We start from the raw sequence: 144,179 nt of genomic DNA, 5'->3' as shown, positions 1-144,179 counted from the left end.
ATAAAAGTGTCCAGCGCAGGGGAGGGCTCAATGAATGTTAATTTCCTTCTATTAAGACGAAATGATGAAAGGACAAGGGGCTCCTCCAGCGTCTCATTTGCATCTCAAAGAGAACACAGCAAAGCATGATGTCAGCAACGCAGTTCCTTCCAAAGGGCCCTGCATCACCAGTGTGTGCCAGACCTGTGCCAGGGCCTGCTGTTGGCATGCTCAAGTGCAAATTAGGCAACCGCCTGCCCACACAAAAATGCTGCACAGCTAATGCTAGGCTTGTAGATACCATCACAGAGATCAGGCCAAAGTTACCTCATTTATAGATGTTTGGCTATTTCACAGGCCCTTTTCACGTTTCCCTTATTGTTTTGTAGCCTGACAATGGCTAGGAGAAACAGCATTTAGAACCACAGTAAATAATAATACTTCACACTTAAATAACATTTGCCATCTTCAAAGCCCTTTGCAAACACACATAAATTAAGATGTACCCAGCCCCAGCCTTGGGAAAGTGTTATTATCTTTGTTTCTTCAAGACAGCAAAGAGGATGAGGTAATGCATTTGTCCAAAGCCCATGGCCAGTTGGCATCAAAGTGGGCTGCTTTCATCCAGTCCAGGCATCCCAGGTAGGTCCACTTCAGAGGGAATGTGGACGTGGACACTTCCCCCGGGGGCCACAGGGGAGATGTATTGAGTTTTACGGGAGGAGGTTGGTCCTCTTTTCCAGTTACACTCATCAGTCCCACTGCGCACAAATGTCCCCAGCATCAGCCAGATCAGCCTTCAGGGGATGGCCCTGCTTTGGGCCATTACTGACTCTTTAACGCTCATATTCTGCAACCTCCCAGAAAACTGCATTAACGTCATGATCTTTTCTGTGTGTTCCATAATTATGTAATTTAAGGGTGATAATATCTCTCAAAGTGTCCTCATCTGTAAACTGGGAAGATAATGACCCCCAGGGTAGCCGCGAGGACAATATACAGAAAGTGCCAGGTGGGTAGGCAACCCATGTAAGCCAAGAGTCCTTTATTGTGGTAGGACTGACGTCACTACCATTGTATTTATTTCATTATTTATGGTAAGTGTGCTCTGTCTTAGGGTGTTTTTAACAGCCCTCCTGTGAAGACCAGGAAGTAAAGCCATCCCCCGTGGAAGCCTAGGATGGACAAGGGAAAGAAGCTAGGTTAAAACCCACAGCTAACTGCTATAACAGAGCCAGTGGGATTTTGTATTCTTCCCTCCTCCACACTCCCCTTAAACAACTGTATTTCTGCTTTCCCCACCCAATATCCCTTCACCAATCCAAAAGACCGATTCTATTTATTAAGCTTCTATTGTATGCCACACATATACTTAGGGGCTTCAGGATTTACAGAATATCTTCAAGGCATTTGTTTTCCAGAAGATTCTGGTCGTGTGGGAAAGATAAACAATTTACAGCTGCTTCTGGAAATCCAACCAGTGAAGGGCACATCTAGAATGGCTACTCCCAAGACTGGGGAGACAGCTCAGTGGGTAGTGTACCTGGTGTGCGCATGTGAGGGGCATGTGTGTTTCAATCCCTAGAACCAATGGAAAGTTGGATTAGGCAGTACACGCCTGCAGTCCCAGCGCTCCGACTGCAAAATCAGCGGTGAAGAAGGGGTCGCTGGAAGCTAGCCGATGCAAGCAGCAGCAACATCAAAAGACCTTGTTGTAAGCAAGAAGGGAGAAAGGACTGATGCCTTAGGCTCCCCTCTGACCTCCATATATGTTCCGCGATGTACACACACTCACGAGAATGACCACAACCGAAATGTGGTATGCGGAAAGTACCATCTAGCCATCCCCACCCTCCTCTCTATTTCTACACCTGTGTCACAGAAAGAGTGACCTTCGAGAAACTTTGCAAGGGTATTGGATGAGATCCCCACTTGCCCCAGGACAGAAGTATTTCTTGTTTAGATGGCTGGAAACCCTTCGTGCTGATTCAAATCGGGGGCTGTTTTCTTGTGTATTGTTCTAATTAAGTGTGAAGGCGGGGGGGGGGGGGGTCAGAGGTACCCAGACCCAAGCCCAATATTAGCATTCTTCTATACGTCTAACCTGATTTCACAGGCACTGAGCTTCCTCTCAAATAGACGTAACAGGATGCTGATAGGGAAGCTATAAAAACCAAACATACAGTACTCAACACTTCAGAATAGCAGCTATTGTTATCATTGCGATAGTATTATAATAATTTCTCATTTATATTTTTTTAACAAATACAGAGATAAATCTCAGTGCAAAAAAAAATGGCAATGATCCTGCTATATCTCTCCTGTACATCATCTTATTGTGGACTAATTATCTGGTATGATAGAGATGGGCCTCTCGAAAATATTATAGCTATTCATGGTATAACAACATAGGCTAATGACTTTCGTTGAAAATAGTGCTTGTTCTACTGATATCAAGAGCTGGGTTTAGGAACATTGGTCATGTCAAAAGTAAAAATTAAGCCCGAATAGATAACTCATACCTCAAGTTCCAGAATCTGGGAGGCTGAGCCAGGAAGATTGCCTTAATCCTTGACTGTACTACATATTCAGTTTCTGAGAAGCCTGACACCCTATCTCAAAACACTAAAAGAAGATAAAATAAGAAGGAAAGGAAAAAAAAACTAAATAAGAAAGAGTGATGGATCTAGGAAAAAAAAACAGCTTACTGGAAACAGAGAACAAGTTGAGACCAACAACAGATCAGGGGGAGTCAGCCCTGCTGTGACTCTTCTTTCATTTACACTACAGAAATTGTAAAGAGCACCCTTCACAGGTTGCTGAGGATCCAGTGAAATAAAACATATATAAACAAGGCACATCGCAAAATTAAAAAAAAAAAAAATTCTAGCTGCGGTACTGATTCTCTGGGTAGATTTACTCCATAGAAGTAAGAAGTCCAGGATGAGGAAGTGATGGGAGGGGCACTTGGGATAGGGAAGAATTGAAAGGTACTGAGTTTAATCCTTAAACACCCACTGTGAGCCACATAGCAACAACAGGTAGCACTTGGTATAGAAACATCTGAGCTAAAATCCTAGTTCTAGCTCCTGGACTGTGAGACTGTGAGATTAACTGATCTGCCTCTCCGGGTCTGTGCTTCCTGATGTGGTAAGAAGTACCATCTACATGGCTGACTCCGGGTGAAGCTCCTACACTTGATCCCTTGGAGGTGCCTGAAGAGTAAAGGGCACCTTGTGAATGCTCGATTTTCCTCTGACCAACTTAGAGAGGAAAGGCACCTTGGGAGGCATTCTTTTCTCAGTGCTTTGGGGACCAGAATCAATTGCCTCCTGCAGAAAGTGCTTAAAGCGGTATTACAGGATGGCACAGTGCTTATCTGGAGGAATGGCATTGGAAGCCCAAGGGCCTTTTGACCAGATAACTGTGGCACAGAGAAGGGGACAAAGGTGGGGAGCAGTTGTGTGAGGTATTTACTGCTTCAAAGTTCATGGGACACAGTTCAATCATTTAGCCCAGATATTACAATTATCAATACTTAACAAGTCACCTCAAACTTAGAGCCTTAAAGTGGCCTCTGGCTTTAAAGTGAGAAGTGGGGGAAAGGAGAGGGAAGAAGAAAGGAGACAGGCAGGCAGGAAGGGAGAGAAAATTGAAAATTACAGAAAAGTGGAATTTACTTGAATTGAAAAGCTAAGCTGTAAGAAATCCTTTACCCTCTTCAAGGAGTCCCTGAAGTTTGCTTTGGTGAACTCTGACATCCCTCCCAGCTCTCGGAATCTGTAGCCTTCCCCACGGACCCTGCATGGTGGTGATTAACATTCCCTTTTCCCAAGATGCGTGGCGCGAGCTTTCATCTTACAGTGTTTATAAATGCCTTTGAAAGTGGAATGTGCCCTGTACATATGCAGAGCTATCATTAATACGATGTCCAAACACCTCTCCCCACATGATAGCCAAGGAACAAAGCATCAAGGCTGTGAACGGGAGAGACATTTCACAGGAAGCATGTGTGTGCACACACCCCAATTAAGGAAGGCTCTTTATTCTCACCCCTCCTTGAGAGAAACACCAGAACACCTTACAGCAGCCAGAGGGAACAGAATCTGGGCCATTCACAGGCTCAGATCGACAACTGGGGAACAAAATTAGAGGATAATTGGCTCTTTCTGAGCAAGGAAGGCACTAAGGGAAACTTAACAGGGACCTATGCTGACACTTCAGAAGTGACAGGGACATTGTTGACCTCATGCCTAGGTTTATTCTCAGGAGACAGATTTCCAGGCAAGTCAATGAGCTTCAAATGCAGCATCCTCAACAGGGTGGAGGAAGTTCCTGCTTATGGGCGCTCAAAGGCACAATGTGGTCCAGATATGTCTCTGTGATGGCAGTGTTCATTGCTCTAAAACATTTTTTTTCATTAAAACTTTTAAGGACCTATGAGGGTCATGACCCCTGTTTGTGATAGCTCATGCAAATAAAATTTTGCATCATGTCTCACACAGATCATACATTTCCTGAAGTTCTGCAGAACTCCCTACAGAACTCTCTGGGTTCTTTCTTGCCACCCTTCATAAATGTGATGCTGAAAAGTCAGAAGAGGTTCAAAGCAAGGAGTAGATATTCTCCAACCCTTAGCCCAAGGCATCTGGTCCACTGCAGGGTATCAGATGCCTGAAACAAATACTTGTTGGACAGAGGGATAAATCTGAGACTGAAGAGGTGAAATAGATAACTCCCTTGCCTTTCAAGGCATGAGGACAAGACTTCTGACCCCCAGGACCCATGTAAATGCCTCGTAGGAAAAGCAGCCTATTAATAATTCCAGTGCTAAGAAGGCAGAGACAGAGGACCTAGGTGCAAGACAGTCTGCTTCCATAAATAAGGTGGAGAGGGACATCAAACTTGAGTGCACATGGCTGGACACATATGCATGCACACACATAAATGCTCCACCACATACAATAGAACATGCATACATATACAAACCACACATATTTTTTTTTTAAAAAAAAAAAGCAAAGCCAATAAGTAAAATAATTGCAGAATTAAGGTATTTTTGAGGCATTGATCTTTTAGTTGTAGGTCTGAAGTATTTGATGCTTTGGTTGCTTAATAAATGTACGGCCATGTATGTAAGTGACTGAATCATGGGAGTCATGTCAAGGACATGTGCAAGATGAAATATTTGCTTTCTTCATCCCAAGGTAGCAGAGGATTAAAACACAAATCAGTCGGGCTGTATTTAGTCTTAACACTCAGGATACTGAGCCAGGTGATTCTCTTTGAGTTCAAGGCCAGTTTTGTCTACATAACAAGATCCAAGCTACCTGTCTTAATACAAAACAAAAAAAGTAAAGCCATCTTCTCTTTTCTGTTCTATTGGTTATATTTCCAGGTTTTTGTAGTGTGAAGCGGCGGGGCTGCGTCCCGCCACCCGCCGCCGGCTAGCTTTACCCAAAATAATTACACGGAAACTGTATTCATTTAAAACACTGCCTGGCCCATAGTTTTAGCCTCTTATTGGCTAATTTTCACATCTTCCTTTAACCCATATTTAGTAATCTGTGTAGCACCACGAGGTGTGGCTTACCAGGAGAGATCTTAACCTGCGTCCATCTCGGAGAGGAGCAGCATGGAGACTCACCACGCGACTGCCTCAAGCGTCTCCCCCACTCTACTTCCTTGTTCCCACAATTCTGTTCTGTCTACTCCACCTACCTAATTTTCTGTTCTTAAAGGGCCAAGGCAGTTTTCTTTATTAATTAACCAATGAAAGAAACATAGACAGATAACTCTCCTCCATCAGGTTTTTAGTGGTCAGTAGCCAGATGATAATTTTATATGATAATGGGTTTCATTATGTAATTTCCATATATGCATATCATATACCTCGAATATATTCAGGTTCCATTGCCCTTTCTGGTCCCCACTTTGCACTCTTGCTGGCTCCCTTCATTTTCCTCAATAGTCCTACTGCCGGGTCTGATTTTCTTATCAAGATTCTACAAACAATAAAACATACACTTGAGTTTCTGAGACTGACTTTTTTCATTTAACGTCATTATCTCCAGCTCCGTCTACTTTCCTGCAAGCAACACCATTATTTTCTCTTTTACATCTAATCGTGTGTGTGTGTGTGTGTGTGTGTGTGTGTGTGTGTGTGTGGTGTGTGTGTGTGTTGGTGTTTGAGGACACAGGCTGATTCCACAACTTAGCAACTCTTCAAAATAATCCCTGTCTTGAATATTCAGCATCTCCACAGCAAATGCAAAAGTCAAAACCTGGGGAGGTTTGCTTTAAGAAAATCCTAGGTGAATCCCAAAGCTGGCAGACCCGAGCCATTGCAGTTCCTTTTCACCCCCAGCTTCAGTATGCTCCCTAAGCCTTCCACATCCCTCCATCGGAAAAAAGAACATCAGCAGGTGACACATGTAAACACTCACAAGCGAGCATTTACTGCTCACTAGGGTTGAGCGCCAACCCTCCATCAAGTTCCTTATTTATAAAAAGACAAGAGGAAGGAGAACCTGCAGAGAGACAGAGGGTGGAGAGAAGGGGAAGGAGGGATGGAGGAAGGGAGGGAGAGAGAGAGAGAAGGGGGGGAGGGAGTTAGAGAGCAAGAGAGCTTCTGAAAGTTAAACCTTCTTGTTTCTTTGTTAAAGTAGTCATTTTCCCTGAATTAATACACCACCACCATATGGGTATGCAAACAAGGAGCCGGAAGGAACTCTAAGGACTCCTGAAAGGCGGAGGCCCAGGTGGAAGGCCACATGCGGTCTCCCCTCCCGGCTCTCTCGCTGGGCCTTTGTATATTACCTCCCACTCCAGCACTTCTCCCCATCGAGGGCTTCCAGCTTCCGGCCACCTTGAGGGGCTTTTTGGTAAAGTGCCACAAGAAGATAAAATTAGAAAGCAGGTTTTCTTTCTGTCCCTCACTCAGTTAGTCATACACACCCCAGAAATACCCTGCTACCCCTGGAATCTGAGCCAGCTTCTAGCTGCCAATCTTCTCCTTAGACTCTTCTCTTTGCTTGCCTGCCCCTTGAACATGAACCCCACAGCTTCTCCATTTTCACTTTTCCCCTCTGCCTGCCAAGTCTGCAGTCCTCACCTAGGATGTGCGTGGTAGCATGTGCATGTGGTGGCTTATGCTCACAGTCTCGGCACTCAGCAGGCCGAGGCTGCGAGTTCAAGCACAGCCAGGCCTGGAGCATGACATTCTGTCCCAAACACCAAAGCCACCCAGCCAGCAAAAGCACAAATAAATTAAAACCAACACACTTTAAAAAGTTAAAGTATGTGAGGAAAGCCAGAACTTCGTAGGGAAACAAACTTGTCTAACAAGGAAGGGTTCTGATGGTGGCTGGTGGCAAGCAGATCACTCATTGCCGAGCGGACATGGTTACAGGGAAGCTACCATGAGCCCACTGCTTCAGGCATGTAACTCCCAGCTCAGCCTCAAATGTAGGCACTAAATACAAAAATCTGCTGAATAATCACTCACTGTGATCTTCTGAGCAGCTTTGAAAGAATGTGTTCTCTCTTCTCACCAATAGCCCTTCTTAGTCACTCATGTTAATCAAAAGGGGAAAACAGAGAAAAGCTGTGTGTCAAATGCTCCTTGGGATTAAGACAGTTCGTTTGTATTGAGTTTGCATTCAGAGATGGTTGCATTAAGTCCTCCTGGATTAAGTATGGTGAACCAAGCACCCTGCCTAGCTCTTCAAAGCCTCCAGGAGGCAGGGGAATCAGGAGGAAACTCCGAGCAGCTTCTGCATGAGTGATTCCGTACCTGAGAGATGTTTCAGGGTGGTACGTTAATAAGCGTCATCTTTCTGAAGTAAAGCTTAGAATTACATCTTAAATAATTGTCATAACTGATACAGCTAAGAACACTCTTCCCAGAGGACTCAAGATCCATTCCCAGCATCCATATGTTGGCTTATAACCATTTGTAACTCCACTAGAAGAGCATCTAAAGCCCCCTTCTGGCCTCTGTGGACACTGCATGCATGTAGCAACAGCTCTTCCCCTCTCCCATCACAAGGTTCTTAGCTAAATAACAATTCCTTTGTCCCCATTGTTTCAACAGTCTGATAGCCAAAGGGAGGAACACAGGCATCTCTTTAGAATGCCTTCATTCATGCCAAGGTGTTAGGGTTCCAGGTTATGGTCAGTCATCTGTTTAAATGAAAAGGAAAACTTACTCAACCCAGGGTGGAACTTTTTGTTCTTGATCTTGCCTGATTACCTAATTCTGCCCTGTGCTGGTAATTGGGCTGCCTTATCAAAATGCATTAAAGAAAATATGTATTTTAATTTTACAGTTTAACATATATTTTGAGATGTATTGACTTACTCTAGCCAGAGGATGATACATATTGACTTACTGGAGCCAGAGGACTTGGTTGCCTTAAAAACCAGCTATCTTGGCATCTTGGCACCTCTTGCCTATCCTCTCTCCATCTCTGCTTCCAATAACACAAGTAGAAAGGGAAATACACCTTTTCATGCCTATTGGCATGTGCCTTTTCTCCTCAGAGTCCCCAAGACACTGACATGGAATCAATTTTCCTTGGAAAGTTTGCAATGCAGAATCACACCATTTTGGAGTAGAAATAAACACAGCCTGGTGGCACATGCCTGTAAACCCAGCACTCATGAGGATGATAGAGGAGCATTCAAAGTACAAGGCCACCCTGAGCTGCTAGCTGGAGTCCACCTCAATATTAAAAAGAAATACAAAAAAGTTAAATTGATCTGGTAGAAAAACCAGTCTTGTGCTTTATTGGAGCCCTGAGATTAAATCAGATGCACTTAATATTACAATCTCCCAACCTTTGAGACAGTGCTTAGAGAAGATGAGGGTGGGGACAGCACATACAACAGCCAACTGAACTTATTCGGAATAGAATTTTGCTGAAAGCTACTTAGAATTACTTTTTCTCCTCAAGTGAGGATCTCCGTGCTACTTGTGGAGAACATACCTCCACACTTTCCCTAGTCAACATTGACTGGATTTAGATCCACCAAGGAGACACACATCTGTATATTTCTTTAAGGGCCTTTCCAGAGTAGTTTAACTGAAGGAGGAAGTCTTCCTCTGAATGAGGATGGCACCATTCTATGAACTTGATCCAAAAAAAATGGAGTAGCATTCGTTCATCTCTCCCTGCTTCCTGACCGCAGATACAATGTGGCCTGCTGCCTCACGCTCCGCTGCTTACCTTCTCTACCACTCGCAGCCCACAAGGCAATGAAACTCTAACATCTTTAAGTGACCTGGTCAGGTAGTCTATCACAGCAACGAGATAAGTAGCTAACATATTGTTAAATATCAAAGACAAATAAGATTTGTCCATGGGTGAATCTGAGTGGGTAGAAATTTTTGGCTCAACGTTACCCAATGCCATATGGATGTCTACTTTGGAGCTGGCGTATTGCTTCTTCACTTTCTCAAGGTTTGTAAAATTATCAGTCCATGTATTTAGAAGTGGCAGAAGATCTGTTTTAAAGTCCCTATGATTATAATTTCTCTCTTTCCCCTTTCATTCATAAATAAACATCCAAAGGATTATTGCTTTTCCCACCCTGGACCCAAGAACAATAGACGGGGGTAAACATGAACCTCAAATACAAACCCAGTCAACAGACCAAACCCAGCCAGTGACTCCCTAAGCTTTCCTTGAGGAACAGGAAAGCACACTCATCAAGTTGCTAGCACAGGGGTGATACGCTCCACTAAATGTGACTGATACAATGTTTTCTTTTATTTGCCAATGAAGCTGAAGAGAGAGGATTATTTTCATATTTGCAAATTAATTGAGGATTAAACCATAATTGAATGTCTTTTATTTTAATTCACACATCAGAAGACTGAGATCCAGAGTGAGTTGCCCAAAGTGCCTGACTGGTCGGGGACAGAGAAAGTCCACAAGAATTTTATGACCTGTAATTCCTAGCCTGACTACTAGTCTGCTGTAGTATCAATATCATCAGGTATTTCAATCACTTATATTATAATCTGAGAAATCCCTGGGGCTATGAAATTCCCGGAAGCCATTCTCAGAAGACAGCAACTGACATGGCTACTATTGCATTTAACCTCAAGCTGGGTCTTACAAGCCCTCTGTGATAGGTGCTAACAGGAAATCAACCACATTCCATTTTGCTGCCTGGGAATTGACATCCACATGCCCAGAAAATTTTTTGGTTGATCTTCCCAGGATCAGGATCGTCATTTTGACTGGTCATTCATAGTGCTGCCCTCCAAATGTCTCAGAAATGTGTTCAAACTAGGCAGTGGGCTCACGTTTATCTGATGGTTCAAGACCAGTACCAGCCAACTGATATCTTTACATAGTCCTAGACACTTAAAGTAGAGGGACATTTGAGGTTATATGGTACAACTTTCTAATTAATAAGTGTATACTCTGAGGTTCTTAAAGATTTGTTTTAAAACCTCTCCAAACAACTAGTGCAGGGCCTTTTAAACATTATAAGCATTTCCCAAGACTTGGGTTCCCAACAGTAATGTGGACACAGACCACTGCTACTTCAAAAGATAGCTGCAGAATGAACCAAGTTCAGGACCAATGTAAGTACAAAGAAAGAATAGGTATTAATATACCCAGAGGGTAGCCATTTGGCTTCATTTGTGTTCAGGGGTGCATGTATGTGCAGGTAGGTATACATGCAGGTATACTGACCTAGAGCTTATCAGGTATGCAAAGCTGTCTGGTTAGTGATCTCCAGGTAGCCCTCCACCCCCACAGAGCTGAGATTGCACAGCTTCATTTGAACTTAGGTCTTGGAGATCAGACTTGGTTCCTCATACTTGCAGGACAAGCACTTTATTGATCAACCCATCTCCCCAGATGCTGGCTTTCTAAAACCAATTCTATCACATCAAAATCTGCATGCAAAAAAAATGTCTATATGAAGTATCTGGCACACTTTGCAAATGCATAGTCTTCTAGCCACTCCCAAAGATATAGTCTCAAACTTGTCCTTCCAATTTGTAAGTTTCTTTGCAGCCCTTTACAATAAGTCCATTCTAACTCCACTCCTACAGAACTACTAATCTGCTTTGTTACCCATCTGGTCTGTTGGTGTAGACAGGTTCGTCTGCTTTAGAGTTTCATGTATATGAAACATTACACAGTTTGTGTCTGATATATTTTCTCAATATATTATAAGCTGCCTTGTTGTAGTATTAACAGCTTGCCTTTCCTTTCTACATAATATTCCACTTAATGTACATGTTTATATATGTGTGTATCAGAAATATATGATACAAACACATCACAGTGTATTTATCTATTCATATGTCTACAGTTCATTGGGTAATCCACAAGTAAGATTGCTATGAATATTTGATACAAGTTTTTGGATGAACCTATATTCTCTTGACTAAACACTTGGGAGAAGAATGGTAAGGTAATGGTAAGAAGCAAATGTTGAACCCTGCACAAAGCTGCCACAGAGACCCTCTCAAGGATTTGGCATTTTAGACTCTCACCAGCAATTCAGAGATTCAATTGCTTACATTTAATATGGATGCTTGGCATCATCTTTCCCATTTTAGTCATGTTCATGGGTATATTGACAGCCCACTGATGTTACAATTTGCATTTCCCTCATGAAAATCATATAGTATATCTATAATAATCATATAGTACATCTGGATATTTATTTTCCCTTGCTATTTTTTCCTTCATGAAGGGTTTCTTGGTTACTTCTACACATCGGCAAGGATGTGTTGTTGTTATTGAGGTGTAAGTGTTCTTCATATGTTTCTAAGATAGGTACTTACCTTAGTACTTATTGAGTACTATAGTGGTATTATTTTTATCCTGTTCTGATTCATCCAGGCTATTTTAATAGGCTAGGTATATTAGAGTTTCTTCCTAGACAATTCTGAATAGCTTCCTTTATTAGGAAGCGAGAGGTTTTATAGAAGAAAAGACTTTATACAGGGACTGGGGGATGGCTATTATCTTTTGGCAAATGTGGCCTAGAGCCAGTTTTTATGAACAAAGTTTTATTAGGACAGAGTAATATTACTTCATTGACATGTTGATCACAGTTGAGTTTTGTGCTACAAAAGCAAAGTTAAGTAACTATAAGAGAGACTGTGTGGCTTCCCAAGTCTAAGCTGCCTATCATCTGTCCCTTTATAGGAAAAGTTTGCCAACTGCCAATTTATAACATTGGCTTTTGTGTTTCTAGCCAACTTTTAGACAAGAGAAAAGAAGCCTGTTATTTCCTTCAAGTAGCCGAAAACTTCTTTGACTCCCTTCTGTTCCGTAGGCTGAAGAACAAATATCCCTCAGCATTCCCTGGAATTGACTTGCCCGGTTCTGGGCCACCCTGGGCCTCCTTCAGTGGTTACTTCTTTTTATACTTCCATGCCCAAAGTTATCTTAAGAATTCTTGGCACTCACATAGTCACACCAAGAAAGAAAGCCATTCATTCATTCCTTTAACTTGGGCACTTCTGCTTTTGAACATCAGGGCAGAGTTGGTTCCAATTAGGGATATGGTCAGTTACAGATCCCATGTGCGTTCTCTCCTGGGCATCTTCTCAAGGGCGCTTACTCATCTCTTCATCACGTTATTTAACAACATAGATGTCATGGCTTCTGTGTTCTGTGCAATGTATTTGTAGTTATTGGAATCTAAATATAAGACACAGCATTTATCCCTATTGAATACTACCGACTGTGGTTCACATTCCAACTGTCATAAAGAACCAGGCTGGTGTTATGGCAAATTTTGCCACAATCCATTCAATACAACACATAAATACATGGTCATCATCTCCTTATTTGCAGCTGCAAGTTGACTTACCCTCAGCAGAGAAGGCTCATCTTTCCTTTAAAGTAATGCCAGATGAAGTCCTCAGACATCCTCCCGGTCAATGCCAATGCCCTCTCTTGTCTCTTCAATGGAGCAGTCAAGGAGCTGCCATCCAAAAATGCAGTTTTCAGAAAGAGCCAGACAGAAGCTACGTGGCCATTTTAGCCTAAGTCTTAGGAAGAAATTAAGCTCTTTTGTTAGTTCAGGCTTTCTACTAGCTTGTTTGTTTGGTTAGTTTGGTCGGTCAGCTGGTTCATTGTGTTGTTTGTTTCTTTGTCAATGCTTTCTCAAATTATTTCTCCATTTCAGAAGGACAGGATAAAATGACCCTCATTTTGATGTTTTAAACTTGTCACACCTCTTGTTGCTTTGACTGCAATAATGATGTCAAGGTACAGACATGAAAGGTTTGATCATCCTGGAACTCAGCTAAATCTTTCATTCCATGAGAAACAAAACCAAAGTATGCATTCTCTTAAGTCTTTTCTCCTCAGAAATAACTATGTTTCTGGATTCCTCCTCTCTGGTGACAGTCACCTTTTGTGTCCACTCACCTCTGCCCTTAAGCTCTGAAGCAGCACTCTTCGGTCCAGTGGTAAGGACACAATGTCTTCTACAAACTGAGCAAAAGCAGGATGCTCCAAGATACCTGAATCCAAGTTGGAGGCTGTGTTGTAGAGGATAGCCTCAGGCCTTCTTTACCATTTAATTAAATTCAAGGGTACTAAAAATACTCCTGCCCTTCCTTAGGCCTCTGAAAGATGCTATGAAGTTTGGCTAGTATTGTTGGATTTTCAAAATCACTCTGAAATAAATAACTTTTGCCAGACCAACATTTTGGGCAATACAACCCAAACATGTATAAAGTAATCTAGACTTTGCATTTTTAATTATTTAGCGTTTTTCAATTTTAAGGTGAACACTATTCTCTTGTTCAAGCAAGGGTGGACAAGTCTTGCGTATTTAGGGTGCTGAAGAGCACATAAATCTGTAACCTTGTTTCCCAACTTTAGTGATAGTCTCGCTTCATTAGCACTACTATATGACAGGGTTAATCTTGTAACCTCTTAGTATCCCAGAACTCTTATTTGTCAAATAGAGAAAAGCAAATGAGAAATATCCACTGAAACTACAAAGAACTGACCCTAAGTCTACAAAGCAGAAATGTTTTAAGCCCCATCCACCCTGCAACAAGGTGGGGAAAAAGAACAAAACAGCTAGCAGACGGTAGAATTAAAGACGCTGCCTCCTAGTTACCTCACATACCCTTTTGCAGGCTTCGTTTTCCCACATTCGCACTGCCATATGTTCAGAAAGGGTGGGCTGATTAAATGAGGTCATGCTTATGCGATAGGAACATCTGAGTAGATCAATGGATGACAGTACGACAGGTCACATGACCCAGTCGAGTTTTAGGGTGCTAGTACTGAAAAAACCGGTAGGGAGAGTATGGACTCCCCTGAGCTTTAGTCTGTTGAGCTGACCCTGTGACATGATAAAGATCTGAACAGGCAGCAGGGACACCCAGCTGTGCAGTGACCATGTAAGCTGTAGATGGGCTGGAGGAAGCAAGAAGAGAGGAAAGAAGTAACTGTGCTGAGTGAGGACCCAATGAGAGATGGGAGTGAATTTGGAGTTAGAATCCAGCTGTCTCGTTCTGTTCCTGAATTCCTTGCTCTTGGGAAGATAATTACATTTTTCTCTCCCTCAGTTTGATCACTTGTAAAAATAGGAATAGTATTAGAATCTCTTGATAGCTGTAAAGATTTAACTTACTCGGATGCCTAGAACTTTCACGTTTCCCACCTAAATTATATTTTGCCCGGCTCTAGAAATGGGCAAACAATCACGAGCAAAACAAACCCCTGCTCGTTTTGGTTGGCATTCTAGAGCAGTCAAAGAGGAGAAACTGCAGTCACTCTTAGTAAGTACCATGGTGAGAAATAAGATAGATAGAAATTGACATGAGATGAAGAGATTTTTCTTTACATGGAGAGACAAGACAATATATCTGCTCTACTGGTTCACAAAGCATGTAGAAGAAGATATCATATGTTGTTATGTGCCCCTGAGATGGAGGTACCCTTTCTACCTTCAACTAGGAGCTCTGTCCAACAAAGCAATCCTCATGAAAATTTTTATGGATAGTTTCTCTCCAAAGATCCACTTGGATAGAGAGAGTAAAAAAGGTCTCCAGCTGGGACAGTTCTTAAGGGTCTTCCTAGGGCTCTCTCGGTTTTTTAGGATCACAATTAAATTTTACAAAGGACAAATTTCTATCCTATCCTGATTCCAATCTCCATGTAGGTATTGTTTTGTACTTGGAACTTAGTTGACATCTACCAAACAAGTATATGACCTCAGACTCATACACTCTTTTCGTATCTACACTGTAATTGAAGCTACATAAATGATCCAACATCTTTGAGCAGAAAGTTTCCTATATAGTTGTCTGATGTAGAACCTCATTCAGCCAATGGCCTTTGATAGGCTGGACCAGGTTGAAGCGTGGCTTTGGGTACCAAAAAGCCATGGTCTTACCCACTGGCCACTCCACACCTGGATCCCCATTCTTGTTCTGTGAGTTTTCCCTTTCCATACAGAGAAACCTTAGTATACCCTATTTGGAGTTAGTGTGGGGTCATTTAATTCACATTCTCCCCACCTGATGCATTCCACAGTTTCCCCATGGGGCTGCCTGCCTTGGTAGCCTTTTCCTTTTGCTTCTCTCTCTCTGTGTGTGTGTGTGTGTGTGTGTGTGTGTGTGTGTGTGTTTACCACTATTTCAGTCTGCTTCAGCCAATGTGGAAGTAGGAAAGCTCTGGGATTTTGGAGTAACCCAAAACAAATCCATGAAATCAAAAATGGAGATGTCAATTTCAGTAGCAGAAGATTGGCCCTATAAACACTCAACTGTGATGCAATGCACCTTAAATTGGAAACGACACTAGATCGCTATATTTATTGTTTTCTTCATACAAAACCTCTGTGTCTTTGCAGTACGTTGGTGATAGCTTGTTCTATATAAATGTAAAATTTTCTTCCAAAATAAAATTGAGAGAGTGGGGTGGTATTCATCTTGCAACATAAATTAATGTTTTAAGTGCTCAAAGAGTGTTTTTTTTTCCCTAACCTCACTTCTCTTCTGGATGTTGATAATATCTGGCTTTGGCTTCAGGCAATACCTCTGGATGCAGATGTTTGAGAAGTTGGCACCACAATAAGAAACCACCCAGATGAGAAGAAGGAAGATAGGAACTCTGCACAGGTTAATAAGGTATTTCCACGTTGCTGATAGGAGAGAGGAATGCAGGAACTAAAAGAGAGTCTGTGTCTCCTCTGTATGATCTTAGCAAAAGCACACTTCCATGTTGCATGTCCAAGACTCAAAGGAAATAACAACTGAGTCCAGTACCAAGTAAGTTTTATTAAGCACCAGCTATGCATGGCAGCCTAATCTAGTCGTTATGGTAACTGCATTTATGTACATTTACATGGAAGATGGTATTAGATGCACTTTGAAGATCTGAAAACTGAAGTTCTAAACATGAGCCCTTCCAAAAATTTCCCAAATGAGCACTTCAAATTAGATAGGCTGACTTCCAGTGTTGAACTAAAAGGCAACAATTCATTTTAGTAATCACTGAAAATATATCTCAGAAGATAGAGCCCCCAGTTTATACTGCATACAGCATTACTTTTGCCTCTGTGGAGATGCAACATTAAAGCTCTCTGAAATCAGAGAATCAGATCTCTGTATCAGAGAATGAAGTTCTCCAGGCTCACACACAAGTCTGAATAAAAGCATCACACCTATTCTGATAATGTTTATAAGAACTAGTGCTTCTTCTTTTCATCTTCTTCCTTTTATCCTCCTCCTCTTCTTCTTCTTGTTCATTTTTCCCCTCCCTCCTAACCTCCCTCATCACTTCCATGCCTACTGTTGTCTCTCTTAAATTCCAATGACTGAATTTTACTAAGTCAATGATGGCCTCCATTCATTTCAGAGTCTTGAAAGAATTCCCAAACCAGAGATGGGAATCCCTTTTGAGTCATTAAAACAGAGGTTTCTTAGCTATCCAATGAAGTCCATTAGATTTTAGAGGGTCCAAAGGACACTATCCAGCAGAACTAGAAGATATAGCATTAAAATATAAGTTGAGACTTCCATTGTTTGAGCAATATATCCTTTAGCACTGTCCCTCTATATGACTTATTTTTTTTTCACCTGCCAAGTAAGAAAGTATATGGCTCCATGTAGCAATAATATAAACAAGTGTACATCTTTTGGCCTGCTCCTAAAGTCCCTGCTAACCTGCCTTGAAAACCTAATATTAGATATTGGCTGTTTAAATAAAGGGCCTAATTGCCCCTCTTCAGCTGTTAGCAGCCTTTAAGAACTGCCTATTGCCTGGTGCATGCACTTGAATTTGGCCTAATATCTTTTGTGACCTAATCACAGTCTCCCAGCATATCTCTTTCCCATGAGAGGTGACCCAAGAGGTACCTTTCCTTAGACAAACTGCTAACTTTCATTCTACCCTGCATGATGGGTCCACCTTGGCAATGAAAAGGGTCCTTTGTCTTGCTTCTATCTGTCTGTGAAATCAAGGGAACAGTTGAAAGCCCACTAAGAGGGTGCCTTAAGAGGCTTCCCATGCCTCTGCTCCTCTAGCTCTGCCCTGAGCTCCATGCTGTATGTTCTTATTGCTAACCAAAACAAAAAGAATCTATGTCCATTGTACCCTCCAGTACTGATAGAATCAGATCCAGGCAATTCAGGTCCCCTGTCTCCTCATTTTCCTCTTTGTGCAGATGATTTTGTTAAAAAGAAAAACTAGGAACTCTGGAAGACGGATGAATCCTCAAGGGTGTCAACCATGTCTACTAAAGTTAATTTATCTAGTCATCTAATAAAATTGTAGAAATTCAATTGACTAGACCACATGGCTCACTTGTGGCTAGCTGTGTCTCCTTAAATAAGCTAAGGAGAGTTGAGTAGAGAGGCTCTTCAGATAATAAACAAGAGCAAAAGTGAAATACAAGGCTGTAATTCCATCAAAGATCTCTGATGGTGACAGAAACTGCTAAAGCCAGCGTCTGAGGACAGCAGCAATGATGGTCCCTGTGAACCCATTCGTCTCTGCAATGTTGATGGAAGCCACTTGTTCATTTCCGACTTTCCAGACACGAAATAATCACTCAGAAAGTGTACTGATTAAATCACTGCCTATTAGATTATGCATATTTCTAGATAATTCTTACATCTTGAACTAACCCATTTCTACTATTTTATACTTTACCACGAGGCTCATGGCCTACCATCAAGGTCATCTGGATGACAGCTCACATCTTTCTCTTCTGGCAGCTCCATGGCATCTCTCTGACCTGCCTACTCTCTCTATATGTATTTCTTCTAGCATGGCTATATTCTGTTAAGCCATTGGCCAAAAGCAACTTCTTTATTAACCAATAAAAGCAACACATATACAGAAGGACTTCTCACACCATTTTCCATTTTCTGTTTAAATAGAAAGGAAGGTTTTAACTTTAACAGTAAAAGCACATATAACAAAATACTTATCAAGCAATAATTACAAGTATAATATTTATATTTACTTTATCTTTTATCATAACTAAGGAAAACTATATCTATTCTTCTACTCCACCAAAGACTCAGGAAGGATATAATATTACCTAAGTAAACAGAAAGTACATTGTGAGCAACTTACAAAACTCTAGAATTGACACAGACAGCTTGCTGCCTGGACAGTCACCCAAAGTTCTTCTGTAACATGGGGGGCATCCATCTTCAGCCTACTGGCCCATAGTATCTGGCAGACTTTTCATGAAGCAGGAAATTTAAAGATCTGTTCTGCCTTGTAACAACAATTTGTCAGTCACCTTTTCTGTGTCCTGAAGAATGTCTAGCAGGACATTCTTTCATGTTCTTTCATGAAGGAGGAACCCTGAAGGACTGTATCACCTTCTTTAGGCAACTTCAGCAGTCCTTTTTTTCTGTGAGTCCTGCATGTCCAGTTCATACAGCATAACATCAAGCAGTCCAGGAAAGAGCAGTTTCTTGCCCAAATGACTAGCAAACTCCATAAGAAGTCTCTTCAATGTCCATCTTCCTCTTGAAGTAATTGGTGCTGCCAGGAGTAGATATGTCTCATTGACATGAAAAGTCCTAAGTTCTTAAACATCTTCAGTGTCATATTCTGAAGGTCTCTGAAAGATTTGAGGAATCCCTATCTATCTGAAATATATCTCCATACATCTAGAAAATCTAAACTAACATGACTACAAGATTGACGATTATAGATGACTATTAACTGTATTTCTTAAACACGCATTACATTTTTAAGTGAGCTATACAAACACAATACCTTAATTAAGAGCAAAAATATACATATAACAAAGTTGACCTTAAGTTTATATCAATAAACCAAGATCCATATCAATGCAAATCTCTATATTTATCCCCCTTATAAATGTAAAGAAACATTTATAACCAATATTTGGGAATATGGGTGTAGTTCTTTCCAAACTGCTTCCTGCTTTTTGTTGGGTGAAGTATTTTTGGTGGTGTTTATAGTGACCTTTCAGGGGATCTTGGTCCATCAAACAACATTAGCCTGAAATGAATCCACAGGATCTCATTCTCTGGGGAAACAAAAGCAAAACCTCTTTACTTAAGCAACAAATTCTTAGACTCAAATTTTGAAGACAAGATACCTTTATGTTGTTTTATTTTAGCAGCCCATACAATGAAATGTCTCTCTGTACTTAGCTCCTTCACAGTTAAAAAATTCAAAGAAAACACAATAATATATGTAATTCAGGCTCTCTGTATATTTTCCATCTTAACATGGCTTATATTTCTGTACTCCTTTTATCTATGACTATCTATACTTTGTCTCTTTAAAGACTTTGTTTTATTTTTTAAAACCATTTATTTCTTTTTAAAACTGTCTATATTCTTTTTCTTCTCTCTCCCAAGCCTATGTACATTTATCCAACACTGTGACCAATTTAGAGTTCTTTTCCATCTGAATTTGTCTTTATTGTGTATCTGTAATCCTTTCTGATCAGGACTGCTTCTTAAAATGCTAAATACTTCTTAAAAACCTAAGCTGTACCATTGCTAGGTCAAATATGGCACTGCCTGCTTGCTCTGCCCAGTCTGACGTGGCAGAAGTCCATTCACTGCCTTTGAGACTGCTGGGTAGGTGCCATCCTCACCACTTCAACTCTGATAACCAGTTGGCCCATGCTGCCACCAAGTAACTTGCAGCACACTGCCCACAAACCCCATTTAAATGCTTGGCCTTCTGATAGAGCCAGAGTTCACACTGGCAGCACAGCCCAGAGCACGGCTGCTTCAAAACCACGTGGATTTTTTTCTGCTACCACTGAGTCAGGAAAACCTCTCTTAAGGGAGCTGCTGCACACCACCTGCTGAAAAAAAAAAACTGTGCTAGACTTTGTTTTTTATGTCTAGAATTTCATTCCAAGCTTTCTCAGGTTTTACATGGAAGTAGTTAGCCCCACATTCGTGTGCCAATTTGTTGTAATGGAGGTTTCTGTCCCTTCCAGTCCCAAAATAATCACTCAGAAACTGTATTAATTAAATCACTGTTTGGCCTATTTGATTATGCATATTTCTGGTTAACTCTTATATCCTAAACTAACCCATCTCCATTAATCTGTATATTGTCACATGGCTGTGGCTTACCAGGTAAAGCTCTGGCATCCATCTCCAGTGGGGCTACCTGGCTTCTCTTTGACTCTGCCTTCTCTCTCTCTCTCTCTCTCTCTCTCTCTCTCTCTCTTTCTCCATATATATGTATATATATACATAATATATATTATGTATATGTATATGTGTATGTATATGTATATCTTCCAGCCAGGCTATGTTCTGTTAAGCCATTAACAGAGAATAGCTTCTTTATTCACTAACCAATAAAAACAACACGTATACAGAAGGACTTTCCACACCACTGCAATAGTTGGCTTTGATTTTGACAATGACAAAACTCACCAGATAGGCTGAGTTTGTGTAACAAAGCTGCATGCAAATGAAGAATTCACAGTGTGTCAATGAAGCAAATACATCTCATTCAAGTGGTACCTCAAGTTCACAGCATCAAAATGCAGCTCTCCAGTAAAAAACATTTCTATATGCAAGTAATTGACACTTTGGGGTACATAAAATCCACAGGCAGGAAGGTTTCATATTAGGAACTGATCAGTCCTAAGTTCTCACCAGAAATTGGAGGTAGAGATGATTGATGCACTGAGAGTGGAAGCAAAGTGTTAATTCAGCCTAGACATCAGATATCTCTTCCCTCCATTGTGAAACAGCCATCTCAATGGGGCTTCTTGAAATCCAGAACTGCAGGCAGATAAGCTCCTCTTACTACACTATGGCCTTGCAAGAATTTCTCAAAGTCAGGCCTAGTACAAAATGAGTGCTAGAAATAGTCCTCAGGCCAATGCTCTTTCCACTCCACTGAACATCCTGTCTGCCCAGGAGGCTTCAGGAACCATCAAAAAGAGAAAGAGCAAATTAGAAGCTGAGCTTCTATAAGAAAGGAAATTGAAAGTTCTGCATCCCAGGGGGAAACATCCCAGAAGCTGTTACGCAGCTACAACACTAACTTCCATATTGCCATTGTTATTATTAATGTTGGGCTCACTTTTTCTACCTATGCTCTTTATTCACTGTGCATGAAATGTGTTTTACTGATGACTGAACAGAATGTGTTGAGCAGAAGTGTGCAAAATTTGGTTTGAGACAGACATGGATCCAAATATCAGCTCTACTTCTTACAAGCAGCCTGAACAAGGATAAATTGACTAGTCCCTTTGTCCTGTGGTTTTGGTATTTGGTTTCAGTTTCAGTTTTTAGTTCTTATCTTTAATAGAGAACTCACACTAGATCTTTCACTTAATAAGGTACAAAGCAGCAAATGGAGTATGTTTAACAGAGTTCACCTCATACACGGTAGGTACTCAGCACAAGTGAGCATATAAAGGATCCCTTAACAAATGTGTAGTTTGCTAATGGTCATGGCATCACCCAGGCCATTGGGTCTGTGGCTGCCCTGGAGGCCTTTCTTTAGTCAATATTTGTGATTTGTGAAGAAGGGACAGGCTCAGCATTAGAGATCTCATCATCCTCTTCTGGTCTGTGTCTTTGAAAGTAAATCAGTATCTTCATTTACTAACAAAGCTGTGCCTTGTTGACAGCTGCTGACTGGTTGGTTCAAGTGAGAAATTAAGGAAGCACCTGAAATAGCCTGTAAATGGAGATGGCTGTCCTGACACAAATAATCACACAGAAACTATATTAACTATAGCACTGTTTGGCCAGTGGTTCAGCTATATTTCTAGGTAGCTCTTACATCTTAAATTAACTAATTCCTATTAATCTATATATTACCACAAGGCTGTGGCTTACTGGTGAGGTTCCGGCATCTTTCTCCTTTGGCAACTACATGCCATCGGCCTGACTCTGCCTTCTTTTCTACTCTGTCACTACTTGGATTTCCCCCTTGCTATATTCTGCCCTGCCAAAGGAAAAAGCAACTTCTTTATAAACCAATGGTAATAAAACATATTACAAACCTAATCCTTAGGTTTGTTCTTCAGTATCTCCTTATCAGAAATGTGCTCCTTGACCCCAAGAGCCTGAGCTATGCCCTATAGAACCACATTCTGGACTTCTATTTGTGGGAGTTACCTGATTTCTGATTGTGTAATCCTTTGATAGTTCAATGTGTGCTTGTTCTACCTAATAGAGTGTAAGCTTTTCAAGGGCAGGGGTGATGCTCTAGTGCTCTGTCTGTCATGAGACCTGAACCCAGTACCCCAAGTAAAGGGTGAACAAGGCAGGGCAGAATATAGCAAGGGGGGAAATCCAAGTAGAGACAGAGTAGATTACAGCATACAGAGAGGAATCCCACATCAACGGCCCTCATACCTGACAGTCTATTAAAAATTTCTGGAGCCCCCGCTGAATACCAATCTCTTTATAAGACATACACATCCATATTTTCCCACATGAGTCTTGTAAACAACCTATGAGTATAAAACTCTCCATATTTAAGGGAAGAAACTGTGGTTTGATATTACCCAAGTCTTTTACTGCCCCACCAAGTCACCATAATGGCAGGATCCAAGAGAAAGTGCCCAGCAATGCACAAGGACTGTTAGCATCCTCAGTACTGACTCAACAGCAAGGAGAAGCTATATCCTTTTCACACTCTGGTTTAGATTTAAGTAAGTTTCTAGCTACTAAGTGGATGATTCATTTCAGAATTTCACATTGTCTAGTGTGCTTTTCCAGAAAGCTGTTTGGAAAATGTCTTTCTTTATAGCTGATTTTTAAAAGTTATTTTGCAAAGAGAAAAAACCTTTGCTTCTGGTTCACCCTTTACTTGGGGTACTGGGTTCAGGTCTCATGACAGACAGAGCACTAGAGTATCACCCCTGCCCTTGAAAAGCTTACACTCTATTAGATAGAACAAGCACACATTGAACTATCAAAGGATTACACAATCAGAAGTCAGGTAACTCCCACAAATAGAAGTCCAGAATGTGGTTCTATAGGGCATAGCTCAGGCTCTTGGGGTCAAGGAGCACATTTCTGATAAGGAGATACTGAAGAACAAACCTAAGGATTAGTAAAAAGGAATCATGAAGATTAGCAACTGAATGGATGAGTAATGACTCCCAAGACACAAAACAACACTTGTGAAGTTCCAGGGATTAGAAAGGAGACTTTTCAGGGAACGGAAAGAAAGTCAATATGGCTGAAGCATAGTAACCAAACATAAAAAGAAAACAAATACCAGGGCAATGGAAGGATAGCACAGTTTTAGAAAAAAGGAGCCTATATTAACACAACACTCCAGCCCAAAGCTCATTTCATCATCTGATACTTACCAAAGCTAACCTTGAACCAATGAAAGTTCAGTTAGTTGGTTTCTTTCTCTCAATCATCTTCTGATATCTTCTTTCTCTTCTCTATAATCATCTCATTTTCTAAGGAGGGAAGAAATGGAGAGGAGGAGTCTCCTACAAAACTGTGTGTATTGCTCAGCTGTATGTACTGGTGTCTAGAGGAAAACAGAATGACCAGAGCCAACCAGCTAACTTCAGGATCAACTCTCCTTTTTCTTCCTTTTACAGAACACAAGTTGAAAAGTTTCTGTACATCTTTGGAAGTAAGTGAGGTAATGGGTCTGGATCTAACATCTATCAGTTAAGTTCCTCCCTCTTTTCTCTCTGGGTAGGACAGGAAACAAGAAATGTGTATCATTCAGACAGAGGTGGCTATTGTAACAACCAAGTCTGATTTGGAATGGCTCAAACATAATAGAAGCATAGTGCTTGCTGCCATGATGTCAGAAGTAACTATTCCTAATTGGTACTTATCTCTCATCCACACAGTGAACAGGGGTTTCCTTTCCTCTCCAGTCTGTGCTCATCAGGCTGGCAGAACAAACAAAACAAAACAGGAGTGTTTATAAACTCGGTTTGAAAGTGGAAATCTCGTTCCCCTTAGATTTGATCCTGTGATCACACCTAAGCATAGAGAAGTGTGCAGAGCACCTAAGAAGAAGGAGAAACTGTAGCATGAATAATAACAGCCCAGAGACAGATATTGGGGTTCAACCTAAAGATTAGAAAAGCAAAGCAGCCAAGCCAAGAGAGCTATTACCTCTAAGAAATCCTCAGACTGAAAGTGAACAAATTGCTGTCTCATCCCACCTATTTTCCTCTCTAGTGAAGGGGTTAAAAGTATGTGACTCTCTAGTACTGGGATTAAAGCTGTGAGCTACCACCAACCACCTGGATCTGTTTCTGCATTTATCTTGTGCATCCCAGAGTGGCCTTGAACTCACAGAGATCCATCCATTTGCCTCTTTCTCCCAGATTTTGGAAGAAGGTGTGAGACACCACTGACTGGCCTCTAGTAGCTTAGTTTTACCTTCTGGTCTTCAGGCAAGTTTTATTTATAAAACATAAATAAAATATCATCAAAAGAAACCATTTAAGTAACTAACCAATCATCTTGCCTATAACACACACAAAATTAAATAGTAGAAAGGCAAATTCCATAAATCACATGCTTTCTCACTACAATACCTCATCCTAAGAACAGGTCAACAAGGGCAATGAATAAGACAGCACTTCCAGCCAAACTAGAAATTCCTATGAATATTACAGAAGCCTTGCTCCTCTATTTATAATCACCCAGTCATAGGGTCTATTTGGCTTCCTCCCTAAAGAAATGCAGTTTTCTAAATCATTCCAATATTATGATTATTGTCATTGTCCTTTGTTCTGAGTCACTATTATTGTTTTTTGTTTTTTTCTGAATCATATGATTGTCTTTACATTGTCTGCCACCATGCTGGCTCCATCCATCTTCACCTCCTTCCTCACCTCCACCTCCCTAGAGTTCCTACTGGCTGGCTCTTCCAACTTGGCCCATTACAGCCTTCAAGATAAAGTACAAAATCTTTCATGTGACACATTCCAGAACCTGACCCTCCTCCCACATACCCTTCCCTAAACCTCTTTCTAAATCTCATGCTGCCAAAACACAAAATTCCTTCCAGTTTCCTATACTTATGGGCATAGTGAAGTTTTTCTCATGCAATGTCATGACTCCTCTTGGGACTCTACGGGCGTGTGTGCTGTTAAATTGTGTCTCAGGCATCTCCAGATCATAGAAGCTGCACCCCATCCTCATCCTGTTCTGTTGTCCTCCAAAATTTCCCTGAATATAAACCTTCCAACAAATTGTTAATACAGCATGGCCTTGTGCTTCACCAATCCACCTCAAGCTCCCTGAAGACCACAGAAAGCAGATAATGTTGAAGGCATTCAGAGACATTTTAGAAGCTTGAAGATTGATCTTTTGATTTAGGACTTGGGGTAGAGGGAGTTACCTAATATAACCAACATTCCACAAGATGTATTTTCAGGGAAGACTAATAAGCAAATTTTGGGAGACCTGGTAGATGGATGGAAGACAAGTTGTTGAGGGAAGAATTACTTGTTCATCCCAGCAGCCCAGCCACAAAATAACCACTCAGAAAAACATATTATTTGCAATACTGTTTGGCCAATAGTTTAAGCTTATTTCTGGCTAAACTCATATCCTAAACTAACCCATCTCTATTATTCTGCATATCACCACATGTCTCCATGGTGTCTCTCTAACTCTACCTTCCTCTTCCCATGCTATAGGCCAATCCACTTCTTTATTCATTAACCAATAAAAGCAACACATAGACAGATGGACCTCCCACACCAAAAAGTGACGTAGCAAAGACAGACCACAGGTAGGTTTGTTTCAGCATTTGGAGGGTTCTAACTCTATGAGAGGCTAGCTGAGTAGCACAGGCGCAGCAGACTCTAAGCCTCACTGTGTTTATGAGCAAAACAGAAGTAATAAGTTGGTCTAGCCACTTAGCTAGCCTAAGGACATTACACAATAATGAATGCTAACGTGCTTTATAAATTCCAATGGTGTTAGCACAGCTAGTATTTAAAATGCAAATCCATCTGTAACAAGAGAGGCTCAACAGTCTCCCTAGTGTCAAGTCATGTCCCTCCTGAAGTCAGGATGAGTCCTAGAAGCCCTCAGCATTGCTGAGCACTATTTGAGCATAAGAATATCCCAGATCCCCTGCCACCTGGAAACTAGTTGTTGTATTGAAAGGGTTGTCAAGTAGAAGAAAGCTGTGATTAACTCTACTGGGCTGTGTGACAGTTACCCAGGGACAAATGGTGGCTTGATATAGGGGAAACTTTTCAAGCTGCCAGCAGTAGCCAAAGACTGCCCAAGGGTGAGAGTTGAGGTATGTTGTTAACTCTACAAAGTTGGAGACCAGGAGATCAAAGTTGGAAGGTCACCACTGTAGACTCTATGAATGAGAATAAGTTGTGCTGTTTGGTTTCTGAGCAAGCTTCCAGTTCTAATATTAAATTATCTATCCATACCACTGGCACATACTTTTCTCAACATATGTATTTCTCGGATTATAATGATCAGTTATGACACAAACTAGTGGGTCAAGGGCTGTCTTAGTGGATTTAGCCTTGCTATAATAGAATACTTGATCCTGCAAATTTTATCAAATAAAGAGGCTTTTATACTGCTCATGGTTCTGACAGCTGGAAAGTCCAAATAGCTTGGTATTATAATTTTAATGTTGGCATCTATTCACTTAGCTGTGAGAAAAGGAACTAAGTGGGGTCACTATTTCATGCAGGCAATTATAATCATAGAGACTGCATCGGCCGTCTCATTTCGTCTTTACATAAACCCCACCATCCTTAGTCATTATATGTGTGGTTTTTACAGACAAGGGGATGAGGGCCACCAAGAGGCTTCATGACCTTCCACAGTTGGGAGGTCTGTGCTGTGGGTATGGTTCCATGGCAGAGCTCTACCTGCTAGCTCCCTCTCATGAAGCATTTCACGTTTCAACACAGAAAGCAAGTTTCCTATCACAGAGATGGGGACCTGTACTGACGCTTGGTGTTTGCGCCTTTGATGGACCAGTCAGTCAAAAGCAAGTGGCAAAGACAGCAATGATCAGAGAGCCTTCTGCTCCCCTCCAAAGCCCCCCATTCATTGCAAAGATGGATGTACCACAGCTGAAGTATACCTGAAGTCACAAACTTACGAACCTCCCAGATTCCCAGGTACCACTCTCTTCTGCTTCCTATCCTCAGATACATTAGGCAGTAGAACAGTGGGAAAACTCCCAGACCTTCACTTCTAGACCTTGTATTTTTCTGGTGTTGACAGCTTAATCCATGTCCGCATTTCCTTTTATGGGGAAAGATAAGACCCTGATGGTAATCAGAGCAGCAGGGTAGGAAATGCAACATTCTTCCATGTAAATATTTGACTAAGCTTTCTCTAGGCCATGCGTCATTGTGCAGAGCCCCAGAAGGGCTTTGGGTCCACAGATCAGCAAGAACGATAGCCTGGTAATGAATTATGAGATAGGGTTGTTTAAAAACCAAGGCCTGAGCAGTGTATTCTAGGGGTGGCCCTGTGTTATGTGACCAAGAATTGTTCTAAAGCAGACAATGATAGAGAGAAGTTGATCTATTGGGTTGAGTTTTCTTTTATAGTTCAGTATTGTATGAAGAAGGAGATTGGCCTAGATGGCACCAAGATAGAAATTACTCCAAATATGTAGCTAATTTGTAGATCTTTACAAAGTGAAAAAGTTGGGGGGAGTGATATCAAGGTCATTAAGAAATTACTTAGATTCACAAATGCAATTATTAATACTTTTTAAGTGTTACCAATGCATGCATAACTATTGCGGTTTGTTTCCTATAGCATCACTTTTCTTTATAGCACTCTCCAAAAGAATCCTTTAGACTATGTATGACTGCATTTTACAGCTTCAGAAACTGCAGCGGGAAGAAATTATACAACTTGGCTACAGTCTCACAGTAAGTCAGGGGCCAGGAAGCCAGGCAGCCACTAGAAATGATGCCACAAACAAACTTTTAACTAAAAGATACCTTCAAAATCTATTATTTAGAGCACATCATCAACCAGAATAGGCAGATTGCACACTTGGTTCTATCTTGGTTTTAATTTAGAGAAAAGGAGAGTCAGTTCACATACAGGAGGAGAGCACCTTTGGTACAATAGCCAAATAACTGAGAATGTGGAAAATTTTGAACTCTTGGCACAGGGTTATGAAATGGCATAGGTTCTATGGGAAACAACACTTATATTTTTCAGAAATTTAACAAAAGCAAACATGAAATGACCATATGATCTAGCAAATCTGCTTCTTAGTTATGCCGAGAAGGATAGAAACCCAGTTCGGTAGTGTACATACCTGTAATCTTAGTACTCAAGAAGTTCGCTTCAAGTTCAAGGCCAGCCTGGGCTACATAGTAAATTCTAGGCTAGTCAGGGCTACATAGTGATATGCAGTCTAAAGTAAATGGGGGGGGGGTGAGTTGTATTTATGCACTCATGTACAAATGCTATTATTCATGACAACTACAATGTGGAAGCAATTTAACAGCCCACAAACAAATGAATAGATAAACAAAAATAGTATCTGCTCACACTGGGATCATATCCATTATTAAAAAGGCAGGGAATTCTGGTTAAGGACACAACACAGATAAATCTTGACAGTAAAAGAATTGAAATAGTGTAGTCACCAGAGACCAAAGGCTGTATGATTCCATGTGTATGGGATGCCTTAGAAATGACATATTTATAGAGTCAAGGAGAATGGTAGAAGTGGAGATATGGGAAGATATGGACTAGAAAATCATATTGTAAGTACAAAGTATCAGACTTAAAAGAGGAAAATCATGGCAGAGATAAGTTGTCCTGCACTATGAATGTGCTTAAGAATATGGACTGTGCACTCTTAAGTGATATGGACAGAAGGAGAGGGGGACACAAGGAAGAAACAGAAACAAAAGCAAGCAAGAAAGGTGTTAAAAAGAAAAGACACGATGACAGCACTATGATTGATATATGAAATGTCCTACTGTGTCTTTAAAGAGACAAAGTAAGGCAGTCAGAGATTAAAAAGAGTTTTAAAAAGACACATAAAGATGGAAAATTCACAGAGTCTGAATTATGTATATTATTGTGTTTTATTTAATTTTTTGACTGTGAAGGAGCTAAGTAATCAATGTATGTACTTTAAAGGTATCATGTCTTCAGAATTTGGGTCTAAGGATATGTTGCTTTGGGGAAGAAAAGGTTCTTCTTTTGTTTCCACAGAGGATGAGAACCTGTGGGTTACTTCCAGACTAATATGGTTTGATGCACCAAGACCCCCTGAAGGTCACTGTGAACACCCCCCCCCCCAAAAAAATACTTTGCTCAACAAACAGCAGGAAGCAGTTTGGAGAGAACTACACTAAATATTGTTTATAAATGTTTCTTTACATTTAAAAAGGGATATGCTATATAGATTTGCCTTGGTATGGATCTTGCTTTATTGATACAAATTTAAGGTCAATTTTGTCATATGTATATTTCTGTTCTCAATTAAGGTATTGTGATTATGCACCTCATTTAAAAATGCAATGTATAGGTGGTGGTGCACGCCTTTAATCCCAGCACTTGGGAGGCAGAGGTAGGCCAATCTCTGTGAGTTCGAGGTCAGCCTGGACTATAATAGCTAGTTCCAGGGCAGGCTCCAAAGCTACAGAGAAACCCTGTCTCAAAAAAAAAAAAAAAAACCAAAGAAAAAAATAATGTATAATTAAGAAATATAGGTTAATAGATAATCATCTATAATAGTCAAGCTTGTAGTCATGTTAGTTAAGTTTTCTAGATGTACAGAGATGTATTTCATTTTTTTTTTTTTTTTGGTTTTTCGAGACAGGGTTTCTCTGTGGCTTTGGAGCCTGTCCTGGAACTAGCTCTTGTAGACCAGGCTGGTCTCCAACTCAGAGATCCGCCTGCATGTATTTCAGATGGATAGGCATTCTTCAAACCTTTCAAAGACTGCAGAATATGGCATTTAAAATGTTTAAGAACTTAGGACTTTTCATGACAGTGAGACACATCTGCTCCTGGCAGCACCAATCTACTTCAAGAGGATGATGGGTATTGAAGAGGCTCCTCATGAAGTTAGTTAGACATTTGGGCAATAAACTGCTCTTGCCTGGACTACTTGATGAACTAGACATGCAGGACCTGCAGAAAAATGGCTGCTGAAATTGCTTAAAGGTGAGATGATCCTTTGGGGTTCCTGCTTCATGAAAGAGTCTGCTAGACGCTTTGCAGGACACAGAAGAAAATAACTGACAATCTGCCAATATAGGCAGAACTGTCTTTGAAATTTCCTGTTTCATAGAAAAGTCTGCTGGATACTATGGGCCTGTAGGTTGAAGATAGATGCCCTAAAGGCACAAAAGAACTTTGGGTGACTGTCCAAGCAGTGAGATGTATCTGTCAATTCCAGAATTCTGGAAGTAGCTTACAATGCACTTCCTGTTTTCTTAGGTAATATTATATCCTTCTGGAGTCTTTGATGGAGTTGAAGAATAGATATAGTTTTCCTTAGTCATGATAAAAGATAATATAGATGTAAATATTGTAACTATAGTTCTTACTTGATAACTGTTTTGTTATATGTAATTTTGCTATATTAAAGTTAAAGCCTTCCTTTTTCTTTAACCAGAAAAGTGAAAATGGTGTGGAAGGTCCTTCTGTCTATGTGTTGCTTTTATTGGTTAATGAATAAGAAAACTGTCTTGGCCTATTGATAGGGCAGAACTTAGCTAGGCAGGGAAAACTAAACTGAATGCTGGGAGAGAGAAAGCAGAGTCTGAGATAAGCCATGTAGCCCCTGCCAGAGACAGATGCTTAATGGAACTTTACCTGGTAAGCCACAGCCACATGGCAATACACAGATTACTAGAAATGGGTTAAATTAATATGTAGGAGTTCACCAATAATGATATAGAACTAAATAGGCTAAGCAATGATTTAATTAATACAATTTTTGTGTGATTATTTTAGGGCTAAGCAGTCGGGAACTAGCTAGCAGCCCTATTACAACAAATTAAGACATGTACACTTAAGATAAAGTCTTACTGTACATATATCACTGAGCTGATAGTGATTTTTGTTGAATCATATTTTTATAAATAAATATATCTACTTTGGGCTTATCTAAATTTTGTCATTTTTCTATAAGGAGCATAATACAAGTTACACTTTTAAGATGTTTTAAACAATACAGGAGGGTAATGGAAGAAAAGTAAAGAAGAATGTAGGAGAGGGAAAGGACAACCCAACCCCTGGACAGACAGACAGAATGAGCTGGGACTTCTTCAAGGGAGCTGTCAAAATCTCGTCAGTTCTGCCCACTCCTCAAATTAGATCCTGGACTCCAGTGCCCAGACACTGAAAAAGAGTCTTACAACAAAGAGCTTGAGCAACTGGAAACAGAGGTGATCCCGCACTTCAGACCAAGTTTCACCTGTGTCTTAGTTTCTTCTTCTGCAATGTTATAATATACATACCACCTGTGTATCCTAACGCATGGACAACTCATACCACAGAGCCCTCAACAGTAGCAGAGGTTGAAATAAGGTTGGTATCTCCCCCATCTTCACGGTTTGTTTAGAAAAAGTGTTTAAACTTTCATACCAGCTATACCTTTTCCCCTTCTTTCAAGACCAACTTCTGAACTCAAGGAACAAAGATAAATGAGGGTAATATGTTTTTTTTTTTTTTTTAGATTTGGATAAGAAACTAATTTGACATTGTTAAGCTAGTTAAAAGCAAAAAAACAAAACAAAACAAAACAAAAACAAAAACAAAAACAAAAAAACCCACTATGAACTACAGCCTGTGAACCAGATTTTGTAAATAAGCATTTTTAAGGAAGCAAGGTCTTTACAGCTTAAACTAATTTTATTTACACAAGTGAGCAAGTGAATAAACTTATAAAACATTGTTTGTCCTATTGCTCTAAAGAAAGTTTCACTACAACACAATTATACTGTTAATTTGCAAAAGGCCTATGACAGATCTTTGTACGGTAGCAAAGATTTTAAGCAGAAAACATATAACCACAGCTAAATATATTGACTATCCGCCTCTGTGGATAGGCTTTGCAACACTTGATTGAAGACACACGTGGAAATATATATATATATATATATATATATATATATATATCCACATATATATATGTATATAGCTGAAAAGAAAACCAACCTATGCATTTTCCTCTGTGAACCTCCAAGATGACAAAGTGTCGAAGTGTCACTTGTCAGCTCTTGGGTTTTTTTTTTTTTTTTTTTTTTTTTTTTTTTTTTGGTTTTTCGAAATAGGGTTTCTCTGTGTAGCTTTGGAGCCTGTCCTGGAACTAGCTCTTGTAGACCAGGCTGGCCTCGAACTCACAGAGATCTGTCAGCCTCTGCTTCCTGAGCCCTGGGATTAAAGGCCTGCGTGCGCCACCACTGCCTGTACTTGTCAGCTCTTGAAAGAAGGTGGTTCCTACACTACTCACCTGCAACAGCTGAAGATCCAGCTGAAGATCCAGCTAAGCTCCTCCCACCCCAACACCACCACCTTTTTTTTATCTAGTGATTGTTGGCAAGTTTCACAAAACCAGAACATGGTTGTCAAGTGGCAGGGGGTGGGAAACTTCATTGGTTTTCCACTGATTAATAAATGTTAAGTGGTTAACCCTGTGGAGCTGAAATGACTCATCGACATCCTTGACTTACTACTATTGGTTTCGTTAGTTTCGCTCCCCATTTGCTGTGGTCCCCCAGGAGGCTTTTGCTGAGCAACATCTCCTAGTATTTGCCTGGGACCGCAGCACAACTCTTGATGGCCCTAAAGGCCTCTTTCTGTTTTCTTGTTTCTTTTTCTGCGGTCGCAGAGATGGAACACAGGGCCTCATATGTGCTAGGCAAGCACTCTACCTCTGAGCAACACCTCAGTCCTTCAGTTTTATTTAGATGGGATTTTACTATGCAGTCCAGATTGACTTAAACTATGTAGACAGGTTGGACTTTGGCTCCAAAATCCTGTCTTTCATGTAAGAGCTAGAATTACGCAGATATGCCAGTACACAGTACTCTCTCTCTCTCTCTCTCTCCCTCCCTCCCTCCCTCCCTCCCTCTTTCTCTCTCTCCCTCCCTCCCTCCCTCCCTCTTTCTCTCTCTCCCTCCCTCCCTCCCTCCCTCTTTCTCTCTCTCCCTCCCTCCCTCCCTCCCTCTTTCTCTCTCTCCCTCCCTCCCTCCCTCCCTCCCTCTTTCTCTCTCTCCCTCCCTCCCTCCCTCTTTCTCTCCCTCCCTCCCTCCCCTCCCTCCCTCCTTCCTTCCCTCCCTCCCTTCCTCTCTCTCTTACACACACACACACACACACACACACACACACACACACCAGCAGCAGCAGCGGCAGCAGCAGTAGCTGAATACATGCTAGTTCCTGCTTTGCTTCACACACTGTGGTTCAACTTTGAAGCTACCAATTGGGGTGATAACAGCAAGGAGGTGCTAAAAGACTACCCAAGAGCAATGCTCTTCATTCAGCCTGGTGTTTCACAGACTGGGAAGACACCAGGCGCGCTCTCTCTCTCTCTCTCTCTCTCTCTCTCTCTCTCTCTCTCTCTCTCTCTCTCTCTCTCTCTCTCTCTCTCTCTCTCTCTCTCTCTGCATATTTCAAGAAAACAGGGCCTTAATGCAGGAAGAAATTAAAAGCGTTTATCTGTCTGGGAGGGCCATCATGTTGAGGAGGGCTGAAAAGCCTGGAACTCAGGAAGCAGCATGGAAGCAGACGGGCAAAAGGCAGGCAATGGGAACATCCCCCATCTCCTGCGTGTGCTCCAACTTGTGCTAACTGAGAAGAGAGACCATTGTTTCTTCATGACTTTCAAGTCCAGAAGCAAGCTTCTCAGATGCAGAGAAGAATATAGGAAGAAGAAAGGAAGAAGTGTTGTTGGTCTGTACTCCAACAGACTGAAAAATTCGAGAAGACTTCTCATAGAATGTGGTGCCAGAAGCTCGATTTTGAAAACTTGAGGTCAGCCAAGCCTTGGCTTGGTCAATGATTCATCAAAGGAGTTTCCCTTTCTAGACTGCAGGATCCCAAAGTACGGAAGTGCCCCTTCCCAAGAAGAACTGATCTTATGCAACCAAATGAAGAGGGAGCCATTAATAGCTTGATTTATTTCCTTCCTGGGGAAAGGGAAGTAAAAGTTAGTTGTTAAAGTAAAGAAACTAACCCTTGTCATTGCAAATGTAGAGTTTTTTTTTTTTTTTCTCACAATATATTTTACAGATAGTCAGGAATTATGGTACTAAGAGATTGCCCAGGGTAGAAACCTCTACCATCTGCAACCGCTACAGGACAATGAATATAGATGAGATTCCCAGCTCCTCTCTGGATATCAGCCTCCCTCCCTTTTTTGTCCTAGTTTCTTTTTTTTCTACAGACACATCAGGAACTAACTGTCCAGATAACCACTCCATTGACAGCTTCTTTCCCTCAGTTAAGACAGGCTAATCTCGTAGTTCTCAGTGGGTAAAAAAGAACATAGTACTGACTAAGCTACCACTCCCCAGCTAAATTAAAAGCTCAGACCATCTTGAATTCTTCAAGAGAACTCGAGACAAGCCTTTTACCCACATCTTCCAGATGAGAAAGCACAAATCAAGAAGGGTAGACGCAAACACCTGCTGTTGTGTACCAAAGCTCAGCTCCAGGCGAAAAAAAAAAGTGGAGAAATGTTTTTATCATATACCTGTTATCAGAAAACCCTGAATTCTATTGAGTGTTCCTCAGCCCCAGCTGTAGAGAACCATGGAGAACCTTGTTTATCAGCTGCAGCTGGCATCTTATTCAATGTCCCAGTGGGTGACAATGATGGCTCACTGTTCCCAAGAATGGTGATTCCACTGCTACCTCTCCAACTTCCGTCTGTGCCATTTTCTCACAAATAGGAATTTAAAGTTACAACAGGCTCTTTATAGATGAAAATCCACACAGATTTAGAAGGGTTTTTCCTCAGGCCGAATTCACCTTCTAGTGTTTTCTTCCCAGCTAGTTCCCATTTTCTTCGACTTTAATTATTTATTAGACATATATTCATCTTAGAAGGTAGAACATAGAAGCACACCTCTAAACCAAAACTACAAACACATTACAAAGATAAAATCCTTGCTCCCTCCATAGGACAATGAGTTCATCACATTGTATTTCTTCATCTTATTATTGCCTTGTCTTATGTTACTAATTCTTTGAAGGTCCAATCATTGTTTTTCATATTATGATTTTAAACATTATAAACACTGTCTTCTAGATGACTGTTGGGATTCAATTCAGTTTTCTAATCGTATCAGTGATTTTAAGATTGGGCTCTTCCTTGGTGCTTATCCTTAATTTCTACTGATCCCACTGAACTGGACTATTCTCGTGTGTCTTTACTCTTTTGACAAGATGTCACAGACAAATATTTTGAGGCTAGTCTGTAAATATGTGTTGTCTCTTTTGTTTACTCGGGAATACCATTCTGTACTCTGCATATGTGGATAGTAACTAGGATAAAAATGGACTAGTCTTCAAACTCTATGTATGTGTTTTCTATCATTGACTCTGTGCCAGGAGGAACAAGACCCCAATTAGGTTAACATTTATCTTCACGACAGTTTATATACCTGGGTATTGATACAATTTCTCTGCTGGCTAGAGCCTTCACCTTTCCACACAGATGTGAGACTGATTCTTGAGTTTTCCTAAGTTGTGGTAAATTCTCTGGCCCCAATACGTATCCTGTCCTTCTAGATCAGTACCATTAAATGTGTCACATGACTCCATGTACTCAACCAATGTTTCTGCAACTTCCATTATTATCAATCCTTGTTCCTCTTCCCAAAGTTCAAGGAGAGTTCATCAAGGTACATCTTCATAGAGCACTACTGTGCCCTGCCGTCCCTTGTCTTCACCAAAGGCTTAATTTCCCATCATATCTGAGCATGCAATCTTCTCACTTTATTTCATCACCATTCCCCCCATGTAACCCTCGTTCCTTTTCATGTCTCACCTGTACACACTGTGAGTCTTTGTCAGAGGCCAGTTCTGCAAGCAGTCTGCACCTGTACAGCAAGTACTGCCTTAAACACCCAGATCCTGGACTGAATTCTTTCCAGGACCGCCGGGCTTTGTCTAACTCAGTCTTTTTTTTTTGCAGCACATTTTTTTACAGCACATTTTTTTTATCAGCCCCTTGTTGCTGTTGCTTTTTTTTTTTATTGGCTGTATTCCTCCTCAGACAGAACGAGGTCACTTTGTCAGTATGTGTTAACTTCAAGAAAAAATAGTTTTCAGTGTGCACTGCCTCCAGGGTCAAATATTCTTCTTTAATTCATAGTTTGTGTTTGTCCAGTGCTTTCTTTACAACCTGTCTCACCTGGGATGCACCTGCCTTGAATATACTCTCCTCTTAATAAGCCTCAACTCTACTTCCAGTACTGAGAGACAATGCAAGCAGGAACAGCTCAATCCTGGCACACAGAGCTATCTCAAGCCATCATGCCCTGGCAGCAACTGGGATTTGCCACGGTCACTTTGCCTCCCTGGGATTTGCCAGTGTCACTTTGAATCCCTTTTCACTTCCTGGATGACATTTTCAGGGATCCTCAGCTTCTGCCTAGATTGCAGGAAATTTTAGGAGAGGGAGCCTGACACAGGAGTGATGATGCTTGAGAGAGAAAAACAGATGAGAAAGAGAAAGAAATGACTGTCTCATATCCAGTTGACACATGTCTGGAGCTGAGTCTGAGCAAATAGCATCATGGCTTGTAGGGAGTGGTCCATGTGCAGCCAGCCTGTTCTACTCTTGAGGCAGGGCAGAGTTCCTCCATCTACATTAGATCCCTCCATCCTGCCACTAGTGTGACTCATGCCAGATTTCTCATGAACTCGTATCATCTTGCCTACAGTCTTAATTTTTTTCAAAGAAATAAAGCTGAATGGCCAGTTTTGAGAGAAAGCAGCTGTGACATTTTGAACTACATGTCAATAAGCATCTTTCTTTGAGCTTGTCTAATTTCCAGGTACCCATTATCTCAAGGGATCAAAAAAGGAAAAAAAAATATTCTCTGCACTAAAGCCATGGAAGTCTGTTTCTTTCTCTCTCTCTTCCGCCCGAGCTGGTAGAAAACTTGTTCCCAGACTGACAAACTGAGCTATCATTATTAGTGTTTGTCGTGAATGTGCCTCAGAATTGGTTTAGTTTTCACTCAATGTCTTATCTTTGGCAAAAGAAAAGAAGTGTGCTTTGAATGAGTCCTCTAAGTCCCCAGGGCTAGGCTGTGAAGTAGCATTTCTCAGGGATAGTCATGGACTTACACAAGATGAGCCATGTCTTTCCAGCTAGAGACGGAGAGGTTCATTCAAGGAAAGGCAGTGAAAATCGTAGTAGATACTGCTATTAGGGATCTGGGAAGGGAGTTCACCCCATCTTCTTTCTGACCTTCAGCCATTATTTCTGATTTCCCTGCCACTTTTGTTGCTTCCAGTCATCATCATAGACATCCCAATCTTCCATGAGATTTAGACAATGAACTTTTAAAAAAAAAAATCTACACCAGTCTCAAGAGGTCAATATTCAAGTCCAGAGAGAAATAAACTTGGAAACAGATGAACACACCTAGCATGTATTCCTATGATGGGTAGCATAACAGTTGAGTTGCATGGTTTAGAACTCTCCAGATTCAAATCCCATCCCTATCATTTAACATCTGCACAAACTTAAGCAAATTACTTAACCTATTTGCACTTTATTACCTTGCTTTAAAATGTGAAAAAAAAAAAAAGACTACCCAATAGAGTTGTTAAGAGAAACAAGGAGTTGGTGTCTTCCAAGTGACCTGAGCAGGACTGGATACCTAATAGCAATCAATAGTGTCTTTTGGCGTGGTGAGTCCTTCAGACTTATCTTCCTTAGGCATTCTACACCCCTTAGTTCTTTCAGGTACCTTGGGCCAGCTTATAGCACACAAAAGAAATAATAGGAAATAATTTCAGTATCTCTCCTGCTTTGAAAGAGGGGATTACTCAGACAAACCCAGTCATCACATGGTATTCAGGATGAGTCATCTCTCTACTTTGTCTAGAAGAACTGGTTCTACATGGCAAGTCTTTTTTTTCATTGTCCTTAATGTGTGCACATGTGTATGTGCATATGTGTGTATGTGGAGGCCATGTGTATGTGCATATGTGTGTATGTGGAAGCCATGTGCATGTGCACATGTGTATATGTGGAGGCCATGTGTATGTGCATATGTGTGTATGTATAGGCCATGTATATGTGCCTATGTGTGTATAGGCCATGCGTATGTATGTGCATAGTGTATATAGAGGCCATATGTATGTGCATGTATGTGTATGTGGAGGCCATGCATATGTGCATATGTGTTTATGTGGAGGCCATGTGTATGTACATATGTGTGTATTTGGAGGCCATGTGTATGTACATATGTGTGTATGTGGAGGCCAGAGGACAACAATGGCTGCTACTACTTAGGTACAGGCACCCTATTTTTTGCAGCAGGGTCTCTCCCTTGTCTGGAATTACTAAGGTTGGCTACGTTAACTGCCCATGGAGTCCCAGGATACTCCTATCTCAGCCTCCCAATCATTTGGATTACAAATATGAAGCACTATGCCCAGCCTTCTACTTATTTTTTTTTAATGTGGCTCAGGTTCTTTTAAGTCCTCTTATATGAAGTGAAGCCACCCCCTTAGCCCTGTCTGTGGCAGGCAATTCTTGAGTTTCTTCATTCGTATCTAGCAGAAGCAAGGGTTGGCCTGTACCTCTCAGTCTGAGACACTGAAAATGGTAGGACAGTGACTGACAAGTTGATGGAAGCCTGGCCTGCCCACACACTGCCAGACGGAGGTTATTCCACTTGGGTGTGATCGCAAAATTAGTGCCTTCCGGAAAGCAAACTAGAAGTATTTCCTTAAATTTCATCTCCCAGGAAGAGCAATGGATATACTTCTCTTTTCCCAACCATCTTCCATACAGCTGCCTCACAACTCAGACAAGTAGATACATTTGCTCTCACAGGTACCTGAGGAAGATGAGGCTCTGACCTTCAGTGAGAAGGAGGTTCAAGGTGTGAACTGGGTGGTTCCTATGATGTTCCCTTTGTACCCCACAAATTACATGAACAAGCAAAGGTGAGAACACAGCAAGTCTCTTCACTCCATGAGTCATGGGAAGAAATGCAGTTTATCAACAGCCTGACAATATTCCCTGAGCTTCCAGAAGGAGCCTCCATGTTGTGTTCATCATGAAAGATCCTTTAATATATTCCTCTCCCAGTTTTTACTAATGTGTTAAATAATATCTGTTCAAATATTCTGCAATAAGACTCTAACAAGGTATTCATGAGTATTACTAGGCTTCAGGCTTCCTGGTTATTAAATGGAAGGGGGGGTATTGATTCTGCAGGGCACTGAGAAGAGCCCAGGGAAGGTACAGAATTTGGGGCATTATGTTAGAGGCTTGCTTGTAATATGGCATGCAAATATGTTAATCATCCTCATTCTTCTGATGTGTCTAGTCTTTCCAGATCCTTCTTACATTCCAGTGGTTAGACACAGTAGCATCAAGAGATCCAGGAAGGTAAAGAATAACACAACATGAGAAAACATCTTTAATTTCCAATGCTTAAGTATCAGTTCCAGATATAGAGAAACATGTCATAAAGAGGCTCCTTTCTATCTCCTGAAATTAGATATCGGTTCTGTGGGAAGATACAGTTCTTCAAAAGAGAACCCAACCCATCCTCTTTCACCCAAGTAACAGGTCAAGATGGAAGAGTAAATACATGCAAAACTTCCTTATTCCTCTGAACTTCTGCTCCATTCAACACAAAAAACCCAAAAGATAGAAAAAATGAATGAATGATGTAGCTCTATCACTTGAGAAAGGGAAGAGATTCTAAATTATTATTAAATAGGGTTGTTTCTACCACTGAGAAAGGGAAATTCAATAGACCCAAATATCTCATATGGAAAAGAAAGGAACTCACATGACTTTCATGCAGGAGTCTTACATCCATTGTGTGATTTGGATTGCTGTGGCATCTAGTAAAGGAATATACATAATTTATTGCAAACAACAAATAAAACTCAAAGAAAAAAACTGGGTCACAGAACTCCCCTCCCTTCTACTGCATGTACTGGCATTGTGGGAGCCTAGTCTGTTTGGATGCTCACCTTCCTAGACCTGGATGGAGGGGGGAGTGATGTAGGAGTGTCTTATATCTATCTGTTGTTTCATTGGTTAATTAATAAAGAAACTGCTTGGCCTGATAGGTCAGAACATATGTGGGTGGAGTAGACAGAACAGAATGCTGGGAAGAAGGTAGTGAGGCAGACACTTCAGGCAGTCGCCATGACTCTCCTCTCCGAGATGGATGCAGGCTAGAATCTTCCTGGTAAGCCATCACCTCGTGGTGCTACACAGATTACTAAATATGGGTTAATCAAGATGTGAGAGTTAGCCAGTAAGAGGCTAGAGCTAATGGGCCAAGCAGTGTTTAAATGAATACAATTTGTGTGTTGTTATTTCGGGTGTAAAGCTAGCCATGTGGGAGCCGAGCAGGATGAAAAGCAGGCCTGCTCACCTCTTCACTACAGGGGAAGACCTTGGACTTCCCACAGGGCAGGGAAACTTTGACTGCTTTTTGGACTGGAAAGGGAGGGCAGGGGGAGGGGGGAGAAGGAGGGAAATGAGAGAAAGGGAAGAGGTGGAAATTTTTAATTAAAAATAAATAAAAAAGAAAAATAATAATAAAATGTGTAAACAATATAAAAAGAACTTCCCTCCCTTAATTCCAAATAAAATAAACATATTGAAGAAGACAAAGGCAAACACTGACATTCACCAGAAGCCACTTAATCAGGAAAAAAACTACAGTCTCATTCCATAAGCTTCAGAAAGTGCTCGACAAGGAAAGAAACACGAAGTTCCATCCCACTGGCACGTGTTGTCAAACTCAATGCCCAGTTTCTTTATGATGCCTTCAGCTGAAGAAGAGCACCATTAAAACAAATGCAAAAAAAAGCAACACACTAGCAATTTTTTGCTGGCTAAAAAGAATCCATTGTCAATCATCTTGAGGTCAAAATGGAAAAGCAGCAAAAGTCGGAGGCTAGAGAAAGAGAAGGAGCATGGATTCCACAGTGTGGATCTTCATCTTCCACAGCAGAGGTTGGAACAGTGATTCCGTACCCGGAACACTTACTGGATACAATTAAAAGGAAGGAGTGGCCCATATTAGTTGGTTTCCTAGAGGTTTTACTTAGCTTTGGGGAGATACTTGAGGAAACTGCTGTCGGTGAGGAAAGAAGTCTGACATAGATTTCAGCCATTTCTTGGGCTTCATTACCTTTTGCTCTGACTGCCTCCAGTTGAATTAAGTGTGGTCCATTTTAATGAGCACATTGAGCATACTCTTTTTTACCTAGAGACTTTTTCCATCTTCATACCCTCTCATACTTTCACAGGAAAGAAAGAGAAAATGCAGAACACTGCCCTTGAATAAAATATCTTATAGCTATTTATTTTATCTTTTCACTTTTTTATTTATTCAATGCATCTTTTACATCATGTGTACTGATTACATTCATTTTCCCATCCCTTCACATCCACCCTCTGCCCCTGCAACCTCCCCCCCTCAAAAAACAAAACAAAACAAAATTTAAGAGAAAAAAAAGAAAGATAAACAAGCAAAAAATTTAAAATCTCATCGTGGAAGCTGCCGTGTGACTTTGTCCACACATCTTTACTTACAAGTGTTCATTGCAAAGAGTCATTGATCTGGTTTGAGGCCTCTGGATCCTACTGCACCATCAATGCTGAGCCCTCACTGGGTATCCTGCTGTTTCCCTGTGTCATGGCAATTGTATAGCTTTGGGTCTGAGGGTCCCCCTTCTTGAGCTTCATCAGATCCCAGATGGAGTATATGTTGGGGTGGGTCAATTCAAAACCTTAGTCTGGGCCTGGGCAGCTGCAGGGTTGGTCAGTCTGCCAGCTCACCTCTGTCCTCAAAACGAAGGTGAGCTCTCCAACACTGTCCCAGTTAATTCACCCTTAGAGCAATGAGCAAGGAGTGGGACAAGTTCTCCTGCTTTCACACCCTCAGGGTGGGCTCTCCCTCACCTGTCCCATCAGGGCCAACTCTATTGTTGCCCAGGTAGGATGCAAGGGTCACTCTCCCCAGTGCTGCATCTGGCGAGGGACAAGGACAGTCCTCCCACGCTTATGACCCCAGGGCTAGCTACTCCACCTGCCTTGGGCATTGATGGGGAAGGGGCTGGGGGAGTGGAATCTCTTCTCTGCCCAGGCTGCCACATGCCAGATGAGTAATAGGTATAACTAACTCTCCCTTGTTCACAACATCGAAGCTGGGTCACCCACATCTCCAACAACAGGGCCAGCTCTGCTGTGCTGCCTTCATGAGGAGCAGGGCCCCTCTTCTGAGTGTGGCAGCTGGGTCATCTCACTGTCGCAGGCAGTTAGGGGAAGGAGTAAGGGAGGGCATCTCTCCCACACTCACACTGCTGGGTGGCATGCATGACAGGCGAGTAGTAGGGACAATGTTGCCCAGGTGAAGTTCAGGGTTTGCTCTCCCGAGTGTTGCAGCTGATGGGGACAGGGAAGTCATCACGGCTCTCACACCTGTCTCAGGCATTGATGGCAGTGGTAGTGAAGGTATGATGGTGGTGAGGGTGGGAAGGGCATCTCCCCCTCCCATCCCCTGCCCTCCACCAATGCAGATCTTGTGGCTTTTTGTTTATGCCAGAATTCAGGGGCCACCTTTTGCTTTCCTCTTTGTGCTGTTTTGGCTTTTGTTTGGTTGGTTTTGGTTGTGGTTTGTTGCTGTTGTTGGATGGATTCTCTCTATATAACCCTGACTGGCCTGAAACTCCCTATGAACTCATAGAGAACCACCTACTCCTGCCTACTGAGGGTTGGCTTAAGAGGTTTATGTCCAGGATGTTTTTTAAGAAGCTCTGAGCTTGAGCTCTAACTTCCGTATTGGAAATGGGAGGGTTTAGGAGGGTGTGGGCTGGGCTACAAGCACCACACCAGTCCAGCACTAGAACAGTTTCCAGAACAGTGGCTGGCCCACATGAACCACTCAGGAAGCACTGGCTAGCCTCGTCTGTTATTCCATCCACATCTACAGTCAGCTAAATAAAGAGCTTGGTTTTTTTAAAGATGGAGGTAGAAGAGTTGGCGCTGGGTCACGTTCATAGATCTACCTGTTCAACTACTCCATACGCACAGTCAGGTGGAGGTTCTTTTGCCCAAGGAGGAACTCTCTTTGTCTTGTTGACCTCCCAGTAGATCCATGCATGGCTTATATAAACAGCTTAAAAATGTGTGTGGGGGGGAGAAATCTGGCATGTGCTACAATATAGATAAGGCTTGAGGATATTGTACCAAGTTCAGCCAGTCATAAAAAAAGAACTATAAGAACTATACTGGATAATTCCACGTATATGAGATATCTAGAATAGATTATTCATAGAGACAGTAGAATAGTGATTTCCAGGGAGTTGTAGGGGAGAGGGGAGGACAGGGTTGCTGTTTAATAGACAGAAAGTTTCAGTTTTGCCAAATTAGATAGTTTTGGAAAGGTACAGCAGGAGTAATTCAAGAGTGTGGGTACACTTCATATCAATGTGTTTTGCAATAGTTACCATGGTTTTTTTTTTAAAAAAAAAAAAAAGTAGCAAAGAGCAACTTTTATGGTAAATGAAGCTACCACTATAAAAGTTTCTATCAAAAGAAAAACCCAGTCATCTTGGAATATGGCTAATCTTAGCAAAGTGATAGGTCATTATGTGATGCTACTTGAAGGCCAGAGTTCTTACCTACCAGTGTTGAACAAGTCTTGTGTGCACTTGCTGTGTGCTGAAAGGGGCTTTGTAGAAAGTGAGCCGTTTACTTTAAACCCTGTAGCTGGAAAATCATGCTTCCCATTTAACGATGAAGAAAGGAGAGCTCCAAGGTGCTCAGGAACAAGGCTGACAGACAGCCACCTATTTCCGACCTCTGCAAAGTCTCAAACCCGTGTCTAAACTGCAGGTCTATTCATCCATTCATGAGTTTGTGTCTGAGGCTCCACTCTGTCCCACACATTACACGTGACCCTCTGTGGCATAATTTCTAGACTTCCTCCTGATGACTAATGCTGACTGAGAATTTCCTCTTTAGTTTGTTGAAGAAAAGCGCGTACTAATGTTTCATAGTGATTTAGACTCTAATTCATAAACTATCCCAAAATGCTGCATCTGTTTAGCTTTCTTTTCATTCTTTTTTTTTTTTTTTTTTTGGTGGGGGAGGAGGGATGAAATGATTGCCAATGTTACACATACTCTGCAGATTGAGTTCATTTTTTAAAAAAGTAATAAAATCAGAACCTCGGTGTTTGCTTATATTCTTCTGGCTGCACCTCTGTGCTTGTGGTCTTCTTTTGTGTGTGGTTCTGTCTCACAATGTAAGCAAGGCTTCTGAAAAGAGTGAGTATATACGAACATAATCTATCGGCTTTCTTCACTTGATTCAGCTTTAATCGGTGATTAATAGTAAAACAGGAACAATTAAACATTTGTATCCTTGTGTATGAAATCATATATTATTTACCTCTGTCTATCAAATAACTCCTAAGATCAGTGCCTTTGTAAAAAACAAATCCTTATTCCTCACAGGTTCCATATACAAAGTCTAGGCAATGTTCAGTGGACATCTCTGGCTCATCTTCTCACAGACATGTGGATGAGAGTCATCAGAAAGATCCACCAAGGAGCCATCCATGGGCTTGTTGGCAGCTCATCCACACTGACTTGTTGCTGATGAGAAAAAGTACCATATCACATGGATTTCAATGGAAATATAACAACATGGCAGTTTGCTTCTCTGGGCTGAGAAAGAGAAAGGGAGACCCAACAACAAATGACCATTAGCCCTTTAATGACCTAATCTCAGAAATGACATCCAAAACCCACTATAGGACTTTATCCATTTAATCCTAGCACTAGAGAAAAGAGGCAGAAGATCAGGAATTCAAGACCAATCTGGCCACACGAGACCCTGCACCAAAAAGAATTACGTTCAATTATCTTTACTTAATACTGTTGACAAAAAATGAAGTGCTGAATCTAGTCTACAGCCCAGAGAAAGAGCTGACATAAAAACATATAATGAAGGATATGGGTGGCTAGAAGTCTTTTGTTGTAACCCGACTACCATGGATTAGCAGGAAGTGCCCAAAAATCAAGTTAAAATTCTTGTTGGCTGTCATTTACTGAGTCCTTCACCCATGGCAGGCATTAAGAACACATTTGGAAAGTATCTGCACCTGAAGATGCACTGGAATCAGGTTGACGAGATTCTTCTGATGTGTTCCTTGACTTCAGTGATGGAAGTCAGTGCTTTAACAACAGCTTTATAGTGAGCACCTCTGCATGCATGCTGGCATTAGCATGGAAGCTAGAAGCTACAAGAGCTTATAATAGTACAGAAAAAGGGGTGGCTAAACACATAGTATCAGTAAGAATGTATTGGACTGGAAAGGCACGATGGTTCATTTGGTAAAAGAGCCTGCAGCCAAACCTAAGGATCCAGCTTCAATCTGGGGAGCCCACGTGGTGGAATGAGAGAACCTATCTCAGGAAGTTTGTCCTTTGACTCCAACATGTATGTTATCATAATCATGTGTCCATATGTATGGACAGAAAGATACACATGATAATACAACACAGTGTTAACATTTTAAAATTTTTAATAAATGGTATCATAAAAGCCACAATGAGAAGAAAAATGAGATTAAAAGTGGTGGGAGAGCCGGGCGGTGGTGGCGCACGCCTTCAATCCCAGCACTCGGGAGGCAGAGGCAGACAGATCTCTGTGAGTTTGAGGCCAGCCTTGTCTACAAGAGCTAGTTCCAGGACAGGCTCTAGAAACTACAGGGAAACCCTGTCTCGAAACCCCCCCCCCCAAAAAAAAGTGGTGGGAGAGCAAATGGGGGAAGTGGCCCATGGAAGCTGTGTGAGGAAGGGCACACAGAAAGAGACCTAAGCTGAGACTCTTGTCAACCAAGACAAGAGTTTGAAGAGGAGAGCCCTAGTGGAAGGAGCAGCTGAGCGTGAGGTACAGTGACACTCCAAGATGACATAGTTGAGAGACAGCAGGCTGAGCAGTTGAGACAGGTTAATCAGGGCCAGATGTGCAGCATGCAAAGCTGCAGACAGCAGGAGACGGGGCTCTTGCTTAAAATCTACCGAGAGTAACGACATGGGCACACTCCATCGGAGGATACCCACATGCTTCCCCCAGATCAGCAATGGGGAAGAAGGTGACCCCGACATAATAAGTTGAGTTTACCCACAGATGTATTCCCTGGCTACTTTCTTCAAATGCTGGTGGCATCTGGGATGGAAGCCTGTTGTAGCTCAGTGCAGGCTCACAAAGCTACAGGGTGCCTTCAGGACCAATTCACATCATGGGCCGAGTATGACAGAAAAGGGAGAACTTTACAAACAAATCAAAATGCTCCATCCTGAGCTTGGGTCTCTGTACTTAGCTTCTTCTCTGGAAATGTGTCAGGGAGGGTAGCATGAAGTCGGAAACAAAGGAGAAAAACTTTCTCATCACCACCACCGAAGGGTGAAGGTCTGAATTTATTCGTTGGGAGCAGTGTGACTTTGGGCAAATACCTTAATCTTTTTGACCCAAGTCTCACAGCCTTAAACTACAGACAACAACTTCTGTTTCATAGAACTTCTGCAGGGATGAAATGAGGTCATCGCTCTGAAAGAAAGAAAGCAGAGTGCAGCTGTGGTCACAGTGAACTCTACTATTAATATTAAATAGGGATTGGAGAGTTCTCAATGTTTAGATGCTCAGGCCTGTGCTTGAGTTCAAATCCTACACCTTGAGGTTATGAGCTATGTGCTTTTAAACAAGTGACTTAGCCTCTCTGGGTTACCAGTTCTTTACCTCCAAAAAATGGAAAAATAATGGAAGATAAGCCATAAGAGTATCATGAGTTACAAATGCTTAACTCCTGTAAAAAGCTTAAATATGACAGATATATGCTAAACTTTCAAACAATACTAACTATTGCTATTATTGTTGTCATCAAGAGGAGAAGTAAAGGTAGTAGTAGGAACAGCAATAATTTGGGGGGATTGAAAACCCGATTTTCATGAGATGACAATGTGGGAGTGAAAAGAGTTAATGCAAGGGAGCTTTATGTAGTATCCCAAAGCACTGTTGTGCATTTGATTGTTTAACAATTCAATAGCAAAACTGTACCATTATTCTCAAATTAACCATGAGACAGGAGACTTGGAGACATTGCATGAACTTCTTGTCATACATTTAGACCAGACTGTGTGGAGAGTCAAACACATCTCCCAGTGCCAAATTTATGCTCTGAGCTGTCATTCTGTCTATCATCCTTTAAAAAGAACAAATTGGAGGTATCTCACCAGCCATTTAGGTTAAACTAAACTCAGGGTGTATATTATTCCTGAGTCTTGCTGTTCTCTTACAAAGCCTTTCCTGTCTTGAGCTTTCTCCTCCCAGAATGAATTTTCAATTAGCCATTAGCTTATGTTGAAAACATTTGTTTTTAAATGCAACCATTCATTCTTGCAGGTGATTAAGGATGATGGGTATATAAATATACAAGTACATAAATGACAAATCAAGCCATGTACATATGGTAATTTAATTTTGAGATGAGTACCATGTTTATGTACTTCTATCAGGCTGCCTACTTTTGATGAATGTGCAATTTCTTACCCACCCTTTTATCACTGCCAATATTTAAGTAAATATCCTAAGTGCAGTACTAGAGAAAAACCATCAGTGCCATCCAGACAATTTGCAGCTGGGAAAGATAAGCAATGGACCCTTTCAAAGTCAACTGATGCTCTCTCCTTCATTAATGCTGCATGTTTAGCAGGCGCCCATTGTTCTGGAATGGGCTACTAGGTGAAAGATCTTTGACCTGTGTTGGGAGTACAAACTTAAGATGAGGATTTTGAGAGTGTTTTAGAAATTATCACAGATTCCAGTTGTTCCTTGGTATCTGCAGGAAACTGGCTCCAGGACACTTAGCTCACCTGATTCTGCACCATGGATACCAAAACATCAGGATGCTCAACTCCCATACAAAATTTTATATATATATATATATATATATATATATATATATATATATATATTCAATAAAGGGCCTCCCAAGCACTTTAAATCATCTCTAGATTACTTATAGTGCCTAATAGAACATAAATGTTACGTAATTACTATACTGTACTGCATGGGAATAACAAGAAAACAAATCAAACATGTTGTATATGGGTGAATTTTTCTTTATTCAATCTGTAGTTGTTGAAATTTTTGGATGTAGAACCCACTGGCGTGGAGGCCCCAGTATATGAGATCTTAGGGTTGTATAAATAAGGGGAAGCTGGACCAAAGGGAGGTTATCTATGATGAAAAGAAGGGCTTCGTCTTAGTTAAGGTTTCCACTGCTGTGATAAAAACACTGACCAAAAGCAACTTCGGAAGAAACGTGTTTATTTCAGCTTACAGTGCTAGGGAACGATCCATCACTGAAAGAAGTCAAGGCAGTAATATAAACATGGCAGGGACTTGGAAGCAAGAACTGAAGCAGAAGCCATGGAGGAGTGCTGCTTGCTTGCTTGATTCTCATACCTTGCTCAGCTGGCTTTCTTACAGGAGTCAAGACCACTTGCCCTTAGTGATACCCATAGTGAGCTGGGTCCTCCCACATGTATCACTGATCAAAAATTTCTCCAACGAGAAACTCCCAGCAATCCCACTGAAATCAGGAACAAGACAAGGTTGGCCACTCTCTCCATATCTATTCAATATAGTTCTTGAGGTTCTAGCTAGAGCAATAAGACAACAAAAGGAGATCAAGGGGATACAAATCAGAAAATAAATCAAACTCTCACTACTTGTTGATGATATGATAGTTTACATAAGCAACCCCAAAAATTCTACCAAGGAACTTCTACAACTCACAAACACTGCCAGTAATGCAGCAGGATACAAGATTAACTCAAAAAAATCAGTAGCCCTCCTTTAAACAGATGAATAAATGGGCTGAGAAAGAAATCAGAGAAACATCGCCCTTCATAATAGCCACAAATAGCATAAAATATCTCGGAGTAACTCTAACTAAACAAGTGAAAGACCTGTATGACAAGAACTTTAAATCTTTGAAGAAATAAATGGAAGAAGACAGCAGAAAGTGGAAAGATCTCCTATGCTCTTGGGTAGGTAGAATTAACATAGTGAAAATGGCAATCTTATCAAAAGCAATCTACAGATTCAATGCAATGTCCATCAAAATCCCAGGAAAAAATTCTTCACAGACCTCAAAAGAATGGTACTCAACTTCATACGGAAAAGCAAAAAACCCAGGATAGCCAAAACAATCCTGTATAATAAAGGAACTTCTGGAGGCATCACAATCTCTAACTTCAAACACTACTACAGTTACAGTACTAAAAACAGCATGATATTGGCATAAAAGCAGACAGGTGGGCAAATGGAACCAAATCAAAGACCCAGATAATAATCCACATACCTACAAACACCTGATTTTTGACAAAGAAGCAAAAAATATATAATGGAAAAAAGAAAGCATATTTAACAAATGGTGCTGGCATAACTGGATATCAACATGTAGAAGAATGAAAATAGATCCATATCTATCACCATGCACAAACTCAAGTCCAAATGGATCAAAGACCTCAACATAAGGCCAACCACAATGAACCTCACAGAAGAGAAAGTGGGAAGTACACTTGAATGCTTTGGCACAGGAGACCACGTCCTAAATATAATGTCAGTAGCACAGACACTGAGAGAAACAATTAATAAATGGGACCTCCTGAAACTGAAAAGCTTCTGTAAAGCAAAAGACACCATCAACAAGACAAATGACAGTCTACAGAATGGGAAAAGATCTTCACTAACCCCACATCAGACAGGGGTCTGATCTCCAAAATATACAAAGAACTCATGAAACTGGTGATCAAAAGAACAAATAATCCAATAAAAAAATGGAGTACATATCTAAACAGAGAACTCTCAACAGAGGAATCTAAAATGGCTGAAAGACACGTAAGAAAATGCTCAACATCCCTAGTCATCAGAGAAATGCAAATCAAAACAACTCTGAGATTCTATCTTACACCTGTAAGAATGGCCAAGATCAAAACACTGATGACAACTTATGCTGGAGAGGTTGTGGGGTAAAGGGAACACTCCTGCATTGCTGGTGGAAGTACAAGTTGGTACAGCCCCTTTGGATATCAGTATGGCAATTTCTCAGAAAATTAAGAGACAACCTTCTTCAAGACCCAGTAATACCACTTTGGGGTATATACCCAAAGGATGTTCAATCATACCAAAAAGGCATGTGTTCAACTATGTTCATAGCAGCATTGTTTGTCATAACCAGAACCTGGAAACAACCTAAATGCCCCTCGACTGAAGAATGGATAAGGAAAATGTGGTACATTTACAAAATGGAGTACTACACAGCAGAAAAACACGACATCTTAAAATTTGCAGGCAAATGGATGGAGCTAGAAAACATCATTTTGGGTGAGGTAACCCAGACCCAGAAAGACAAATATCATATCTACTCACTCATAAGTGGTTTTTAAACATAAAACAAAGAAATCTAGCCTACAAATCACAACCCCAGAGAACCTAGACAACAATGAGGATCCTAAGAGAGACATACATGGATCTAATCTACATGGGAAGTAGAAAAACACAAGGTCTCCTGAGTAAATTGGAAGCATAGAGACCATGGGAGAAGGTTGAGGGGGAGGGGGGAAGAAAAAACGAGGGGAGCAGAGAAAAATGTATAGCTCAATAAAATCAATAAAAAAAGAAATAATAAAATAAAGAAATAAGAAAAGAAATTGCTCCATCAGCTAATCTGGTCAGGAGAATTTTCTCAAATGAGGTTTCTTCTTTACAGATGATGTCAGCTTGTATCAAGATGACAGAAAAGCGAACCAGGACAGGTCTTCCGAAGGGAGGCGTTGAATGAACGTGTAGGAAGTACAGGAAATTTGGTGTTGCTGAAAACAGCATGGTAGTGAGGATGTAGAAGTGGGGATCAGCCTGGCTGTAGGGAGCCTTGCACTCCATGCTAGAAATAGATCTTGATACTAAAGTCATAAAGCAATGTTAGGCAGGGAGTGGCATGACCAAATTTAATTTTCAGTAAGTCACCGCTGTGAAAATCTGAAAGATAATTGGAAGACCAGGTCTCACTTACATAATAAAACAGAACACAGAGCCACCTTTGCCCATCACCCATTGTGGAGCATGATCTAAAGCCATCCGATCCTATCTGTCTTCTTCCACAACAAGCAGACTTGGAGGGAGACTCAAGGAACACTTTGACTTTTTAAGTCAAATGGAAAATCAGCCTGGATGGTTCAGAAAGTCAAAATGTTCAAGGCCTGATGAGGTGCCGTGGTGGGGCTTGGCAGGGCCGTCTGTACAGATATGTTGTGAAAGGAGAATTGAGACTCCAGGTGGCCATGCACTCTCCTGGTAGCTTTTTGCACGCCCCAGGATGTTAGCTAGCTCTGAGCTGTTGTACAACTGTGGGTTTTGCAAACCTGAGCTCAAAAGTTCCTCTCCCAAAGCTGCCTCCTCCACACACCCCACCCTGTAACCTCACCCTTCTGTGAAAATTTGGGGTCTCAAGGTTGATGTAAAACTGAAATTTCTCAAACAAACAGCACAAGATATCTTTGCTATCTGTTCCCCTCAGATGTTCTCAATAGTGTGTTACCCAGCTTTGACCACACATGCAATTCAGAGATGTAGAAAAAGAGCACTGGACTCAGAGTCAAGATTCTTGCTTTTGATTCTTGACCTTTTGTGCATTTGACCAATAAACCCATTAACCCTCTAGTCCTCTAAAATCTCATATTTCAAACCCTGAAGTGTAAAGTCAACAAAAACACCAGGCCCTGCATGCTGAAAGAGGATAAAAGGAACCTGCTACCTTCCACCACCATAAGACAGACAAGACAGATATAACAGGCTCCCAAACAATACCGTAGGCAAGTACCTAGAAACATTGAAATCCCTCGGCTCTATTGAGAAAGGAGAAGAGAAAGCTGCACAGAAATACCTTAAATTCTCATTTCTACACAATAAGCAGACACAGAGAAATACACAGAGAACCTTTTCAAGGTCATCACTGGCCTGGAAGGCTCTTTGTTAGGGTTACTTTTTATTTTCTGACAGCTTCTTACAAATGAAGTATACTACTGTCCCAGTAATAAATCTTGTTTATAACTCCTGAGCATTGTGAATCTGTTGCTCATTCTCCTGGAAATCAATGAAGATGTTGAGATGATGCAGCATTTAATCAGAAACAAAACAGCTAAATAGGAGCCATTTTTTTCTAAATAATTCTTCCGTCTAGCGATTCTCTCATTTTTCTTGACTACATCTCACGGCTTCTCAAAGACAAGCAATGATGTTTCTGACTAAAGTATTTACTTTTTGAAAACAAAAAGGCACTTTGACTGGTCCTCCAGTATCCTCTCTAAAAAAAAAAAAAAAAAAAAAAAAAAAAAAAAAAAAAAAAAAAAAAACTTGGTGCCATGAAAACATAGATGGTATTAACTTACACTTGCAAGTAGGGTCCTTTTGATGGCACTAGTTCTGAGTCACACCTCTCTGTGGGCAGATGTGTAAGAATCTTATCTCTGTTTCTCAGTGGTCAGTGCATCAGTCTCTCAGAGTCAGGGTTGTGAATTCACTTCCTACATCTGTCATCTTCATGGATTTCTTTGTGGCTTGGACCAAAATCCCAAGAAAGTATACCAGTTACTGTACTTGAGAAACCGAATAGAAGTATCAGAGGGAAATAAAAAAGCACAGGAGGGTATGTTATGAATAGATGGTCATTTGTAGGACAGAGAGATGGAAGTAACAGAGAGGAAAAGCAGTTAGAACCCCATCTCATGGACTTACTTGAAAGTAAGATAAAATAGGGCTAGCAAGATGGATCGGTGGGTAAAGGCTGAACCGGAGTTCAGTCTCTAGATCCTTCATGATGGGAGGAGAGAAATGACTCTTGTCACTTTAAGACATTGTCATCTGACAACTCTCCACAAGCATGTCTTCTCTCTTTCTCTGTCTTTCTCCCTATCTCTTTCTCTGTCTCTCTCTGTCTCTCTGTCTCTCTGTCTCTCTCTCTCTCTCTCTCTCTCTCTCTCTCTCTCACACACACACACACACACACACACACACACACACTTCATATAAAAAAAAAGAAAAAGGTAAAATAAGCTTGGGAAATTCCTCCTAGTGAGACGCTTACCAACTGCACTGAAGTTTTTTGTAGTGAGCATCCTGATACAGTTTCTGGGAACTGAACTCTAAACTTGATCCTTTGCGAGAGTAGCAATCACTCTTAACCACTAAGCCATCCCTGGAGCCCTTATTTAAGAATTCATTTAATTTCCCTCAGCCTGTCATCTTCCCTCCTTTCGTTGTGTCCTATGTCACTGTACATGCAAGATGTCAGAAAATGTTGATAAACATCATCATCTTCACCATCATCATTCTACCAAGGTTAGTTTACCCTGGTTATTATGGGTCATATCAGTTTTACTCTTGAATTTAAGAGGAGATAGCAAGGCAGGAGAGTTGAGTTCAGTGAGAAGCAACAGTCTTTGCCCCTGTTTCTTTTTTCTGCTCTGCCTCACTGTTTTCTCTATACTTGTTCTGAAAGAGATGTTTATTCCACTGAGTCTCCATCTAATTCTCTCCCACCACAGATTTTAGCCAATCAGTGTTCAACTGTGTGGCTCCACGGATCTTTCCCATTATCTTTTGTAAGTACGTGCCCACTCATCCTTGTCTTATAAGTTACAGTAAACCTATCTACTTGGGTATAATTTTTCTTCTTCCTTTTGAGTTTAGTATTTAGTTAGTGTTACCATGCCTAGCTTTTGTCTTCTTTTTCAACATATTTAGGACTTGGGCAGTAAGTCAATGAACAAGTACATTTTTATCTTTTAGTATAAACATATATTCAATATCTGATTTAGGAAATAGAAATAAAGAGATAGAATATTGATCTTGATGATTTTGACCCAGTACGGGGTAAAAATAAAAATTGTAGTTTAAATCTATATATACATTAATTACTCTCCATGTTACAGATAATGAAACTGAGTCTCGCAAATGTTAAGGCAGTTTTGTTTTTCTTATACCAATTATTTGATTCTAACAGCTTTCAAAAAGGTGGTATGATCTCTTTAAAAATGCTGTTTCAAAACTATTCAACATTTCCTAGATTTGTTAATTGAGGGTGTCAATTAGTTTTTTTTTTGTTAAAGAAACTTGAGGCAAAGCTGCAATGTTAAATTGATTTCATTTTATGAAAATTAGAATAAGATGACATTTTGCTGAGGCTGTGCTTAGTTTGCTGGAAAACTAAACTTTTTATGATAATTTGCATAACTTTGATGGGTATCTAGGGACTCAGGGAGCACATTTAAGAAAACTTGCTAAAATGAAGGGATAATAATGCCAATGTCAAGGATAAAGGCCTCCTCCAGTCGTCTGACATAGCCCTTCGTTGCTCATTCACTGACTTGGCTCTCTGCAAGAGCATCAGTCACTTTTAACCACTGACGATCTCTGCATCCCCAACTTTCATTCACTCAGTAGCCACTCCATGAACTGCAGCTGCACTGTCTTCGTAGGTGCGGATGGTTTTCATCTTGCAACGATGCCATTTTACACCTCCACTCATGACAGTGAAAAACCAATATGCATTCAGTAGAAATCATAGTGGGGAGATTGAATTCTGATCTTTGTTCTAGGTTAGCCATGTGTGGTGTGACCCTGTCTTACCATGCTCGATAACAGCAGTTAGCTGGTGATCATGAGCAGAAACAGACAGTATTCTGTGGGGTGCTGTAGTCAAAACATTACATGGGATGCTGAACACTGTATTTTAAGACAAACTTCTGTTAAGTGGTGTTGTACCACTGTAGGTTTATGTCCTAGCCATGTTTCAGAGAAGCTAGCATAAGCTTGAATTTCAATATATTAAATGCATCTACAACTATGAAATTTTTCAACTGAGCTTGTCTGAATGTAACCCACGGTAAGTCAAGACATGCCTATACAATAAATCAGAGCTAGAAAAGTTTCTAGGATACAAAGAAGTTCAGAAAGTATGGGCTTATGAAGAGAAGATCACTCAAAACAGGGCAAAGGAGAAGTGATATAGAGGAGTAAGAAAGGAGCTTGGTTCTGGGGAATTTATATAGCCTACTACTTGAGTTTGCATTTTATTTCTCAAGCAATTGATGAGCACTGGGGACTCAGAATTAGAGAAGTGGTGTGATCACTTGATATTTTCCAAGTCAAGTATCTGAAGTGTTCAGGAGCCTGGGCAGTGGAGGTGAATGTATAAGAAATGAGGACATTAAGTAGGAAACTACCTAGGTACTCTACTCTCTCTGTACATGAAGGTCAAAAGATCAGGAATGAAAGAAAAAATGAGAAAAAGCATAAGAAATGTTCAAGGTATTGAATAGGTCTTGGGCAGAAAGGAAGAGTTATAAGGTTCTATAATTATCCTATCCATTGGGTTAGCATTACATCCCCGTTTCCTTTCTGAGATCATCAAAGCCTTATTCCATGTGACACCTTTCCAACTTAGAAACAGAGGTGGATACCTCACTCCCAAGTAGATCAATTGGTTCTCCACTTCGGAAAGCTTCACCGAAGACACATTGAATTGTCTATATTCTGGAAAGTCTTGGATGTTATTAGAGTAGGAGCCAGAAAGACTTGAGGGCTAAAAGCTGCCTTGAGGCAGAAGAAAGTGATGTCTAGGCCGGATATTGAAGACAACTAATACAAAGAAGATATAATGAAAGAGCATCCAAGAGAGGAGCACAGATAGAGTAATTGCGATGGGAAACAAGTTTAATAAGAGATCATATAGTCCCTGCATAATAAGAGAATGGATAATGAATTATTATTGTTCCAAAGCAACAACAAGTTGTATCCATCCTACTAGGATGAGGCATTGTACTTTTTATTAGAGAGGTTTTAAGAGACAAAAGAAGAGACCCTGCTAAGGACCATAGAAAACATTCTGTCCTAACAGTCGTGACACCAAATATGGCACAATGAAGTTATGACAGCAAGTGCTTTACGAATGTGACAAATTAAATGTTTGCTTAATTTTAAGAAAGGAAGCCTTCTGCAGGAAGAGTTGGGTAACCACAGACATTATATTTACACATTTCTATAGCAGCAGTAAATTGTGATGCTCATTTTGGGGTTTGGGGTTTTCTAAAGAATGTCTGTGGTGAAGGAGTAACAAAGGATCTCATTGAAGAAAAATGTAAATGCATATGTGGTGGCCACTGTGCCACATGAACACAGAACACATGAAGGCTGGTGAAACGTTTTTCATGAAGGCACACGGTGGCGTATGGCTAAATATTGAGGTGAAAATTTGAACAAGAAACTGTTAAAAAACCAGGATAGGATGCGCCCATGAGTGGAGGGAATATAGAGAGGTATTTCCCATAAAGAAGAAGTCTACAACATAAGGTTATGGCTTTCTAAGGTCAAAAAGGGATGTCATGATGAAATTACCACACACCTCCTCTCTGTGGTACTTCCTTAATGTACGCAGTGATTCAAAGGTAATAGTTTGTCTCTTCAGAGTATTTAAGTGTTTTTTAATTGATGAGCTGATCTTTGCTTGAATCTCTAACAAGTTTGAGACTTAGTCACAAGCCACATAAACTTTGAAGTCCAGCAGACTTGCGCCAAATCCTAACCTTGACATTTCCTAGTTGGTTACCATGAGCAAGCTGCTGAGGATCTCAGGGCCACAGTGTGGTAAAACTGAGACTACACTAGAATTTGCTTTTATCGGATGTTTCTAAGAATTTACTACTTTCTGGCAATACAGCAATACTGGAAACATATTGTTTAAGAGAAATAGGTATACAATCAATCCACTCTCTAACCAAATCAACTCAAAGTTAGAAATATATTAATAAAATGGAATTTGGGTATTTATTATCTTTTCTAAAATAGTACAGAAAATTTGTCAAAGAAAATCTATGATGTCATTATAAATGAAACACCTATCCCTTTTGCCTCTTCAAAGAACCCTCTTTGATTTTGCTTCACCCCGGCCCACATTACTAAAATAGCTAAAATTCTATCACAGATTTTGATGGCCTTTTCCTTTTTCTCTAGCATTATTGGGAGACATTTTCTTTTTCTTTTAATTGTTGTCAAAATGTTTTTAGAACCAGTGTTTAAATTATTTTTAATTTTTCAATGCTGGAAATATATATTGCCTTGCTTTATTTCCCATGACCTCTTACTGATTATCCATTAAATGTAAGACATGTTTCAGTCATGTAAGGGTATATGGTGTTTTGAATAGGAATGGCCTCAAGAGGCTGTTATATTTGAATGTTTGGTCATTAGAGAGTGGTACTCTTAGTTGGTGTGTCCTTGTTGGTTTAGATGTGACCTTGTTGGAGGAAATGTCACAAGGGTTGGCCTTTGGAGTTTCAAATGCTCAAGCCAGACCCAGTTTCTCTCTCTCTCTCTCTCTCTCTCTCTCTCTCTCTCTCTCTCTCTCTCTCTCTCTCTCTCTCTCTCTCTCTCTTCCTGCTGTCTGCAGATCCACATGTAGAGTTCTCAGCTACCTATGTAGAGTACCCAGCACCATGCTTACTTATGTGTGTCCCCATGCTTGCTGCCATGATGACAATGGCTAAATCTCTGATTTAGTCGTAAGCCAGGCCCAATTTAATGTTTTCCTTTGTAAGAGTTGCTGTGGTCGTGGTGTCTCTTCACAGCAGGGGAAACCCTAAGATAGGCTTATAAACCTGATTCATAGACATTCTCTGTGCAGAGTTTTCGTGAACTACAATGTAATTACATGATTATGTAGATAATGACATACAGAAAGAGAGATTGCTTTAAGAGACCTTCAATTATACTTCTAAATAAACGCTCTTTTTTGTCTACTCTTCAGGATTAGTGATACAAACAATAGCAATCACATGGGCATAATTGGTATGGACATATGATATGACAAAGGGTCTTAGAGAGTCAGAGTTACTTTCCATACATAATGAAACAGGGACAGGGGAGGCATCATTGAATAGCTAAAAAAGAATAGGTTCAATGATAAAAGGTTTGTTGAACACGTCATAATATATATTGATAAAAGATAATAAAATAATACCATGGAGCTATTAAAGTAAATTGATGAATACCTAATGACTTGAAAATGATGTGTGGTATTATCCACACAGAAAAGCCAGATAACAAAGCAATACATCTGGTATGACCCCAACTTTGGGTCAGAAAAAAAAAAAAAAAAACAGAAAAGATGCGCAAAGATACATACTGCTGTATCCTTACGGTTATTTCTGAAGACAGGGGTTAGAGCAATTTTCTTCTTCCTCTTTGTGCTTTGTTTGCCTTTTTCCCATTTTAGCTTGGGCACTGAGGCCATCTCTAAGTGCTCAGGATTTGGACGCTCTCCAGATTCTATTACTGGAGTCAATGCTTTGATGAAATACTTACCCATAAATATCTGTGTGTGCCTCTGTACAGGAACATGAAACTCAATGATTTTTCTCTCTGTGATCACGAGCAAACTGCCTTGACCTTCTGAGCCTCATTCACTGTCTTTTGTTTATATTCTTTTTTTCCTTTGTCCTAGTCTCACTATGTGGCCCACACTAACATCAATTATGTAGCCCTAGGTAATATTACAGGTATGTGCTACTGAGTTTAACTCATTTTATTCTTGTGGGAGTATATTGGGGAGGGAGCATGCATGGGTGTGTGTGCAGGCAAATGCGTTTGTGCATGTATCTGCAAATGGCAGACAAACTTATCTGTGAGTCTTCAGATGCTATCCACCTTGTTTACTGAGACAAGATCTCTCACGTGCTAAAAAAATCTAGGCTAACTGGAAAGTGAGGGCCTGGGATGCACCTGCCTCCATCTCCTTACCACTGGATAATAGACACATGCCACAATGTCTGACTCTGTGTTCTGAGGGACTGAACTCAGGTCCCTGTGTTCACAAGGCTCACACTTTGCTGACTGATCAGTCACCTTAGCCTCTCATTCCACTCTTTAAAATGAGGATAAAAATTTACCTTCACCAGGGAATTGTGGACCTTGTGTATCCTATAACTTAAGCTTGCCAACATACAATGAATATTTAATACATGGTAGCACCTGTAGAATTTTTATTAATAATACAAGAAAGTTTTCATATGTTCTACTGCTCCAGGGCCGTGATTCTCAACCTTCCCAATGCCATGACCCTTTAATACAATTCCTTGTGTGGTGGTGATCCCCCAAAGGTAGTTTTTTTTTTTCATTGCTACTTTGTAACTGTAATTTTGCTGTTATGAAGAGTAATGTAAATATCTGTGTTTTCTCCGATGGTCTTAGATGACCCCTGTGAAAATAAATGTTCCTAAACACCCACGGGGGTCAAGACCCACAGGGGTCAAGACCCACAGGTTGAGAACCACTGCTCTAGAGCTCATTGTTGATATTCTTGCTAAGAGTTTGCCATGTGGACAATATCTGTTGGCCTCCAATTAGTCCTATACTGTCATAACTTCCTCCTTCTCCTTCTCCGTCTCCTCCTTCTTCTTCCTAGTATAAAAACTCATTTAAAAATATATTTGAAACTGGGTGGTAGTGGCACATGCCTTTAATCCCAGCACTCGGGAGGCAGAGGCAGGCAGATCTCTGTGAGTCTGAGGCCAGCCTGGTCTACAAGAGCTAGTTCCAGGACAGGCTCCAAAGCTATAGAGAAACCCTGTCTCCAAAAACCTATATATATATATATATATATGTGTGTGTGTGTGTGTGTGTGTGTGTGTGTGTGTGTGTGTGTGCATGTGTATGTATGCACATATTTAAGCTGGGCAGTGGTGGTACATGCCTTTAATCCTAGTACTTGGGAGGCAGAAGCAGGCAGTTTTCCAGGTTCAAGACTAGTCCATAAAGCAAATTCCAGGAAAGTCAGAACTACACAAAGAAACCCTGTCTTGATATTCCAAATTTAAGTAATAATAATAATAATGATGATGATGATGATGATGATGGTAATTTTAAGCTGTTCAATCTCTCTTCTTAATGTAGTTTGATCAGAAAGCTGTTAGAACGTAATTCTACAGGGTCCAAATGAATTCTGAAGAGCAGTGGGATCCCTAAAGGATTTCATACCTCACTTTTCAAGGGAATGTTTCAGTTGGAATAAGCATTTGCTACCAACATTTCCTTCTGGGGCCTAATTGAGACATCAGTTGAAAAAGGTAGGATCTTCTCTCTTCTCTGTACAAGCAGGAACACACACCTGCCTAAAGCAATTACCCAGAACTGAAGAAAGCATGATTGAAATTTGGGGAGTTTTGTAGAACATAATCCTATCCCATGAAATATTTTGTTAAGCAAAGCCGTACTTGCAAGATGAAACTCTTCATTATTCAAACACGCAGTAAGTGCTTTTCCAGTCCCTTGTCCTTCCCACTACAAGGGGCTCACATGAAGGAATTTGGATACATGGTCTTTCCATTTGCTAGCCTCTAATTATGTGGGTGACCTTGTGTTAAAGTTAACAGGTAAGTTCTTTGAGCTTCCATTTTCTACCTGTGGAATGAAGCACGCCATCCGCTGATGGCCACGTCCCCACACAGTCCAAACATTCCATGGTGTTTTTCTCCATTTCCTTGTTGCCCTCCAGAGCTGTCTCAGAGTTAGGAATGTAGCAGGTAGTCATTAGAAGTTACAAGAGCATTCCCGCTGGCACTCACAGAAAGAGGGCAAAAATTCCCCTGCTAGTGTTTCCTTCCCTAACATGCAACCTGTAGTTATAAGGCACCTATTAGGTGTCAGATGTTGTTACATGCTAGCATGAACACATGGTGAGCAATTTAGAAATAGCCTCTGTCCTTTGAAGTTCCAAAGGCGATCAGATAATTAAGCAAGTGACAACAATTAGGTTTGACGGGTGCATTGACCTCAGAGAGTGCCAGTTTTGAAAGGCCGTGATTCGAAAGCTGGACCAAGGGAAAGAAGAAGCTCATTGCACTGATGCATCAGCTCCTAGAGATGATCTTCCTTGGTCCTTCCCAACATTCTCTGTCCACACTGGGTAAGCCACTATCTTCTAGGCTTGAGGGTGTTTAGTGCCCACTTCTACCTATATAGTTCTAAAAAATGCACATTTGCTATACATTGACATGTCACCAAGCTGTCTCCTAAATACTTAGGTTTATATGCATATGCTACCCTCAGCCTTCAGCAAAGATGCTTCTGTGTGCAATGAATAGCATTTAGTGCAGAGATACAGGGATGCCCAAGGTGACAAATGACCGTTGTGTGCTCAGCCTTAAATAGGACACCCATGATCTCCTCCAAAGCTCAGCTAACATTGTGGAAGAAGGGCAGAAAGAATGCTTGAGTCAGCTAATGAAGTAGAGGCCTTTGGGAAACCGTCTTACAGGCTTGTAATGACTGTGGCATTCATGAACTTACCGCAGGTAGAGTTGCCTGCATATGGCCTGCACAAAACCAACACCCTAAACAGTCAGTGATTGTTGCGCCGTTCCTTCTACAAGTGATAAATGGAGGAGGGGTTCATGGGAGTGACTAGTAGTCAAGGACTGCTTGAAGAGAGAAAGTCCTTGTCTTCAGTGATGTAGCCACTGATAAGCTATTCATACTCCGGTAGATAACTTCACATCCATGTCAGTGGCCCTGATTAAACCCAGCAGGTCACAAAGCAAAAACTAAAATAAAACAGGAAGACATAGAAGTTGGGTGGGGCTTGGTGGGAGAAGAGATTAGAGGTGGGAGAGAAGGACAGAAGGTGGGGGAAGGAGTGTGACCAAAATCTATTCTACTCTTTTATGAATTTAAAATCAGAAATCTGCATTCACACCCACTTTCCCTTTTTTGACACATAGCATGATTCTTTTCCTCATTAGTGTATATTGCTTCTACAGATAGTGGGTTTAATTGACATTTTTGGACATGGAGATAAGATACTTTGATTTGTCTTTATCCCTCACATTTATCCTCCGTTTCTCCCTCTCTTCCGCGTCTTTCTCTTCCCAAATACATTTCTACTTTCATTCTTCTTTTTTTTTTTGTAGATTCCATACAGCTGAGAAAAGAAGACATCCTTATCTTTCTGAGTCTGGCTCATGTTGCTTACTTAACATGCCAATCTCCAGTTCTCCCGATTTTCCTGATAATGTGATTTTGTTCTTAATGGTGGGATTATACTTCATTGTGTATATCCATCCCATTTTCTTTATTCTGTCTTGCATTGACAGGCACTTGGACTGTTTCCAGGATTTGGTTTTTGTTAATACTGCAGCAATAAGTACATGGCCTAGGTACATGGCCGCAATTCTTGATGCCTTGTGTAGTTTCAGAAGATGCTAGTTTAATAGCTATAAGAAATAATCCATATGCCATCTGAGAGGAACAGTGACAAGTGGTGGGACTCAGAATCAAATCAGAGGCTAATCATTACTAGTACTGAGGACCATCTTTAGCCAGTTAAAGTTTTCTCCCCTAAGGGGACTGTACACAGCAAGGCAATAATCTATTGACATTCTTACGCAAAGGTGAGAATTTTGTTATTGGTCCTATTGTTGTTTACTGCCCAAGTATCTCTAATTTTTTCCCTTTAAAGGCCATGTGAGCTAGAAAAGTCCTTCATTCACTGAATGGCTGGTGAATACACATAGGTGCATAGGCACACACATACAAACACAAACACACACACACACACACGTGCGTGTGCAAGAATATTCTCCAGCCGATTCAATATTCTTTTCATCATTTTTTCCAACAAGATTTTTTTATTGATTATTTGGGAATTTAGCATCCTGCATCTTTATCATACTCACTTCTCAGTCGTCCCAGGTCTAACCCCTCACCCTTATGACCTCTCTGAAGACAAAGAAGATGAGGAGGAGGAAGAGGAAAGAAAAACAAGTCTGATTTGTATCATCCATATATACATATATATCCCTGGATCATGGTCAAACCCCCAGTGGCTAGCCACTTAAAGACAATCGAGTCCTTCCCCTCCGCACTGCCAAAAGCCATAAACTGTATAAATCTACACTTCAGCATCCTTATCTTAATTTTTAAGAGTTTTCCTTAATGTATTTCTGTCTACGCTGTTTCTTTGGAGGAGTGCAGTGGAGAAAACGGAGGTTGTCAATGGCCCATGTTGCCACCGAGGTTCAGCCAGATGCCTGTAGTCTATGGTGCTGCCTAAAGCCATGTTGACGACTACGGGCCAGGCTGCCATCAGGGTCCACGTTGGTGTCCTTGGCCTGTACTGCTGCTGAAGCCTATGATGGTGTCTCTGGTCCGTGCTGTAGCAAAGGACCATGTTGATGTCCGTGGTCTGTACTGCCACTGGAGACCATGTTGAGGGCCATGGCATCTTCTGATTGCCAACGGCCATGTGAATGTCCATGGTCCATGCTGTCACCGAAAGCCATGTGGAAGTTTGTGATCCAAGCTCCTGTTGACTGTAAAGGGCAAAAAGACTGCATTTGCAGTGCTATTGATGACTGTAGACTCGGTTGAGAAAGAGGGACATAGAAGACTTTTCAATACCCTTATTAACAAGTGTCCTCCTACGCCCACAGAAGGACATTCTACTGCCCACCTAGGGATTTGTAGTAATAAGTTAGAAGAAGGCCATCATAGACCAAAGGTCTGGAAGACAACCCTAAAGCATTGATCACCTTGATGATGGTGGAAAGTGCACTAACAGCATCCTGTTTGGTACTTTGCCAACTGCTACCTGTCCAACTTATATCAAGAGAGTAGGGTATTTTTTTAAGTCTAGAGATAACATGGTGTCTGTGACTCTCCGTGGTACTCACCTGTCCCGTTTATTTCTTTCAGTGCTTCCTTGTTCCCAGCTTGTCTCCTCTCAGTTCCTCCCAAGTCCAGTGTTCTCCTATCTTGTCGCCTTTATACAGACAACTCTGACGACCAAACTCTGCCGCGCTCGCTTTTTCAACCATTTCTGCACCTTCAAATCTTTCTCACTCTCCAGGTCTGCATGTCCTTCGCCAGTGCTGAGGAGCTTAATAGAGTTCCTTCTCCTCTCCGCTCTCTATGGAGTCTTCTGTATGTTCACACCCTCTCTGTGCTTCCAACATACAGCTTTAGGGGTTCAGGCATGGTTCCTATCTTTACTGAAATTGTTGGATCTTGAACTACTATTAAACAGGATGCATAGTGCTCCAGAGTCCATGATTTACCACCACCACCACCACCACCACCACTACCACCACCACCACCACCACCACCATCACCACCCCTGGTACAGTGCTTGCTCTTCAAAATAGTTCATGAGTCTGGCCCTTAGCAGAAGCAAGAAGAATTTAGAGGTCTGGTTGCTACAAAACTTTTTCAAAATGTCTCCTTTGCTATGCCTGTCTTCATATGAATTAAGCTGGTCTTGGACAGAAAACCTCAATCCTAAGGGAATGGCGTAGCATAGACAGAGACATACGGACAAGTTTCGACTTTCGGAAACTGTAGTGACTTAACCCCACAGTGAGGGAAGAGACAGAACTGGAAAGGCATAGAGTCTGAGAAGGTAAAGTATACACCACATTAAAGGACCTGTGTAGACCACCTAGGGAGGGTAAGCAGGGGAGTCAAAGGCAAATTTCCAAACGTGAATGTGGATGTTGTATGAACAAGGCCAGGAAGTAGTCAGAGAAATGAGCAAAGCAAGTCTGTTGAGGCTCATTGGATGTACAACGGCTTTGAGTTTTCTTGGAGCATAACAAAGAGAAATGGAAAAATTGTAAAACATTCAAACACTCTTTTCACACACAAAAAAAAATATGTGAAAAGGAAATGAGCTTACTCTCCTCAGAAGTCTTAAAAGAAATAAGGCTACTCAGGTGTAATAGATGCTTTCTCCCTCAGGACATGAGAAGGGCATGACTTCAGATTAAGAACTGTTTCTTGGTACTCATGTTTACTCATTTCATTCATGCCGTGATTTGCACCCTTTTTTTTTCCTCAGAGCACTGACTCTTCCCCCAAAGAGTACCAAGCTCGAGTAGTTTGGGGGTGGATGGTCATGCCACGGTCTTCAGTTTTTCATGCTCAGATGCCTCTACATAAAACTTGATTCATTCCTGTATGGGATTCGGGGTAGAACCCAAGATAACAACTAGTGCTCTCTCAAAAAGACATTCTCTTCATCTCAGTTCCTCTTTTCTTCTGGTTCTTTACTTGCCTCTACTTTGTCATCTTGAGAACTCCAAAAATAACACACACACACACACACACACACACACAAGGTGATCAGTAGAGAGAAATCAGAGGAAAGGAAGGGAGCCAGGGCCAGCATCCTGCCTCGCTGCCATGCTTCTCTGTTGATAGAGTGGAGCAAGGAACAAATATCCACACAGCAGAAAGTCTTTTCTGGGATCTGCTATGATTTTTTTTTCTTAGACTCATACTTTAGACTCCATTTTCCAACCTATATCCTGGGTTGATGTTATAGTTAGAATTTCAAGTGTCCCCACAGGTTCCTGTGTTTGAGTGCTTGGTCTCCAGCTGGTGGCAATGTTTAGGAAACTTGTGGAAGCTTTAGAAGATAACTCCTTGCTAGAAGAACGGAGTTGCCAAGTGCATGTCCTAAGCTTTTATATATCGGCCCCATTTCCTGTTCACTGTGCTCCTTGACTAGGCATGTGGTGTAACCAGCAGTCTCCTTCTCCTACCCCTGTGCTTTGCTTGTCGTGATGGACTCTGTCTCCTCAAACCACAATCTGAAATAAACCCTTCCCCGCTCAAGACTGCGTGTCAAATATTTGGTCATAACAGTGAGAACGGTTACTAATACAGTGGGTAATGATGACAGGATGACAGATTTAGGCACACTACCGTCAGGACCGGCAGCCATGGTTCACTAAGCAAATCCAGCACTCCATCTGAATTCATGTGACTAGAGAGCAGAAAATGGCTTTTATGTTTTTGAGTGGTTGAAAACTAACAATGAGCCGGGCGGTGGTGGCTCATGCCTTTAATCCCAGCACTCGGGAGGCAGAGACAGGCGGATCTCTGTGAGTTCGACACCAGGCTGGTCTACAAGAGCTAGTTCCAGGACAGGCTCCAAAGCTACAGAGAAACCCTGTCTCAAAAAAAACAAAAAAAGAAAAAAGAAAAAAAGAAAACTAACAATGACATTTCAGAACAGACATAACGGTACAATTTAGTGATGTCTGTAAGTTAGCTCAGTTCAGTTATTCCCATTCATAGTCTATAGCTGCTGGTCACTGAGGTGTTAGAGCTGAGCCATTGAGAAACTGAGGTAATAGAAGCATCTGCAACATTTGACATATTTATCACCAGGCCCTTTACAGGAAACCTTTCCTTACCCTACCATCCCTATGGGAGTCCCTGACAGTCTTCCCAGTTTTGTGGTGAGGAGACTGGGGCATAGAACAACTTGTTCTAATGAATTCTCACACATCTAGAAGGGGGATTTAGATCTCACACCACCCAAATATTATAATGCACATATCCATGTTTTATAGGCTACAGTCTTCTTGATGATCCTTGTTGCACCTTATAATGACCACAGAAACCCTCTTAAGAAATCTTTTTTCATAATTTACCCTCTCTTATTCTGTGTCTTCTACCTCCTATCTGTGCCACTTACAGTCCATGCCATTCTTACAGGCTCTTAGCCGTGTACTACATGTGTACTAGCCGTGTTCAGTGGCCTTGCAGGGGATGTGCTTTTACCCTTACTCCCACCTAGCAATTAGCTCAAAACTTGACTCATGGAAGACACTGAGGAACTTGGAATTTGCTATTTAAAACTGAATTAGCCAGGCTTTGACTTGGTTTTTTGTTTTCTCTAATAAGGTAAGCTCCTGTGCGACAAAGATTAATGCCCCACTTCAAAGAAGAACACATGCTAATTCCCAAAGAACCATAGTTAGAGATTTTCTAGGCATCTTGAGGGAAACTTCTGGAAAAAAAATTCAGTTTCCTCTTTTTTTTTAAATCTATCTTTTACATTATCTGGCTCAATATTCACCAACATCTACAGAATAAAATTGAACTTCTTCATCTCAGCGTTCAGGAGCATCCCCATATTTGTTTCCAAGACAGCTGTCCAGTGACCTCTTCCCATTTGCTGTCTCACATCGTAGACCCTTCACTATTACCCAAACTATGACTGCCATCTAATAATCAGGCCTTTGACTATGATGTTTACCACCCTTTGTCTCCATCCATCAACCTCTTCCAACACTTGATAGTGTAGCGGAATGCCCCATCTTACAAACACTTGATAGTGTAGCGGAATGCCCCATCTCACATGACGGGGACAGCACTAGTGTCTCTCCCTCTGCAGTGTTTGACCTCATGGTTCCAATGAGTGAGGACCTAAAGAAGACTTACTTGCTTATATGTACTTGCTTCCTGTTCTTGCTTGGAGCCATGGTAGTTATAGCGAGATAGGGACATTCTGGAAATGCACAGAGAGAAACAAAGAACTGCGTGCTTTATTCCCTATTTATCTAGCCTTAGTTAAGCACCTGTAGTGTGACGGGCACTGTGCTCAGAAGTTTACATTCTGTATCTATCTTACTAATTCAAACCAGTTTGATTAGGTAGACTATTATTAGCTTCATTAAACACAAGGAGAAACCTGGGCTCAGGGATGGTGGCAATTTGCCCAAGGACACATAGCTATTTGTGTCTTGATCATAAAACAGAGCCATTTGTCTTTTTCTCACATATCAGAAACCCAAGATAAATATCCTCTCATCAAAGAGCTAAGGGACTTAAAATGACGTTAATATTATGGCAAACTACTTGTATTCATCATTGGTTCCACAAACACCAGATTGGGTACCTGAGACCTGGAAGAGAAGAACCAGAAGCTTTCCATTTGTTTTAGATACTACATTAAATTACCAAGATGAATAAATAAACAAAAAAGTATACTTTAACAAGTATTGTGATGGAGATAAAGTGGAATGATAAAGTTGAAAGTACCTGGGAGACAAGTCCAAATGGGTCAAAGACCTCAAGATAAATCCAGTCACACTGAACCCATAGAACAGAAGGTGGGAAGTAGCTTTGAATGCATTGGCACAGGAGACCGCTTCCTGAATATAACAGACACTGAGATCGACAATTAATAAATAGGATCTCCCGAAACTGAGAAACTTCTGTAAGGCAAAGGACATGGTCACAAGACAAAACAGCAGCCTGCAGAATGTGAAAAAATTCTTCACCAATCCCACATTGGAGAAAGGGCTGATCTCTAAAATAAACAAAGAACTCAAGAAACTAGATATCAAAATTAAAAAATGGGGTAGAGATCTAAACAGAATTCTCAACAGAGGAATCTCAAATGGCCAAAAGGCTCAGCATCCTTAGCCATCAGGGAAATGCAAATCAAAATGACTTTGAGATACCATCTTACATCATCCACAATAGCTAAGATCAAAAACACCAACAATAGCTTATGCTGAAGAGGATGTAGAGTAAGGGGAACATTCTTCCACTACAGCTGAGAGTGCAAATTTGTACAGCCATTTTGGAAATCAGTACGGTGGTGTCTCAGAAAGTTGGGAATTAATCTACCACAAGACTCAGCAATAGCACTCTTAGACATATACCTAAAGGATGCAGAGCCCTGCCACAAGGACATTTGCTCAACTAAGTTCACAGCAGCATTATTCATAATAGCCAGAACCTAGAGACAACCTAGATGCTCCTCAACAGAAGAATGGACAAAGAAAATACAGTACATTTACACAATGGTGTACTACTCAGTGGTAAAAAAGCAACAACATCTTGAAATTTGCAGGCAAATGAATGGAACTAGAAAAAACTATCCTAAGTGAGGTGACCCAGACACAGAAAGACAAATACTGTATGTGCTCACTTATAAATGGATATAAGACGTAAAGCAAAGGATAACCAACCTACAGTCCACAACCCCAGATAAGACAGGAAACAGGGAGAACCATAAGAGAGACATACATAGATCCCCCCAGGAAGGGGAAGTAGACAAGATCTCTTTAGTAACACAGCAGTGTGGGGGGACAGGGGAGGGTGGCAGGGGAATGGGGAGGGAAGAAGGGAAGTGGGGAAGAGAATATGAGGAATCAGGAAGTTCAAGTTGGGTGAAGGACAGAGAGGGAGTGCAAGGAAAGAGATGCCATGAAAGAGGGAGCCATTATGGGGTTAGGAAGAAACCAGGCACTAGGGAAAGTCCCAGAAATCCACAAGGACTTCCCAGCTAAGAATCTAAGCAATAGTGGAGAGGGTACCTAAAATGCCCTTTCCCTATAATCAGATTGATGACTACCTTAATTGTCATCATAGAACCTTCATCTAGTATCTGATGGAAGCAGATGCAGAGATCCACAGCTAAGCACTGGGCTGAACTCCTGGAGTCCAGTCATAGAGAGAGAAGAACGATATTATAAACAAAGGGCCAAGACCATGATGGGAAAACCCACAGAAATAGCTGACCCAAGCTAGTGGGACTCACAGCTCGGGAACCTACATAAGGCCAAACTAGGCCCTCTGAATGTGGGAGACAGTTGTATGGCTAGAGTAGTTTGTGTGGTCACTAAACAGTGGAGCCTGTATTTATTCCTAGTACATGAACTGGTTCTTTGGAACCCATTCCCTATGGAAGGATACCTTGCTCAGCCTAGATACGGTTGGGGGGGCACCTTGGTCTTGCCTCAAGTAATATGACAGAGTTAGTTGACTCCTCATGAGAGGCCTTGCTCTCTCTGAAGAGTGGATGGGGGTGGGTTGGGGAGAAGATGGGAGAGTGGATGATGGGAGTGAGGGGGAACTGGGATTGGTAAGTAAAATAAGATTGTTTTAAAAATAAAATTTAAAAGAAGAAAGTACCTGAGAGAGACCAATGTTTGATGTAGAACTAAGGCAGGGCTCTTAAAGTGATGGACAAGGAACTCTGACACGGAGGCTGAGAATAAGATTGTCACAAGAAGAAAGTTTTCCAAGCAGGTAAACAGCTATGACAAAGGAGTTGAAGCCCATGGTACAGCGAGGCTCATCAGAGCCCAGAGGATGCCCATGTGGGCAGGTGAAATAAGGAGAAGCTGGAAAACTAAGAAGTTGGTGTGATGCCAAGTTGCTCTGCCAAGCGGAGCAGTGCCTCTCACCTGAAGAAAGTGCTTTGTGTGGGATGAGCACACTGTAAAGTAACGGGCTGACTCGGGTCCACAACCTGGAATCTTCGTATCCTGACGTGATTCATCAATCATGCTCTCATGGACTCTAAAGACATAAATACCGCTCATGCACGAATCACGGAATAGCCCAAGTAGGGATGAGAACACATACCTTATAAGCATGCTAGTTCGGCCATGAAACATGAATATCCTTACTAAGCATGATAGCCCAGTATAGGAAACTTTGTCTTCGCTCTTGACAGGTGTTGCTGACAAGTAACTGTCAGGTAGTGGTTTTACCCAAATGAGTTGCAAAATTGTGCTTCGCAAAGCTTTGTATAGTTCAAGGTTGTGGAGGATCACAAACTGGTATCAAACCTTTCCATCATCTCTCCCCTCTCTCTCTCTCTCTCTCTCTCTCTCTCTCTCTCTCTCTCTCTCTCTCTCTCTCTCTCTCTCTCTCTCTCTTATTATGAGTTCCCTGGATCCTTTTCCCAGGGAATTATTTCTCTCAGCCTCCTCTGTTCACTGCACGCACCGCAGCTGCCTTCCAGAATGATAGCAGAAGTCACTGTCTATATATCTCATTGCCCTAGCTAGCTCTGAGCCCTCAAGAGTGGCAGACATCTCTCACTCATCTCACAAGAGGGCTTGATTCAAAATATCACTTAAGAAATGTTTGTCAAGTCGAATTATACTGACTCTCCCACCCAAACCTCCTTTCCTACAGCACAGTTATTCTTCTTTTTTTTTTTCTTTTTTCTTTTTTTTTTTTTTTTTTTTTGGTTTTTCGAGACAGGGTTTCTCTGCAGCTTTTTTAGAGCCTGTCCTGGAACTAGCTCTTGTAGATCAGGCTGGCCTCGAACTCACAGAGATCCGCCTGCCTCTGCCTCCCGAGTGCTGGGATTAAAGGCGTGCGCCACCACCGCCCGGCAGCACAGTTATTCTTCAAAGGATTCCTATAGCTTCTCTTCTGGAAAAGACAGCTAGCTGTCACAATCTATTTAAAAATTCAGTAAACTTCCCTTACTAAATACTAATTCATCACTCAATTTCCAGGCCCATGCGGACCATCAGGACTTTCAGCCCCTCATAGCTTTTTGGGACCTTGGTAGCCCTCTATTATTGTAAAGTTTAGGAACACGGCGTTTTTCACTAAACATTCTGTCTCCAATCATTAGGCAAGGAATAACAAGGAACATGAGAACTTCCTTGCCCAATGTAGGATAGATTTGGGAGTGACACTTACTAGTTCTGTCTTCTTAGCACTGGCTGAGTCAGACTTGGATCGAAAGATGGTAAGGAAATTCCATTCAAATGTGAAATCAAAAAGTGGAAAAAGAGGTTGACTGAGAATCCAGTACCTCTCATCCTAGCCTATTCCCCACCAGCAAAATGAATTTTCCCATGGAGGAGGAAACAGTTTCTGTTCTCCTGAAGGAATCCAGGCATACAGTCTTATAAACAGCCATCTTCAGTGAGAGAAATGTCACATCCCCGTGGAGGACCTCAGTGACTCTTCAAGTCATGCTCTGAGTTCAAGACAAGGTCTAAGAATATTTCATGTTTAGCAAGTCCTGTGACACTTTTCTAGTCTCTGAAAACATTCTTTAGGATCTCCTCCATGTATATATGGATGCTATATAGATAGGTAGGCAGACAGATAGCTATAGGCAGACAGATGAAAGATACTTTTTTTTTTTTTTACAAAGCCCTTTGGATAGCTGGTTTCATATTGGTAAGACCTGAAGGCAGGGCGGTGCAATAATCTGCCTTGAGAGACTTCTTCCATCCCAAGGAATAAAATGTGTAAAAGCCTAAGAGGGTTTCACAACTCATTGAAAAAGTAAAACAAACAAACAAACAAAATATCCCCTGGTTCACTCATATACGGCTTTGTTTTAATTGTCAAATGAGGAACTTTACCAACTTGGGTGGGGTTTTCAACATGATTGGCCTAGCTGAAACAACAGGGAGGAAGTGAAAGCCAAGGAAAGGAAGGGCACACTGACACTGTGCACAAAACCAACACTGTCACAAATGGTCTGCCCTGCACTGCTCTGCCTGCTGTCCCCTCCCATCCCCAAACCATTTGGAGTGCTGCTTTCAGCAGTAAACCCCTTCCAATTTAGAGAATAGCCAGGAAAAAGCTCTTCCCAGATCTGCTACGGAGGTAACTAACTGGACATCTCAGCTCTTGGGGCCCTGTTGTGCCCATTGTCAGCTTCAGTGACTAAGCAGGGTTGTGGCGGTTATAGCTCAGACTTGTCTCTGCAACGTGGAGTCACTTTAATGGGCAATTCTGGCTCAAGGAACCCCTGGTTAGTCCAGTGACAGGCAACAGTCCGACTCTCCTGCTAATCTCATGTCTTCCCCCTCCTCTCCTTTCACAGATGTGAGACCTGCGCAGGGGTCGGAAGCCTCTCCCTGCCTTCTCTTACTTCCTCCCTATTTTCCTGCACAGGTGTTTCCTCAAACAAATCTTCTCTTGGGTACTTCTCAGAGGACCTAAACTTGTCTTTTCTATTCAGATTTTCAAGTGGTCAGAAGAGAGATCTTTTGGGGATGCCCTCTTACATTGAGCATGAAGTTTATTCTTGAGAGTTGCAAAAAAGCAGTCAGAGAAAACAAAGCATCCTCCTCCTTACACACAGAGCATCCTGCTTAAAAAAAAAAAAAGAAAGAAAGAAAGAAATTCAACTTATACCCCAGAGAAACTGTCATCATTGATAAAAAACAAACTTGCTTCATCTTCAAGATGCATTTGAATGGTATGGATGGATATTAACCCATTGTTGAGTTAATGAAGAGGCAATGAAAAGGCCACTTCCTTTGAAGAGCCAACCTTTAGCAAAGAGAAATAGTAAACACTAGCAGGGCCCTACTCCTGGTCTTAGAAGTTTGCCCCCCCACACACACACACACACTTACATAATACTGTGTTTCACATCCAAGACAGAATCAATCCAGGAATGACCTGATCAGTCAGTTCAGCCCCAAGAAACTTACATCTGTAAGAATGAAAAAAAAAAAAAGTCCATTCTACGAGAATTTTCAAGCCACCCTTAGTTGGTAGTCAATGCCATTTTAAAAGCATGCAGTTTCATCAAGTGTTCGATATAACTCAAGGGTCAAGAACCATACAAAGAGTCAAGAAGTCTCCTTGTGAAAACAAGCTGACTGCTGTTAGATGCTGTCAGCTGAATGGTGCCAGTGTTGTCAGCTACCGGGCATACTCTGCTTTTTGCAGTTAACTACAGCTGTCTTTGCAGAACGCCTATTTCGGTGACTGGCTAGTTATTGTGTCATCTGGGACTGTTACAGTTATTGTACTTAGCCTTCACTATGTGCCAGACAGTGCCCTCCATCATTACCCAACTTCGCGGGTGAAGAAATTACGGCTCAGAGACATTAGGCAACTTGTCCAATGTGTCATTTTAATAAGTGATGAAGAAAAGAGCCAACCCCGATCAGGCATTTTCTTCTATGCTTTCTCCTTGTCGTGGGAATCTACAACGTGAACATAGAAAATCCTCAGCTTGTTCTCACAACAGTGATTAGATTGAAATGGGCTGGGGAGATGGTCAGCCAATGAAGGGCTTGTCTTGGAAGCATGAGCACCTAACTTCCATTCCCGGGACCTACACTGTAAAACAGCTGAGTATGGCAGCCCACCTGCTTCTCCATGCTGGGTTTTGTCTGCCCTGAGCTTATACAAGTCGTGTGCCTGCTCTGCAGTCACTGTGTCTTCATACGTGTGCCTGCCCTGTTCTGTCCGGAAATTGCAGTTCTCTCCCTCAACATGATCTAATTCTATAGTCCTGGAACACACAGGGAGAGGAAATACCAATTTTCTTCAGTGGAGTTTACAAGTATGGCAAGCACACTCCAGAGCAAGCTCCATGTGGAGTAGTTGGCCAAAACAAATCAGACTCCTCCTTTTTTTTTTTTAAAGAGAGAGAATGAATATGAAATTAGATTAGCTGGGAGGTGGAGGAGGATCTGGGAGCAGTTGGGGGAGAGCAAAGGATATGATCAAAATACATTGTATGCAAATCTAAGGAATAAGTAAGAACGCAAATGATAAGAGCTATAAAGAGGTATATCTGTCATAAAAATGCAGTTTGAGCTGGGTATGATGACGTACAGCAATGATGATTTAAATGGATCCGTCAACGTGACAGGCTCTGAAATCACCGGGAGGAGAAGCCTCTGAGCGTGCCTGTGAAGGATGCTCTAGGTGAGTCTCTGGTTCAGTTAGGTTAGCTTCTGCTTAGGTCTCTAAGGGATCATGTAGTGCAGGTTGACTTGAGAAGACCCGCCACCCTGGACAGGAGTTGCGCCATTCCATCAGCTAATGTCTTGTACTGCACAAAAAGAACTTTACTTGTGCACAAGCATTCGACGCCGGCAGTGCCCTACCTAGCACACACTCCTTCTAAATGGCATCGCCTGTGAAAGAAGAGAAGGCATTGATAAAGAAATTGCGCTCTGCATTCTAGCGATGTCTTGGTATTTTCCAATCCATTCTTTCCCTCCTTCCTGCCTGTCCCACTCCGTCACTAGAGCTGCTGTTCATCTCCAAGACGAACATAAAGGGACACAATACAAAGAGAGAGAGTGAGGCTGTAGAGCACAATCACACCCCAATGTGAGTAGAAGCATAGCTTCAAGCTACTGGAAACTGTGGCTCTGCCTCTGCCTCTGCAGGCCTTCCTCCAAGCCCCTTCCCAAGGGTTTCCACACCAATGCATCTATTTTTAGCACAAAGCTACCATTTAAGGCATCATCCGACAGAGAACTAAACTCAGAAACTAGATTTAAACCCTAACTCAATTATCCATGACTGCATTTTCCTAATTTACAGAATGGGGATAATTATACACATTCTTCAGATGGCATTGTGCTTTGTGAATGAAATAACATTCAGTGTCACTCAACACTTGGTGCAGATTAGTCATTCGGTAAAATATGGTACCTGCTTGTAGACTGGAGCCTAGCAAAAGTGTCCTCAGAAAGACTTCAGCCAGCAACTTGTGGGAGCAGATGCTGAGACTCACAGCATTAGGCAGAGCTCTGAGAGTCTCGTGAAAGCAGGGGAGGGGAGGAAGGATTGTAGAAGCCAGAGGGGCTCTATATGGCAGCCAATCTCAAGAAGGTAAATCATCTTCTTGGGGTCATAGGCAAAGCTGGGACTCAAGCTTAGGTCACCTCTACTACTTTTATACTCTGCTAAAATCTAGAACGTGTATCAACACTAAATGGTAACACCGATGATTTGAAGATGAGGCAGTGTCTTCTAGAATAGCAGCTGAAGACTCCCCTAGCTCCTTCTCTTTAGCTTCCCTACTCTCAGCCCCTGCAGAACAATTTACTGTCCTTTTCTGTCCCCTTTGATGCTGCACCATCTTGTCAGAAGTTGTGATTTCTGCTGAGTTTGTCGCATGATTCAGAGATCCCTGAAGTCCACCACTCACTCTGCGGCAGATTAACACATTCCGTAGGAACGCCGGCATAAGGCTGAAGCCCAATACTGGTTACTAGTTACATTAGGTCGGTGTAGTCACTTGACCTCAGTAAGTTTTCTTTGATAAACAATGTTTGTCCTATGAACACACCATGTTCTCAAAGGTGACTGCCATGTCACCTCTTCCTAATACTCCTCCAATAACAATCTTTCTGGGAAGTTGCTTGCTCCTCTCCCTTTGGGTGTGGTCCACAAGCTTAAATCAACAATATGCTTGGAGAACACCTTCCCCAGACTCCATGGTCACCTGAGTCCCTCAGATCTGTGTCAGTCTTCCCTCCCACTAGTGTATGGTGGATTAGCATAGACTGTCAATCCTTGTGCTTGAGTGTGAATCAGTAACACTGAGAAGTCTAGTAAAACCCAGACTGATGGCCCCACCCCCCAGTTTCTGATTCCATCGTTCTTGGGTGGAACCAAGAATTTACACTTCTAGCAAGTTGCTGGTGAGCATCAGAACTTCTAGTTAGAGGACCACATTGAAAACTACTGTGTCATCTCCTACCCCTGGAGAAGCACCTGCATGGCCAGAACTAAGGAGTCAAATAGTCTCAAGGTTGTGGGAAGTTTGTCTGCTTTATATGTCTGCAATCATGAAAACGTCAGTGTAAGACTTGGTCATAATTATCAAATGGAAGTTCCAATGATGCGAGCTCAAAGATAATAATTCTTCAAGGGGCAGGGAAGTTCCAGTCTACATGGGCTTCGGCATTGTTCCCAATACTTACCAAATGCTGTATGTTTGTGAGTTGTTGAATGTCAAAGTGTCCTTGGCTACCAGGATAATCTCTCTTGCAAGCCATCAAGAAGCTCCCTGAGTCTCAGAGACTAAAAAGAGATTCCAAGCAAATTAATAAATTTGACAGTGACACTGAATTGCATATTCTTAGTCTCTGAGATGACTTACATCCTTGCTTTAAGGAGAGAGCTTGGGATGTGGCATTCAAAACTCAAAATTTGTAACTAGGCACTGCCAGCTCCTGGCTGAGTACCTTAAGCGATTTCAATGCCTTTTCCAGGACAGCTTCCTTGTCTTTTCAATGGGCCACAATCATGTTCACTTCAAAGCAAATGAGCTGTCAGCCTGTTTAGTGAGCAATGGTTCTAGTTGTGAGAACCTGAGCAGCTACTTAAATATTTGTGTCCTTTTCTGGTCCAGGTCACAAAGGTGCCACTACTGATAACCTGAGACCAACCAATGCTCCCTGTCCTTTGACTCTGTTACTACTAGATTCTGTTGCATAATGAGCCCTCGTTTCTGGAAAAAGACAGGACAAACCATTCAGGCCACACTCTAGCATTAGACTACCCTCGCTTCCAGAGAGTACCATTGGCCTGTGTCTCTGACTGTACGGCATGTCAAAAGAATCTTGTTTGGCAAAAGCTACAGGGAGCTGGAGTCTCTAAGCTCCTGGGATACAAACTTCATGATAATGGGAATGTGTCACTTTCTTTCTTCTCCAAGAAGTCAGTTTCATCAGTTATTGGTTTTGTCTTGATAGGACTCAGAAAATCCCACAGGAAAGAGCCGCAGGTTTTTTTTTTTTTAATCATTTTGTTCCATTTCTCCTGTTTGCTTAGTCACCTTGGTAAATAGCTTTGTGCAAATAGAAACCTTTTAATTCTACTGAGTCCTTACCTGGGACACTTCAGTTGTAGAAGTAAGTGAAAAGGGTGCCCTAGATTTGGATTTTTCTCATAGGTAAACCTTCTTTAACCTTTCCATAATAATAACAAAATAATTATGACTTTTGTGCAATAATAACAAAAATTAAACAATTTCGAATAGTAAATTATCTATTCACCCAACAAGTGTTGACTGAATACTCATCCAACAGTGGACATAGCTCTTAGCTGAACGTATAACAGAGATTAAGGAGTTTCTTCTTTCTGTCAAGACAGAGCTGTCGTATTCCCCACATAGACAGGGAACATTCCAGGGGACACAAACGCCTGAGTGCCAAGTATTTGTCCAGTGAGCACTAACTATTTTAGCACTTAAAGATACAGTTGTTGATGTAAAAGTACGGAAAGAACCAAACTTTAAGAAGATACCCACATATTTGTTCTTTTACTGTGTCGAAAAGAATTATAACTCTTGTGATCAGCAAATAAATGATGGCTTATCTAATTCCTTTAAGCTCTACACTAAAGAAGATACTCATGTATTTATTCATTTGCTTATTAATCTGAATTTTCTGTGTATTAGGTACTAGAGCTACAGGAATAAAGAAACCCTGCTCCTGGCCCTTCTAGACCTGCCATTCTCCCAGGGACATTTTCAATTACCATTGAAAATGATGAGTTCTAGGAAATTGAGAATAACGAATAGAAGAGAAACACAAATCTCAAAATCTGAGTGTCCCTGACACTGCAGCCATGTCCCGGCACTGTTCCGAGCACTCTATATGTTTTATATAACCTCATAGTACCCAGGCCATAGGGTTAATAACCGTTTCCATTTTACAGATGGAAAACTGAGTCACTGATTCAAGCCATGCAATTATAATACATGCCAGAGAAAGGAAATTGGGTATCTTGTGTTGAGTGTATTTTACCTCTCCATATAAAGTCTCCAATAGGAACTTTACTTAGAGATGCAATGACAGATAAGCTTTTCTGTCACTTCTGATATTTACCTGCATATGCCCGCCCCTCCCCCAAACAATACCACTTCCCATCCAATGACACAAATTTCTCCTAGAAAAGAGTAAATAGGACTTTTCTAGATTCAGATACCTGAAGGTATTATTGTTTCTCCTTTGGATTATGAACAGAAAAGTATATTATATAAAACAAAGATTCTAAGATATAGGAATAGATTACTGGGCCCTTGTTCCAGCTCTGTCTCCCATACCATGTAATGTCCAATAAATCATTGACATTTAGTAAAGATTTCTAATGTCAATCTCAAGCCATATTTTTAAGGGCCTGCATAGTAAAATGATCTGTAAGCTGTCATATGGAAGCTATACGTTTTTTGTCTTTGAGACAGGGTTTGTCTGTTTAGCAGCCATAACTGCCCTGGAAGTAACTCTTATACACCAGGCTGACCTCGAACTCACAGAGATCAGGTCCACCTGCCTCTGTATTCTGAGTGCTGGGATTAAAGGCATGTGCCACCGCCCCCCAGCTGGAAGCTATACCTTTAACAGAATCAATATTATTATTCTCAACACTACCATCGCCATCTTCATCATCCTCACTAGAAGCTTAGCTCACAAACACATTTAGGCATATTTGCTGAACATGAGTGAATTCAAGGCTTCGGACTCCTAAGCTCAAGACAATTGAGTCAGTTCCATCAAAAAGCCCTCGAGAGGAAAGAGAAAAGAAAAGGACAGGCAGCAGCATTTAGATCGGAGAGGAAATCTTTATACCAGCAGACCCGCCTCTCGCTGACCTGGTCTGAAAGAAGTTCTCCTGATGGCAGTTTGCAAAGAGCCTCAAAACAGCATCAGCTTCCAACCTCATGCTGTACCGCTGACCTACTCAACATCATCACGCTTGGTGTCACTAGGTGATTCAGTGCAGGGTACTGTGTCAACGCTCTCTGCCAAGGGCTAATGAATTCCTAATCAGTGGCATTGTGGTTTTACAGTCTTCTCCTTGTATTTCATTTTCAAATTCCCTTACCTCTCCAGCCTTTTGTATTTCCTTTTTCTTTTTCTTTTTTTTTTAAATGTTGTGCATGTAGCTGGCTCCCCTTGCCTTTTCCATGTTCCACGCATGCCACTAATTAGCGTTCTCTACGGTCTCCACTCCAAATGATGGTTTCGTTTGGGTTTTGGATGATAGCCAGAAGCTCCCTGGTTCTTACTTCCCATTGCTCAAATAAATAAACCAAACTTTTTTGTTGTTCATAGAGTAAGATCATAGATGGCATAACCAGAAATATCAATGATTCTATCACCAGTGTCTAACCCTGAAGATAACCAACACTATTGGTTGGGTTAAGCTGAGGAAATGGAATGTTCTTCTTTGTCTTTTATATGGTATCTCTCATGATTCTCCCAGTAGCCGGAAAAAGGAAGCTATCCACATTATTAATATTCCTCAAGTAAGAAAACTATGCAATGAGGAAAAAAGTAACTTGGTCATTTCTATAGATGCTTTCTTGGCTTTCCACAACACATCCAATAGAAAAGCTATAGCATAAGATGCACTGTAGAAAAAGTCCGTAAGATGTGGTATATTGTACCCATTCCAGGACGGTCACTAAGATGATTGACATATTTAATACATGAAAGACTCTGAGGCGTTCTATAGTTCAAGACTTAAAAGATTTTGTTTTTTACTATTCCTGTATGAATATATATGACCACGAGGAGTCAAGAAACCATATTCTAGTGATACAGGTGAGAGACTGGTACATTTGGTAAAAGGGAGAGAACATCAGAAGCAGGTGGATTCTGAACAATTTTTAAATGTGTAATAAGACTTACTAATGGGTGGGCTACAGTTTATTTAAAAAAAATTTAAAAAGTAATGATGAATGGATGACTCTGAGGTTTTAGGCCCTAGCAACAGACGAAAAGATTCTCTGGGGATGTCATCTGGGGACTAAGTCCACCTCATCATCATTACAGTTTATATTATTGAATATTCTGCCATCTTAAGATTTTAAGATTGCTTATTTTGGTAACTACTTATGTGGTTGAGGTTGGCCTCAAAATCAGTGTAGCTGAGGATGACTTTGAACTGTTAAACATCTGATTTTCTGTTTCTACCTCCAAAGTGCTAGGGTTGCAGGCATGTTCCACCATTCCTGGCTTTAGGTGGCACCTGGTGCAAAGAACCAAAGAATTCCTGTATGCTAGGCGCACTCTACCAACTGAACAACATCTCCAACTCCATTATCTTTGTTGATGAATTATGAACAAGCTGTGATAGTCTTGACTGTATTGATAAATGCCTAAGAAGTAAGGAAAGCAGGCATCTGGTGTGCCTGAGGGTGTTTGATTAATCTAGCCTTAATATGGGCAGCACCATTCCACACACTGGGGGATCAAGATAGAATTAAAGGGCAGGGATTAAAAAAAAAGAGCTTAGCAGCACAAACTCTCCCTCACTTTCTCTCCACTGTTACTGTTATGTAAGCTATTCTACTAGACTTTTCTCCCTTCTACAGTGAACCGAAACGTCTGAGACAATGAGGCAAAGTCAATCTGACTTATTTTATATGTGTCTGGCTGGTATTCGCCACAGTGATAGCAAGTCCAATGAACACTTGAATCATCCATGCTTGCATGCTATGTCGGGCCTCACATCCAGCACACTGCTGTGATTCAGTAAGCAGGTCCTAAATGGATGGAGGATTACGTGGAAAAATTAATGAAATACCATGCAATTGTTGTTTAACAAATTATAGTTACCATGGCACAAATCAATCGATACAGATGTTTCCAATCAGACTAGGATGCAGGAGGAGGCTGGAGGTAAACGAGGATACTGCTAACAAGGTGGGAGGTGGTCAGACCAGTCTAATCTGAGCCCTTTGCCTGGATTTCAGAAATGGCAGTGGGCAGTCATTTTCTGAGTCCAGCTCTTTCAATCTCATTAAACAAGGAGGAGATAATATAATACCCATAGGCCAGCGTCTCATAGTCTGCAAGTTTATGTGGAAGCTTTGGCTGTTGTCCTCAGTATCGTATAGCCTCACCCACTAGAGAACCTGTGTATCCTTTCTTCTCCAGTTATGAATTTGCAAAAATGTATTTCCCACCTGGACTTGTTTTGAAATATTCTTTCTGAAGGCTGTAATTGGAGGCCGCTCATTCATTCCTTGATGCTCTGACTCAAAAAATCATTTAGAAACTATACTGTTTGCAATACTGTTTGGTCAATAGCTTAAGCATATTTCTGGGTAACTCTTATATCTTAAATTAACCCAGTTCCATTACTTTACATTTTACCATGAGGCTTGCGGCCTACTGGCAAGTTTCCTGCACATCTGTCTCCAGAGGCGGCTACACGGCTTCCCTTTGACTCCGCCTACTCTCTCTCTACATCTCTGTTAAAATTTCCCAGCTGGCTTTATTCTGTTAAGCTATTGGCTGAAAGCAGCTTTATCCATTAATCAATAAGATAAACGCATAAATGGAAGGACTTCCCACAAGAAGGCTAGCTTTAAGCTCTTAGATACAGCCAGCTTGCATGAATAGTCTCACCTCTTGTGCATAGTCAAACACAGAGGGTTTTTGCTAGCTTTATCAGGGTTAACCTGTAGAGTTAGTGGGCAAAGTTTTAGTTTGAATCCATTTATTTTTATGGTCTATCATTTTGCCCAAAGTAGAGATCTACACAAGACTTTCTTCCTTTGAGGACTATCCAGTCCACTGTTGGTTGCCTTAGTATAGATGTGTGTGATAATGTTGAGGCCTCTTTCTTTCCCCCACAAGAGGTCACTACCTGAGTAAGAAAAACAGACAGCAATACTTTCCTGCAGCCCATGGCCCCTCAGTGCTGCTCAGTGACCAGGTCTTCTCAATGGTGCATAACCCCACCATGAAAGCATTACTCAGTACTTCCTAATAGTCTTACCATGACTTTTCTTATCATTGTTATTGTGCAAATGTATTCATGGTAGAATCTTGCTTATTGCCCCAGCATAACAATCATTTTACTGATTACTTGAAATAAAGCTCTGCTGCTAATTAACCTCATGTCTGGGCACAATGACTAAAGAACAAAGCAATGACTGGCTTGTGCAAAGATTGAAGCGAAAAGGTTAGACAAGAGTTCGTGTTCCTTGCTAGCAGATTCATGTTCTGAAAGAGCTTTAGAGTTTTCTTGGATGGTCCACCCTTCTAAGATGGGGTAGGAAGATAGGAACAGGATAATGAGCCATCCTGTAAGAGCAAACTGCAGGTGACTTAAAAGCAAATGGTTCATCTACAGGGTATCCAAGTCTTCTGTCTGGCTTCAGGATTTCATGAAAGTAAACACTGGGAACATGATAAGAACATCAAAAATCCCACCTAATCTTGCAGTCATTCATAAGGATGGTATCAAAGATGAATCTTTAAACCATGACTTCCTTGCTGTTGAGAAAACTTTCTGGGACACCCTCAATCATCAGTGCTGAGCTCTTGGTTTCAAGAGTTTTTTTTTTTTTTTTTTTTTTTTTTTTTTTTTTTTTTTTTGAAAATTCACCTTCAGGGGCCTTGGGGGAAAGTCCCTGACAAATTATTGGAAAAGAACCAGGAAGAGGGAGCTCGTAGCATATCAGAAAACTTTTCCCTCATTTTGTTCTTCCTCATCTATAGCACTAATTTCATTTTTTATTGCTTTTATTGAGCTATATATTTTTCTCCACTTCCCTCCCTTCCTCCCCAATCCCTTTCTGCCCTGTCTCATGATTCCTACGCTCCCAATTTACTCAGGAGATCTTGTCTTTTTTAATTTCCCATGTAGTTTAGTGTATTTTTTATAAAATAGATGATTGGGTTTCAACTTGTACTGAAAGTTTATGAGGCCTGTGGCAATAGAATACTTATAAAACAAGTTCAGAACATTTAGTACTGAATGGTTCTAATTGACCATTTAATTTTGAGGCACTGACATTTTAGAATCATAGAACAAGGTGGGAAGAATGATAATATGTGCTTATAGTCCCAGGTATTTGAGAAGCTGAGGGGGAAGGATCAGAAGTTCAAGGGGGTGCTGTGTTATAAAGTGATTTGGAGGTTAGCTTGAAAAACTCAGCAAAACATTGCCTCAAAATAAAAAAAAATGTAAAGGACTGGTGGTGTAACTCAGGAATGGAGTGTTTGAATATGGTATACAAGATCTCAAGTCAATTAAATAAATAAATAAATAAATAAATAAATAAATCCCAGAGCAAGAATCACTTAGAATATCACATATTCACAAGTACTAGAAACAAGGTGGTAGGCTTGAGCAGGTCACACATGGAGCATTTGCTTGCTGAGTCTGTTGGACTCAAGGAAGACAGGTCCCGACACCTGTGTTGAGTAGAGTAGTGGTAGTTGTTCTCAAGACATGCTCATCCAAGCTCATCCACAGCTACTCGGGAGGCTAAGACAGAAGGATCAAACCCTCAAGACTAAGAGCTAATGAAGAAGGCTCAGTAATTAAGAGCTCTTGGTCCTCTTATGGATGACCTGAGTTTGGTTCCTTGTACCCATGTCAGGCAGTTCACAGCCACCTATGACTCCAGCTCCAGGAGATCCAATGCCGTGTTCTGGCCTCCAGAGGAGCCTTCACTCATGTCTATGTACCCTGCACAGATAGACACATAAACACAATTAAAATATTTTCCCATAAAAACCAAGGCTAAGCCGGGTGGTGGTGGCACACGCCTTTAATCCCAGCACTCGGGAGGCAGAGGCAGGCGGATCTCTGTGAGTTCGAGACCAGCCTGGTCTACGAGAGCTAGTTCCAGGACAGGCTCCAAAGCCACAGAGAAACCCTGTCTCGAAAAACCAAAAAAAAAAAAAAAAAAAAAAAAAAAAAAAAAAACCAAGGCTAGCTTACGAAATGAATTTACAAGGCCACCCTGGTGACTCTTAGGACACCATCTCAAAATGAAAAATAAAACTTGAGATGAAGGTGTAGCTACATGGTAGAGCCCTTACCTTGCATATATGAGGCCCTGGATTCCATCCATAGTACTGAAAAAAAATCTCTACTCCTCCCAATAAGAAAGGCAATTTTATGCCAGACAGAGTCCCAAATAAATGGTACAGTAGGCTGAGATACTTCCAGTGGTCAAAGGCTACTGTTGTTACTACATAAAAACTAAAGCAGTGACAGTCAATGTTAATCATGGATAGAATTTCATAAGTACCTGCTGTGGCTTAAATAAGACAAATCTCTCCTCTCTCTCTCTCTCTTTCTCTCTTCCTCCCTGCCCCCCCCCCCGTGTGTGTGAATGTGTGACTACCTTCACAATACCTCTCAATGAATTGTATTAATTCCATTTTTAAAACAGGGATTTGAAGCATATAAAAGCAAGATAACAATTCCAGTATTATACAATTCACTCTTAGAAGTAGAACCATGGGCTGGGCAGTGGTGGCGCACACCTTTAATTCCAGCACAGATAGGTGTATCTCTGTGAGTTTGAGGCCAGCCTGGTTAACAAGAGCTAGTTCCAGGACAAACTCAAAGCTACAGAGAAACCCTGTCTCAAAAAACAAAAGAGAGAGAGAGAATTAGAACCATGATCCAGTTTTCTATGCATCTATGCAAAACCACAACTCCTTAACACCTGGCAAGGTGTTTCCAAGGACAATCTAACTTACTGCATTTCCATTGCAAGAACAGAAGTAGGAGGAGTCCTTCTTCCAAGTTGGAAAGGACTCTATTCATAAGTACTAGACAAAAACTGTCCTCTGAAGCAACCTTCCAAAATATTCCCAATAGTGAACGTGGAACTTTCATATCATGTTATATGGCTCATAAAATTCCTAAGTATTTGTTGGGCAATTTGTGTGCTTGAAAAATTAATCTGCAATTTGAAAGGTACTAAGTGGCAAGGGATAGTGTCAGAAAATAATTAGTGCCTGGGCCTTCTGTTCATTATTAGGTTAGAGCAGGTGAAGCAGAGATGGGTGGGTATAATTGGAAGCGGAAAACTCCAATAAAGGCAGAGACGGTGAAGAGACAGGTCTAGCTAGAGTGGGAGCATGTTTGTTGCAAGGGAGAATTTTCACAAATGAGTTGAAGCAGGTATATAATTCTGAACTCTGGGCAACTAAAACTAGATACTGATATTAAAATGATAGAATTCGAAGCAGGGGTGGTTATTTCAACTCACTAGGAAGATGTTCAGCATTTGTCATGGTTCTTAAGACCTACCAGCTCTCTGACATGCAGTTGCTCGGGTATTGAACCCATGTTATGGGTCAGATGAGCTGGTCTAGAAAGGGAAAACTTTCAGAGACATTAAGGGCTAGCCCAATACAATAGCCATCTGGACTGTGTAGGGTAATGTCAGTAGATGCAGAAAAGTTACAGAATGGTTAGAAAGCAATAAAAAAGACATTGGAAAAGTAATCAAAAGATTACAACAATATTAATCCATATCTAATCAAGGACCCATGATTCCACTAACAGTGCTGAAATTGCTTGTATGTATATCTCCGGCGCTATGAACATGTAGTGTCGGGGGAAGCAGACTCTACAAACAGAGACTTACAGCATAAAAACCCAGTACAGCTTAAGCTCCGATGGCACTAATACAACCTTTTCTCTGAAAGAGTAATGGGAACTCAGGTTAAAGAAATTCAGATCTTATTAGACCCAGTTAGCACATGGAGAAAATACCAGAAGCTCAGGCTTGGCTCCAGGTAAACTGATTACAAAACCTTTCTGTTTCCTATCATTTCGTTTTTCTGAGAGGACTCACAGAGGAAAGAATAAAGAAAGATGGACAGCAGACATGGTCCTAGGAAATCTCAGGGAATGTGTGCTGAGGCTATGCATGGCAACAGTCCATAGCAGGGCAGATGATAACAATGTCTCTCCAGCAGAGGAATGGAAACCTGCCTGCTCACTTTGGATGCACTATATATAACCTGTGTTATAGGCTGAGGAACAAAATTAGTTTGTTTGTTCTTTTTTTCTAATATAGAGACTGCAAATAAATGAAACTAATAATTTTAACAAGACTGCTCTGTCTATACACACCCATCTTTTCCCTTTCTCTTCTCTGTATTACCAGTCCTCAGACTCTAGAAGATGCTAGGAAGCCCTCACCTAAGTCAGCAGGCCTCAGGATTACACCTTTACAGTCATTCCCAACATTCAAGATCACACAGTTAGAAATAAAACCCAGACCTTCACCATCGGCTAAAATTGCCTAACTCCCGTCTCTGGAAGAACCAGAAGACCGGAGTCTATCATTTGAATTCCTTAAATGTTTTGCATCCTTTCTGAGTCAGAATTTTCCAAGAGATGGCTAGACTTTCATCACAGCTTTATGAACCAGCATGTGATACAAAGGCCCTGAGCCACAGTCCCATCAGCTTTCCAGTGAAGATGTGGCAAAAAGGCTGGAGACATTCCTTCCTGTGTCTACCGGATGGCGGGAAACTGCAACAAATACTGATTCTTTATGATGATTCATTTGGGCCCACTGAGTTCCAGTGGCAAGGTGACTATCCTAGAGTCTGTCCACTCCAAATCCAGTTCCTTCTTTGGAAATGATTACCTGATGAAAGCGCTGGAGTTTCTAACCACAGAATTTGGTTATGTCACACTTAGCGTATCACATAAGCTTTCCTTCGTTCAGGCAGAAGCATTAAATATCAAATCGGAATAACACGCAAGAGCAGCATAGGAGTAACCAGGAGGTTAAAAGCAAAACCATCCTATTCAAATATAAAAATCACATTTTTCCCAGGACAGACAAACGCCCTACATTGTTAGGAGCTCACTCCTTTAGTATACTTCTCCATGCCTGACTAATGCTAACTGGATGCTACCTTGCCCATTTTATGGAGAGAAGTTGCATTCTAGAACCATCCAGAGAGAAACAGGACTGGATTGTGTGCAGTCTCGCAGATGTCCTGAAGCTTTGGTTTGATGTGTGGAGCGGTAATGATGCTTGGTGTGCAGGCTTGCTGTGAAGGTAAATGAGACAACGAATAGATGCCTGGGAGACAGTGGGTGCTCAGAACATGGGGTTCTTTACTCTCTTGTTATTTCATGTCTCTCCTTTGACATACAAAACAAGACATAAGAAGCTCACTCATAGTCTGGCAAAATTGGCTCAGTTGGTAAAGGCGTTCATTGCCAAACTTCATGATGTGAGCTCAATCTCCAGGACCCATATGGTGGAAAGAGAAAACTGACTTTTGCAAGTTGTCTTCTGACTTACACACACACACACACACACACACACACACACACATTGCACAAACACATGCATTCACTTATCCTCTAAAAAACAAATCAAACAAAATAAATAAAATAAAAAAAAGTTTTTATCACTCTCCTATTAAAATTTCCTCAGGTAACTGAACTTTAAACTCCAAATAGAAGTCCCAGGTTTTTAAATCCAGAGCTGAAAGTCTTTGTACTGCAGGCCAGCCAGAGGACCAACGGTGGAGGTACATTTGATTATAGGTCATTTGTCCACATGTGCTTTGATTCTTTCAAAGCCTTTTTGAGACCCAGGAGGTCTTGTTAATTGCTGTTCCAGCACAGTGTGGCGCAGGAGCTGTGTGATAATTGGCCACAAGCCACTGAAAATGCACGAAGAATCTGAAAAAAAGCCCTTAGATGAGACTGACCTTCTGTAGGGGTGCAGCTGACAAGCCCTGGTGTAGCCTGAAATGCCACCCCCAGGGAGTCAGTCCAGGAGATGACATCATTGCTGGGGTAAAGACCAACTTTAATAGCTGCTTGCATATTAACAAGAGTTTGCCAATTAACAGTGTCCCACTGTAGGCCCTTAAACAGATCTTACAGAAGCCTAATATCCTAAGCGATTGTGGTGCTAACCGTGACAGTAAGATAAAGTCCATCCCTATCGTGTTTCTTGGTGGAGACAGGCGGCTGGAGTGTCTGATGAGCTAAGTTCCACAGAAGCTTGTGTGAACAGTGAAAAGGGTTAGGTCAAGGGCAATTACACAACAGGGCTCCAAAGTTAGCACCCATCTCTTCCTGGTCTTCTCTTTCTTCCCTCCACCCACACAGGCATGCCCTTTAAATATTTACTTGCCCACCTTGGCTGGCTATGGCAGACTTTGTCTCAGAAGTCAGCTCAGTCCCTTTGAAAGTGTTTGCTAATTAGATCCTCCTGGAAGTTGGGCAACTTTAGATATGTTTAAACTGTGTGAAGCACTCCCTGGCCCCTTGCCCCCTAAGCAGCCCCAGGGAGGTTAGCTGTGGATTGCCCCTCTTGCTTTCTCTATTGGAGACAGTCTAATAATTTCTCAACTAAGCTGAATTACATGCTGTTCCTTTTTCTACCACTAGCTTTAGACAGAGAACCAGGTAAACATGAAGAGTGGCTGGAGTCAGAGATCTAAGTGTTCTTTGTAAGTCTAATGAAGGATCCATAGCATACTGGACCAAATGTGGCAAAGCCATAAGAAATTTATTAGTGACACAGCATCCAGCCCGTGGGTATTGACCAGAATATGACTTTAACTTGGAAAGAAAACCATTGCTTGGTAGTTCAAGTTTGATCGATGTACAAGTCACCACCTTCAAAGATGTTAAGATAATTATTTGGTGCAAAAACCTCTGAGGACTGCACAAACGTAGGGTGTGAATGGGTGCGCATGTTTGGGATGTGTGTGAATGGTGTGTATGTGGAAGTGTGCCTGTATCAATGGGATCAGCTTTCCAAAGAGGAATCAAGAGGACATTAGTGCACCGGGTCTTCAGGCACCTTCATTCACACTCATTCCATTAGCTTCTGCACCTTTGGTCACTAATTAGGTCATGTGATTATACCTGTTGTGTCAGTCTGGTACACAGAAGCATGAACTCACACTGGCCTCGAGTTGGTTTTCAGCAAAAAGAAAAGAGGGGGGGAGGAAGAATGTGGGGATAAAAGAAGTATTGACAGGCAAAGAATGGAGGCTGGAAGCTATAGAGGCAAAAAGCAGCATGGTACCCCAGAGTGAACACTAAAGACAGTATCCTCAAAGGAAAGTTAAAGGGAGACCCGAGGGAGACAGAAGAAGAGAGCACTGGGGAGGAATTAGAACCCAAGAGACTGCAAAAGTCCTCATGTGAGAGCGATCGTTAAGGATGCAAAAACCTGAGGAAAGACCAATATGCTAGAAGATCTCCGCAAGCAAAGGAGTGGTACCAGGAAATGTCAAAGAATGGGCAGCAGCTTTGGCATGGGAAGCTTTGTTGACTCAGTAAGACTCAGTTACCAGATGATAATTGAGTGGATGAAAATGCAGGCCCTGGAGTGCTATGAAACTGTGTACAGCCAGGTTTTCAGGGGTTCACAGCAAAAGACAAGTGAAACCCATTCTTATTTGAAAATTATATCCTGCTGGTGGGGGCAAGGGAAGGGGTAGGTAGGGGCAGGGCCGTGCTCTCGCGTGCCCTCAGTCTTCTCCTGGCTCTCAGCTTTAAAGACAGGCTTGGTGAGAGCAGTGAGTTCAGAATTCTATGAGCATGTGGAAAACCATAACTCTGCCTGGAAAGTCAAGGAGAATGTTAAGGCGTTATATACCTTACACCCAGATTAAAAGTTTAGAGTTGCGTGGAAACCCATTGAACTCTAGACCCACAGCTGTGGAGCCTCCATGAGAATGAGCTAGGTCCTCCACCTGCGGGAGAAAGTGGTAAAGCTTGGACTACCTGAGGGGCCCTTGACAGTAGGACCAGAATCTATCCCTGGTGCATAAGCTATAGCTTGTTGGAGCACATTCTCTATGGTGGGATGCCATGCTCAGTCTTAATGCAGAGGGATGGGGCCTGGTCCAGCCCCGACTTAATATGCCAGACTTTGTTGACTCCCCATGAGAACCCTTGTCCTTTGGGAAGAGTGGATGGAGAGTGGGCTGAAGGGGAGGAGAAAGGGGAGGGGGGAGGGATGGGAGGGAAACTGAGGTTAGAATGTAAAATAAAGAAAAAAAATTTAAAAGATTTAGAGATGGATTGTTATGCATAGGCTAGGAAGGACATGCACACAGAAGATAAGTATTGCAAGGTGAGAATAGAAAACTGGAGAAAGCTTCATCAAGACCAACATGAAAGAAGTCATTTAGCAAAGAAGCATTAGGAAGGTTACCTACAACAGAGTACTCACAAGATGTGCAAGCAAGAGAGGCGGGCGCTATATAAACCACCCATAAGGATTTGTGAAACTTAAGGCTAGTGGGTTTGAGAGTGCGTATTTCTTCAGCTGGCTATTCCGTTCCCCTTCCCAAGAATGTCTTTCTCTCTCTTAACAAACTGTCTCTGTCTTCGCTGCTTCACCTTGCATCCCTGATACAAATCTTTGTCCTGAGACGTAAGAACCTGGAGGCTTCAGCAGATGGCCTCCGAACTGAAATCAACAAGTGTAATCACTTGAGCTGGATGCCCAGGAATGGGGAGAACTAAGAGGTCAGTGGGAGCAGGACCGGGTTGAATGCCAAGTACACAAGGGTTTGAGTACAAGGCCAACACTTTACCAAAGCCTCCAAACTTCCTCACAGCCTCTCTTCTTTCTAATTCCTTTTCTATGCACTCATGCACACCCTCCTTGACTGTTGAAATACAACGGAAATGAACCACAAACCTTCCTCTGAATTCTTTATAGCATAGTCACTATGAGTAAAAGTTTGATTGCTGCTGCAGAGACCAGGAACAACTTCCCAATAGCGGAGCATCCCCACACCCAGAGAACTCATTTCACAGCTTCTTCTTACTTTCAGAAATGGTCCTTCCGTGAAACAGGAATCTGAGACTTCTGGGATGCTGCTACTCCTTATACTAATTTTAGTCTCAGAAGTGTGCTCCTCAACTGCTGATGGGTAAGACTCATTATTGCAGCCTCAGGGACAGCTAACAGGAAGCATTAATTTCGCAGGCATACATGTGGGGGGCTGGCTCTAAGGTTCTATTGTATGTTGCTGGCTCTCCCGTTTCTCCTCTCCCTTGGGATCATTTGGTCAAATAGGACATGTTGTTAGCAAGGTGTTAAAGATTCAAAGGAATAAATGAAGACAAGACTTATCATTTGAGGTGACAAGTCTACCTCTCTGTAACTCCTGCCTCTACAAACTGGTCAAAATAAGTCATGCATCCAAGGAAAATGTTAAGCCAAAGTCCATAGAAGACAATTCACACTGCCTACCAAAAAGCTTCAATATGACTGATTACAATGCTTTAAGGAAGAATTGTAGCCAATTACTTCATCCTCTATGAATTTCCGAATTCTTTATCCCCCCCCCCTTTTTTAATAATGTCAAACCTCAAGTGATAGAAAGCCAAGGTTATATTCCCACAAACATTCTTTACTTTTAAAGCTAAGCTTCTTTAACTTTTAAAAATGACTTTTGTTTTTCTGTTTTGTGGTTGTCATTCCCAGGAAAGATGTTACAGAACAAGCAGATGCTGGGCATAAGAGAAAAATATAGAAGATCCATCCTAGTTTCTCATTTCCTGAAAGAGCAATCCAGCTGTGAACCAGGACAGGTGTGCCACCCTCAGTGTCACAGCTGGCTATGAAAATCACGCCAGTTCTCCAGACCCACAGAAATGCAGGAATCATGTCTCCTAATCCTCTTACTCACTGTTAAGGAGGAAATGGGAGCCAGCATCCTAGGACAGCAAGATAAGTCTATTTATGCATGGCCCTATACTATCTGGAAGTAGTTCTAGCTACACTGCACATCCTGAAGGCCAGAAAGGTGAACCACCACAGCAGGTGCTTGTAACCTCATCTACTCACTCAGGAGGCTGAGGAAGGAGAGCCCAGGGGTTCAAGACCAACCTGGACAACATAGGACATTCTTAACGTTTTATCCAGAAAGTTTATTTATACCACTTTTCTCATTACTCTGACCTGAGCACACTCTTGTTTTTCCTGTATTTCCAGATAGTGATGGTGAACACTTCTAGTTGATGTTTCTTATGCTCAGAAATGAGTGTAATAAGATCCTCAGAATGGGCTTGTCAATATAGGGCTGTTCATGGATCTGCGAGGACATGATGCCTCACAAAACATTTCAAAAAGCATAAGCACTCGATTCTCAGGTCAGCAGATCTGGCATCGAATGGGTGTGCTTGATCTCAAAGGAACTCACACAGGTGGCAGGCGGGCTTCATTGGTTGGTGCAGAATGACTTTAGCTGGGTCAAGTGGGGACCCTCATCACTGTCTTCTTCCAGAAGACTAACTATGACTTATTTATACACACACACACACACACACACACACACACACATCAGAGTTCCAAAAGTTGAGAAAGAGGCTCAAAGGACAACACAGCCTGAAGTTTAGGTCTAGTCACGGTACCGAACCAAAATGAAAAGCGAGGGAAAGACTTACGCTGGCAGAAGCTGCCAAGTCTACTGAACGTTTTTGCAAACGGTGCCCCAGATACGCACAGTAAAACTCCATAATGTTATGTCCACAAAAGGCTGAATGCAGCCATGCTTTTCTTGGGCTTCGGTCCACACTGCAGTGACGATGCACAGATAGGTTAATTAACAACCCTGGACTTTGAGCCCTGAAATGCTGTCAACTAAATTCCTGTCAAATTTGTACTCAAGCTGTTGATCTGAACCAGAGTATCCTCCCTCCCACTGGCGCTCATCTCCACTAGACATCTGGGTTTTATTCCTCTGAAGCCATCTATTGGCAATACTTTATCAATACAGCTTGCTAAATCCTGACCACCATTATGTATGACCTTGCAAGTACCGTATAGGCGGCAGGGTTGTCACACTGATCTTTACCACAGTTTCAAAACAGACAGTGATAACCACAACTCAAATTTTCATGCCTATTCTATGCCAGTCTGCCCAGTGCTGGGAGCACACCTGGACCTTGGGTACCATACTGCATCATACAAGAATCAATCACTAGCCAAGACACCAGAGGTCTGATGTAGTATTCAGTGGCTTTTCAATTCTTTTCTCTTTAGGGGGTGCTGAGCATACATGGTTTTATGAGTACTGGGCAAGAACTCTTCCACGGAGTTGAGCTGCCAACCCCATTTAGGAATAGGAAATATTACATGAAGTTACACAGCAAGGAGGAGATAGAAGCATTTTACCTCTAAGGGGGACTTTCGAAACTGAAGCTCATCCTAATATTTTTTTCGATCCCTTCCCCCCACATCCAAGGCAAATGAACCCTCTCTAGATGAAACATAAATTGAAAAACTGCTCAATGAAACCAATGGGCAAACATAACCTTCAACACGAAGTGGATTTTCCCTTGTTGCCCAGAACGTACACACGTATTGATAACTGACACAGCACCACGATGCCCCAAGTGCTGCTGCCTCTGCTGCTGTCTATTGTATTTCATTTCATTTTTGGACTGTCGGTCATGAACTACTAACTTGATTTTACAGCCCAATAACCAGGCTATACCACACAGTCAGAATTCACTAGACACGATGACCTTATAAAGAAGTTTTTCCACTTTTAAAGACCAGTGGGAGGTGCGTCTCTAGCTTCTGGATTATCAGTTTTGTTTTGTTTTTGTTTTTGTTTTTCTTTAATCTAAGGGACAAGAAGGGGTAATGATGCAAGCCACCATAAAGGGTAAGATGTCTTCAAGATGAGCCGAAAAAAAGTTGCTTGTCAACAGGGATCATCACAAGATCAAATCAGTAGATCACACTTGCCTGCAGTTTGCTCTGGAGTCATGCTACCTAAATTGAAATCTCCATTGTGCCAGGTATAGCTTGGGTTCAATGGATTCACTAGTTAATTTGTCTATTTCTCAATAACTATACCCTTTGAAATTGAGATCTAATCATTGGTACTAACGCTTCAAAGCCATTAATAGCAATAAATAGGAAGTGTGTAGTGGTCATAGAGCCAGGAACACAGGAAATACTCAAGACCTCCCTAGGGTTGATAGAGAGGATGGGGTTTTATTTGGTTCAAAACCACGAGTTCAATCTTCAATGAAACATGCCATATTCCCCCCCACACATCTATATTTATGTATCTAGTCATCTACTTATTCATTCAGAGCCAAAGTATCTTACAGCTCAGGCTGATCCTAACCTCGCCATGCAGTCAAAGTTGACCATGAACTCTTGACCTTTCTTCCTTCACTTTCCAGACTGGGATTGCAGACCTATACACACATCTCATTGTATTAGAGAAATAGAGAAATGTAAGTTACATTGTTTGCTGTCACCATCTTTGTCATCTTCACTCCCTCACATTCTCAGAGTGTCACAATCCTCAGTGGTGAAGACATGAAGATTTGAGCAGAAAAGACTCTATGAAGGAATGATACAAAGAACTGACTGCTACATAGTAAGGAAAGGAACAGAAAGAAGAGAGGAAGAGAGGTGGTAAGAATGTCCCTAACCTTATGTGGCCAGTGCAGGAGACATCAAGAGTATTTGCAAAGCAAAAATTCGCATTTCAACAATAACTAAGTTGTGTATACAATAGTCAACCACTGTCAGATTATACTAGCTATCTTAGTTGCACTGTATGACGCTCAAATTTAGGCCCTGCTTAAAAGTCCTAGCAAGACTGGGTCCTGAAGTTCCTTACTCTTTAACATGGCTATGTGTGTAAATGCATATGTGGTAATACGTGAGAATGTGTGTACGTGAATGTATGAGTGTGAACACTTATGTGTATACATGAAACTATATATGTGTATGCGTCTGTGTGTCTTTATGTGCACTTGTGTATATGTGTGTGCAGAATTTGTTTGGCTAAAAAAGTTATTCATATCTGTGTGGCGCACAACAAACTGAAGTTATGTAGTTAGAACAAGTCCCTATGCTCCAGGAACCTATAACCAATCCATCTCTCTCTTGGTCTCTCCATCTCCCTTCTTTGCTTTCTGAGCTCTTACTGTGGAGCAGGCACTGAATATGGAGGGAGCTGTGGTAAGACCTCTGGCTTATGACCCCCACTCAGCTCCTTACATCACTTCAGCTGCTCCTGACCCACACAGCAGCAACCATTCAAAGGCCCTTTATTTCCATTTCCTGCTGGAGACTCCTGAGTTTACCAACTGTTTAAAGTCAGAGTGAGGGTATAACTTAGGTCTCTACTGAACAATCTCCTGTTCTACTCCATAGGCTGATAGAGGTTGATAGTAAAGTCATCTGATAGGACATCAATACCAGCCATGTGGTTGTTGCATGTGCCTATCCTAACTGCATAAGACAGGGGCCAGACCTGGGTTTGAATTCTTTTTTTTTTTTTTTTTTTTTTTTGGTTTTTTCGAGACAGGGTTTCCCTGTAGTTTCTAGAGCCTGTCCTGGAACTAGCTCTTGTAGACCAGGCTGGCCTCGAACTCAGAGATCCGCCTGCCTCTGCCTCCCGAGTGCTGGGATTAAAGGCGTGCGCCACCACCGCCCGGCTGGGTTTGAATTCTTGCTCAACACATAATGACTTGAGTGTGAGTATGAGAGTGTGTGTGTGTGTGTGTGTGTGTGTGTGTGAGAGAGAGAGAGAGAGAGAGAGAGAGAGAGAGACAGAGACAGAGACAGAGACAGAGACAGAGACAGAAAAAGATAATCAGAAAAGATGATGATATATTATATTTGGAAAATTAAGTAAGAATGCCTATAGGCACACAAACCCCAGAGGGCATCTATTTCAATCTCCTTACATTATAGCTGAGAAAATCAACACTGTATGGGAACTCCCTGCCTATGCTCCCCAAGGAGAGGCTGACACCAATAAGACCTCTGGCTTATGACCCCCACCCAGTTCCTTACTTTTTATGGGATTCTATCCCATGCCATAGGCAGAGGCTTTCAAATGCCCCTCCCCAAATCGGAGGAAATGTCTGTTCCCAGCCAGGCAGATTCTCATGAAAGAAGCCAGCACCTCTCATCTGCTTTTCCTCTATCTGCTCACTGGGGTCAAGTGAAGGGCAGGGGATGCTCGGATGACTCCCCTCAGGGTCTCCCAGCCAAGCTTTCCATAAATCAGACTGCCTGCAAGAATGCAGACTGGCTCCCCCAGTTTCCAGTTTTCCTTTTCCTGGCGGAAGCCACCAGCTGTCTTGTTGCTAGGAGACCAGTGTGGATGGAAGGTGCAATAGCCAGAGTTTTCTGACTTATCTGAAAATGCAGTTTTGCCTTTGCTCCCTTGAGGGTTCCTTTGACGTGTAGACTGAGGGTGGGTGGGGATGGGAGCATGAGCCATCAGGTTGGGGGAGTGTGGAGAGGGGGAGAGTACTAGAAGACACTACTGGAAACAGAAAGATGCATTTTGAGGTCAGGTAAAATCCTGGCACAAGGGAATCTACAAGGATGACTCCAGCTAAGAATCCTAGCCAAAGCTGATACATAGCCTGAACTGGCCATCTCCTGTGACCAGGTTGTTTCTGGCCCAATTGTCATCAGAGAGGCATCATCCAGCAGCTGATGGAAACAGATGCAGACCCACAGCCAAATATTAGGTGGAATCAGGGGGATCCTGTAGAAAAGGAGAAAGGATTGTAGGAGCCAGAGGGACTAAGGATACCACGAGGAAACTCACTGAATCAACTAACCTGGGCTTATAGGGGCTCACAGAGACTGAACTGACAACCAGGGAGCCTGCATGGGACTGACCTAGGAACTCTGCATTTATGTAACAGTTGTGTAGTTTGGTGTTCTTGTGAGACTCCTAACAGTGAGAGCAGCGGCTATCTCTGACTTTTACTGGCCTTTGGGACCCTACTCCTCATATTGGGTCACCTTCTCTAGGCTTAATACATAGGGGGGGGGGGTGTGCTTAGTCTTAACTGCAACTTGATATGCCATGTTTTGTTGACATTCATGGGAGACCTGCCCTTTCATAAACAGAATCAGGGGAGTAGATTGGGGGATGGGAACAGGAGTAGAAGGAGCAGGAGGAGAGGAGGGAGGGGAAATTGCAGCCAGGATGTATAAATAAATAAATAAATTATTTTAAAGAGCAGGCAGAGGGAGACCACCGTTTTTCTTCCTTCCTTCCTTCCTTCCTTTCTTTCTTTCTTTCTTTCTTTCTTTCTTTCTTTCTTTCTTTCTTTCTTTCTTTCTTTCTTTTGAAATGGATAGAGCTTTTCCTGGGTATGGAGTGTCATCCAACAGAGACCTGGGAGCTGCCAATTACTTATTAGCCTGATGCAACATTTGGGAAAGAGTTGCTGAGCACACATGACTCAACAAAATATGACAATTTGCATTCCTATCTCTTGGGAAGTTGTACTTATCAGAACCAATAAGAGCTGTGTGGTCAGTAAGTAGGCTGAGCTGTATTTATCATGAGGGAATTGAGAAGGAATTAAAACCCCAAGGATTGTGAGGGGATAAGAGGCTTTGAGTCACTCTCTGTCCGGGACTTTCCTTTTCGGTGGCATTCCAATTGCATAGACCTCACCCTGGCAAAGCATAGCATTGCTCAATATTAAAAACACTTGCCTGGAATGTGGGACATGTGAACTCAGACACCCCCCGCAGCTTTTCAATGTGGTTCCAGCATGCTGCATCCACTGTAAACACAGCTTTCAGGAGAACAGGGGCAGCGTCCAAAGGTGACACAAACCACACACAGAAAAGCAAAAGCACCAAGTGTGGAGGAAACAGTACCCTTCCTGGCCTTTGCTTAAGACTCACACTACACACTGATGGTTCTAACAGAGATGGAAAGTGAGCCCCTGGGAGTAAACCGGTGCGTTCTTTTGTCCCGAGAAGAAAGTAAGAATGTAAATAGATTTCCTCCTCCTCTGGGGCTGTGCTTGTCTGTCTGCAAAAGAAAAGTGAAAAGAAAGAAAAATAAAAGGAAGGCAGAAGGAAGGAGCCACACAGTCGTTTACTCCCAAAGAACTTGAAGAGTGGAGATAGAGAGTCACCAAAGGCCCCATCTTCTCCTTGTCTAGGGACCCTCCCACTTCTGCTGAGACAATGAAAGTAGCAAGCTTTGTTAAATTTGGTGTGAATGAAATATTCTCAAGGCCTATTTAAGCCACACAGCATCTTCCAGAGCTCGGGGGTCTTCCCAGCAAGGGACTAATGATAGCTAGAACGTTCTGACTAATCACAGCACGCCCCCCGCCCCCGCCGCCCCCTTTCAAAGCCAGAACAGAACTCTACTGGAACAGTGCTGATTGCTCAGGCCAGCTGTCAGGGATGATGCCCTCTTTCACACGGGGCAGCAATTAGCCAAAATAGTCCCAAATTGCTGCCAATGTGAATCTCGAATTGCCCATCTGGGCTTGTGGTTTTGTCTACAAAAAAGAAAGAAAGAAAGAAAGAAAGAAAGAAAGAAAGAAAGAAAGAAAGAAAGAAAGAAAGAAAGAAAGAAAGAAAGAAAGAGAGAAAGAAAAAAGTCATTTGAAAGGGCAAGTAAAAGGGCTATGCAATGAAGATTCCTGGGTGAACTTAAGCATGCATCTTCTGACCCAGGTGGCCAAGATCAAGGAGGGCAAAGATGTAGGTAGGAGGAGCTGGGTAACATTTATTCTAGGGAAATGAGGAGGAAGTAGAGGATCATGGGAGCAGAGGACAGGCTCATTATCAGACTGACTCTGGCAGATCCCAGCATGGTGTTGGTTGGAGACTGACTATGTGACATATTCACTGTATTTAAGGAAGCATCAAATTATGGTTTCAACCTATCAGTTGTCTGTGTGCACTGTGTTCAGTGCGTAAAGTTCTTGCCACACAAGGTCACAGAACTTAGTTCAAATCCCCAGAACCCAAGTAAGGAGCTGAGTGTTGAAACATGTATCTGTAATCTCCGTGCTACTATGGTAAGATGGTGAACAGAAATTGAAGAATGTCTAGAATCTTATGGGCTGGGGGCTGAAGAGAGGGCTCAGAGGTTAAGAGAACTGGTTGCTCTTCCAGAGGCCCTGCGTTCAATTCCCAGCAACCACATGGTGGCTCCTGGGCCACCAAGGCTGACAGAGTCAGCCCAAAGGCAAACACAAGCATCATACACAGCATCATGCAAAGGAACCAGGAAAAAGAAGGAAGGAAGCGAGAGGGGGAGAGAAGAAAGGGAGGAAAAGAAAATGAAGCTCAAAGCATGTATTAGGCTACAGGTGAAAGAGCAGAGATGAGAACCCCATCTTCCAGGTCCCCAGCTACTGCTCTTCTCCTATCTGTGCTCTACTTCATGTCCACAGACCTCTGTCCCGTTTGCTATCTTCTCCTAGGACCCTGGGATGATGGCATCCTCACTGAATGGATACCCACTATCTCATTAGAACCAGTGGCTCTTTCCAGAGGGGCGGCAGAAGACAAAGGCAAAGCTCATGCCAGTGCCTCTGAGGTGTGAACTAGGCGTGCCTGGCAACTCCTCACTGCCGTGTCATGAGGCTTATTCTCGAACTTCCTCATAATCAATGGTGTGATTTGAATGCTTGGGTTTCTCGTCCACCTGCCATCTCAATAATTAGTTCACTCAAGTCCAAAGAAGAAGAAGGAAAGAAATAGCAAGCATAAGAGAAAAAAAAAACAACTAGGGGATAGAATACACGTGTTCATATGAAAATGTTTGGGGTTTTAGTCAAAGTGGCCCCAGAATGAGTCAGCAAGGAGATGTGGATGACAGGAGAGTGAGCTGAGTGTGGGCCACCATGAATGGATGACTGGAGAACAGAGCTTGGGCCACTGTGAATGACAGAGGATCAGAAATGGGGGCAGGTATTGGCAGAGGAATATCGTTTCCTCTCCATTTCTTGAATTGTAGGGTCTAGACAACAATAGGGAAGGATGCAGACAAACTCCTCAGAGGTGTGCCAAGCATGCAACCAGCAACCCCAAAACAAAGCCAGTCCTCACTCTCCCAAGAAGACTAAGTAGCAGGCTTTCTCATTGTTCTTGCTTTACAAATATTGAAACTCAGGTGACAATGCTCTCAAGTGGCAAAAGACAGATGGAAGCCAAGCCAGTTTGATTCTGAAGTCCATTTTCATAACCACTAAGTTATACTTCCTCCCCCAATAGAAAATTTAGAACAAGAAAAGCCCCCGTGTTCTCATGACCCCAAGATAAACACTTTTACCCTTCTTAACACTTTCAGATTTTCTCCTCTATATAAATGAAGACTGGCATTCCAGCTTGCCCCTGTTTTGTATATCTGTCCTTCTTTCCTCATCCTCCTTTTGAGTCAGTTGGCATTTCTTACCACGGTCATTCCAGTGCCTGTTGTTCCTATGGTCATGGTATGATCCTCTCAGCAAATGTCTTAGCACTGAAGGTTGGAGTGGTTACATTTTCCACAGTTACAATTGGCAATGCAGTGAGCATCCTTCTTCCTGAATATTTGGCCTCGGCTATTATTGATTAAGGAGATGGAGAGCTGGGGCTTGCCCTAAATTCTCATCTGGTGGGTAGTGAGATTTTAACCTTGGTTCCATGAAGAAAAGTATGGAGATCTACACATCATTCTTTCGAGAAGTAAGAGGCCAGAGACTGGAGTAGAACTATAATCTGTACTGACATGACGGAGCAACTGCTACCCTTAGGTGGCCAAGAAGGTACAATGGAGTGTGGCTCGATTTTCTCTAGAGGTTCTCAGCAAGGAGACTCTAGAGCAATTGACTTCTGTGAAATGATCGGTTCCACGGACAAAGCATGACTGGCTCGCCCCAAGACGTGACCAGATAGATCCTCAGCCAAGCCCACTTACGCTAGACATGGTGGGACACACTTGTCATTCCAACATTGGGAGGTTGAGACAGAAAAAGAACAAGTTCAAATACGCCCAGACTATACAGTAGGATCTTCTTTCAAAAAGCCACCAGCCATAAAAGTCCAGGAGCTCAATAACATGTTCTTGTCCCTAGACTCTGCAAGGACCCTAGAGAAAATCAGCTAGTTGTTCTAATGATTAAAATCTCCTGAACTTTATAAAAAGAAATCTAAGGCCTGGGGTTGGAGAGATGGCTCACTGGGTAAAAGGCTTGCTGTACATTCATGAAAACCTGAGTTCAGATTTCCCACACCAGCATTAAATTTTAAGCATGGCAGCATGCGTCAATAACCCTAGGATTGAGGGGACAGAGACAGAAGGTTCCTGGGAGGTCTCAGCTCAGCCAGTCTAGCCAAATCAATGAGCTCCAGGTTCAGGGGGAGATCTTGTCACAGAACATAAGGTGAGAAGTTACTGACAAAGGACCCAGATGTCAACCTCTGACCTTCACATACATGCTCGCAGGCATGTGTGTGCATGCCTACACATAAAATCTAAAGCCCATCTGTATCTTATTCCTTAATTCTCAGACAACTATTAAGAAGGAAGCCAAAGAAGGAAACCAATTCATAATGTATTTAAACTACTGCAGCTGGTAATCCCAAGAATTCAGATCAGTGACCATACAGTCTAGTTCAATGAATTTGGATATTTGCAGGAAACAGATCTGACTCAAGAGCAATCCTTCTTTTATTGGGTGGGTGACCTTGGGCAAATGACTCAAAGTCCTTGGGCCACAGTGTCTTAGGAGTCCCCAAAGGATGATAACTGTACTTACTTCTGAGTATAGTGGGGAAGTCTGAAGTTTCTGAATCACATGATCAACACAGAGATCACACTCTTTAAATCCTAAATAGTTTGAGCTTAGTGGTATGTGTCAAGGTCCGAGAGAAGATTTGAGAGAAGTATGCTTTGTACATGCTGCCCATCTGTGTTTCTTCATTAAGATCTCTGAGAGTCTCCACTTTCAGAGATGAAGTCCTGAATATTATTAGCTCATCCACTCTGCCTAGTTTTCTTGCTGAACCCTGGGCTAAATGCTGTGACTTTAAGGAGTGAACGACCGAGTAGCAAGGTGAGGCCAGTCTTGGGGAATTACCAACTTTGGGGAGAAGACTAACCCTGAGGCATAAGAGTCACCAAGGGTAAGGTGGCTCCTGAAGGGGAAAATAAGTTTCTATAGAAATACAGTGAAGGGTACCTCACTTTGTCAAAGGGGTTCAGGTCATCCTCGTGTATAGTTTGTAAGCAAGTTGAGCCATACCAGAAGAAAGAAGGTGACATAAAAAAAGACTACATAAGCATAAAATTGCTGAAGGTTTAAATAGAAGAAGCTGAGGCACCATGGGGAACGGCCAGTAGGCTCAACCCTTCTGCTTAACCAGCCTGGGGCGGGGGGGGGGGAGGGGAATGGAGACCATGGTGTGGTCATAAGATAGTATAATGTGAATGAAGAGATTGGCTTCATTGTCATTTTCTCCTGGAAGGTGTTGGTCACCTCCCCAAAAAAGTGACAATAAATCAAAGAAGTGATCAAAGCAATATGTGTGGGGTGCATCATGCAGCAATGTCCCTGGAAGTACCTACTGAGCAAGACTTACTCACTGGGTTGTGTGGTAAGTTCCCCACCTCGCCAAAGCTGTTTCCATTAGGATTCTCAACTGTCGAACCAAGAATATTTCCGGTGTCACATGTCATCTCCCTTTGAACATAAGATGCCTGGGTAGGCAAAACAGAGCTCTTACTAGTTTCCGGCCCCAAAACAGTACTCCCACTGAGCATCAATCTTCAGTCAACTCAGGAGATGGAGAGGGAGGGAGAGTTGGAGGAATCGGGAAAACCAGTTTTTAATAATAACAGGCCATTGCGGTGTAATAACAGCTTTGGGTTGACAGAGCACTTCCACAGACATTATCTCATTGGATTCTCACAGTAAATGGGGTGGAGGGGGGGGGAATGGGGCAATTAGCATGATCCCCACCCTTTCAAATATGAACAGTTGTGGCTCAGAGAGATTAAGCGATTTGTTCGTATAAAACTGGTGAGTCGCATAGCTGGGTATGTGTGTTTTATGACTCTCAGTTTCTTAGCTGCTTCCATTAGAGCTATGTGAGGGGTGGTAGGAGCTGCTCTTTATACTGACGGACAAGGACAGGATTTATATGCTCATTAACTGTGAAGAACAGGGACGTCAAGGCTGCAGGAGGACTTGGAACAGATGGGGTACGGCCAAAAATGGTTTCACCTCCTATCGACAGAGGTCACAGGTGAAAGGTGCCTGTCAGGCTCAGGGCAGAAAGGATGTGTAGGCAGCAAGGGTTAGCACGTCTTTGCTTCTAAAGACATCAAATTCTTGAGAGGAATGGGACGAGTGGCCTGTTTTGCAGTAGTCAGGGGGCTACTGTAAGGATGAGCCACCTAGTAGAGCTTAAGAGACTACCCAAACCAGGAAGCGAAGGTCCTGCCAGCTAAGCCCAGCAGCATGTTCTCTTGTCTGTTTGTACCACTAAACAGTGGACAGAACTGATGAGGATGGCCATGGACAGACACAAAACACAAACCAGTTCACGGACTCTGCCAGTCTCAAGTCCATAGATGCCCAAACGGCCAAGAAATGGTACCCTTTCCAGAGCGGTTGTTGACCTTGGTCTATTGGCTTCTCCCTTCCTCTCATCTCAGAGAGCCACAGAAAAGAATGGTATACCGGGGATGACCCACAGCAGTCAACCAGAAAGGAAGGAGGAAATGGCTCCCAGGAATCCACTGGAAATACACACTAAGACAGCCCTGTCATCTACATGCTGAAGAGTGAAAACTGTGAGTACCTTTTACATGTTGAGTGTGCCCCCAAATCCTGTGCAAAGCCCTAGTGTTGAATCTCCCTCAGACTTCACAACAATCCTACATATGCTACCTTAGGATAAACCTGTTCAAGCTTGCATAGTAAGTAAACTACGGAGCTAAAATTTCCCTGGAGTTCTGGTGCCCCAGAGTCCGAGTTCTTCCTACTCTCTACAGAGCCTTTTGAGTATGCAGGCTTAGAATAGTTCAGCAAGGAGAGAAAGGGGAAGGACAAGGGTGGAAACCATGTCCAAAGCCACTGTCCTGACTCACTCTTCTTAATAAGCATCAAATGACAGCTGAAGGCTTCTAGAACAGCACAGCAAAGGGGAATCCAGACTGTCAGTGACTGATGGATGAATCAGCATGTGACTTCCAGGTCAAAGAGGAAGCCATGATGAACAGATGTGAACAGAGCAACATCCAGGCCATCTGAAACCTCTAGGGCACGAAGGAGCTATGCATTCATATTTTCTGCTTCCATCTCCAACGTTGCTACAAATTTCTCCCTAAAATGCCAATCCTATGGCCAAGCTTCCCTCTGGACCTTCTGCATAAGAAGCCCTTCTGGTCCTTTCTCTTTGTTCTTGCTTTGGCCTCTATCCAGAATATCTGTCCTTGCTCTCCTCTCTGCCTCTCTAACTCTGAAGTCCCTCTCTTTCCACTAGTTCTCTTATTCATAGTATGCTCACTCAGGAAATCATCAAACCTTGTTGATCTAGCACTTGCAAAGAACCTTCTGTTCCTGAACACCAAACAAGATGTTGAGATATGGTGACAAAATATTGCCCCTGTCTCTGCTGCCTGGTAGGAAAGAGAAATTCATTGAAAGAGTATAGTTGGAGAAACAAGAGCTTGCAGAAGGGACAAGAGCTTGGAGAGACAAAATATCTATCATTTAGGATTTGGAGAGAACTGGAAGGCTTTCAGGAGGAGGTGTCATCTGAATGTGTTTTGATTAAGAGAGATGGATGCAGAGACATGTGAATTTCACCAAGAACCTCAGGTTCTCACAATCTTCCTTTGTCTGTGCCAACTTAAATAAGTCATCCCAGATCTACAGAGTGGTCTAGTCTGCCCCCATTTCTCTTGTCTAAACTCTGATCTCCATATTGAGTGATCATCTAACTGCTGGTCTTTTGTATCCCCAGACCTCTGGCTCTTTGTAAGGCGAGATGCTAACAGCACTCTAGGGGTTCTTCGAACAGTGGTTTGGAAGTGCTACCTTGCTGAGCACCGGGAAGGGTATGCGCAGCTGTAAATTAATGCCTAATGGGTGGACCTCTCCTATTCCCATCAGGGAACAGACATACACACACACACCACTCACAAGTACACAATCATTGTCTCCTCATCTCAGAATAGTTCCTCCTTTGTTCCCCAGACGCACTAAGCCTTGTTCAAATCCCACTCTGCTGAGATCCACAGAAAGATGCCTCCCTAACCCATCACTCTCCTTTCTCCCATGAATATGTTCCAGGCTCCAGACTTCAGAGAAGGCAAAAATGAAATGAATTTTTTTCTATAGTCCTAACTTTGAGCAGGTAATTTCACTGAGCCTTAGTTTTCCCTGGAACAAGACAGTAGATTGAATGTACACACATTGCAAGAATATTTTGAGAACTAAGACAATTAATAAAGGGTGTTTGGCAACGTTCAATATACTTCACCATGTAGGTTCACTATATGCCAGGCACTTGGTGAATATTCTATATCTATTAGGTGTTGCTATTCCTACTATGTCAATCACAAGCAGTAAGTACCTTGGAAAGTCATTTGCTACATAGTAGGTATAAAAAATAGCACTGCTTCTCTGGGTTATTATAACAATTGAGTGGCTTAAATTTTGCAAAGCACGCATGAGTCTATTCCATAGCTACACCCTACAATAATAGCCATAATGATCATTGTTTTTATTTTTATTGATTCTTCATACTTTATTTTACATTCTTACTATTTCAAGAAATGTTTGTAAACTCTCTGATTATCTGAAGCATGTCACCTCTTAAATGTTCCTCTCATTGAGCAATGGAGTCTGTGTTTCCTGAATTTAAGCATGACCAAGTCATGATAGCTTCAATAAAGTATAACATAAATCAACATAAATGACATGATGTGACTTTTGAGTATGCACAGGGAAAGATTACAGTCCTCTACTATGCTTGCTGGAACATTTTCTCTTAAAAAAAAATCTCAAGAAAGAACTGGGAATATAGTTCAATAGCAGTATATGAGAGGCCCTAAGTGCAGTTCTGCGCATGTCAAAACAAAATAGAACAAAACAAAAACCCTTGATCAACCATGTTGGAAGTATGACCTCCTGGAGTCTATAATGTTTGAAGCATGCCCATTCCCAAATGACTATTTGTAGGGACTTGGTGAGCAGTCTTCAGCAAGCCAGCTCGCAAATCATCCTAGCTCCTTTTCCAGGTATCTCTAGCCACTGAATGCATCTGACCTGAGGCCCCCAGCATCATGCAGCAGAGACAAGACACCCTCTCTGGACTTCTTGCACATCCACGACCACAGCATCTGTATGCATGGCACACACAGCTGCTGTGCTATGACACTATGCTTGATTTATTTTGAAGTGGTTGTCAGCAGGAATATGATGACAACCATATGATGACGCTGGAGCTAGAGCTGCACAGGGACCTCACTGTCTTATGATTTACCCAGTTTCCAAATTCACACGAGCTCTTTCTCAGCTCATCTATAGGAGTCTCAGCCAGACCTCTGACCATTTCACCTCTAACTATTCTACAGGCAGCACCAACGGATCTTGCACCTTTGTCTACATGGGATGGGTTCTAATATCAGAACATCTTCTCTGCTTTACCAAAACAGATACCAAAGCCAAAACAAAGGAAATGTGTGACTTACCCAATGTCACACAGATGTTTTATGGCTCCTGTTCTAATTGTTTTATCTATGACAATCTGTCGTGATCAACAGGATAAAATATGTCTAACTTCAATATGAAGATCCAAAATGGAAATACTCATCATGGAGCTCAAAGGACAGAGATGTTTCTAGAAATCTCTGAGCTTCCTTTCTTCACTGTTCTAGCAAATTGCTGCCCAATCTCTCTCTGAAGATAGCTTTTCTATGACTGTATCCGAATTACAGCCAAGCATTCTCTTTTGAAATAAATGCCACAATTACACCAAGATAGTCAATGGATGTGTGCATATGTACTCGCGTGCATAAACCACTGTAGCTGACAACGCCAGGCACCAGAGTACTTGGAAATCCCGAGTCTCCATCCTGCCCAATTGTCTACTCCTATCCCTGAGTAGATAGCCCAATTAAGATTTGCAGCTGTGTTCATAAAATTATTATGTTCATAAAATTATTATTGTTCCCCAAAACTTTTGGAAAAATGGCTTTCAAAGTCCCGATTTTAAAGCCGAAGTTAAAGCACTGCCAACCTCCCTGGTGGAAGTATGCTCTCATTAAGTCTATTTCAAACCCCCTCCAGGAGGAACTTGGAAGAAATCAGCATCCTTGGGTCATATGAGCTAGTATGAGTCAGCTCCCATGCACTGGTGGCCATCCTTTTCCTGCTGTTAATGGTTGACCACATATTCCAGCTACCATACCAATTCTGGCCGTTTACTGGTTTGTTTTTTGAAAATTTTCCCCGTAGACTAATGTCCAAGGAAGAATTTATTTTCTGCACACCAAGGACTCATCTCTTCCCCAGATGCCACTCCCATGCCTTTCCTATAGAATTTGGTTGATATGATTCCTATCCATTCATTTAAAGACTTGTTATTTTTAGTTGTGGATATATATGTCTATATGAACGTATGCTACATGTGTTTAGGTGACCTCAGAAGCCAGAGGAGAGTTTTGGATCACCTAGAGATGGAGTTACATGTGATTATGAGGCACCTAACATGAGTTCTGGGAACCAAATTCAGATACCATGCAAGAGAAGTATATACTTAATTGCCGTGTCAGCTTTCCAATTTTACTATTTGCTCATTTGAATATTCAAAATGAATTCTTATTACATTAAAAGAATTCAATATTCCACTTTTCATCTTAGAAAACTCACATCTGCTCAGCCATTCAGTTCCCAAGATACACATCTGTGCCTGTGATCCCAATGTGAAGGAGAATAGGAAGACCAAATATTTAGTACTTTTGTACTTATATTAATTCAATATACACTGAGTGTCCACTATGTCTGATATATGTTACTTGTGATAAGATTACCATAACTCAAATAAATTCTTTCCTATGATAAACTTTGATTCAAGTAAAAGAGATAAGCAATAAATAAGTTAGCAGATAAATGAACATGATAAAAATCACGTGAACTCTGAGACCCACGCTCTCAATTTCTGGTTTATTGCATGCATGCAACAAGCATATTTACCAAGCTTCATTGAGTGTTTAATCCCAATATACATGGAACTATAGCTGGGAATTTTTTAAAGCATCAAACATTGAAGAAAATAAACGAACACGTCTGTAGTTTCAGGTGTCTGAGATGACTTGTCTGAGGACATGACACACACATTGAGACCATACATTGAGTTGACCATGTACATAGCAGGGAAAAAAAAAGGAACTGGCACTTTAGATGAAACGAAAGAAAACCCTATGGCCAAGTGAAAAGGAATAAGAGAGAGTGCCCAGCTTTGTGAGCCATGGCAAGATGCTTAGACACTACTGTAAGAATGGCATACCAACAATGAAGAGTTTCATTCTGACAAAGTTTAACAGATAAAATTAAATTCTCTCTCACTTTTTCAAAGTGGTAGGCTCACAATCTATTTGGAAGCAACTAGCATATAAACAAATAAACAAGTAGTTGTAATATAAGATGTTAAGAAATGCCATGGGATACCTCAATGGCTTGTTACCTTAGGAGTACCCAAGAGAGAATCAGAGCTGGGTAGGAACAGACAAGGACAAATTTCCCTGAAGGATAAAGAGAAGGTGAATCGTAGTCACAGAGAATTGTACTGTCAGGATCGGTGATAACAGAGACAGGCCGAGACACAGAGAAGTTAAGCAAACGAGTTCAATGAGATTCGTAGCTACAGAGCGCAACCTCAAGGCTGGGTCTAACTACAAAGTCCTAATAACAATCAATTAGGCAAGAGCTAACAGAGACCTACAGCCAGGATTTGGAGTAACAGAATAGATGCTGCCCCTGTGTCGCACTCAAGGGCAGTATTGATTTACAGACGACTGTCTTTCTACAGTCTGCCTTTGCTGCCTCTATTTCCTGTTGTGGCTTAAAACCACCTCACGGAGGGGGCCTTGTGTTCCTTTGTGGCAACCTGCTAATTACAGACCATTATAAAAGGTAGGAAGCAGATGTGCCCACACATGCCTCTCTGTGGCCCAGCTGGACACCACTTTATACTCCACTTACTCCTTTCCTCCTGCCTGTGATTGTACAAAGGCCATAGGCCAACATCAATTGCACATGACAGCCTCGGCCCCACCTCTCACCATTAAATACTGTTTAAGAGTCACCATAGCAAATTTCTTAGGAAAAATCATAACCTAATATTAGAAGAATCCATAAGCTTCACGCCATTTACAGTCGACCCATGTCTTTCATTCTTGAAGACACAGGTTGATCGCATTTCCCAGAGTTCCTTACTGTAGGATGTAAACAGGGAGCCAGGTTCTGGTCAATGGAAACTGAACAGAAATGATGGACATCACTCCTTATTCTGGGTGTTAAAACATCCCTTGGGTGGGAGAGAAAGAGGGGGAGTGGCCTTAGTGAAGTGGTTCTCAACCTGTGAGTTGTAGTCCCTTTGGGGTCACATATCAGACAGTCTGCATATCAGATATTTACATTACAATTCATAACAGTAGCAAAATTACAATTATGAAGTAGCAACAAAATAATTTTATGGTCGGGGATCACCACAACACGAGGAACTGTACTAAAAGGTCACAGTATTAGGAAGGTTGAGAACCACTGACTTAGTGGTTAGGAGCACTTGTTGGACTTCTAGAGGGCCCGAGTTCAATTCTCAGCACCCAAATTGTAGTCACAACCATCTGCACCTCCAGTTTCAGGGGATCTTATATCATCTTCTGCTTCCCAAGGGAAATGTATACACATGGTACTCAGGTATACATGCACGCAAAACACCCATGAATTCCTAATTTCTTTGTTATTGTTTTGTTTTGTTTTCTATAACCCATCGGGGGAGCAATGACTATAAACAGAGATAAGCCTAAGGTTCATCCATAGGGTACCAATGCTTCAGTGTAAAGCTCTGAACACTCAGTACACACAGGTACTTTGAACCATTGGGAGCGTCTGATGTTTTCATGTGGAGGAGAAAATGGACAGTCTCCTATGTAAATGAAAAACCTTGGAAGTGAAAGAAGTCTCTACTCTGGACAAATCAAAAGGCATGCAATTTGCCATCGTGCAGGAAAGAAAGACAAAGGGAAAATATGAAGCAGTGGATTAGGAAAATGCAACAACAACAACAACAATAACAAAAATAACCTAGAATAGAGATGCCTACCTGTTGAGAGCAGTCAGAAACCACTCTCCTGCCATCAGGAACTCCTGAAGGTCTCGTGCTCAGAGCAGCTGTAGGCACTCAGATCAGGGGATTACAAGAAATTCAGGATCTGGGAACAAAGGATGTCAGGATTAACACATATACCCCAATCCACCCTCACCTTCTGAGGGCAACCTCTCAGCGTTCCCTAGTTCCCGATATCCGGCTAGGACCTTCAATTGCCGCGCACCACGCCCCCGTGTCTGCGTTCGATGCGCTTTTACCCAGTTACCGAGCTTCAGGCAAGGGGCTGGAGGTTAAAATACACAGACACACACAGACAGAGAGACAGCGACACAGGTCATCCTTGAATTCCCCAAGACCTACCAAAGAGGTGAGGTAGTAAAGAACACTTATCGATGGGGCAAAGGACCTACCTGGCTTTCAGCTCTGGTGAACCTGAACTATCTCAGCTGTCTGCCTAAAGGAAGTCTGCAAGCATCTGCTCAGAGTGCAGTACTCAGTCTCTCTGGGAGGAGGAAGCCTGGAATCCAGGTAGAAGAACATGGATGGAGCTCACAGCCTCGGACCCAGACAGCAGAGATCTAGGAACAGACAAAACTGCCACACCTATAGTGCCTACCCGTTAGATCAGCCATGAAAAGGGCTGATGATGCCAAGTGCTGATGTGGCTGGCAAAGAACTAGAAGTCTGGGAAACCCAAAACAGTGTCCCCACGGTGGCCAATGGAGTCCCAGCTTCTGAAATGGCCTATCTGTTTCTCCCAGGTGATCCAGCTGTTCCTCCGTGAGTGCTTTCCTAAAAAGCACGTAAGCATGTGTCCAATAAATATGTATATGCCCAGTGAGCCAGACATGGGTTCACACTACACAGACTCTACGACTCCTGCTGACTGTGCCTTTCAGATCGGTTGTAGCTGCACATCCTAAGATGAGTTTTCCAACTGGAAACTAAAAGTGTGAAGGGTATCATGTGTATCTTTCATTAAAAATCATTTATATTTTAAAATAATTCTACAAAGTAAATAATTGGAGTAGAAATCTAGGACAATAAATTCTCAACATGTGGCGTTGTTTACTTAATTATAGATAAAAGTCAATAGTAAGACAGTATCGTGAAATTGCCATAACAGCTCTAAAATCTTTTCTACTACTCCATCAATACATTTCTGTGAGGTTTCTTTCACTACTGGATCATTATTAAAATAGAAAACAAGTTAATAAGTGGGAAGCAAGCTGATGTGTCTAATTATAAATTATATATAAAAATATGACTATAATGTTTACTTTGGAAAATTAGTTTTCACTCAGCTTGTTTAGTCATAATTATGAAATGAGAAAAGTTTAACTAAAGTAGTTATTTTCTATATTAGTTGTCTTTATCTTTATGTAACTATTATTGAGTAATGTGGAAAATAAAGTAAATTTTTAGTTTTCTATTGATTTCAGTAATAGAACTTAGAATTTTATACCTATTGAATCTAATAAAATAACTACCAATTGGTGAGTGGATACACAAGTCATAAACATCTAAGAAATGGGATATCACCAAACAATAAAAGGAGTAAATGATATATGAAAATAACTACATGTAGTAAAAATATAGAAAGTAAATTATAAGTACCTTGAAAGAAACAAAAGGTAGTTAAGAAGGGCCAGAGAAAGGGATTATAATAAGACCTTTGGGGAAGATAGATATAATCATTATCCTAACTATGAATGCGTCTACATGTCAAAACTTATCAACCTATACACTTCAGATATATGCAGTTTATTACGATAATACACGCCTAAGGCTTTTTAAGAAATTATGTGTCTGTGCACGTATCAACAATAGCAAAAGTTTCTTCATCTTAGGTAAATGAGCTTCTATCATCTGTTATCCCAGAAGTAATCACTTCCAGGTATCTGCTGGGTCCTTTCCACATGAGGTTGGAAAACAGTATCATCTGAAGATTAAAAAGTCTTAACATTTAGTTTACACCTTCCATTTACCTTCTGTGTAAGTTCACATAGAGATTCCCCAATGTTGAATTGATAGGGAGCCAAGGGCTCACTGGGAAATGCAACAGGGTGCATCCAATGAACATGGGTTCACAACCCAGCTCCACCAAGACTTGATTCCCACCATGTCACTGAAGAGCAACAGGGACCCTCGGTGTGTGCAATGGTGGTTCTCTATATACTGAACTCCTTGCAAGGACCCCACTTACAGCACTGTCAGCACCCCAAGAGTTCCTTGCATGGCCTTTCTGTCACAAGTGTCCACAAAAGAAACCTTGTTAGGAATTGTCTTCCACCCTCACCAGTCATGAGATTTTTCTGCACTTTTTCTATAAAGCGGAGTAGATAATGCCAATGTAACAGATCATAATCAATAAAAAGTAAAAGCTTAAACCACTCAGCATAAAGTCTTACGCACCAGATACACTTCACACACTGGGACCCTTTCCCAAGAAGCAGTTTGGGAAGGCCAGATACGGAAGAGCATAGAGGCAAAGTGAGGATTCGGGTGGCTCTGCATTGTATCAACAGCATAGCCACAAGTGAATCATTTAACTTTCCTGGGTCCCATCTCCAGTCCTATAAACAAACGGCTTCACATGCTCCAAGACACCTTGCCAAGAATGTGAGGATAAATAAGAGTTGGCCCTGGTCCTTTAAGAGCTGAGGACTCAGAACTCTCCAGCTTTGATCAGCTTTCCGTGAACCCCAATTGCTGAGTGATCACGTAATTACACGTCTGACACGTCTGAATGTACAAATAATGGACGAATGGCACCTCCGTGGTGCTGTTTATCACAAGTACCAAAAAGCTTTCGAACAAGGAAGTCGCACGTCATCCTCACAAACCAGGATCTGTGAGCATCGGGCCCAGAAATGTGTCTGTATTACTAACTCCCCAGGTAGCACTGATGTAAGTGGTCCCCAAAAAGCATTCTGGGAAAATCAGAGAAGGATGAAGGTTGGAAGGTAAACGAAACCCAGAATGGTCCTTGCAGGTTAACCACTATCTATAAACACGAATCTCTGAGGACCAATCTGCTCCATCTTCCTTCATCTTATTCACGTCAAAGGTGCCACACCTCTGCTCTCATTAACCGAGGTTGTCAGCTGAGCTCCAGTCAAGCAAGTCATCTTCTTTCAAACTGGGTTTGGAGTTCTGCATCCGTATCCAGCGCAGGCTGTCAGGAATGATCAACCTGCTTAGAAAAAGCAAGTGATCATGTCATGGCCAACCTGTCCCGGGGCTTCCTCTGAACAAACAGCCCGCGGCACCGAGAACAAACTGTTCTGTCACCAAGACAGGCTGCTAACGCCAATGACTCCCTATACCTGTTGTCACGAGTGCTAATGGTAAATGACACCCGTCTCTGGGGATGCTGGTAACAGCGTTCCATAAAGAAGAAACAATCACATCCACTATCCAGCCCTGACTTGTGTAAAAGCAGGCAAAAGAATGATTAATAATCATAATGCAGTAGTAGATTATAATGCATAATCAGTGTTTACAAGGCCCTGGCCACATGACCAACCACCTATGACCTTTATGTCACACTTCAGCCATTACAGAATAGATTAATATCCTCATTCTTCATCTCCTTCTGCCATGTGCTTTTCCTCTGCCACCTGTCTACAACAATGCAGTTATACCTAGATGTGGTACCTGTTTCCCCATCCCTTTCCTTCAGACAAACCTGGATCATATTGGGCCACAGATGTGATTCTGGTTTAAACCCACTCATGTAGTGACTGGTCACATAGCAATAGCTGACAGAACAGAGGCTGACAAACTAAGGCCTCAGCCAACTTCCTGATTATTTTTACATACAATTTTCTTAGAGCATGAACCACGCATTTGCATAATGTCTATAACTGCTGGAACAAAAGCAATGCTGAATGGCTGGAATAATGGTACCAGGAAGTTTAAAGTCACTTAATACTGTTTGTCTTACAATGCCTGTTGGCCCCTGGCTTGAGCCAGCTTTTCAATCTTTGGCCTACATCAAAGTCACATGGAGGACAAACTAAACACAAATAGCTGAACCCTGAGGAATTTGCAAAACTTGCAGGTAGAGACCTATACTGCTGCTGGCCTGACCCGTAACTGAGAACTACCATGCCCTAGAGCTGAGTGGATTTTAAATCTTACTGAACATTTCAGTCACTGAGAATACTCTTCAAACCCTCTTTTCTGACATATTTGGAGTTGAGTCCTGGAGTATCAGTCATTATCTGGTGGGACAGCGTCTCAAATATCCCAGACTGACCTCAGACTGGTTCTGTAGCTGAGGACGACCTTGAACTTCTAAATTCATCATGCCTTGATGCTAAGATAAGAGATATGAGCTACCATACCTGGTTTGTGAGCTGCTGGGGATGGAGCCTAGGGCTTTGTGCATGCTAGACAGGTACTCCCTCACTGAGCTACAGTGAAAGTTACAAGCTCTCTGGTAGCTCCCGTTTGGAGCTAGATTCTGAGCGCTACTCAGGAGCAACCCTTTAACCACTTAAGTATTCACTGAACAGCTTCTAAGAAGCAACTATAACAACAACAATTTTAAAGGCACAGTACAGAGCTTGAAGAAATTCCACACACTGGGGAGGAGATCACAAGTAAATAGCAAACTATTCGTGAAAAGCAGGCTGGGGAAAGAAGGCATCACGGAAGCGGAGCTTCCTAGAGAGGAACAGTCAATCAGAGAGGGAAGTTACCTGGGGAGGCAACACTCAAGTCGGCTTTGAAGATAAACGTTGAGTGTACGTACGGTTCACCATTTGAGGAGTTTAAGCAGGTTGAGAAGGGCAACTTCTAGACTGCGACAGGGGCATGACAGAGATTTGACTTGAATGTCTTGGAAAGTGTCCAATCCGTCTCAAGGGCACTTGATAAAAACATCTGACCTCTGCATTAGAGGTTGTGGGGGTGGATAGGTGTTGTTCTAAGCCAGAGCCTCAACTCATATGCAAATTTAATCATATTTGCCAAGTAAGTATTCCATAAAGCTGTGGTTGATAAAATGACATTGGATGTAATTGAATCTTAGACAGATTGGAAAGGCGCAAGAGACCCTTCAGGCTTATCTCAAAGCCTTACACACTGTAGTGACCACCAGTCTATTCTAAGTTTGCCATAGCTCTCATCTGTCTAAATTTCTTGTTTCCAAGATTTTTTCTTCTTCTGTACATCTCAGGAAGAGGCACCCAGACACTATTCACCTGTGGTAGAGATATACATCTTGCTCTAATGTAACATTCTAACTTGAAGAAAAGAAAAATCAAATCAGCATCCAACAAGTATCTAAGCACTGTTTACAGAAAACATGGAAAACCCCAGGGAAGGAGAAAGAAAATGGCAAAACAATTCAGTGCAAAGCAAATGGCTCATTTGAATAAATTGTGAGGGAAAGAGACCATTATGTCCCTCCGAAACTGATGTGTTAAACCTCTAGCCCACACAACTGTTGTATTTGGGCACAGAGCCTTAAAAGACTTAAACTAAGTTAAATGGGGCCATGTGTGTGGGCCTTGAAACATCACTGGTGTCCTATAAGAAGAGATTAGGGAGTATGTGCAAAGGAAAGACACAGAGTACCATAACCCACAAACCAAGGACATAGACCGCAAGAGAAACCAATCCTGCCAACACTTTTGACCTTGGCTTTAAGCATCCAGAATTACAACAAACAAATTTCTGCTATTCAAGCCACCCAGTCTGTTTTATCTTATTTTGGTGATCCTAGAAAGCTAATAGAGGATTTATGAGCAAAAGAAGGCTAAGATGTAGCAGCCAATTGATATGTATGAATGTTATTTAAATAATGGATCAAATTGTAAAAAATCAATCTTGCATGCATGCCTACAGAACAGGAGTTCTCAAAAGACGCTTAATGAATTAATTAGTAATTTTCCTTTTTTTCATGGCTGATGCCTTGGCATTCACTATTTTACATGCCTACTAGAAGATTGAAATTGGCCCCTAATAATGATTCAGAGACACCTTGTTACAATTTCTGGCATCACTTGGGATAAGTCATATCGTCCAGTTTGAACGCTTTCGGGGGGGGGGGGGAATGAGGTATAGTCTCCCATTAATCTCATACTCTTTGACAGACTTGCAAATTGTCCTGCCCGGATAGTCCCCAAGTCCTGGTTCCCTACATGTTTCTGGTATCCATGCTATGTTAGAGTTTGTATGGCTGTGAAGAGACACCAGGACCACAGCAACTCTTATAAAGAAAAACATTTCATTAGTGGTAGCTTACAGTTTAAGAGGTTTAGTTCATTATCATCATGGCAAGACATGGTGGTGTACAGGCAGACGTGGTGCTGGAGAAGGAAGAGGAAGTTCTACATCTTGATCCGTAGGCAACAGGAGCCTGTGTCACACTGGCAAGACTTGAACTTATGAGACCACAAAGCCCACCTCCACAGTGATGCACTTTCTCCAACAAGGCCACACCTATTCTAGCAAAGGCACACCTTCTATAATACTGTTCCCTATGGACCAAGTATGCAAACACATGAGTCTATGGGGCCCATACACATTCAGATCACTACACATGGGTATGCTCCTCTCTACAGCTCCTAAACGCATTCTTCCCTTTACCAAAGATGTTCTGACCTTGGATGTCTTCCCGGCCTGCTCTTTGCCTTGTCCCATTTTTATTCTGTCATTTTGCAGTGTGAATTCCTTCCTTGGTGAGATGTAAGCAATACCTACAACTCCTCAGAAGGTCCAAACAGCTATCTAAAAGCATGACTTTACCAAAGTTCACACGAAGGGATGAATAGGTTTTTAGCCTTACTTACAGGTCATAGATGAAAAGTCATGCACTAGAGCATCATGGGTGACCCTTAAGCAGCCACACTGGAGGTTCTGCATCTGGCATGGATGATAGCTCCTCCATGGTCCAGAGAGACCCCTTCTGTTAGTCTTCCCCAGTCTATGTACTGTAGCACCTCCATCAGATCATGAGGTAAAGCAAATAGAGCAGAAGTACGTACAAATGGCTGCTGGGAATGATGGCTGGATACTCAGGTGAGGGTGCAATGAGCTTCCCAACCCTCTACTCATTTGAGGGGATATCAAGCAGGCACAGCAGACACAGTGATGATGGCAGATGTTTTGATCTGAAGACTGCATTCTACAACACACGTTTCTTCAGAAAAGTCTTCCCTGCACTTTCTCGGTCCTTCCCTTTTAACCCTGTTGTAGGCCACATATTTTTTTTTTCTCACTGTCTCCATGGAGTTAACTGGATAGACTCTCTGAGGACAGGAACTATCTCAATCACTGCTAAATTCTATGACTCCGCATAGAGCCTATTATATTGAAAGGACTTGTGCGAGTGAAGTTTTTTAATCACTGTGAGCAAACACCTAACATAAGGGCTTTATATGGACTCCTGGCTTCAGAGGCTTGAGTTCATCTTATCTGTGAGAGCCAGGCATGCTGGGCAGATCACTCTATGGCAGAACAGACGCAGAAGGGGACAGCAACAGAAAGGGCCCTAGTAAGACTGAGCTCCCAAGAACACATACCCAGTGACCTCCTTTTCCCTCATGCTCCGCCTTTCCGTTCCATTACTTCTGGGTGGGTTTGCTCTAAGGTAAATTAAACCATGTGTTTGGTCAGTGTTCTTACGGTCTAACCCTCTCCAGCCCTGGCACAACACAGGCACACCTAGAAGACTGCTTCACTAACCCCCTAGGCATTTATCAATAGCAATCAGATTGACAGTCCAATATTAATGGTCACAGGACTCAGCCAATATTTCTTAGATGAAGCAATAACTGATAGCAGTTGTTAAAGCAGGGTGTCCTAGCTCCAAATCAGAACAAATGTTTTTTTTTTACCTTTGCCTCTTCCCAAAGGGCTCAGCAATGAGTCTAGAAGTGAACACAGACGATCAGCCAGTCATCCAGAGTGTGGTACCCTGCCTATAGCAGGTCATCACGCTGCAACTGGATAGCTCAAAGATACTTTGCAGCCAACTGTAGACCCCCCCCCACCCCAGACCCAGGTATCTGTGCCATGGTGAAGACAGGAGTCCTTGGGGACAACTCATACACACCAATAATTCCATTAGAATTCTCCTCACTGGAAGCCTTGTTTGCATCTGCCACTGTTTACTTTGGCTTCCACAGACTCACAGCCTCTGTTTACAAATCCAGACGAAAGAAGGAGAGGAATTCCAACAGTGGCTGCTTTGCAGAAGTGGTTCAGTGGTTCTCTTTCTTGGTTTTCATTGTAGAAAGGGTGTGGAATGTTGTTGGGTCATTGGCTGCATGTTAAAACCACCCAAGCTTCCACCTTTATTGACATCACCATGAGCCTCAATTTTCTTATATTTTAATGGAAAATGCTGATACAAAAATTGCGATTAGAACCAGCATATAAAAAAGGCTGCATCATACAGAGAATTTACTTCCTAACTTGGTATCACTATTTAAACTCCCAGTTTGAGCTCTAATATGCCCTTGTCTCAGCCAGGTCCCTGAGGCTGCCCTTACTTCCATCCACTCTCCTTGGGAAAAATGATCAGCATCCTGCTTCTTGATTTACGATGAATCTCCCTCCTCCTCATTCAAGCATCTCCCCAGGAAGATGCTTCCTAACTTAGACTGAGGACTTGTCAGCCACAGAGGTTAATCATGTCTCCATCAAATCTGGCTGAGTGACTCTGAGCACAGTGTTTGCTTTCCTTGTGACTCTGTCTCTTGATGTATAACATAGTTTGATGGTGGCAGCTGCGCAACACACACTGTCAGTGTGACTATTAAAACTTCATCCAACATTCTTACCCAGTGCTGCAAATCCAAAGATCAGAGTTCCAGTTGGCTTTGTAGTCAGAGGTACAGTGAGCTCACTGAAGCTCAAGAGATGTGGATGGAAGTCAGCTTGAGTCTGTCAAATATTTATGACTAAAGAACCCCAATGTGAAATACTTAAGGAAAAGCTGGGTACATGTACTAGATGCTTAGGGAATGAATGAAGAAACATCAGAATGGGGCCCACAAGGCATTCAGCTGGAGGGATAAGGTAAGAACAGGAGATTAGAGGAAGGCTTCAGGGAGGAGAATGCTCTAAGAAAGAGGCTAGAATCTGGGAAGCTAGGGGAGGATGCAGAAAGCATTGTGTAGGCTTTGCTCAAGGATGGAAAAAAGTCCAACTGATTCAAACTACAGAGATGTGACACCACCAATCCCCACTGGTTTAGAACTATATTAGATGCCCCCTGTCCCTTGAGGGAAGTCAATTAAAGAGTTAATCAAGGAGGCTCCACCATTCATCATCCGACTGCAAAATGTTAATGAATCGGTCCTCACATCACCTGGTTTATATAGATAGGATTCCAGTCGCCATAAGTGTGAACAGTGTCTTTCATTTCATAGAGTCTTGTGGTCTCCCAGGCAGACAGGGTAATGCTTTGTGGGAAACTCCAGGACGTAGGATTGCAAACAGCGAAGTTCCCTGGGTTGCTTTGGTGGGGTGATGGGTACCACAGCCAGGCTTGGGGAACACCCATGTCTATAGCTCCCTCCTGCACCCTGTCCACAGCTGAAAAACTACACTATATCCTGACCCTCAGGAGGCCTGAAATTCGTGGAAAATAAATAATTTCAGGAGAATCACATAAACAGATCAGCCATAGTCACAGAAATGACCCTTAGTTTCTCAAATCTTCCTAGATCCTTTCTGTCCAGTGAGCTACTTAACACGGCAGATGTACAAATGTTGGGAGAGAAGCCAACTAGCAAATGGAGAAAATTGGTCTTCTGAAAGAGTGGCTTTCAGGTACCCCACAGAGGTGACTGATTGCTGTGAAGAGGGTGTGTCCAGGGACTGATGCTAAGCTGGGGTGGAATTGCCCAGGCTTGGCGGTCTCTCAATTATGTAAAAGGTTATATTATGCTGGGCACTCAGTAGCTCTTTTAAAAACATGTTCTAAATACTTTCAGTGTCCAGTTTCTCTTGGGCTTAACCTGGAACACAACCACAGGAGTGTTCTTTCCAAATTACCAATCAGACCATGTCTTTTTCCTGCTCAGACACAGTACCGGCTCTGCCTTAGTGGTGGAATTGAAAACAAGCCTGGCGGACGCTGCCACAATATACTTCGTTCTCATTTCTCTTTCTATCACGGGCATTGCAACTTTACGTAGAACCCTCCAAGACAGGGGCACTTATCTTGCTCACGCCTCTGGGAATAGCTTGATTCCTGAAACAATTCGCTTGTCACTAATAAATATTCATTATCTATTATATATCCCTCTATCAGTTTACTGAGAGCCACTGACAAACTAGAATGACTTTCTGCCCTCAAAGTTTATACCATTGATCATTCTTGGCAGCGCATCAGAACTGTCCATAGGACTCCCTAAAAAAAGAAAAAGAAAAGAAAAAAACAAAAACAAAAACAACAAAACAAAAACAAAACAGGACTTTGGGCTTTATGCCAATATCTCTAGATGAGGCAAGGAGGGAAGAAAACAAGCCACGAGAGAATAGGGGAGCTGATTTTGCTTCTGTCACTCTCTCGGGAAGCAATGTATGCACAGGAAATCACTTGCTATCAGATCCCCAAACACTGCTGTTCAAACAGGTGTCTGTCCATGGCTTACCAGGATGCCCCACCCTTCTATCTGCTACCTGACACAAGTATGAAGAGTTTTCCCCCTTTACTCCCAAATGTTCTAGCTTAGATGATGAATTGCAGTCCCCTTACTGTGCACTGAGGTTTGTCTTTTTCTCGCTGGAAGAACTTGCAACACCTTGAGCCTCGGTCTCACAGTGTGAGTCTAACAGAGTGAGCAATGTTGAGCTGAGAATTAAATGGGGACTGTGCCTAATGATTGCTTAGCACGGTGGGTGCTCGCTGCTCACAAACTGTTGTCGATTGACCATGTACGTATCAGCCCTCATATACTGTAAATTATTTCATTGTCACAAAGCCAGACATTAACAAAGAAAACGTTCGAATAAAAAGCAGAAGAATGGATGGCTACAGCGAGGACCTTAGTTCACCAGACCTGGATTGGATGGCTGCAACATAAGACATGCCTCTCTTAAACTGCGTTACAATGTTTAAACTCCAGCTCAGCCTGAGGAAGCCTTCCCATCCTCCTTACCAGGTCAACTTTCTTGGAGAGTTGAATCAGTTCCCTGCAGTGGGTCCAGATGGAGGGCGCAACAGGCTATTTTGATATGTAGGGCCAGGCAGGGGAAAGGCACTGACACATTATCTGTCTGGGTGACTCATCAGATGGTCAGGTGGCCAGAGGATCTGACCCAGCCTGTCTGAACAGCAATTTCTCCATGATTCATTGATGCCCACCAGAAAGCCCCCTTTCTAGATCCTCTTTTGGGCTTCTCCAGTGGACGAAAGGAACTTAGAAAAAAGGGATGTGGATGGGGTGGAAAGATCTCAATCTGACATTTCTTGACCGTAGTCATAGAGATTGAGATAGATGATAGAGAGAGAGAGAGAGATGATAGATAGATAGATAGATAGATAGATAGATAGATAGATAGATAGATAGATAGATGATAGATAGATAGATAGATAGATAGATAGATAGATAGATAGATAGATAGATAGATGATAGGGAAAGAGAAAAAAGAAAAGAAAGGAGAAAGAAGAGAGGGAGGGAAGGAGAGAGGGAGGGAAGATGCTAGCTATATCTAGATCCTCCTTAGAAAGGAACTTGAAGGCAGCCAGGAAATAAACAATTGTAACAAATGCTGTCTGTGTAGTGGGGACTATGCATAGCAAGGCAGAGGTCCACAGGACTGGAGACAGTCACTAACTGTACAAAGAAAATTCAAAGCATCACAAAACTCACAACTCCCTGGATGAAGTTGCTTGAAAGTTGCCACATGAATGAATGATTTAAAAGACTTAAAACTATTCAACTGAAGGCAAAGTGGATCGAAATAAATTCATTATCTTTAGAGGACAAAAGAAAACCAAACACAAGAGTTATATCTTGAAGAGTTATATCTTGAAAACTAGATGCTGAGACTGGTCGATATTCAGAGCTCTAGACTATCCCTGTGTTCTCTGGTGAGCAACGCCTACCAGATAATAAAATGAGACCCTGCCTACCAACTGTTTGGTGTGGTAAGTGTATCCAAGTCTATAAATACATTCTTGCATATCAAACCTATAATATCGTGCTATTCTTTTCAATCATAACTAAGGAAAAATAAGTAAGTGCTGTCTCCAGACATGGCAAACATCAGGACCCATGAAGGTTCCTCTTTCTACCAAGTTGTCTGTTGGATTTGCTCCTGTTATGAACTGCTTGGGTCAAACTTGGCTTTCTCAACCAGAACATGAGTTAAGGGATTCTGACTTTCTCTGTGACCTAGCTATCATGAAAGGTAACTGGTAAGGTCTCTGACTCCTGTCTCAGAGGAATGACTTTAAATTCGTAAAAGGAAACAAGAAATTTCAAAGGACACTAGTTATAAAATGTTTTTTCATACGTGTGCATGCATGCACACACACACACACACACTGTATTGAGTTAACATTTGTCAGAGACTATGTGTAGGAGAAGACAGATTCTTGGTGCCAGAATTCTTTACAGTGCACATCTGAAGCCACATTCTCCTGCCTTTGGAGACAGAGGAGGAAAGTGTTCAGAAAAGCTGTGTAATGGAGCTTCCTTGGACAGGGTCCTGGGATTGCACATACAAAAATGCAAGGAGAGAAAGGAAAGCCCCAGCGGGTGGTTTGAGGTATTCTCTGAAAGATGACAGCCACAGAGCAAAAAGACAAGCCAGAGATAGAACAAGAATTCAGATTTAAGGAAAACAAAATCACTCTAAGCAGCAACAGGGCAGGGCCCTGAGAAAGGACTGTCCCCTGCAGTCTTGACCTGTTGTAATGGCAGGGCAGAAGGCAAAGAGAATATAAATCCATCTCCCTCTAGAGTAGATCACAAGCTCACAGTAGGCACTGATACCTTGCATCACCTTATCAACTACTAAAGCTACCCTTTTCTTTGGACCATGTGCTCCTGAGGATAGGGCAAAATGTTACTGGTTTCTTTGCAGTCCTGAGAGCCTGTACAATAGGCATAATCGTAAGTCAATGCTAAGGATCAGTGTTGGGTCCTGGAAATAAAGCTGAATGAGGCTTAGTTCCCATATCAAATCCTTTGGGGTCTGAAGAAGGATTCAGATGAAATTATGTAGAACTCTCAGTCAAGTGTCTGCTATGCAAGCATGAAGACTTAAGTCAGATCCCTAGAACCCACGCATACAAAGAAACAACAACAAACAAACAAAAACAGGTAGGAAGGCACATCCCTGTGATTCTAGCAATGGAAAGGTGGAAACAGGGAATACGTGGGGCTCAGTGGCCATCTCGCCTTGCTAATCAGTGAGGTGAGGTTCATTCAGAGACATTAACTAGAACAACAAAATTGGTAACAAGCAAGTTAACTCAATGCTAATTAGAGCTTTCATAAGCATGCACACTCATGTGCATACACACTTATATGTGCATAAGCACATGCATGACACAGAGACACACACAAAGAAGGAGTCAGAAAAATATAAACCCATTAAAATTCAAATATGATCTGCACTTTTTACCAAACATGGATCTCCAACTTGAACTATCTATATTTTGAAGATGTTGGTAGAGAAGCAAATGAGGTCACCTATTTAAGAGCATCATGGATGCCTGGGCTATCCCAGGCACACGTCCTATGCTTTCTCTTCTTACAATATTTCCAGTATCTTTTTTTAACATGAGGTCCTGAATGTTTACATGAGGGCTAATATGTGGGCAAAACTAGGAAAGGGGGGGGCATTTCCTACCAAGCATTTCCTTCACCATATGACAACATCCCCCTGCATGCTGCATTCTGTGATCTGTGAGCTCTCAGAGGCCCGAACCAAATGGAGCTCGATTTTGCACATCCAGCAAGCAGAAGTGTCACCTCAAACTGAGTACTGATTGGTACAAGATTAAAGTCATAAATAATAGATCACAGAAAGCTCTCCAAAGTGGAGTGTTACAGTTCCAGACAGGAAAGGTCATCGGGAGGAGAGAGGTGTTGTTTGGTTCTGTAGAGTGTGGGGGACTTGAATTGATGAAAGGAAACTGGAGGGGATGAGAGATAGAAGACACAGGAGACCCGAAGTCACCTCAGGAAGAAAGGTGACAGACAGTGACTCATGGGCTTGGCAAAGTTTCATTTAAGAAAAGCCAAGTTCAGAAAGAGTTGTAGAATGTCAGTGGCTGCCAGAGCTGAGTGATAACAGCAAAGATGCTCTCTGTGCTTTTCCTGCTTCTTACTGTGATAGACTTCTTTCATGTAAGAGAGGAAGGGAAAAAGCACGTGGGATGGGAGGAATGGCGTGGTCAGGTGCAGAGAGCTTTGTGAGCTTGTTATAAGTGCAGAACAAAGAAGCCTCAAGTAGGGGCTTCCTACTCAGCTCCATAGACAGCCATAGTAGGGTAAGGGCAAGGGAGCAAGCTGAATACTGTCCTTGGTCCTGAACCAAAACCACCCCTTGGGGCTTGTTGTTTTTGTTTATCCAGAGACATTGGGTCCCTGTCCAGTTCCCCAAGGGAACTGGGTCTTTTGTTGGAATTCTTTAATTATATATATATATATATATATATATATATATATATATTTCCAATTTTATTCAGGCTCTATATTGAACAAAATAGGCAAGCCAACATCAGAAAATGAAATTTTCAGTCCAATATTACCATCTATTATTGATCAAATTCTCCCATATGCTAGGCGTGGTGATGAGCAGATTTTACACATTGTATTATACTATTGTAATTATCCTCATTTTATAGACAAAGATGGAGACACAGAATGAGCTCATAAATGGCAGAATGGAGACTAAAGCCAGTCTCACAAGCACACTGCCCAGAAATTAGCCCACCACTCAAATAAGACATATTCTAATAAAGCCTTAACTCACGGGAACAGCCCTCCATGAAGTCAGTCTCAATACTTCCAGACGTTCTCATCTACAAAGGGAGGGTTATGTGTTCCAAAATAGGTGATTAAAGCGGGAGTACTTCATAAAACCCTCCGCACATGCTGGCAACACTTCCTAGTTTGTGTTATTTGATAGTAATAGAAATAGGCAGACACTTGAGCAGAAGTCAACAACATAAACTATATTTGACTTCTATTTCTCAGGGAGGTAATCCAAGGCAAAAGCAGGGGTGGGGATCAAAGAGAGAAAAGAGTTCAAGGCAAAATAGAACAGACATGACTCCCAACACTGTCTCCTTTCCTCATAGTGCCCATTCTGATTTTTACTTCTTTTTTTTTACTGATTTTTCTACTTTACTTCTTTTATTTGATGATCACTATTTCTCTTCCTCTACACACTCTGTGAAGATGAATTCAATGATGTTTTCATAGCTAGATCATCATAGCCTGGCCCTAGGTCGGGTACATACAGGGTAAACAATAAACATCAGGTCGGAGGAGTTTAATATTGAACAAAGTGAAAGGAATTTATAAGTACCTGTAGAGAAAGAGCTTTGGAATGCAGAAATGTTTATTCTCTTTTATTCTGAGTGTTGGAGATGGAGACCCTAGGGTATTTGATGGCCTCCTAGCCTCAGATTCACCAGATAAGAATCAGTAATGTTAGACCCACAAAATATTGCCAAAGAGTTAAAGCCACTAGCCCCAAGACTTGACGATCTGATTTTGACCCTCAAGACACACGTGGTAGAAGGAAAGAACCAATTGTCCTGTAGTCTTCACAGCTATACAGCTATGTCATGGAATGTATATGTATATGTACACGTGTATATGTATATATATATATATACATATGTGTGTAAATGTATATGTACACCTACCCCCATACACACACGCACACACATACACACACACATATACACACAGACAGATGTAATTTTAAATTATTTTTAAAGTAGTTATATCAGTGTACAAGGATCAATGAGATGAGCCGTACAATGATGATGTCAACCGTCACTTATTGATTTCTATGCCAGCATTTTATTCATGCTGACTCTAATACTCTTAATAGCCCTAGAAACTTTCTATTATCCCATTTGAAGATGAAACAGCTAAGGCTTAGCAAGTCCCTAATAACTGTCACTAAATCCAGTTTGTTCATAATGAAGTGGCACTATAGAGGTTGGATAGCAAGGGTACGGAGCAGGAGGTGACCCTACTCTGAGTTTGCCAGTGTCTAGGCAGCTAATCCCTACAGCAGGATACAGTCAGAGCCAGAGCCTGAAGAGAGGGAACTCTAACACTGGCACACTCTCCCCAATATCCAAGTTCCAAGTAGGATAGGAAGCCATCTGGCTCTGCTGCTGCCCACAGCACGCCACCTGGGTGTCCTTCATTCTTCCCTTCCTCCAGTCCCCGCATCTCAGACAAACCTGTCCTACAGGGAGCCAGAGCCAGAGCAAAGAAGCTGGGCTCCCCCTCCCTGCTTTGTAAGCAGAACAGAGGACAGGAAGAAATTGTGCCAAAGGTCATGGTGTTCCGGTCAGTGTGTTCCAGCTTTGAAACGCTGAGAGCTGCCAGGGTCCAGGCAAGAAAAATGCTGCAGGCTGATCCACCTGCCAGCTCCCACAAGCTCCAGCTGGGCTTCAGCCTCCTCGGTCACTGCACCCTGCCAGTAGAGTTGAGGTCCCCCAGAGACTCACTCTAGCCCCTGCAGCAGCTTAGAAACCTGTGACTGCAGGAATGGCCATGCTAGAAAGCACACAGAGCTTCAGAGATATACCTGGAGACCTTGCTGCCTTTGTCTCCCAAAGCCTGCCATACACCACTGTATTCTCAAAGTCCCACGGAGCCAACAATCATGTCTTCATTGCTGGGCTTTCTCTCCTCCTCCTTATGAGCCTCTTTGTTTATTTAGTGTTGTCTTCTCCCATCTGATGCTGATATTGCACACATCCCATGTACCTGACACAGGGCCAGGCAGGCTATGATGAACTAGTCATGAAAACACCTTTGCTCTTGTAAAGCAGACGGGGGAGAGGGGGAGGCATTAAGCATTAAATAGGAAAACTGAGATAGAATTAGAAATATGAATAGGCACTATGCGGAAAGATACCAGACCCCCACAGAAGACTAAACCATGGTGCAAGGTTTCTTCAGGCAGGATATGTGGAAGCTCAGGACTGAAGGAAGGATCAGCAGGAAGATGCACTGTGGATAGCAGTGATGTTAGGGTGACGGTTGCCTAGCAATGGTGAAGTAGAAGGGCCCTGGGACAGAAGAGAGAGAGAGAGAGAGAGAGAGAGAGAGAGAGAGAGAGAGAGAGAGAGAGATTAAGAAACAGAAGTAGTGACACATAATGGATGCACGGGTTCCGCGAATGAAGCTGTAGATGTTGAAAGTACACCTGAGTTCTCGATGGCCCAGCTTCCCATCAGAAGATGATGCAGGATCTGGGAGAAAGAGGTCATCCAGGCTGAAGGAATATAGCCGCAGCTTGAGGCGACAAGCTAACTCATATAGTATGCATTTCCTCTATTTCTTCATCTAGTACATCTGCCAATTGGTCTAGTGGGATATTTATCTGAAATCAGGAAGAATGCTTGGAGAAACGAAATGGGGGTCCAAGTCCCTGCCTTATTCTCCTCCTTACCATTGACTGCAGCAATCCATCAGGAAGAGCTTGAAACAGACTGCCTCCCCTGTCTTCAGGCCGTGCACATCAGACCAGCAAGCTCAGCAAGGGGTGTGCTAATGATCACAGCCCCCTTCACCCACGGTCAGCTGCTGCCTTCTCTGAGCCTCTGTTCACTCTTCTTGCCAGAGATCAGGATGTCTACATGAGGACAGTGGGGGTGCCTTAAGTGTCACTTTGAGAAAGTGTCTCAAAGAAAGTCAAGTGACAGAAAAAAAAAACATGAAAATCAGCACAGTGATCTCCTCGGCATGACGCCAGCCCTGTGCAGAGGATGCTGCCAGTGGTGATCCTGACAAGAAATGCTTAATGTGATTGACATTTTCATCATCACCAAAACACCACCTTTCTGGCTCCAACTTCATCTTCTGTAAGTTTTTCCTTTGAGTTGGCAGATAAAATGGGGTTGATGTGCACAGCCCTCACAACGCTGAAGAATATCCTATAGAAGAATCCACACTGACTAAGGGACTCGGTGACAGACTCAAACCCACCTCATGATGGAGGGGCTTAGGTTTGCAGGCGTCCAGCTTTCCTAAGTCTCGTTTTCCTTCTCTGCAATGTGAGAGCAGTGGCCAAACTCCTGTGCACCAGCGATGTCCCTGTGCACACCATGGAAGGAAGGAAAAATTGCAGCTGTTTTCATCAATAAAGGCTGCTCCCTCAGCTTCAGATGCTGGCCACATCTTCCCCAGACTCCTTACTTAACCCCAGACACATTCGGTAGAAGAGCAAGTTTGTGCCATTAACACACAGTGATTCAGCAGGCTTCCAAGGTCTACCAGATGTGAGGCTACGCCCAGCTCCCATCGCTGGTGACCCTGAACAAATGAATGAATGAAAAAAAATGAGGCATTCCATGGGCACTTTACATAATAGAAATGTCACATTCGCTAGCCTGGTACCAGTGAAAATTACATAGCTCTTGCTTCATGACACTTTTCAGGGATGGCGGGGGTGACATGACTCTATGGCTTGTCACAGAATAATACTCAGAGTACTACTGTGCCTCCGTTATCTGCCTGCAAAATGGGAATAACCATCATCTCTGTGACACTGCACAGTGTTATCATGCTTGGCTTGGTGCCAGGCACATGCTTATAGTGTAACGAATGTGACGTGTTAGTAATAGAACAATCACTAGTTACAAGAATAGTAATGTTTGAAGATTACCACCTTACTCTCTGTCCTCCACACACATGCGTGAAGCACTTCAACAGTATCCAAGGGTATCTGTTAACTCAGTGTGTACTTTCAAGGTTTACTTCTGGCATCACAAGGCACTCGGGGAACAGTGCACTCGTGGACTCCGTCTGTTTCTGTTAACGAAGAAGGTAAAGGAACTCAAGTGGCACAGCACACACAGTTCTTCCGAGTGAGACAGGCCCTGGACAAGGCCATGGCCCTGGCTGTTAGGAAGTGGGAGGAAGAGGTAATTTCTGGTAAATCAGAACAGCATCTCTCTCTGTGTGTGTAGCTGTCAGTCAAGGTCTACTTCCCTCTGGTACTGCACTGAAGGTCAGATACTCCTCTGGTTGAAGCTGGCACATTATCTCACTTCACATAAGATTGCTACATCAGCCTTCATCATTGCCCCAAGTACTTCCACTCCCGGAGCGAGGGGGCATGCTCCACAGACTCTCCGAGAATATTGCCCAGGCCCTAAGTCAGCCACCACTGGGCATTATTCAGGCAAACCCTCAGTCTCTAACCGAAGACTGAGCCTTTTGTTTAGTTCATCCATCCATCTATTCAAGACATTTCTTGGGTAGTCACTGCCAGACACTAGAGGACAGATGCATCAAGCAAGACACCACCGGTTTTTCTTTGTCAAAGCAGACCACAAACAGAATGCTTTGATACAGTGTATCAAATGCAGTGACAAAGCCCACAGGGAGCAACAAACACGTGAGGATCTTAGCTCTTTGTGGAACATTCAGAACGTTGGAGAAGAGACACTTGGTATCCTGAAGAAGAAAACTGGCCATTTCTCTCCATCGCTCATCTTACAAACATGCACTGAGAAACCATTTTCTTGTCTACCACATTCTCTGGAAACCCTCCCTTTTGCATTTCAGCTTTCAGCATGCAATCCTGTTCATGCAGCTTTCATGAGCTGGCTCTGAAATCAGGCTAGATTCTCAGTGCAGACAACGCTGGGCCTGCTATGCACTGTCATAATTGCAGCACAAAACAGTAGTAGGCATGCCACCAATGTTTATCAGTTGACAAAGTAACATTTGAGAGCCCTGCACTGTGAAAGTTCCATGCTAGACAACGGAGACGCAAGCACTAAGTAGGCATATGTGAGGAGCCAGTCGGCAACATAAGTTGGCAACAAAACACTCTGGACGAGTGGTTAGAATTGCAGAAGTCAAGTAGAAGGGCACCGTCAACTCAGCAATTAAAGCCAACCAACAAATAGTAATTGTGCCTTCTAGATAAAAGGAAATATCATATACAAGAGATAATACAAAATTAATCAAAGGAAAATAAGGCCTATGCTTAACATTTTAACCTAGGATGGTATGCCCATACAAGAACAATCGGCATAAATTAGAGGCTATGAATATTCATGAGGAGAACGATCGGAAAGACTTCAGAAAGTACGTAGCAAGCACCTAGAATAAAGCCCTTCTGTGTGTGCTCAGACGAAGTGGCATGAAGAAATCATTCCAGGAAAAGAAAGTATCACTGGGAAGATGAGAAACAGCTTGTTCTTTCCAGACAGCCCACTTCACCAGTCATCTGAAAACGGTGCTCAGGATGAACAGAGCCGGGAAGCCAGCCGGCTCTTCCAGGAATACCCTTCATCCATAGCTCTGAAATGCTGTGGATAACAACTTGCTGCCATGGTAACATATCTGGTCCTTTGATTTCAGGAAAAAAAAAGTGTGACTGATGGGATGGCTCAACAGGTAAAGTGCCCAGAACCCAAATCAAAAGGCTGAGTGTGGGAACACCCACTTGCAGTCTCACGGCTGGGTAGGTGGAGTCAGACAGATCCCTGAGGTTCACTGGTCAACCGGGCCAGCATCTTGGGGGAGTTGAGACAAGTGATAGAGCCTGTCTTAAAAAAAAATTTTTAAAAAAAAGTGGATGGGAGAATAGGGGTCTAACATATTCTTCTTGCCTTCATATGCATATGTTTGCAAGTTCGTATGTACTTTTATATGCACACCAGCTCCCCTACATACACAAACATGGAAATACTAAGTTATACAATCAAAACTGTGCCTTGAGACCATTTACAGGCAGTGAGGCAGGAAACCCATACTCCCTCTGCTTTATTCCTTAGAGAAACTACCGCTAAACATTCTACTCTGATATGATTTCATTCAGGGCTACTCACCTCAAGCCTCAGTCTCAGGAGTGGAAAAGAAGAGGCATCCTGAAAGCTAATCCATTTGTGGGAATGACTACTTCAGTCATGGCCATTTGCCTCCAAGACATGTAGAACCTTTCTCTGAACAGACACCCTGACATTAGAAGAGAGCCTTCTCCCAACTGTTGCCGTTAACTTGGAAAAAAGCAAACTTGAAAACATCTGTGGCTATCTTCTCCCAAAGGAACTCCGCTGTATGGCATGACACCAGCATGCAAGGGAAGTCAAGAATGGAGAACCAACATGCAATATACTTTAGCTCTTAGCACAAGGTAAACTATACAGCCTGAGTGGCTAAGCTGTGCAGTGGTGGTGCACTCCTTTAATCCCAGCACTTGGGAGGCAGAGATAGGTGAATCTCTATGAGTTCGAGTTAGCCTGGTCTACAGTAGCTAGTTCCAGGATAGCCAGGGATGTCACATAGAGAAACCATGTCTTGAAAAACCAAAAAAAAAAAAACAAACAAACAAACATAAAACTTGAGTAGTTGAAAGCATCAGAACAAGCTAATTTTCAGAGATTAATAGCATCACCTCAAATCCCAAAATTGTAATCTTGGAAGGGATCTGATCCAATCACTTATCTGATGTTCAAATTAGCCTGTCAGCCTTTTGTTTATGCCTTTCTTTTAATAAGTTTCATCCTGCTGGTATTCTATAGTTCAGTCAACCAATGTTGCTTAGTGGCATCCAGGAAATAGGAAAGAAAATCAAGAAAAGCACTCCGAAATGAAATGGATAAGAGAAGTTTTAAATTATATATATATATAAAATAGATATTCATACACACACTAACACACACATATATATGTGCACATATATACATATAAGGTGGCTGAATCAGCTGGTAGTTCCCTCTATAGAGTATTCATAGTGTGTTTGTGTTTATGTTTTAACACAAAGAAAGTATCTTTGTAGAAATGTCAGAAAGCCACTTTGTCATTCCACTGTTTCCTAAGATGAAAAATCAGAATGTATTGACACAAGCTGTAACTATGTTGACAGAGACTGAGACAAGATTAAGACAAGGTTTTGATGGGAGAGTTCACAGGATGTTGAGGTAAATTAGAACTTGCTTCCCAGAGACTTCTATCAGAAATGTCTATTCCAGATCATAAAATCTCTCTGCCTGTCTCTTGTTATGCATCTAAAATGCTTTGTAAAGATATCTTACTCCTTCCCAACATAAAAAAGAGCATTTACAGACATGAAGAGAGAACTACTATCATAGAAAAGAAGATTCAACCAGACATTCAGAAAGCTTCAGCTTCTTTTCAGAGTATATGATTCACTAAGACCACAGGCACAAATCTAAAGAGTACCCAAAGCCATTCAGAACTCTTAGACAGAGCAGAGGATAAAACAGAGAGGAGAGATAGAAAATACTTTCTCCCATTTACAATATTTGATCTGGCATAGGTCACAAGACCAGATGTGGATATAGATGAACCAAGATGTGAATTCTAGACATGACCTAGGGGAGCTGGTTGAGTATAAAAAAGAAGTCCCTTTAGCTCCCTTAGGCTAAGTTCTACTCATGGAACTATTAAGTACTTTGTGCAAGTTGGAGTCTCATCCTTGACGAGCACGGCAAGGGACAGTGATGGTGATGATGACGTGGGAGCTAAGAAGAATAAACTATTTTTTTAAAAGGTTCTTTGGGATACAACAAAGAAAATAAAACACATAAATAAGTTTATTTGTTAAGGTAGCTGAAAGATGGGAATAAACTTCATGTACAGGATGTTTCAGAAATGACAGATTGCAAGAGCTCAAATAAAATGTCATTTCTCTCCATCTTGCAAATCTACTTGTTGCAACCTGTCTGACTAAGGAAAATGGTCCAAGAGATGTCAAAATGTGCATGCTATGCAGGAGACCACAGATAAAATTGATGGCTGACCTCCCATCCAAATCTATGAAAACTAGAAAACATTGGAACAAGACTTCAAAGCACCGCTAAAGAAAAAAAATGAGGAAAAAACAAACATCATACAGAAATTGCTGAGCTGGGGAGGCAGAGGCAGGCGGATCTCTGTGAGTTCGAGGCCAGCCTGGTCTATAAGAGCTAGTTCCAGGACAGTCTCTAAAAAAGCTGCAGAGAGACCCTGTCTCGAAAAACCAAAAAAAGAAAAAAGTAAAAAAAAAAAAAAGAAATTGCTGAGCTGGTGATGTGACTTGGTAACATATTGCTTGATTGGCAGGTGTCATGTCTTAGATTCCAGTACGTGAAGGATGGGGAAAGGGGGAAGACAAACAAAGAAGGCAGAAGGGAAGAAAAAGAAAGAAAAAAAAAAACAGGATTATGTATCCAATTCTTCTATTTCAAAATGAAAGTGGAATAAAAAGCATTTCTATTAGTTTAACATTAACTCAAAGACACAAATTATAATCCCTAAAAAGTCACTAGAAAACCACCAAAGAAATATAAGCACAAAGAAGAGGGAGTCATTAAAGTAAACACTAAAAAGTTCCTGACAAATAAAAACACAGAAGAGAATAAATATGAGGTGGGCGTAAGAGCCCAGAGCAATATGGCTGACTTGAACATAACCAAGCCAACAAGTACACTCTCTGCGCATCCACTTAAAGCTCTAAGCAAAAAATGAAAATCAATCTGTATAAAAACCCAAGAAATGACTATATTCTGCATATAGAAGATATACTTGATACTAAGAATACAAACCGATTAAAAATAAAACAATAAAAGAGATATTATTCTAACACACATTAGAAATCAAAAATGTCACAGTTGTCATGCAACAGCAAAAACAGCAACGGACTAGAGACATGGCTCAGCAGCTACCTGCGTTTGCTGCTCTTGCAGAGGACCCAGGATCAGTTCCTGTAGAAAGGAGCGGCGGGGATCGCGTCCCGCCACCCGGCTAGCTTTACCCAAAATAATTACACAGAAACTGTATTCATTTAAATACTGCCTGGCCCCTGGCCCGTTATCTGTAGCTTCTTATTGGTAATTCTCATATCTTGCTTTAACCCATATTTAGTAATTTATATAGCACCACGAGGGGTGGCTTACCAAGAGATCTTAACCTGAGTCCATCTCGGAGAGGAGAAACATGGCGACTGCCTGAAGCGTCTCCCCACTGCAAGCTACCCAGCATTCTGTTCTGTCTACTCCACCTATCTAATTTTCTGTTCTCTTAAAGGGCCAAGGCAGTTTCTTTATTAATAATGAAAGTAACACATAGACACTCCTCCATCAAGTTCCCAGCACTCACATGGGGGCTCACAACCATCCTTAGGCAGGAGCAAGGAACAAATACACACATGCAGGCCGAACACTCAGATACATTAAATAAAATAATAGACATCAAGATTACCAGATGCACTAACAGACTTTTATGATGAAAGCTCAAAAGATCAGAGGGAAGGAGGGAGAAGAGGCGAGGGCAGGAAAGGACTGTTTTAAGGCTCATTTCGTGTCACTGATTGTCTGATAGGAAGATTATGGTACTCAGGACACTTGCTCTCCTTCCCTAAATTAATGCATGCAAAGCATATATTTTATTAATCTATATCGGTACTAATTTTATTAGCATATTTTATCTCCCACCAGAGCAAAAACTCTAGAACTGTGAGGACCTATTTTTGTTATAGTACGTGTACTTCCATTTCCCATCTAGAACAGTGGTGATATATCTTGAGTACTCAAAGAATACTGCTTGAAACAGGCATGCCTGAGGACACGCATGAATGAAAGTGCTATCAGTGAGCCAGTGGCTGCACCCACGTTCCTGAATGCCAGTCCTGCATTCTTCTCCTCTGTCCCCACATTGAAGGAAGTACATCCGCCAGTGCCTGTGAAACTCAGCTCATAGCTCAGAACCCATTCTCACGGCAGTCAAAATAAAACAGGCCTTTAGATGGACGAGACAGGAAATGACCAATAGCCACAGCTAATGACATAGCTTCGGGGGGCGGGGGGGGGGGAAGGGGGTGGCGGAGAGTTCCTCTGCAGAAGGAGCCACAAGGAGCCACAGGAATGCGAAGCGGGAACATTTTTAATGATTGCTCAAATGAAATGATACAGTTTGCCTTCCAGTTACTCTCTGATAAACCCGACAGTCACCCTGCAAACTTCAACCACCCTTTAGTCAGCATGAAGGCTTCCTGCATCCAAGCCTCCTCTGAGGAAAGTGGCCAGTCACACTCAGCAGATGGGAGAATTAGAATGTCTCATCTCTGGAGGGTAATGGACCCTTCAAGTGCCTCATAAATACTATAGGTCCTATGCCCAGAAAAAAAAAAACATTTCCACAAGATGTTTTTCATGTACTTTGATACAGTCGAAACGGCCACTGTGAGTTGGTCCTCAGAACACGTGGTCTCAAGTCACGTGATGCATTTTGTAGGTCCTAGCATCCAGAAAACAGAACATCTCATCTAAGCTTTCAAGAAACAATTGCACACAGACGGCCTCTGAATCATGCCTAAGGTTATTCGTAGGGCTTCGTGTGTGTTTTGCTTTACCTAAGCAGACATAAAACTTGCAGCCATCTCTGATGAATAAGGTATGCGGCTCCCCTGGTTAGCATCCAGTTTGGAGAGGAAATGCATGAGCAAAAAAGTAATGAGATTAGGGTCTGTGCATGAGAGGAATGCTGACTTCAATCTTGACCCTCTCCTTGCATGTGTGATTGTGAATGCATTACTGAACAGTCCTGAACTTCTGTTTCTTATTAGTCTGGGAAGTGGAAATTAAACGACCTGCCTCATGTGCCTTTTGTCAAAAGCCAAATAGGATAATTTTGCAGCGTGTTCACTGCTATCGGGAGTAGAAATTTCATCACTATGGTTTGGAAGTAACGTTTATACACACACACACACACACACACACACACACACACACACACACAGGTATTCGCAAGGCACAGAAGTAGAAAGGTGGCTTTGGAAACAGGAGCGGGGAGAAAGAACTATAAAGGAAGTAGGAGGTGGAATAAGAGAGTCATAGAATATATGTGAGATAAGAGGAGAAAGGGTGCTGATTGAGGGAATATAAAGGGGACAAAAAGAGAGACTGGGGGACCTTGAGCTGGCAGAGGAGGGAATGAGCAAGGATAAAGAGTGATACACTGTATGTGAAAATGTTATAAAGAAAATCATTACCTTTTATGGCAAGCTTTTTTTTTTTAACTTTCACACGTTTAAAAATTGGAGACTAATGTATTTTGACTCACGGCAATGATCGTGGGCTAAAGGTCTAGACATCCACTGTATCAAGCATAGTGTTTCCATAGGGAGCTTTGGACGACTGGCAGAAAAGCCATTCCACAAGAGCCAATCTCCCACTATAATGTGGGAGATGGATGTTTTTTGCAGAACAGACATGATGATCATACAGTCAACCTTGAAGACTTACAGTGCAATATACTTCTTTTGTGACTCAGCATTGCCCATAACTGCTACCCCTTGCTCCCACCCCAGGACTGACTGTGGAGAAAATTCTGTTGGCAGAATCAGGAAAGAATGTCAAATATGGTGACTCGCGCATTATCTCCTCCCAGCACTAACATCCATCACTTCTACTCACCCTGAAACAGCAGTGCAATCTCCTAGGTAGCTGGGTGGGGTCCCTCATGGAGTAGAGCAGCCTCAGCAACAGAGCACGGAGCTAAAACCTGAGAAAGGAAGCAAAAGTACCAGTTGAGAGAAAGGAGTCCTCAGCTGACAAAGGACTAAAGTCACAACCAAATCAAAATGACCATGACCAAAAAGAGTAGATTAGCAGATAAGCCTCAGACTGCTTTGAGGTTACACAAGAAAGAGGGAGACAGAATGAACGTTGCTGTCACCCTTCAGAAGAGAGAATGTCCTAGCTATCTGAGAAGAGCTTCCTGGCATACGAGGCAAGCAAGCAGCTTCTGCCTTACTGGCACCTAATGATAAATGGTTCTTCGGGTGGCCGTGGGAATCATCCAATAAAACTGTGATTGTGGAGTACTTAGCTTGTGATTCTTGTATGTTCTATGTTTATTAAATCCAAAGGTATCTCTGTGGTGTGTGGTGTGTGTGTGTGTGTGTGTGTGTGTGAGAGAGAGAGAGAGAGAGAGAGAGAGAGAGAGAGAGAGAGAGAGAGATCTGTGGGATCCCCTTCACATATAGTAGCTGGACCCTGCAAAGATACTGAGAACCTCCATCCTCAGGTGTACTTCGTGATGGTCTGATGTAAACAGCCTAGAACGCCCACCTGTATTCTATACTTTACACTACCAAGTTCATTGCTACCTTTTGTCTCCCTCCCTCCCTATACTTTCCCAAGTACAGCATCCTGCAGCTTCTCTGTAACAGAACAGAACTCCATACCTGATGTTTTCCAAGGTTTTTGACATCCAAACCATGTATGAGGCACAGCTCTTGACCCTCTAAGCCAGTCTCAGCCCTGCCCCCTCTTTACTAGTTCTCTGGTCTTACTGACTTTCCAGTTGCTACTTCAGAAGGATAATACTTGAAAATGATGCACCTCACTTTCCTGCTTTTTATTCCAGGTCTATGTTTCCCGCTTAAGTCTCCTTGCATGTCCAATCCAGGATGGAACTGACTTTGGGTTGTTTCAGTCCCTGCTCTGGACTCCATCCACCCAGGCACAGAAGGTTGAGCCTGCTTCTCATTGTAACAAGGTTGCACTAATTAGCTGCATTTGATTTTGCACAGGAGAAAAATGCAAATGAATGCAAAGTAGTATGCAAATGAGCAGTATCTTGGCTCACTTTAAGACTGAGCCTGCAATGCTGATGCCAATGACAATGTATATTAATAGCCACCTAAGCCAAGCATGTTCTGTTTTCAGATGGAGTGAGCATCAGGGGGTTTCTTTTTTTCTCTGTAATACTGTGACTTTATATCAAATTCCAAGTTTATGATCCTGGACAAGAAGCCTACTGGTCACAATGCTAACTTTTCTGGAATGGATTCTTGGTGCCACTAGATGTATTGGAACATCAGCAGACTTGGAAACCAAGTCACATAAACTGCCGTTTAAAATCTTGACTTCAGCCTGGCATGGTGGCATATCCCCATAATCCCAACACTTAAGAGTCTGATCCAGGGGGGAAATCTCAAGCTTAAAGCTAGCCTGGCCTACATAGAGAGTTGTTTTCTCAAAAACAAAACAGAAACTAGTCTTTGCTTGAATGAGTTGTTTAAGCCCAAGAGTCTGCTTGACTCTAAGCCCTGCGCTTCAGAGCAGCAGAGGAACAGGCAAGGACTGCGAGAAAGGACGCTTCCCTTCTCTGAGACACAGAAGAGATCAGCCACGTCCATCTCTTTGCAGAGGCCTTTCCCTCATGCAGGGACTGAAGTAGAAAGTAAAGAAGAGTGGGCGGAGCCCGTCCCTGACCTCAGTCCCTCCTCTATCACTGGTCATGTCACCCACTGACTCCTTCTAGAACGAAGCAGTGAAAATAAAACACAAACCCTGTCATTTTATACAAAGAGCTCCAGGACCTCGCACGGTCCAACCCCACAGGCATGAGCAGAGGGCTCTGCCTGCTTCCTAGTGTGCCGTTGTCTGGAAAAGGGGGTCAGCTTTCCTTGCAAAATCCACCCTAAGGAACTCAGGGCTCCCAGGCAATGGCTCCCTCTCTCACCCATTCACCCTGGAGCATTTGCTTAGCTTATCTCTCCTAAGCAGACTAGAAGTTTCCCATGGGCAGAAACATTTCTGAATCACCTCTGCATCCTTAGCAAGTAGAAGAAGACTCGACCCAGAGCAGGTGCCTTGGGGTGTGGGGAAAAATCAAGGAACGATGGAGTGTGTGGGAAGAAGCATCACCATCAGAGGGATAAGAAATTGAGAGAATGATTGTAAAGAAGGATGAAAGAGGGAGGGAGGGGAAGGAAGGGGTAATGGAGGAGGAGAAAAGGAAGAGAGGAAGAGGGGAAGGAGTGCAGGCAGGCCCTCTACCTTAGAGAGAAGAGTGGGTTCTCCATGGAAACCAAAGTGCCTGTTTGCTTTAGGATGCCACCAAAGAGGAAAATTGTAAATCACTTTCCAGGCAGGAGGCAGGATGATTTCCCCAGCTTTGACAGCTAAATTTGAAAAACATTTCTATCAGTCTCCATAGATTCTGAGCCTCCCACCTAAGCCAGGTGCTATGACATCTAAAAAAAAAAAAAAAAAAAAAAAAAAAAAAAAAAAAAAAAAAGCAGCCCAGACACACCGTTTCACCTTATACTTTACTTATAGACAAACAGCCGGGCAGGATCATTTTATCATTTTGTCACCCCTCCCCCATTCCTAACAGCAAAGAAGAAAGGAATGGAGCGAGGGAGAGAGAAAAGGTAAATGGCAGGTAAACAGGCAGAGAAGGTTGGGCAAAGTTTACTGACCTGCTGTAGCACCAGGAAGGGTCTCTCACCCAGACAGGGGTCCTAGAAGTGGAGAGACTTGAGCCTGGAACTCTGTAGCCCCTGTCTGTGCCAAGCAGGAAAACCTAGGAAAACTTCTCAGATACTGGCCTTCATGTCTGGGAATGAAAGGCAATTTTCTCTTGCTCTCATGGGTCGTTAAAGAAATACATATTGTGTGTGTGTGTGTGTGTGTGTGTGTAGTCAGTGTAAGAACTTGGCAAAGGATTATGTGCATAACAAGCCTGAGTAAAGCCCTCCTCTTCCTTCCCTCTCTACTTCTGGTACCACACAGACCTCCTTGATCCCTCAATATCTCTTTTTGGGGTTTCAATTAAGCGCAATCAACTACAGTTTAAAATGACCAAGGAAAATTCCAGAAGGGTTGAACCCTATGTTTTTAAATTGTGTACTGTTCCTAGTTGGGCATGGAGACTTCTGATGTGAGTCATCCATTGCTCCAGCGTATCCTGGCTGTATGCACTACCCACCCATGTAGTACTCAGCAATCTTCCAACAGAACAATTGTTCTTGCAGAGCCTACATCCAAATCATCATTATTTGAGCCGATAGTACCTCCAAATCATGAAAGTCATGGTGCTGATGATTATGATGTGACACACAGTAAAATATATATTTGAGTTCTTGAATAATAGACAAAGAATTCTTTCTCATAAATATGTATGAATACATGGGAAATTCAGCATATATAGAGTCTATCTTTGTAGGCATCATAGGAGATGTCAAGATTTAAGTGCTTGAAATGGGACACATCAATTTTCCCCCAGTTAGGGTCAGAATTTGGGTGAGGCTTTCTTGGTGATTCCGACTCTGAAATCCTAGGTGTCTGGAAGCTGAGACTCTGTGATCCACACCCAAGGAGGCTACTCCCCCTGACTGTTGGCAGAGACCCTCATTTCATGGTGGCTGTCACCAGGAAGTTCAGTTTGTAGCTACAAAGTCTTCACAGAAAGCTGCTTGGGTGTCATGTAAGATGGCCACAGGCCTCTTTTTAAGTGGTTGATCCAAATTCTCCATTAGATTAGGGGGTCTTTGATCACCATGTCTGCCATGATTCTGTTAGCCATACCTGAACACAGGGCAACACGACATACTGACAGTCAGCATTTATTGAGTACTTAATGTATGCCAGACCCATTGCCAAGGGTGAAGTGACTCAAGTCATAACAACATGCCCAGGAGGAGACTAGCAATATTCTCTTGTTCTAATGCCGGCACTTGGGTGCAAGAGCTGTCGGGTAAGTGGTGCATATCGCAGCCTTCGTGTGAGGTACCTCTGTCTTTACCACCAGAAAACACCCTTGTCTTATTTCTGTGCCCTGATTTCATGGTAGAAAATGCCAGGCACTATGCAAATAGGAGCAGGGAGGTTGACACCTTCCTAGATTCCCAGATCCCTTCTGGGGCTTATTAGTGACTTGTGTGTGTATGTGTGCATGTGTGTGTGCCCGACCATTTGTACACATATGCTGTGTATGTATGTATATGTATATATATATATATATATATATATATATATATATATATATATATATATATATATGATAGAGAGGAGGGTTGGAAATAATGGGACTGCAAAGGCATCAAGTCTTCTCTTGTTCTACATGGACACACCTGGAGAGATTGTTCATTTGCTCTCTCACTCACTAGCCTTCTTGCCTACTAGCTCACTCTCTCCTGAAAGATCAGTCAGGTAGCAACCACTATGCCCACATTTCTACAACCAAGTCCCATGCCCAAATGGCCCCCTGATTTTGCAAAAAGTTAGGCTTTGGTGAGTAACCCGATGATGCTATGGTCACCCATTGTGTGACTTGGTATTGCCCTCTTCTTCCCAGATGTGACTGAGTTCAAACACACAAAAACAGAGCTGGGTGGTGGTGGCACACACCTTTAAACCCAGCAATTGTGAGGCAGAGGCAAGTGGATCTTTGTGAGTTCGAGGCCAGCCTGGTCTACAAGAGCTACTTCCAGAACAGGCACCAAAACTACAGAGAAACCCTGTCTCAAAAAGATAAATAAAATAAAACACATACAAAACAGTCTGTATGCAAATCCCATGAACATGTGTGTGTTCATGGTCTTTGTAAGGTAGAAACCCTTCTTTCCCAGAACTGACCTCCAACCTGATTTGAGGTTCCTCATTCCTTCCTGGGATCACACAGCCAATTGATCAGGACCAATATTAGTTCCAATTTTCGCAATCGCCCCTCATCCCTTTCAGATTCTTCTCTCTGCCACAGGGATCTGACTCCAGTGACTGACATCTTCCAGACTCCTTTGCTTTCTGCTTCTGGTTAAGCACAGTATCTTAGAGGTTGGGAGGTCATTCTCTCCCGTTCTATGTCTGCCATAGTTCTGGTTCTGGGACCTGCTTGAAGATTATCCCTTCATACCCTGCCCCATAAAACTCCCCAAACCCGACTTCTTGCCCTAATCCTGGTTAACTCCCATCTTGCTAACTTCAAGAGACCATAGGTTTTCTTCTTCTTCTTCTTCTTCTTCTTCTTCTTCTTCTTCTTCTTCTTCTTCTTCTTCTTCTTCTTCTTCTTCTTCTTCTTCTTCTTCATCACCTCTTTTGTGTTGACTATGGACCCATAATGAATCACCCCAGAACTTAAAGAATAAAAGCAATAACCAGTTTTTTGCTCCCATCATATGTGTTGGTTATTTGAGCTAGGTTCAGCTTCCAAATCTACTTAAAGTGGTACTGATTGATTAGATTCACCCTAACATTTGCAATAGATCAGTGTCATCTGGGGCTGGCCTTTGGCAGATCTTTCTTTTCAAGGGTCCTCAAGAGGACTGGTGCAGGCTATGTCACATGACATCAAAAGCATCCCAGACAGTGAGAACAGGGATTTCGAATGCTTCCAGCACCCATCCCAAATCACATTTGCCACAATCTATTGATCAGAATAAGCCATAAAGATATGCTAGATTAAAAGGAAGCCACACAATAAATTATCTAGATGGAAACAATTTTGAGGGAGGATACACAGTAACATTTCAACATTCTGAGGAGCATTGAATAACCCACCAGCCTAGGTATCCATGGGAGTGAAACCTCCATTCTGTCTTTCTAGAACTCCTCTTCCGTGTGTCTTCTGCTTTCTCCTGAGGCCCTGGCAGGCAGAATGCATAACACTGTTTATGATTTTTATTCTGACATGCCTTTTGAGATGGCTCTGTATTACTTTAGTGCTACTTCATCTAGAACACTCTTCATACAAATCTGTGTGTCTTTTCTCCCGTGGATGGACAATTAACTCAGCGTGTCTGTTTTTAGGATTACAAATACTGCATTCTTTCCTTGGCACATGAGTGTTCTCCAGGGAGCATAATTGGGAGTGAAAGTTGCTAGAGTGTAATATTGCCAAGCTACTTTCCAAAGTCAATATAGTCTGTCAGAGAACAAACAGAATTTGAGAACTGAACACAGCTGAAAAACTGGGTTTACCTTCCCTTATACAATTACATGTGTTTAAAGAGCTATACCAATATATGATTGGAATGAAGCATCCACCCAATACAAGGATCCTCTAAGCAGTGTTCCCAGGAGATAGACAGACAACCTATTCTTGAACTCTTTAAGTCCACAGGGAAGCTTGATCTGATTCCCTCTGCACAGCCAAAATACATTGGGGAAAAAGGATAATTCCTACCATTGCCTGAAGCTGCACCAGTGCCCTGAAATAGGTGGA

This window comes from Arvicola amphibius, chromosome 9, assembly GCF_903992535.2.
Source record: "Arvicola amphibius chromosome 9, mArvAmp1.2, whole genome shotgun sequence".
NCBI lineage: Eukaryota > Metazoa > Chordata > Mammalia > Rodentia > Cricetidae > Arvicola > Arvicola amphibius.
The sequence above is the reverse complement of the archived record's forward strand: the minus strand, read 5'-3'. Positions refer to the sequence as shown.